The sequence below is a fragment of the Pimephales promelas genome, chromosome 8 (genome assembly GCF_988280905.1).
Source record: "Pimephales promelas chromosome 8, fPimPro1.hap1.1, whole genome shotgun sequence".
NCBI classification, from domain to species: domain Eukaryota; kingdom Metazoa; phylum Chordata; class Actinopteri; order Cypriniformes; family Leuciscidae; genus Pimephales; species Pimephales promelas.
Window position 1 is genome coordinate 37,920,064 of NC_142776.1, and position 140,265 is coordinate 38,060,328.

General features: G+C 37.6%; 10 protein-coding genes across 23 annotated transcripts in view; 5 read left to right on the forward strand and 5 right to left on the reverse strand.

The window, feature by feature from the left end:
* ncoa5 (nuclear receptor coactivator 5) overlaps positions 1-8,803 on the reverse strand; it is a 9,699-nt gene extending 896 nt beyond the window's left edge. Inside the window, exons 1-10 of one of the 6 annotated variants that reach the window (XM_039693332.2) lie at positions 8,662-8,802; positions 6,463-6,723; positions 6,150-6,257; positions 5,447-5,504; positions 3,576-3,791; positions 3,322-3,470; positions 2,367-2,496; positions 2,083-2,282; positions 1,687-1,891; positions 836-921 (exon numbers count right to left, since the gene is read on the reverse strand). In XM_039693332.2, coding sequence (XP_039549266.2) covers positions 836-921; positions 1,687-1,891; positions 2,083-2,282; positions 2,367-2,496; positions 3,322-3,470; positions 3,576-3,791; positions 5,447-5,504; positions 6,150-6,257; positions 6,463-6,625 — 1,315 coding nt within the window. In that variant the 5' untranslated portion in view covers positions 6,626-6,723; positions 8,662-8,802. Of the gene's footprint in view, positions 1-835; positions 922-1,686; positions 1,892-2,082; positions 2,283-2,366; positions 2,497-3,321; positions 3,471-3,575; positions 3,792-5,446; positions 5,505-6,149; positions 6,258-6,462; positions 6,724-8,583 lie in introns of all 6 variants that reach the window. The other 5 variants (XM_039693333.2, XM_039693335.2, XM_039693334.2 and 2 more) reach the window with 5 other exon arrangements.
* A 520-nt stretch (positions 8,804-9,323) lies between these two features.
* ctsa (cathepsin A) lies at positions 9,324-22,298 on the forward strand. Its single transcript, XM_039693341.2, has 16 exons — positions 9,324-9,393; positions 14,672-14,740; positions 14,971-15,131; positions 15,230-15,341; positions 15,438-15,488; positions 15,855-15,941; positions 16,046-16,201; positions 16,304-16,395; positions 17,722-17,806; positions 17,896-17,987; positions 18,079-18,157; positions 19,494-19,642; positions 19,721-19,796; positions 19,876-19,965; positions 21,028-21,129; positions 21,666-22,298. The coding sequence occupies exons 3-16, from the start codon at positions 14,971-14,973 to the stop codon at positions 21,747-21,749; spliced, it is 1,416 nt and encodes a 471-aa protein (XP_039549275.2). The 5' UTR covers positions 9,324-9,393; positions 14,672-14,740; the 3' UTR covers positions 21,750-22,298.
* A 72-nt stretch (positions 22,299-22,370) lies between these two features.
* pltp (phospholipid transfer protein) lies at positions 22,371-32,218 on the reverse strand. Its single transcript, XM_039693339.2, has 16 exons — positions 32,091-32,218; positions 30,291-30,413; positions 30,099-30,198; positions 28,830-28,955; positions 27,951-28,106; positions 27,801-27,864; positions 27,607-27,670; positions 27,433-27,524; positions 25,710-25,886; positions 25,564-25,623; positions 25,311-25,475; positions 25,159-25,226; positions 24,594-24,636; positions 24,451-24,514; positions 24,006-24,082; positions 22,371-23,295 (listed from the first exon to the last, which is right to left on the reverse strand). Exons 2-16 carry the CDS (start codon positions 30,397-30,399, stop codon positions 23,200-23,202), a joined length of 1,461 nt encoding a protein of 486 aa, XP_039549273.2. The 5' UTR covers positions 30,400-30,413; positions 32,091-32,218; the 3' UTR covers positions 22,371-23,199.
* Positions 32,219-35,391: 3,173 nt separating this feature from the next.
* On the forward strand, positions 35,392-58,042 carry pcif1 (phosphorylated CTD interacting factor 1). Of its 2 annotated transcripts, none has more exons than XM_039692824.2 (16): positions 35,392-35,616; positions 38,810-38,974; positions 39,051-39,175; positions 39,376-39,513; positions 39,602-39,741; positions 44,252-44,406; positions 46,543-46,690; positions 46,764-46,847; positions 46,925-47,024; positions 47,111-47,273; positions 48,536-48,711; positions 49,511-49,597; positions 49,683-49,867; positions 51,806-51,899; positions 51,982-52,157; positions 54,989-58,042. In XM_039692824.2, the coding sequence occupies exons 2-16, from the start codon at positions 38,851-38,853 to the stop codon at positions 55,254-55,256; spliced, it is 2,163 nt and encodes a 720-aa protein (XP_039548758.1). In that variant the 5' UTR covers positions 35,392-35,616; positions 38,810-38,850; the 3' UTR covers positions 55,257-58,042. The 2 variants fall into 2 exon arrangements, with proteins under 2 accessions (XP_039548758.1, XP_039548757.1); XM_039692823.2 differs by having other exon boundaries at positions 35,393-35,616; positions 38,832-38,974.
* Positions 58,043-58,533: 491 nt separating this feature from the next.
* Positions 58,534-65,053, forward strand: dnttip1 (deoxynucleotidyltransferase terminal interacting protein 1). 3 transcript variants are annotated; one of them, XM_039693364.2, is made up of 13 exons: positions 58,534-58,896; positions 59,762-59,832; positions 59,915-60,011; positions 60,095-60,193; positions 60,266-60,331; positions 60,773-60,829; positions 61,547-61,608; positions 61,683-61,740; positions 61,834-61,892; positions 62,666-62,726; positions 62,818-62,889; positions 62,983-63,038; positions 64,191-65,053. In XM_039693364.2, exons 1-13 carry the CDS (start codon positions 58,834-58,836, stop codon positions 64,306-64,308), a joined length of 939 nt encoding a protein of 312 aa, XP_039549298.2. In that variant the 5' UTR covers positions 58,534-58,833; the 3' UTR covers positions 64,309-65,053. The 3 variants fall into 3 exon arrangements, with proteins under 3 accessions (XP_039549298.2, XP_039549296.2, XP_039549297.2); XM_039693362.2 differs by having other exon boundaries at positions 58,535-58,908; XM_039693363.2 differs by having other exon boundaries at positions 58,536-58,908; positions 61,695-61,740.
* Positions 65,054-65,560: 507 nt separating this feature from the next.
* Positions 65,561-69,393, forward strand: ube2c (ubiquitin-conjugating enzyme E2C). Of its 2 annotated transcripts, none has more exons than XM_089134516.1 (6): positions 65,561-65,581; positions 66,150-66,252; positions 67,244-67,271; positions 67,914-68,000; positions 68,092-68,296; positions 69,045-69,393. In XM_089134516.1, exons 2-6 carry the CDS (start codon positions 66,158-66,160, stop codon positions 69,137-69,139), a joined length of 510 nt encoding a protein of 169 aa, XP_088990642.1. In that variant the 5' UTR covers positions 65,561-65,581; positions 66,150-66,157; the 3' UTR covers positions 69,140-69,393. The 2 variants fall into 2 exon arrangements, with proteins under 2 accessions (XP_088990642.1, XP_088990641.1); XM_089134515.1 differs by having other exon boundaries at positions 65,578-65,613.
* Positions 69,394-69,402: 9 nt separating this feature from the next.
* LOC120493485 (regulator of G protein signaling 9-binding protein) lies at positions 69,403-73,982 on the reverse strand. 2 transcript variants are annotated; one of them, XM_039692118.2, is made up of 3 exons: positions 72,702-73,982; positions 71,506-71,729; positions 69,403-71,375 (listed from the first exon to the last, which is right to left on the reverse strand). In XM_039692118.2, exons 2-3 carry the CDS (start codon positions 71,705-71,707, stop codon positions 70,864-70,866), a joined length of 714 nt encoding a protein of 237 aa, XP_039548052.1. In that variant the 5' UTR covers positions 71,708-71,729; positions 72,702-73,982; the 3' UTR covers positions 69,403-70,863. The 2 variants fall into 2 exon arrangements, with proteins under 2 accessions (XP_039548052.1, XP_039548051.1); XM_039692117.2 differs by having other exon boundaries at positions 71,506-73,982.
* Positions 73,983-74,371: 389 nt separating this feature from the next.
* On the reverse strand, positions 74,372-89,611 carry LOC120493362 (E3 ubiquitin-protein ligase RNF182). Of its 2 annotated transcripts, none has more exons than XM_039691922.2 (2): positions 89,336-89,611; positions 74,372-77,564 (listed from the first exon to the last, which is right to left on the reverse strand). In XM_039691922.2, the coding sequence occupies exon 2, from the start codon at positions 77,003-77,005 to the stop codon at positions 76,262-76,264; it is 744 nt and encodes a 247-aa protein (XP_039547856.1). In that variant the 5' UTR covers positions 77,006-77,564; positions 89,336-89,611; the 3' UTR covers positions 74,372-76,261. The 2 variants fall into 2 exon arrangements, with proteins under 2 accessions (XP_039547856.1, XP_088990640.1); XM_089134514.1 differs by lacking the exon at positions 89,336-89,611 and adding an exon at positions 78,214-78,427.
* Positions 84,242-105,917, forward strand: nfatc2b (nuclear factor of activated T cells 2b). 3 transcript variants are annotated; one of them, XM_089134513.1, is made up of 13 exons: positions 84,242-84,568; positions 86,852-86,942; positions 88,312-88,373; positions 91,948-92,090; positions 92,572-93,451; positions 94,590-94,758; positions 95,254-95,456; positions 96,654-96,826; positions 96,926-97,066; positions 100,955-101,010; positions 101,092-101,224; positions 102,024-102,554; positions 105,009-105,917. In XM_089134513.1, exons 4-13 carry the CDS (start codon positions 91,988-91,990, stop codon positions 105,053-105,055), a joined length of 2,436 nt encoding a protein of 811 aa, XP_088990639.1. In that variant the 5' UTR covers positions 84,242-84,568; positions 86,852-86,942; positions 88,312-88,373; positions 91,948-91,987; the 3' UTR covers positions 105,056-105,917. The 3 variants fall into 3 exon arrangements, 2 of the variants coding, with proteins under 2 accessions (XP_088990639.1, XP_039548868.1); XM_039692934.2 differs by lacking the exon at positions 84,242-84,568 and having other exon boundaries at positions 86,832-86,942; XR_005625789.2 differs by lacking the exons at positions 84,242-84,568; positions 86,852-86,942; positions 88,312-88,373 and having other exon boundaries at positions 91,752-92,090; positions 102,024-102,628.
* Positions 105,833-108,123, reverse strand: manbal (mannosidase beta like). Its single transcript, XM_039692935.2, has 3 exons — positions 107,964-108,123; positions 107,609-107,765; positions 105,833-106,263 (listed from the first exon to the last, which is right to left on the reverse strand). Exons 1-3 carry the CDS (start codon positions 108,101-108,103, stop codon positions 106,150-106,152), a joined length of 411 nt encoding a protein of 136 aa, XP_039548869.2. The 5' UTR covers positions 108,104-108,123; the 3' UTR covers positions 105,833-106,149.
* Positions 108,124-140,265: the final 32,142 nt, after the last annotated feature.

Consider the following 140,265-nt stretch of genomic DNA (forward strand, 5'->3'; position numbering starts at 1 on the left):
TGAAAGGTAAGGCTTGATTGGTAAAGTGTAGAGCCCGATATGATTTTTAGGGTCTGATTCCGATATTAGGGAGTAGAGTAAAAAAAGCCTGATACCGATATATCGGCAGATATTATTTAGGCGCACTAAACAATGTTGGGTTGTTTTAACCCAGATTTGGGTCAAATATGGACAAACCCAAATGTTGAGTTAAAAATGTAATTTCAAATTTTAACCCAACTTCAACTTTTAACTGTAATTTTTTTTTATGCATTTTAACCCAACATTTTGGTTTGTCCATATTTGACCCAAATTTGGGTTGAAACAACCCAGCATTTTTTACAGTATGCGTGTATTATACAGTACCAGTCAAAAGTGGCCAAAACAGTGAAAGGTAAGGCTTGTTTGGTAAAGTGTAGAGCACGCCCAATATGCATTGTTGGGGGCCGATTTCAATATTATGGAGTAAAAAAAGCCTGATACCGATATATCGGCATGTTATAGTACGGTACCAGTCAAAAGTAGCCTAAAACAGTGAAAGGTAAGGTTTGATTGGTTAAGTGTACAGCCTGACCGATATGCATTGTTGGGGGCCAATTCTGATATTAGGAAGTAAAAAAAAAAGCCTGATACCGATATATCGGCCGATATTATGTGTATATTCTAGTACAGTACCGGGTCAAAAGGAGCCTAAAACAGTGAAAGGTAAGGCTTGATTGGTGAAGCATCAAAGGTGCGTTCACGGCATGTCATAATTATCGTAACGATTCTGAACTACGGAGCTTTATTTACGGTGACTACAACATGCCGTGAACGCAGAAAAATACAACATTGAGTTGAGAACTAATGAAGTTACCTGCATCAGCACCGCTTCTGACAAGACGATCACGCTTGTCTCTCAGATAGTCAATTAGCCTGGTCATCTCATCTGAAGTCATAAACCTGAGAAATGAAAATTTAATACAATTTCAAGATTCTCCAAATTTCAATAACAAATGAAAATTAGATAATATACATATTTGAATTAAATAAAAAAAAAAAGGTATGTGACCTTTAAGCAAACTTATTTTTTTTCCTTCAAGTTATTAAGTTAAACAAAAACAATTTCCAATAGAACAAATTCATTCCATTTAAGAATCAATTTTTTTACAGAAAATTCAAACTACTTCTGATAACTCAAGATAACAAAATGCACTAAAAAAATTGTCAATTTGGTCAAATAAAGACTTCTTTCAAAAACATTACAAGTAGAGCCCAACCGATAAAGGATTTTGAAGGCCGATACCGATACAAATATTTTGGGGTTTTAAAATCCGATATATCGGCCGATATTTTATTTTATTTATTTATTTAAACTGGACATGATAGTCACAAATTTTATCATGCTTATTTGAGTTAAGAGAACTGATGGGGATGTTCTTTTAATTGTTATTCAAGCAATGTATGTATCCTGACCAACTCAACGAGTGTTGCCAACAGGGACGGTGTAGAGTGCCCTCTGGTGGACAAACTATACAACTCCAACACTCATGACATGGTCCAAGCGTGTTTCGTCCGTTTTTATTTTATTTTTGAAATATTCATTTATCGGCCATTATAACTGCCGATACCGATAGTTTGGAAAAATGCCCAATATCGGCCGATAATATCGGTCTGGCTCTAATTACAAGACCACAAACTTTTGAACGGTAGTGTTTGTTGACCTACCGGCCCTCTGACAGCAGTGTGATGGGGGTCAGGAGGGAGACGGGATGGCCCTCTCTCTCATGATCTCTCATCAGCACATCATCGGCCATCTTGGCCGCCTTCCTCGCAATCTCATCCCTTTCTTTATTGCGGTGTTCAACTTTAAAGGATTCAAAGTTGTGGGCCACCAGCACCATGGCATCCTGCATGGGCATGTTCCTGTGCTCTGCAAGAGAAAGTGATCTTGTGGTAAAACGTTCATTATTGCTTAAATGGATTGTAGTCAGAATGAAGTGCAGTGCGAACATACACTATTGTATATTAAGTGGTTTTGGTTCAAGAATATACACGTCATATTGGATTTTTCAGTAAGTAAATTGGCATCAAATATCAAACTCGTTGTGGAAGGATACATACCTTGCGGGGTCCCAAAGAGGATGTTGACAGTACAGGAACGATGTACTTGGTGCTGCTGGGTGATTATAATGGCAAAGGGTGTGCGAGCCCGACTTACATCCTCCAGAGCTTGGGTCAAGGATACTTCTGTATTCAGGAAGATGAGATCCACAACCATACCCAGATCCCGAACCTTCCTGCCCACCGTCTCAGCATATTCCCTGTACACAAGCACAGAGCAGATGATGTCACTGTGTCTCTAGGAAAACATCTCTTGTTAAAGATGCTTCAAGAAATGTACTCACTTTTGCAGCTTGTTGACGACTATGACGGAGCAATCCACTGGTCTCTCAGCATCATAGCGCCTCTGCAGCTCTTCATAATATTGACGGTAAAGTTCGTTCCTACGGCGCTCTTCAGGACTCACTCGCTCATCTGTAAATTCAGAAGTAAACGCTTAGCAAAACCCTTCTGTGAGCAAAACTGTAAACATATAAATTAATAAGGATGCACCGATATGACAATTTTGGCCGATACCGATAACCGATAATTATTTATATTTGAAAGCCGATAACCGATATATTGGCAGATAAATCTAAATCCAAATATTTAGACAATTTTTGAGAGCCTGATTATTAAAAGTCAAGATACAAACACAATTATGATGTTCTTATTTTAATATTGTATAGCCGATATGACACATTTTGCACTTTAACTGGATTTTCCTTTTTTTTTTAAGTGATTTCAATCATATTTCAAGCAATTTAAAAGCATCACGTTGAACAGTGCACAACTAACGTACCTCAGCTGAAGGAAATAATACATTAGTCATCAGCTTTTATATATCGGCTAAATGTTCTTGTTGGGCCGATAACGATAACATTAAAAGCGATCATTTATCGGCCGATATCGATAATGTGGCCGATATATCGTGCATCCCTATAATTTAATCTTTGTTCCACCATAAACTAAGCGAACTAAATTAACAATGCTGCTAACAGAGAGTGTTAGAGCATTATCACTTCCACGAATAAAAAAAAAACTACTTGGGAAAGCTCAAACAAAGACTGTGCCTGTATTGAATATTTTATATATTTACATATTTAAAATACGTTAAAGATTTTTTCCATTGTGATGTTCATAATAAATTGATGCATGTTGAATTTTCTTAAATTGTCGCAATGCAAAAAAGACCTTGATCTTCAAACCAGGATGAATTTTCTTCAAGCATTTATTTTTAGTTGTAAATGTCAAACCAACCCTCTGACTCTCTCCTGCCATTCCAGGGTTCTCTGAAGCGCTCTGGGTACGGCTCCTCTTTCTTCCGATAATATTCGTAATCTCCACCACTACCACTACCACCACCACCACCACCACCACCACGGTAATAGCGATCGTAACCTTCCTCTCTGTGGAAACACATTCATATTGTTTAGATGAGGTGATGTCACCTGAAATCAAAAGTGATTTTAAATGCAAAACCACAAAATAAACCAAACGCATTGTGTGTGCACCTGTAGGAGGGATCTTTCTCCCTGGTCTCTGACGTCCTGTATCGGTCTTCGGCTGGGGGGGCTCGAGCTTCATGATCACGGGGTGGACCGGGACGTGCCTCACGACTATCCCCCCTCATTTCTCGACTCTCACGGTGGTCTCGAGAATCTCGCCCATGCACCGGGGACCGAGAACGAGGACGGGGCTCTCGACTGTCCCCGTAAGCGCTGGATGGCCTAAACAGACAAAATACACCTAGTCAACACATGCCAACTAAACACTTTAGCCCCATAACAGCTCTATTAGACAACTCACAGAGACTAATTTTAACATAAAGTACTAGTTCACTTTTCAAAAAAATTTTGCTGATAATTTACTCACCCCCATGTCATCCAAGATGTCCATTCGGTCGACAAGAAATTAAGGTTTTTGATGGAAACATTCCGGCATTTCTCCATATAATGGACTTCAATGGGGTCCAAACGGGTCAAGGTCCAAATGAGAGTTTCAGTGCAGCTTCAAAGTGCTTTAAACGACACCAGATGATGAATAAGGGTCGAAAAAAAGATTTGTTCATTTTGATGAACGAGTTCGAACAAGAGAGTCAGGAACGCGCATCACAGAACAGAGCAAGGCGAACATTTGTGCTTATAAAACTTTATTTATTTGATCGTTTCGCTTGATAAGACCCTTATTCATCGTCTGCTGTCATTTAAAGCCCTTTGAAGCTGCACTAAAACTCTCATTTAGACCTTGAACTGTTTGGACCCCATTGAAGTGCATTATATGGAGAAAAATCCTGGAATGTTTTCATAAATTATCAGCAAAAGTTTTTTAAAAAGTGTACTAATCATTTAAAAACTGTTACACAATGTTAGTCAAATGGTAAACACAAAGAGCACTTTAAAAAAAGACTGTAAAACAAATAATTTCTACCAGAAAATCTTTTCATTTATGCGCTTTCTGAGTTTTGCGACAGCCAGACACTGTTGCGGGAGAGCACAGAAATGAGAGGGTGGTGCCATTTATTATTCATATCTTTAGCAATATTCACTTTAATTTCGCTTAAAAAAAATTGCTGTTGCAAACTCAGAATATAGTTCTCTCCAAAAACGAAAGTAATGGCAAACATTCTTTTTGAGGTTACCATTACTATCCTTTAGTTCCAGTGAGTTTCCAAGTCAAATTTATGTAAAAAAAAAAAAAAAAAAAAAAAGACCAGCAGGATTCACATGGAGATAATAAGGTTTTTTTTTTTTTGTCAAATCAAAATCTTTTGTACTTTAAGCCTGGGAGCATGGGTTTTTATTTTAAAACGCATTTAGCATAAACCAACACGATGAACCGCAACTCTTTTCCACGTAAGTGCAAAAAGTTATTTTCTTTTAAATTCGAGGTGGTGATGAAGAATGGACTGGAAACCACCTCCAAATATAAATATCCAACAATTGAATGAACGACTGAAAATGCTTAAATTATTAGTTCTAATCGTTTCCATCCCATTTGAACATGAAATAATTAGGATTTTGAGAAGGATTTTTAAGAAGGAAGCAGCGATTGCAAGTTGACGATTTTGAAAACTGTGTATAGTAAGAGAACAGAATAAGTAACACACCGTTTAGACACAGACACACCAAGGGAAACGCACTCAAATTACCCTTTCAACTTTATTTCAGTTAATTCTGATACAACTAAAAGTGAGGAAAAGGGAAAGAAAAAAAAAAAATTCGAATAGCCACGAGAGATATTGACTGAACCGATTTTGCGCACCCGACAACGATATTGATGTACTCTAGCGCTTTCCATGAGTTCCTTTGTGATGGGGAAAAATGTTTACCAAAATTCTCGATAGATGTCGTCTTCATTAGCAAAAATCCCAACGATACTTTACCTGCGTGGTGGGCTTGACCTGGATTTACTCTGTCGTCTCTCCGCTGCCATATTTACATCTGAAAATAAACCAATCCAAACGTTCAACATGACAAAAGACGGAAATATTTCAGAGCCAAACGAGGTTGTTGTTTTTTTACTGAGAGGATGAACATTTAACATGGTTGCGTTTAAATTCTAAGCATTTCCAAAGTTTCAATAGTAGTTGAAAGTAAATACTACAATGTGGGGAAAAAAGCTGTAAAAGATCTTGTGTGCCATTGTGTACGTCAGTATTTGAGATTCCCCAGCTGTAAACACTTATTAAATACCTCTCGACTAAACCACCAACAATAACTGGAACTTTGCACAAATAGTGTAATGGGCCAGTGAAATAAAAATAAATCAAAACCCATTGTCATACCATTTTAACAAGATTATAATTACAGACTTTAATTCATTTCAAAAAGTCAATATGTAATCTATTTGTGAAAAGTGCCATAGCTTTTATTTATACCGTCACAAACAAAAACGTAGAGGGAGAAAAACTAGGCTATTATGCCATTAGCATTTGCAGTTAAATTTAAGCTTTATTAGATTCACCACATTGCAGTTATTACAGTAAAAGTAGAATCATACAATTAACTGGTCCTAAGTTTTATTTCTCTAAAGTTAACTTTACTGCTCAAATTACTTCAATGTTTAAATACTAAATCAGACCTTACCTAGTTTATAACCTCTATAAATTCGACCGTTATGTCCGGCTTTAGCAGCCTCTGCATCCTCCACTCGCTCAAACTGCACAAATCCGTACCCACGAAACAGGGACAAAGCTGAAAAAGGGAACAATCATTTCGTTTTACGCAAAAAAAAGGCGTTTGTTGGTGGATTTTTGGCCTAAGCTTCCCTTGCTTTCTGAAAAATCGCAACTGAAGTGTAATGAACGGTGGATAAAACAAATTAAAACTGCAGCGAACACTATAAAATGCTATTTTTCCGAAACGTCTAAGTAAGTTGTTGAATTTATACGCTACTAACCCTGTATTTTCCCATATGGCCTGAACAGATCCTCCATGTCCTTCTTCGCCATGTGCGCCGTGGGCAAATTTCCAACAAAAATCCTTCGCTCCAGGTCACGAGGGTCATTGCTGTTGGTGGTGTACGAGGGTGGCGTACCACTCCGACTTCTTCTGTGCGACATGCCTCTACGAGCTTTAGGTTCAACGGCCACTTTTCAAGGAACGCTTGCAGTTGATTTTAGATACAAGACTATTTGATTAGCTATATTTCCCCCAAGGTCTTGAAATTGACGATGCATCGACATGTAAGAAAAGAGAGATTCCAGAGGTAAAATGTCTGGGCAAAGTAACAAAACACTGCAGAAGTCTTGAATGAAATCAAAATTGACCAGATTTACGTTAATGCACATTCAGGTCTGAATGAATAATCTGCTTTTCCTAATCTACACGTTGACTTTAAAAACAAACTTGAGAGGCTTCACAACAGGTAGGACTTTTAAGGACGGCGTTAATCATACGGAGTGTTTTGATGCCGGAATTAAGTGACACGGTTATTTACTAAATAAAACTTGTCTTTGATCGCGAGTTTTCCAGCTCACTTCATGTCCGTAGCATTCTCATGCAAACACACGCAGCCCAAATTGCGCTCGCTGCTTTTGATGAAAGATTGTGGGTGAAGACGAAAGGAAAACCTGTTGGATGAACTGACCACAAACATGTTTCCAGGGAAAACGCGATGGAAAATATGGGACTGTGGCGTTGAAGGTAACCACAAATCTTGAATTGTGCCAACCAAATACACAAGTTCATGGGGATAAACATAAAATGCTCCCCAAAAAAAATCACTTGCAGGTTGTTCAAAGTTTTTTTAATAAATGCCTTATGTCGGTATCCACAACATAGAAGGCGATGTTTGAAGAAAATGATGATCGTCAAGCTGTTTCTTGGCCCACTCGTTATTGTGCAGGTTCTCAACATGGTAGTTGGAAGTTAAGAGCTCACGGATGCTGTTGTCTTTGTGGTCCGCTTCAGGATTCTCATCTGTGACATTTTGGTAAGTTGCAAAACAATCATCATACTCTCTTCCAAAGCTGTGCAACACCTTACCAGACAAATGTTGTCCATTCCACCTTAAAACGTTTTAGTTTTTTTTCCCTCAAGACTCTACCTCAAGAATATGAAAGTCTGAAAAATCCAACAATGGAGAGTGAAAAACCGTGTAATTCAGATTGATATAATGTCAATCACAAGATATTATACAATGTATTGTACTGTTAAGAAAAGGACATCATCTTCATATGACATCAGGATGAGTTCAATTGTTTTCATGGGTTTGTTATACTTGCAATAAAATATCCAAATCGGAATATTTACATAGGTTACTGTGTTTTTTATACAGAGAATGGCTTAATATTATTAAAACGTTACACTTGTTATGATTCAGGACTTTGACACTCTATTACAATCTTTAATACGTTAATATTAAAAATTATATTTGTTAAGGTGTAACGTTACACTATACAGCCAAAAAACAAACCAGTTCCTGCTGGTTTCGCTTTGTTCAAAGAGTCAAAGCAATAAACTGCAACAGTAAAGTTTATTGTGATTCAATATTTTAATTGTTACACTGCCTATCAGCCTCCATTGTGTTATTTACAGGACTTCTCACTACTCAAAATAGCAGAGCCACAGAAAACGGACAAATGAAAATGGACCGCGCGAATCCTCGTCAGCGCCACAACAACCCTTCCGCCATTTTGTGACCGTGCAGCGACGTCAGTCAAAATCAAACCGCGTAAAAGAATGCGCAAATATTACTGCAAACGACATAACCCGCATATTCACAAGAAAAAGTTGCAGATTGCGCATATTCTGCACACATAAAAGCTGCAGGGAAGACCGCGCACACTTCGCCTGGTGCGGTTTTCGAAAAGGACGCCATGTTGCTCCATAACTCCACACAGAGTTGATGCTCCGCTGCTCTGAAAATCGTTCGTGTGAGGTTTTTTTTTTTAATCGTCACGTTGTTGAACGATTCAAACATTGCATTCTTAGAACCAAAACTAGCTTCACGGCATTTAACAATAAAAACATAATAATTAATTATTCGGCTAATATGTCAGCTAGCAAACTAGCTTACATTTTATAACAATGGATGCAGTTGGGAGCTCCAGAAGTTCACATTCCTGAGAAGAGTTTCGTCGGATCAAATCCTTACCGTTACCATGTGAACCTGGAAAATATCCCGCGATTTTCCTGCGTCGTCCTGTTTGTGCAAATAATCACAATGAATGTTCAGCGGCTGCCGCCTGCAACCTTGCGGGGATGATCCTGTGCGGAACTGCGTGCGAATCGCTCAGGGAGACGGTGTTGATGGCGCTTGTTTTCAAAATAAAAGTACCTGCGCTAAAGTAAAATATCTTTAATTTCCGTTTGAAACATTTTTTTTACAGTCTACAGGTTTGATTAGACTTACAAATGCAAAAATTAAAAATAGGAATTACGTGATACATAAAATACATTTACAATTTATTAATTTATCATTTACTTACTTACGGAACACCACAAAAACGGTCTATTACCTCAATAGTAATATGAAAAAAATAGATATTTAAATATAAGACAGTTTACGGTTTCTTTATGCGTTTAGTATACACTTTTATTTTGAAACGGTGGACGAAAACCATCATATTTTTTTTTGGAAGCATTGGGGAAAATACATATAGTTAATGACCTTTTTTTAAAAGAAACGGGTCTGATGGACCGGTTATTGCTAATTATGAGAGTTTTTTTTTTTTTTTTTTTTTTTTTCACCTACATTCTGCCAATTCTTCTGATCCACACTCCTGCTCAGTAGGTGGCGGTAAAGCATCTAATAAACGCTAATGAAAAGATAACAAGAAGAAGACAACATCATGTGACTCCATCACGGGAAAGTTGAAGTCACATGAGTTGTGGGTCTTCTTTTTTTTTTTTTTTTTTTTTTTATTTGCATTATGTACAGAACAAGACAGGGAACATACAAAAACTGTAAGACACTTCCATTTAGATCAATACAGAGTATGGATTTAGAAAGAAGAGAGAAAAAAAGGAGCAAGGGTCAAAACAATCACATAGCCAGTATACATGAAAGGAATTAAAATACTAAAAAAGTAAATATTTTGACAAAGAGAGACATAAGGTTTCAAACTTTCTATTACGTTTTTTGAAATATTTGAAGCTCTGAAACATTTGAATAAAATCACATAGAAATATATTAAAGGAGGGCTTACATTTTTTCCATTTACAAGTATGGATATGATATTTACCCATCAATAAAACAAAATTTACAACATCAATGAAGTGCAAGTTTAAATCACGCTTAAAAAAGAGCACATCTTGCAGGGCTATAGGAGGAACCGTCTCCATTTTAACTGACAGCCAGCTATGTATATCAAACCAAAATTTCGAAGTTATCTGACAATAAAAGAAAAGATGATCGAGTGTTTCAGGACAAGAAGAACAAAAGCCACAAGGTTCCACCTCGAAATTAAATCGTTTCTGCATGAAATCATTTACTGGGTAAACCTTAAACATAATTTTGTAGTGAGTCTCCTTGACCTTCGGAGCAACTGGGTATGCCATATAGCATGTAAAAGCTTTATCCTTCACTGAGGTTTCAACATCACCCAAAAAATAGCACTGAAAATCACCATTGATAATACGTTTGAGTTCTTTATAAATAAGTTTGTTGTTGCACTTACTGTCTAAGAGGTCTACATTACATATTTTTAAAGAGGGAAGGGATACTGGTCTAGCTACAGGATCAAGAAAACTACTTTGAATTATTCTTAGCAATCCAATAGGTATAGCACTGCATACTTTATCATAACCTTTCATTGTAATTCTAACATTATATTTATTAATAAAATCATAATGTGAGAAGAAATATCCATTATCATCTAATAAATCATGAATAAAAATAATGCCTTTACTATACCAATCAGTTTTAAACAAAGATTTCCTATTAATAACTATAGCCCTATTGTTCCATAGAGTGGAGTTGTGAGGGGAGAAATTGTGGGTAAATATCATTTTCCAAAAAAGCAATACTTGTTTATGAAAATTTGATAACTTCAGAGGAATTTTGCAAGGATCAAGATCACATCTCAGCACAAATTCAAGACCGCCAATATTATTGAACATGCGATTGGGAATATGGTACCATATTGAATGTGACTTTGCTAAACACTCTTTCAGCCATTTTATTCTGAAAGTACCAAGAAGAGATTCAAAATCAATGGCTCTCAAGCCTCCATGTTCATACTCTTTAACCATATGGAATTTACGTAGATAATGCGTTTTGTTTCTCCATATAAATTTAAATAAAATTGAATTCACTGATTTGACTACTTTTGGAGCAGTATACAAAGCATGTGATAAATAGATAAGTTTAGATATTCCCTCAATTTTAGTCAAGAGGATTCTACCCAATAAGGATAGGTCTCGAGATAACCAGTGATTTAGGGATTTCTTCATATTTTCTATCTTAGAATTAAAATTTGAATGTTCTCTATCAACAACATTTTTGGTAATCATAACCCCAAGGTACTTAACCTCCTTTTTCACTGGAATGCCCTCTATAGCTTCTAAATCACAATTATGGATAGCCATTAATTCACACTTTTTAAAGTTTAGGGTCAGACCTGATGCCTTTGAAAAAATACTAATTTGATCAATGACTAATGGAAGCACCTCTTTATTTTTAAGAAATAAAAGGGTGTCGTCTGCAAATTGGCTTATAGTGAAGTTTCTACCGAGAATGTCTATGCCCACATTGTCCTCCATTTTTTTAATAAACAAGGACATTAATTCGACTGAAATATTAAAAAGTAATGGTGAAATAGGACATCCCTGGCGGATTCCTCGTTTAATTTGAATTTTGGGTGATGAACCCAAGTTAAGGGAAATGCTACTGAAAATATCATTATAGAACATGGAGATCACTCTACAAAACATAGGGCCAAAGCCAAACATTTCTAATGATTTAAACAGAAAAGGGTGTTCAAGGGTGTCAAACGCCTTGAAGAAGTCTAGAAATAAAAGTAAGCTTGTCTGAGGAATTAGATGATTATAATCAAGCATATCGTGGACCAATCTAATATGACTGTGAATACTTCTCCCTTTAATAAAAGCCGATTGAGTTTCACTAATAATTTCACTGATGCCTTTTTTAAGTCTATTTGCAAAAACATGAGAAAGCAATTTGAAATCATTGCATAACAGAGTTATTGGTCTCCAATTGTCTAAAAATAATTTATCCTTGTTGGACTTTGGAATTAGAGTAATTAAGCCATGCTTCATTGATGATGACAATTCACCTTTATCTATACACGCTTTTAGTGCTTCAAAAACTAAAGTTCTTATTTCGGGCCAGAAATGTTTATAAAGTTCTATTGTGATGCCATCAATACCTGGAGACTTTCCATTAGACATTTGTTTAATCGCAATATCCAATTCTGAAATCTCTATGTCAGCTTCCATCATATTTCTAAAACTATAGTCTATTATAGGAACTTCATCTTTTAAGTATGAAAAGAAAGAATCACAATCTCTTGTTGTAAATTTTGATTTATATAAATCACTATAGAAGGAATGGATGTAATTATCAATAGCTGTTTTATCTTCACTTATACAGTTATTAATGCTTAGTTTATTAATATTTTTTAAAGCTTGTTTATGTTTTTCTAAGTTAAAGAAATATGAAGAGTTTTTCTCCCCCTCCTCAATCCACCTGGCTCTTGAGCGTATGAATGCTCCTTTAGCCTTTTCAGTATAAAAAGCATCCAGCTCTAAATGAAGAGAGTGAAGTTCTTTCTGCTCTCCCTCACTAAGAATATCCTTATTACCAAAAAAATTTAGTCTTGATAAAATTGTTATCTGCCTTAATTTTCTAGCGTTTACAATTTGTTTCCCTTCTTTAATTGCCAATTTTTTAATGTTAAATTTAACCCATTCCCATTTTCCAATTGAAGTTAATTCAGTCATAGTTTTAACATCGTTAATCATTAACAAAACAGATTTACAAAATGATTCACACTTTAACAGATTGTTATTAAACTTCCAATGAGTTCTGGTAAGGGGAGAACTATCATTGCTTCTAAGAGAAAGTGAAATAGCACTGTGATCTGTTAAAACTGAAGGAGAAATATCACAGTCAAAGGAGTAAGAAAGAAAATTACTAGTTATTAACCAAAAATCCAATCTAGAACGCTGAATGCGCCCTGAAAAAGACCCCCATGTAAATTGTTTTTTAAGTGGGTTCCTTACACGCCAAACATCAATGAGATCAAGAAACTGGGATAAGTTATAGATTATGGGGTTATAAGAAAAAGTGTTAAAAGGAGTGGGATACCTATCCTGCCATTCATCTGGAACAGCGTTAAAATCCCCTCCAATAATAATTTTGTCTGTAAAATATGTGTTCTTCCAATCATCAATTCTTGTAGCCATATTCTGAAAAAACAACTTATTTGCGGCCTTGTTAGTGTAACCATAGATGTTGATCAAGATGTAATTGCATTCATTTACCTCAAGAACCACCATAATCCAGTGACCCTCGTTATCACCTAAACTTGCAATCATTTTACTGTCCATTCGTTTAAACAAAAAGGCGACCCCTGCTGAGTGGGAAGTTCCATGAGAAAAAAAAACCTCGCCCCCCCATTGTGACTTCCAAAATCTCACATCTGCATCAGTTGAATGAGTCTCTTGAAGAAAGAAACAATTAACTTTTACTTGCTCCTTAAAAAAAAGAAAAAGTGCCTTACGTTTAACATTACACCTAATACCTCGAACATTTAAAGATAACAGAGAAAAAAACATTAGCTTAAACGAAAAGAATAATAATTAAAAAAAAAAGTAAAAACAGAAACTGCTAGCTTTTAAATATCGTAACTCTTACACAGGCATAGTAACACATTTACGGCCTTTATAACATATGAACTTGACATTAGTCCTGGACTAACGTTACAATGAAAAAAAAAAAAAAGTTCAAGTAGTAGTTTTCAGTACCTTTGTATAAGTTTCTGAATAAAGTATACTGGTCCCCTACATTCGCATGATCTTTATCAAAGATGTTTACGTGCCTTGATACTCAGACACAGGCACATCGGTGAATTTAACGTGGATTAAGCTGTCACTCTCTGACCATTAATCACTGCGTACCCGTCGCGAAGGTATGCCTTCAAGTTTTTCTTTCTTGCCTCCTCAACTTTGGGCCATAGACGGGCATGAGCCTCCCTGTCGTCCTTACAGAAATCCTCTCTAAAGCGGATTTTTCTCTCCACGCAAACCGGTGCATTCTTTGACATCTTCCAGACCACGTCGCGTACAGTCCTCATGCCAAATTGAATGATGATTTGCCGAGGTCTCATGCCCTTCACTTTTTTGCCAAGACGATGAACGGTGTCCACTGTATTCTGTAGTTGTTCAGGGGAGTGGGGGACAATCTTTGAAATAATATCAATCACGACACTTCTGACATCCTCGTCTTCCCTTTCTGGAACTCCATTTAGCCTCAAACACCATCTACGTTTATACCGGTCATGTTCCACGCATTTCTGTTTCAGCATTTCGTTTTCCTTGTGTAGATGCGTCACCTGTGACTTCAACTTATCCACATCCTCCTTGACGCCTTTTACCACCGTCGTATTAGCATCCAGAGACTCCGTAATTTTCACAATAGCATCAGTGTTTTCCTTCAGTTGGAATTCAAAGGAGCGAATATATTCTGAATTCTCGTCAAACTTACGACTGAGGCTTTGAATGGCGGCGTAAAGAACGCTAGTGGAAATCTCATCCTTCTCCTGCACTGCTTTAGCTCTTTTGGGCCCAGGACTTTTTATAGGGGTGTGAGGCATAGTCTGCTGTCGAGCATCTTTAGCAGACAACACTTCAGCCTCCATCACAACTGCTTCCTCCCTGACAACATCTGAATCTGGTGTTGACACATAAGAATGTTCTCCAGTTTTCCCCGCCATCGCTTCAGCAAGTTCAACGTAGAAAGGCAAGCGACAAGTCTTACAAAAAACAAAAGATCACACGAAAGTAGCAATAAAAGGCTTTAAAGCATTTAAATAAGCAAATAAAATAACCACAGACCAGGAAAAAAACGGCCTTATACACAAATAGATCAGAGCCTGTGAAAAGTTCGACTTGTCACTCCGCCATCTTGACACGCCCCCCCAAGTTGTGGGTCTTCTTAAACACTTCACTGGTCGGTTTGGGTTCACTTGTTTGTTCCCACACCTGGAAAGGTAAGACTGAAATAATAACACTATGGATGTCTTTGCCTAAATAACACGTACCTCACTTTTCAGTTTTGACTTTCACCGATACACACTTAAGTTAATTTCCTGGTTAGTTACATAAAAGGATATACAGCTTCCCCTTCAGTTTCTGGTTACGCTTTTGCTTCAAATTGTTATAATTGGTGATGTCTCATTTAGTATGAGGTTAGGTCAGCAAGTGTTGCTGTGTTTTTCAGATGCATCTCGTGTTGGTGTGTTTGCTGCTGGGGGTCCTGGAGGTTTCTGGAGCTCCAGATGCAGATGAAATCAAATATCTGCCTGGACTTTCCAAACAGCCCAGCTTCAAGCATTATTCTGGATACTTCAGTGTAGCGGACAACAAGCACCTCCACTACTGGTCAGTAGGCCTGGCTGATTTTCACTTTCATTTATTAGCATTAGCATTTATTTCACATTTATTTATTAGCATTAATGTGTTCTGCTCCACTTGATCAGGTTTGTTGAATCTCAGAAAGATCCGGCCAATAGTCCGGTTGTTCTGTGGCTTAACGGAGGACCAGGATGCAGTTCCATGGATGGTTTGCTCACAGAGCACGGACCTTTTCTGGTGAGAAGTCACAGCACTTCATTATATAACCATACTATTTAAAAGACAAATGCTTTTTAATATACATGCATGTAATTATTATTATTATTTTTACAGATACAAGATGATGGAGCTACTCTAGAATATAATCCTTATTCTTGGAACAAGGTATGGGTTATGTCTTTATTTTGAGTATTTCAGGATTACAAAATGAGTAATTGCTATGGTGTGAAATGAGGAAGTCACATGGCCAGTTTTCATCTTAAGCAGTATTTTCAGTAACTGGACTATGACACTTCCTTCATCCAGTCACATGCTCTTATGCTTTTATATTCTTGGCTATAGCAAACTATCTATAAGGGGTGTGCAAACAAACTCTTTATTTAAAAAGTTGTTGGACTACATAAAAAGAAACAACGGCGTTCATCCAAATAAATTAATTTTACGCAGTCCAGTGATTTTTAAATAAAGAGTTTGTTTGGACATTTTATAACCTGGATATTTTACCATGTTAAATATGGGGTGTTTTTCCAGATTGCAAATGTCTTATACCTGGAGTCACCAGCAGGTGTCGGCTTCTCCTACTCTGATGACAAGAAGTACTCAACAAATGACACTGAGGTATGATTCAAATCATATTCCCTTTAGAGAAACATTCACATTGCATAGTGCTTGATTGCACTGGACAACTTAAATGCTAAACATGTGCTCGATGACTTTTCCAGGTGGCCATGAACAACTACTTGGCCCTGAAAGCGTTTTTCCAGTTGTTTCCTGAGTTCAGCAAGAATGAGTTTTTCCTGACTGGCGAGAGTTACGGGGGCATTTACATTCCCACACTGGCGGAGATCGTCATGGAGGACAGCAGCATCAATTTAAAGGTAGAACGGGCTTCATTTTAACCATCCTGCCCATAAACAATAGAGACATTGAGTGTCTCGATCCATGTGATTCTCTTTGACGTGTGTATTTGTGTCTTGTAGGGAATTGCGGTTGGAAATGGCTTGTCCAGCTATGAGCTAAATGACAATTCATTGGTGTATTTTGCATACTATCATGGGCTTCTTGGTACCAGGTACAGTGTTTTCTAACCTAATAGGACTGAATATGAATATAAAAAAAAAGTATAAAATTTAAAAAATCACAATTTAAACCCTTTAAGTGTAATCTTTTTAAAACCGTAATATCCTATACCAAACCTAAACTAATTTTGACAATCTATATCATTTTGTAAGCTTACAGTCTCTAGTTTCATATTTGGGGATTATATTTTCAAAATAAATTACAGAGGAGCTGTAATTTATCAATTTAAAACAGGAATATTTTCTGTGGCGTAGTAAGACCTTTATTTTGAAATGGTTTTGATGAAAGTCATTAAAGAAGGGTAGAAACCTACTTGTTATTTTTATGTTTTTCTTAGAGTTTGAATTCATACCAAAATATGTCAAACTTCTCATATTACTTCTAAATAGGATGTCTACTTCATAAATTGTGTAAATAATGGTTCATATCACTTAAAACACATATGGAAATGGCGGCGCCCTTATATGAGAAGTAATGGAGTCTGGTTGTACCCTAGTGGAAGCGTTTGGTACTGCGCACACACACTCACTGAAAGCTCATTTACTGAGATATCAACCTAAAACTTGAAACACAACTTGTTCAGATTATTGGCTTTGATTGATTTTGCCATTTTAGAGTCGCCCAGGTTTTGAAAATACATGTTTTATATAAAATATGAATAATCCCATTTTTTACATTGTACATTTTCATAAACTCAAACTTCTATAACTTTGTTTTTTTTTGTATTTCACTCTCTTAATTTATTTCACTTCTACAAAAATCTGCCAAATGTCTTTAAAACAAGACCAAGCTTGCGTCTATATTTCAAATCATTCTTGAATTACAACCGTTTGAAATGTGCATTTTAAGTATTGTGTTCTAGGTCTGTGATCATTTTAAACAACTCTATTTTCCTGTCCATGTAAACCTCATTGAAATGCTCCCGCAGTGCTTTGCAATGTTTTTTATTTTTATTTTATTGCGAGGTGTTGTAGTTCCTTATTTCGCTAGTCCAAATATAATTCGCTGTATTACGACTTCAAAACAGACCAACAGCCAATCAGCTTTGTGCATTCAGGCTGGCTTCAGTACTGTTCAGTTTGAATAAATTAATTTGAGACTCCTTTGTACATTTTTGATTTATGTCAGGATATATATAGGACTTCAATTTAATTCATAATAGTCTTAAATTTGACTTTGTGAAACCCTGTCTTCATGTTGCTCTATTGAACATGCACTTTCATTTTGTAAATTGATGCTTGCTGTAAAGGCCTCAATATTACTGTTTCTTTTTGTTTTGTATTTTAATCTGTGTATTTAATTATTTGTTCTTGTCTAGCTTGTGGAATGACCTGCAGAAGTTTTGCTGCAAAGATGGAGTGTGTAACTTCTACAATAGCCAGGATGTGAACTGCTCGTCTTCTGTAAGTCGAACTGTTTACAAATGGTTTGAGATGCATTAGGTGCCCTATATTCTTTATTTACAGCATCTTTTCTTTCTGTAACTCTTTAGGTAAATACAGTTCAAAGCATTGTCTACGAGTCAGGGCTCAACATCTATAACCTGTATGCAACCTGTCCCGGAGGTGTTCCTGGGAGACTAAGGTGAGCATGAACCAGTTACATGTGACATTCCTCTGAAAGTGCTTTTTAAAAAGGTTGCAGTGTGTCATTTTGTCCTGTGTTTTGATTTCAGCTTTGAAAATGACCAATTTGTGATCCGAGACTTGGGCCACCACTTCCTCAACCATCAATGGTCCAAATTACAGAACCAGGTAAAGAATTAAGAATATATGTCTGTGTGTGTGTGTATATATATATATATATATATATATATATATGTATATGTATGTATGTTAGTTAGTTTTTAGTTATTTATTTATTTTAATTTATTAATATATTTGTTATTTAGTTATTTTTTATTTATTTTAGTTATTTATTTTTATTTATTTTTTAGTTATTTCAAACTTGTATGAATCTCTTTTAACATCTTTAACAATTTTGATAATCAATTCTTTACAATAAAAATATCCCTAGTAGCTGTAGCTCTTATTTCATTTTTACAGGATTTACAGTAAAATAGTTTGGAGTTTTATAACAAGTTTTATAAAAGTTTTTGAATTTATCATTATAAATGTGTGTGTGTATATATATATATATATATATATGAAGAGTTCAGATGCAAAAGCCTCTAAGTGCCATTTGAAATTTTCTTCTAGAATGATCATTTTTATCAAGCTTGTATATTTAAGTTCAGTGATTTCACTTAAATGGCAATGAAGATTACCTATTAATTGTCATTTTAGTGAAATTACTGAACTTAAATATACAAGCTTGATAAAAATGGTCATTTTAGAAGAAAATGTCAAATGGCATTTAGAGGCTTTTGCATCTGAACTCTTCATATATATATATATATATATATATATATATATATATATATATATATATATATATATAAAAATATATATATATTTATGTAAATAAATAAAAATATATATATATATAGACCATTTCACAAGATGTAAACAAGACTGGCCCAGAAGCACTTCCTGTTTCAGTTTGTAACTGTTTTCTTTATTTCACATGTAAAGAAAACATCTTAAAGATGTTTGTTTAACTTTCTGATTCAGTTTTATATGTTCTGTTGGTTGTATTTTATCCCAGCTTTTATGTAGTGTTAAAAAACTGAAACAGGAAGTGCTTCTGGACCAGTGTTGTTTACATCTTGTGAAATGGTCTATATATATATATATATATATATATATATATATATATATATATAAATTTCCCCATATTCATCTTGTAACTCTGCTTTTGCCATGAAATAAGCCTCAGGTGCTGACATGCCATTAAAATCTCTACTTCTACTAATACTACTGTAACATGAGTCACAGCATCTTCATTTTTGGGTGAACGGTCTTTTTAAAGGACCCTCAAGTTGTTCCAAACCTGTATGAATTTTGTTCTTCTGCTGAACACAAACGAATATATTATGATGAATATGGGTAACCAAACAGTTGATCTATCAATTTAAGTATTCAGAAGAAATATCTGAGCCTGCTCATGTTGTTTGAGGGTTAATCCACATGAATCTTCTTGTTGATTCAGAAACTGCGAGCTGTGGCCACCCTGTTTAAATCTACGCGTCTCGATCCTCCGTGCACCAACTCGACCCCGTCAACCCTGTACCTGAACAACCCGCTCGTGAAGACTGCCCTCCACATCTCGCCCAATGCTTTGGACTGGGTCATCTGCAGGTGCGTTAACTGGACTTTAATTACGCAAAATGCAAATGAGTGTTGCGATAGAGGACTTTAATTTTGAAATTGTTGCAGTGCTGAAGTCAATCTGAACTACAACCGCCTGTTCATGGACGTGAAGAAACAGTACTTGAAGCTTCTTGGAGCACTAGTGAGTGATGGGAACGTAAATGCTTATGAATCATAAATTTCCGTGTCTACAGATGATTTCAGTGACATCTTTTCAACAGAAATACCGTGTGCTGGTTTATAATGGAGATGTGGACATGGCCTGCAACTTCCTAGGAGACGAGTGGTTTGTGGAGTCTCTCCAGCAAGAGGTCAGTAGTCGTCTTTTACTCTTTGTCTGGTCAATCAAATAATATTTTTCAGATCTAAAAAGCCAGCCAATAAGATTAAAACTTGATATAATTTATGTAGTTTTTATTATGAATTTAATTATATTTTATTAATTGAATAGTAAGTTGTTGATGATTATTTTTCATTTATTTAAATGCGATTGTAAGGGGATTTGCAGTCAAAGCCCCAGAACCAGATATGATGCATGAAGACCCAGAGTCAGATTTTTAATAAATGAAAGTTTTACTGAAGATAGTTTGCAGTTTCATCTGCAGAAATCTCACAGTGAGTTCGTAGGTCGTAATCCCGCTTACAGCCAATGTTTAAGCTACATCCTTGCTTCGGGGAACGTGTTTCTGGGTTTTTTTAATTTATTTCTATAAATAAATATTTATTTAAATAAGATTTCATTTTATGATGAATAAACTTTATAAAAGACCCAGATTTCTAACTTTCATTCTTGCGGATACTATGGATAATTTTACAAGGTTGAATGTAAGATTTTTGCCCATTTTTTGGAAAATACAGGTTAAAATTTGTAATAAGTCACTTTAACCACTAGATGGCTATAGAGCTCCACTAGGCCTATATACTATTTGAATTACTGAAACATATAGTTTCTAATGTTGGATTCATATCTAAATATTATAACAAAAATAAAATACTTTTTGTCAAAGTTTAGCATTTGTTTTTGTACTGAAAAAACAACACTTTTTCAATAATGTTACATTATGATTAGAATCAAACCTGAACATGTTACAAATAGAAACGTTGGAGTCTTAAGATTTGATCATTTATTTCAACTGAACAGAACATTTTTTTTTTTTTAATTCAAGCAAAAGTCATTTGGGGTCCAGTGGACCCCGAAGACAATCAGAGGGTTAATAAATTATTATACAATCTTAAATGCATACAAATTATTATTTATTTATTTATTTTTTAAATTTTTTTAAATTTTTGTGCAATTATGTGCAAGACATAATTGCGCAAATGTGTGTGTTCTTTCATTCGGAGCAGAAACGATCTCTTCATTTCTCCAACAGGTCCAGGTGCAGCGCAGATCTTGGGTTTATTTCAACGGTGAATCTCAGCAGGTGGGCGGCTTCGTCAAGGAGTTCACCAACATTGCTTTCCTCACAGTAAAGGTAAGACTGCAATAACGCAACGATCCACAAATCTCTGGTATCGATGTATGGATGAAAAGCTAAACTCATGCTGTGTTCACGTGCTATGTGAAATGGTATTTACCAGTGAGTTGCGTTCAAGTGCTTTTGTTGTCGTAATCTGGTAAAAAGATGGAGATCCAGACCTGTTATTTAGCTAAAACTATTTTAGATTGCTTAAGTCATCTGCTACAGAAAGAAAATGATTTATCAAAACTCAAAAGGTAAATATGCTGTATATTTTACTATTCACGACTCTCGCGGTGCTCTCCGCCATTTTGAAATGGTCAAAGGTTATCTCATCTCGGCAACTCGTCCATCAAAATACCACATGAGGGCGTGTTCATGTGCATTTTCCACGTCGGCTTTTGGTATTTACCATAATTACCATAGCACATGAACGCAGCATCAGTGCCATAGATTGCCAGCAGCATCATATGGTTCAGAATAGAGTTCTGTTGTAGTCTAGTATTACTTGCCTGTCAATTTTCTTTTAAATGTATTTATGTCCTCCACAGGGTTCGGGTCACATGGTTCCCACTGATAAACCCATAGCGGCCTTCACAATGTTCAGTCGCTTCATCACCAAACAACCTTACTAGAACACACTCACGGATTTCACTCTTTAAACCTGAATTTGCACTGTCACACTGGTAACATATGGACTGTTTCTGGGACCGTACTCTGATATTCAACTTCAGAACCGATGAAATTTTCTACTTTATATTTTGTTTTATGTAGTTTAGTTGCCAGTCTTGTTATCAAGATTAAGCCATGCTGACTGCACATAATGTTTCGTAGTAGGCGTTTGAGGGAATCACGATGTGAATGCATCTATATGCCACTATTGATAATGTGTGATTATGGTTGATTTATTTTAATTAGTGTTTACAAATTTAAATTCAATCCAATGTTTATCTTTGGTGAGTGGATGCTCACTGTTTATTGCACAATTTTAGCTTGTCTTCTCCATTAAACATGAAACTAGCCTTTTTTTTTTTTAAAAGAATTCATTGCACATAATGTCTTTTTAGGTCCTGATTATATAAATGATTATTTGTGGTACTTTTTGTGCTCATAAGGGAATAATATGTGTGCCTTATTTCTTCTTTCCCTCAGTTTTTGTTCATTAAAGATCCATTTTTCTATGATTTTTTTGAATCTTTTTATTGTAGAAAATGGTGCGTAAAACTGGTTTCATTTCAATAATGAACTAAACAAGGTTTGTGATTAGGTCATTTTTTTTATAAAGAGGTACAGTAATTTTATTCACAAATAAGGAAGGCAAACCAATCTCGTATTAAACGGTTAATATAAGATAAAACTTGTACTAAAAATAATAAAATTCAACCTAAGGTACAAATACATTTTGTTTCATCCATCGAAGCACACAGTATAGCAGTTGAACGTGTTTCGGGGTTAATGCAAAACTATTGAACCAGCATTTGCAACCTATTTACTTCTGAAAGTTGATTTTAAATGCACTGATTAACAGAATGGTTTAGTGGGCATTTCATATTACAACAGAGTCAGTTTAATGCGAGTTTGCAGAGGATTGAAACCCCCCCGTTAATCCTAAAAAGCATCTCTACGGTATGTATGCTTTATAAGACTTGCTTATATTGGTGCAATGTTTATGCAACATATATTTACACTAAAAGTAAAAATGTTAGATGGTATTTACAGAGCAAATAGTGATAGATACTGTTTGCACAAAGTGTAAATAGAAGTATTTGTGTTAAAGGTAATGTATGTAAGCAATGGCTAATGACTCATAAATATACATTGCAAAAATTCATTATATTAGCATTAAATTATAGCAATAAAAGATTACTGCATCATATCAGCTGAAAATAAAGTCAAGACTTTTTCTGTGATGTGCATTGACAAATTATTCACAATAACAGCAGGAAGAGAGTAAATAAGGTTGATTTCGAGTTAATGTTGACTGACGAATCTGTACAGTTAACAAACATCATGCTTCGGCTTGGAGGTTAGTGCTCTTCTTTTAAAACCTCCATATTTTAGTATTTGTGCATGAATGCATTAATGTTAAACTGTGTTGTCTGTGCGAGCCGACAGCCTGTTCTCGATTAGTTCTCGCAGACTTGTTCTGAAGTGTAGGTTTGCTCCCACGATGATGTAGCCCTGTCAAATCAAAGTAAGAGGATACAGATGAACATATATTATCGGCTATAGATTAAACTTGAAGGAGTAGTTCACTTTTCAAAAAAATTTGCTGATAATTTACTCGCCCCCATGTCATCCAAGATGTCCATGTCTTTCTTTTTTGATGGAAACATTCCAGGATTTTCTCCATATAATGGACTTCAATGGGGTCCAAATGGTTCAAGGTCCAAATGAGAGTTTCAGTGCAGCTTCAAAGGGCTTTAAACGACACCAGACGATGAATAAGGGTCTTATCAAGCGAAACGAGCGCTCATTTCAAAAATAAATAAAAAAGTTTAAGTTTTATAAGCTCAAATGGTCGCCTTGCTCAGTTCTGTGATGAGCGTTCGTGACTCTCCTGTTCGAACTCGTTCATCAAAATGAGTCAATTTGTTCGTTGAATGAACCAAATGACACGAAAAAAGATTCGTTCATTTTGATAAATGAGTCTGAAAGTGTCTTTTGTATCTTGAACGGTTTGGACCCCATTGAAGTCCATTATATGGAGAAAAATCCTGGAATGTTTTCATCAAAAAACGTAATTTATTTTCGACTGAAGAAAGAAAGACATGGACATCTTGGATGACATGGGGGTGAGTAAATTATCAGCAAAAGTTTTTTTTTTTTTTTTTTTTTTTTTTTAAAGTGAACTACTCCTTTAAAATAGTAAAAGTTTCCCTTTAACTTACATTGTGATACTCGACCACTTCTTCAATGAAGTCTAACCCGTCAGGAAGAGGGATCTGCACACCTCGCTTAATGTAATCTTGCATGAAAACACAGGATGAACCATTTAGATGCTTTTTTTTTCAAATATATTAAGCAAATATCTCTGATCAATACCAACAGTTTTTTTTGTTTTAAATAAACTAATGCATTTTTTTTTCAGCAAGAATGTGTTAAATTGATCAAATGTGACATTAAAATATAATTTTTCAAAAATTGAAAAAATGAAGCAGTTGTTTTCAATCTTGATAATGAGAAATGTATTGTACACTAATTTTGAATTGTTATAATATTTCACAATTTTGCGCTTTTACTGTCTTTTTTTGATCCGCCTTGGTGAGCAGAAGAGACTTCTTTCAAAACATTTAAAAAAATGATGATTAAATATATCCACATAGCTTGACTCACTGTTAATGAGCGGCACCACGGATATCTGCAGCATCGTCTTCAGGGGACCCTGCAGTGGAATAAGCTGAAGAAAAAGACCTTCATCACATTTGCTGTCCACGCTTTTTATTATCAGGTAAATCAAAACATCTGAGGGAACTTACAGCTAAAGACTCCAGAGCGGACTGATTGGAGTAGATTTTAAACCTGAAAAATGATTCCCAGTTCAAAATCAATGTTATATAGGTGGTCAAATATGGATTTTGCATTCACTTGAGGAAACAAAATACTGGTTTTCTGAATTAGTGAGTTAATTATCTCAGAATTACGAGAATTTTTAATGGAAATTTTTTTTGCTCTGTTTTTCTGAATTAACGAGTTAATTATCACAGAATTACAAGGATTTTTCATGGAAAAAAGTTTTTGCTCCGTTTTTCTGAATTAACAAGTTAATAATCTCAGAATTACAAGATAATTTTTCATGGAAAAAAGTTTTTTCTCGGTTTTTCTGAATTAATGAGTTAATAATCTCAGAATTACAAGATAATTTTTCATTGAAAATTAGTTTTGCTCTGTTTTTCTGAATTAATGATCTTCTTATCCATGAAAAATTATCTGGCAATTCTGAGATAATTAACTCGTTAATTCATAAAAACAGAGTAGATTTTGTTTCCTCAAGTGAATGCTTCCGTAGTAACGCATGGTTGAATATTTGTGCATTATATTTACCTTCTCAGATCTAAATGGATACTCAAGCGCTTGGCCTTCATTGACACTTTGGCGTTGAATTTACCTTCCTAAAACAAGGACAAATTTGGTGCATTTATTGCGTTCCTTAATCAAAAAACTAATTATTGCATTATGTATGTTACAGTTCTCACCATGGTCATGATGCTGAGCTGAACTGGTGGTTTTCCTGCCGGGTGAACCAACACTTTGACCATGGAGGTGACGGCCACGTTGGCACCGGAGGTCTTGATGGTGGACCGAGGAGGAGACGTGACCTCGATCTCCAGTGACAGAGGCTGATCCATCAGCGCCGGGTTCTGATTGGACAGAACAAACACAGAGAATGAGTGAAGGCCGAGGCTTTGCTGTGCGCTTCATGCATGTTGACGATCTAATGTTGCTCACCAGCATCATCATCGTCCCCAAGTACGTGGTCCTGAGGAGCAATTCTAAGTCCTTTGGCATCTGAAATGAGTGAGTTATTTATGTATATATATATATGAGTCTTATTTTTGTCTCATGCCTTTGAAGCTTATTAGATGATGTCTTACTCGTTCGTTTGCGATCCGTGTTTGGAACAGGCCACCTTTGAAGTAAGAGAAGAGGCCGCTGTCGAAGAAGTACTCGGAGAGAGAGAGATAGATCATACGATCATACTCTCTCACTACGGGATTCACAGCGTAGTTCACCAGGGTGTCATTCTCATTCTTAAGGGAGTAAAACATGCCCTGTCCAGAAGAATAGGAGAGAAATACATCAAGTGTGTGTGTGTATATATATATATTAGGGCTGTGCAAAAGTTAATTGTGATTAATAGCATCCAAAATAAAAGTCTGTGTTTACATAATATATTTGTGTGTGCTGTATATAATTATTTTGTAAATATAAATACACACACATGCATGTATATATTTAAGAAAATGTGTTGTTCATATATAAAATATTTATATTTATATAATATAGATTATGTATTTATATATATATACAGAATTTAAGCGCAAATAATTCTTAAATATATACATGCATGCATAGGTATTTATATATACAAAATAATTATATACAGCACACACAAATATATTATGTAAACACAGACTTTTATTTTGGATGCGATTAATCGCAATTAATTTTTGCACAGCCCTAATATATATATATATATATATATATAGAACTCAAACTTTTATGTAAGATGTGATTAATTGCAATTAATCTATTTAACACCCCTAATTATAAATATTTTTTATATTATATATAAATTTTATATAATATTTTATATTACCTAATTATATATATATTTTTATATTATATTATTATATATTTTTATAAAATTAATTGCATCCAAAATAAAAGTTTGTGTTTGCATAAACACATATGTGTGTGTACTGTGTATAATTATTTTGTATATAAAAATTCACACACGTGCTTGTATATATATTTCAGAAAAATGTGTTATTAATGTATAAAATATTAATATTTAATATAAATTATGTATAAATATATACAGTATATTCATTCAAATATTTCTTAAATATATACATGCATGTGTGTGTATTTATATATGCAAAATAATTATACACACTACACACACATATATTATGTAAACACAAACTTTTATTTTGGATGCGATTAATCGCGATTAATCGTTGCCCAGTTGTATTATATTGTATTATATTATATTATATATTCTGGCCAAAATATATGTAAAATGTATACTAAATATATGTTGTAAACAGCAGGGCTTGAGAAAATATATCTTTCAAATGTTTAGAAAAAAAATATATATTAGAAAATGTTCTTCGAGGGGCAAAAAAAAATACATTTTCAGTCTTAAAATAAATTTGGGGTGGATGCAGAATTAATTAATTAAATAAATATTACTTATAATATTTACTTTTTAAAATATGTATTAAAAATGTTTGGAAATATGATAAATAAAAATTTTCTAAAATCAATTTTAACATTTATATTTTCAACATATGTGTTGAAAAATATCATTCAGAAATCATTCTAATATGCTGATTTGCTGCGCGAGAAACATTTCTGATTATTATCAATGTTGAAAAGAGTTGTGATGATGCGTCATATTTTTGTGGAAACAGTTTCAGGATTATTTGATGAATGTAAACTGACTCCAAAACCTTTGAACAGTATACACTTAATGCATTACTCCAGAGTCAGTGGGTGGAGCTTGATGTTCAGCTCCCCCTCTCTGGATGTAATGGGTGGGGCTTGAAGGTCAGGCCCCACCCATTAGTTCCACTCGCATCTGTCACTCACCCTAAAATCCATATCAAGGCTTGATTCTGTCACCACAGGGTCACTCAGCAGAGAGTAGTCGATGCCCACGTAATTGTCCACCTCCGTGCGCACTGAGAAACACATTCAGGTAAACACATGTCAGCCAGATAAACATATCACAACAGTTTTATGATGATCGACATGTTCTCTAACCTGGGATTGTTTCCAGCAGCTGGTTGACCAAAACTAGTGCAGCATGATTCAAGGCAGGACAAATCTGACCGAGACATATATGCAGTTAATTTCTATTAAAATGTGTTAATATGTAATATGTGTTAATATTTTTCCTTGGTGAGGGCAAGCATGACACGAGTCTCCTATTCCTGACTGAAAAAAAGCAAACAAACCTGTCGATTTAGGATGAAGCGCATTCCTGTAGTCAGGAACGTTCCGATGAAGTCATAAACCCGCCTGTGAGAATATGCCATATAATGCAAAATGCCGAGCAAATAAAAATATTTGTATTATTTTTTAATTTATCAACACAATCAAGTTACCCAAGAGTCCCGCCAAATTTGGCCCTCATCTTGGCGATGGACGCATCACAGGTGATGTTGGAGATCTTGAGACGGCCCTCCTCGTCTTTGCTCAGATGGAGGACCGTGAAGATGTTGACGCCTTCAGCCGAGGCGTTGATGGCTCCCTGATCATAACTAGCGGAGAGAGAGAAATAGTGGAGGTTTTTAACTACACACAATGTGCAGTTCTCACTCAATAGAATGATTTAAAGCATTAAAGCTTTTAGTGCATGCCTAGTTTTCATTTACATTAAAAGAAGACTCTTCTGTTCACCAAGGCTGCATTTATTTGATAAAAAAATACAGTAAAAATAGTTTCATATTATTTCAATTTAAAATAACTGTTTTCTATTTGAATATATTGTATTTCTGTGAATTTTCAGCATCATTACTCCAGTCTTCAGTGTCACATGATCCTTCAGAAATCACTCTAATATGATGATTTGATGCAGAAATGTGGTTCCAAGAGGTAAAACGATATAAATCTTGTTCGTTTCCTCACACAAACCGCTCGTTTCGTGTCTTAGGCCATCAATGTGTACTTACATTTACGAGTCATTAAATCATGTTTAATTTGGACTTCTCTGTGCATGCTCTTTGAAGTGGTGACCATAGACCTCCATTATATGACTGACCTAAAAATATCAAAATTGAAACTACTGCGGAAACAAAGACACCTACATCTTGGATGCCCTTGAGGTAAGATAAAACATATCAAAAATCAATTTCAAAGTGAACTATCCCTTTAAGTGTTATTATCAATGTATTTCTGAGAATAAGTAGAAGTTATATTTTAAAAGAAGTATTCTTGTTTTTAAGGCTAGGCCTTACTAGGCTACAGATGTATTTCAGACTCACAAGAGCCAGTAAAGGATGCGTCTCTGGAAGTTGAGGGTGATGGAGGAGTTCTGCACATCGAACAGCAGCCCGACTTCTGGCTGGAAGCGCAGGTCAGACGTCAGGTTCAGCTCCGTGACCTTCACACTAAAGAAACATCAGTTTAAATACTTTTAATTCAAATTGCAATACTGAATCCTCTTTGCTTCCTTAATTCAAAATCACTAACTGAATTGGTATTTAAAAGTCCAGGTTCAGAATTAAAGGATTAGTATACGATAATTTACTCGCCCCCATGTCATCCAAGATGTCCATGTCTTTCTTTCTTCAGTCGAAAAGAAATTAAGGCTTTTGATGAAAACATTCCAGGAATTTCTCGATATAATGGACTTCAATGGGGTCCAAACGGTTCAAGGTGGAAATGAGAGTTTCAGTGCAGATTCAAAGGGCTTTAAACAACTCCAGATGATGAATAAGGGTCTTATCAAGTGAAACGATTTTTTATTTTTTAAAAATATAACAAAGTTTATGTTTTATATGCACAAATGCTCACCTTGCTCTGTTAGGATTTAGGATTAGGGTTAGGGTGTGATGCGCGTTCGTGACTCTCCTATTCGAACTCGTTCATCAAAATGAACGAATCTTTTCCCGAGTCAACTCGTTCATTTCGTTCGTTGAATGAACCAAATGACACGAAAAAATATTCGTTCATTTTTATTTCGCATCACAGAACAAAGCAAGGTGACCATTTGTGCTTATAAAACGTAAACTTTTTTATTTATTTTTTTAATCAGTGATCGTTTCGCTAGATAAGACCCTTATTCATCATCTGGAATTGTTTAAAGCACTTTGAACAGTTTGCAGTTTGCACTGAAACTCTCTTTTGGACCTTGAACCGTTAGGACCCCATTGAAGTCCATTATATGGAGAAAATCCTGGATTGTTTTCATCAAAAACCTTAATTTCTTTTCGACTGAAGAAAGAAAGACATCCACATCTTGGACGACATGGGGGCGGGTAAATTATCAGCAAACGTTTTTTTTTTTTTTTTTTTAAGTTAACTACTCCTTTAAGTATAGTCCTCAGCTGGCTGAGTTAGACATATGACTTTTACTTTCTGACCTCTGGAGTTACACCGCTGCTATTTTCATTTCTGAATGGTGCACAACTCTAGTGCCTAATGTCCATTTGCATCCTCGTGGTGTTTATGTGTGAATGCCCACATGAGGGCGCCGGATGAGCATGACTATTACAGTGGGAATCAGTTCGATAAAATAATATTACACATACTCTTTTATGGTGTATTGGAAGCGGCCCTCGGAGCCACGCATTTCTGGCATGGTGATGTTACTCAACTCTCCTTCCACGAAATTCTTTGTCTCAGCTTTCACTGTAACGTCAAACAGAGGCCAGTCTTTTATAGACTAATATATGGGAAACTATATTTGCATTTTTAAGTCTGAATACTGGACTATATCTTACACATCTCCAGTCCTCTGTCAGTGATGCGGATCTTGCATCCAGGCGGCTGTGCTAAAGTCATCGTGACGAGTGAAAGAAGAAAGATAACAGAGACTTTCAGCAGTCCCATGATTCCTCAGTACCCTGAAAAACAACAATCAAGAGGAAACCGAGCTTGGATCAACCAGAATCTTGAAAAATGTTTGAGGGTAGGCCGAAGTTACGACGTCACTCTGTAGGCCAAAACGCGGAAGTGAGTTAGCATTTTAGCATTACGGTCCCCTCGCTCTAAAGCCTATGGGATTTTTGAATGGGTTTTTGCTAAATCGCCTGAAATAAGGTCTGTGGTGAACAGAGCCTCCTCTAAATATTTTCATGTTTTGATCTATGACATAAAACACACAGTTATAACCTGCTTGTGGTTTTTTAAACTTTATTGTGTCTGATGATTGTGTTTTTTTTTTAAATCTTTATATAGGCTTCAAAATGTTTAAATTTTGGATTTTCTTGCTAGACAAAACGTGTAAGGGTCACAACCCTTTGTTAAAAACAGATCTTATTTTTTGCGATTTTCCAAAAGTCTATGGGGAAAATGCATTGCTTTTCGACCGAGGGAACCGCCGCTAGCTTCCGAGTCGTCCTACAAAGTGACATCATGACTTCGGCACTCTATTGGTTTTTATAAACACTTTTTTTGCCCAGTGGTTGAAACTCGCTTCACATCATGATAGCAATAAACAATATAAGTAGTCTAAAAAATTAAAACATATTCTGTGGAAGTCTTACGTTCATACCTGCCTATCAACTTATGTATTTCCCCATAGATATGTATATAAAGGCTAGATGTGTTCACGTCATCACCGGCGCCATATTGTCACAGACAAGCTGATGGAAGATGAGTGGTCTGCACGAACACAAATACTCTTATCTCGTTGAAATCTTGACGGATTTACAAAAGGTTTGGTTTCTTACGAACGTTATTAACGTGGCTATAATTATCTGGATGATTATTTATTTATACACTTTTTATTCATAAGTATGCAGTGTCATAACTACATCTCTGACGTTTATAACAAAACAAACCGTTTGAAAATCGGTAGAAAATTGAGCAAGTTATGGTCATTTAAATAGTACATGTACCTTTAACACAACGTTACGAGTGAGCGAGCTGCCTGTGACAAGATGGCCGCCAGGTGGAGACGTCGACCTCCATTGGCCAGCAGCGTGGACGACATATCTAGCCTTTATATCTATGTATTTCCCCACCTGCTCGCGCAGACATTACACGTCATCAGCGCGTTTCATGAGGCGATGCTGAGTTTTAGACATTTTTTACAGTCTATGGTTGTAGAGAGCGCCACAAACAAACAGCAGACGCTTTTTACAGTTCCCTCTGAACCAAATTAATGAGCTTATATGCTGTGTTCACGCCATGTTGTAACCGTAATGGCAACCGGAGCTGTTGTGTTTACGTCAACACTATCAATGCTGAAATGAATCTGCAGCAGTCAGGTCACACTCACAGGTGGTACAACTAGAGCTCTGTAAGATTAATTTGATTAGGATTAAGAAATATATATTTTTATAAGTATAAATACAACTTAAATTGAAATAATATTTCACAAATTCAGTTCAAAATTGTTCAATTCAAAGATCACATCAGAGTAACTATCTTGAGATATAGTCTATTGCAGCTTTACACAGGCAGTTCTGTCTCTTTCCAGTCCTGCACCAAAGAGCTTCTCTAGTGCGGCGACAGGAAAATGGGCGCTGACAGCTAAATATACAGAGACAGCAAAGCAAACGAGAGAATGATCTTGCCTTTCAAGCGTATGTAAGAAAATATCCAGCCAAAGATGTCCAGGTCTTTCTGCTCTTGTTTCTGTAGCAGTGTGTGTGAGGAGTGTGTGTCTGCGTATAGTGCAGAGGAGGAGAGACTGTTTGCTTCGTCTGAATGGACAGCAGAGAGAGAGAGAGTCAGTGAGGAGGGAGAGAGAGAGAGAGAGAGAGAGAGAGGTGGTGAGAGTGTTCTAAGAGATTGTGTGATTGCTAAAGTGTATTTGGTTGTTGTTAATCAATTGTGGGAATTCTGTCTGGTTGCCGTGGAGTTCTGGGTGGTTGCCAGGGTGTTGCTATGAAGTGTTTTGAGAGGGTTTTGGCAAATTGGTTAAGGTGATCTGGGTTGTTGCTTTTCATTCATGTGCATATGCTCGAATGGTGTGGAACAAGTTAATGGTTTGTTTAAATTACTAAATTTATATGGTCAAAATTAAAAGTATGATAGAGAACAGCTTGAATGAGGTCGCTCTCTTGGAGGTCGCATGTGTGCGTCTGTCGCTGGAGGCAGCTGTGTCTATAGTCACCCACGCAGGAACAAACAGGACCAAAACAAACCGTCACACAAATGGGCTATTTAGGGTCATTGACCCCAGGGTCCGGCTGATTTATCCCGCTTCGAAGAAGATGGTCTCAGGCAGGCAGGAAGATTTTTTACAAGTGCCTCTTTCATTTTGTATAAAAGCCTGCATGGGCTTAGGAGCTTTTTAAGAAAACCTTTCTTTCAGCAAAAACATTGTCAGTGTGCAATACCAATAGGTGACCTTTGACACTAAATTATGCTCAATGAAGCCAGACGTCTTTACATTTCAGGATGAACATGTTCTTTGTGAAACATATATGAAGAGTTCAGATGCAAAAGCCTCTAAATGCCATTTGAAATTTTCTTCTAAAATTACCATTTTTATCAAGCTTGCATATTTAAGTTCAGTAATTTCACTTAAATGACAATTAATAGGTAATCTTCATTGCCATTTAAGTGAAATTACTGAACTTAAATATAGAAGCTTGATAAAAATGATCATTTTAGAAGAAAATTTCAAATGGCATTTAGAGGCTTTTGCATCTGAACTCTTCATATCAAGTTGTAGTAAATCATGTTAGTGGGAATGGTTTAGGTCTTGGAATGTTCCTCACGAGTGTTGAGAGTGGAGTTACTATAGTTCACACAGGTCAATACCCCAAACATAATAAGAAAAACAATGTTAACAACATTCAAGATATGTTAACTTATAAAACAGTTTTGGAAGACAGCAGCACTACAACAGTGTATTTAATTTTAAATTGTAGCTATTTTAAAATATTTTTTTGGTACTATATGTAAGGGCAAAACGATGTAATATAAAATGCAACACAGCTATTTTAACTAATTTAAATGGTTAAAATAAAATATATTGTACTTCTTTGACATGCAGATTTTTTTCTTAATGTCAGAGCCACTTCATGAAGGACCCTATAAATCATATTAAAGCTTCTATTGTTCTAAATCCAGGGAACTGGTGATGTCTGATAGCCACAAACAGTGCACATTTCCAAATTAGCCATATAGAAACATAAACCTACCTCCATTTGTGTTGAAAAGTCATTCGTTGTATTTTGAGTCATGGCACAAAGTGAAACCTTCAACTTTGAACACATTTTGTGCAGCAAGCATTGCAGCTTATTCCCATATTTCCCTCCCCAAATACTTTTGTATTGCCTTTCACAATAGCAGAATACTTACAGCGGTGTGGAAATACAGGCTGGGTAACTTTAGTGTCTCTCAGATATAAACTTATATTCCGGTCTGGAAATCATCAGTGTTTAAATCCTCTCGCGTCCGTCCCTCTTTTAGTCTGGGTTCACTTTACTCCCAGTTTATATAGGAGTCGGTAAGCATTTTGGGAAAAGGGTGTTTCTCTTTGCCTCATGTCATATGACCTTGTTGTGGCAAATATTCATCAGAATAAGAAAACATTTTTCAAAGATTAACATGCAACAAATAACTGAATTTTGTTGCATTTTCTAAAAACGTTTCTAGGAGTTTATTATTTCGATGGCTCCAGCCTGCATTAAACAGATTCCAGCAGTCTGCCCTTTAATTTTTGGAGACTAAACCTTCAATTAGTTCATGACTTCTGAGAAGCCCATGTTGTATAAGGCTTCATAGAATCACATGATGCAAGAAATGGGTTCCACTTAAAACCACAGAGGGCCAAGGTGGAGCTCACTTTGGAGAATCAAGTTCAGAAAAACGTTTCTGGCCACCAATTATGGGGTGAAAACGTATAGTTTTAAACCTGTTTGAAAAGAGGGGGATGTGCAGCACGACATTTGATTTCACTTCCACCAAAGACCAGAAATCCCTCCGTGGCCTCGCAGAACTTCGGTAGACCTTGGGCCCTGATGAATGGCTTGCCGTGCAGGGCATTGATGTCAGGAAAGCATTAAATCATGATTTGAGTACATGCAGTGCACTGTAAAAAATATATATATATTCATGATTTATCATCACAACTTTTTTTTTATTTTTTTTATTTTTTTATGTGGTTCAGATAACATAATATTTTGAGTTTGTGTTTAATTAAATCAAACTCCTTTACTGTATTAACTCTTTTTTTTTATGTCAATGAACTCAAAATTTGAAGGCAACCAGGATACTTTAAGTTAACTGCAGCCTGCGTTGTTATAGGGGTGGATTATCACTTCAAGCAGAGAGTTTTGAACACTGGCTGGTTATGTATATGTATTTTGGATATTTTTAACCCCCCCCCCCCCCTTACTTACTTTTTTAAGTAAAGCACATCTTTAGGTTTCACCTTGTTGTTCCTTGAGTGCACAACTCATAAATATTAAAAGTGTAACTGCAATGTAATGATGCCAGGGGATGTGTTAAGGTCTATAGCCTACTATGCGTTATGACTTTAGGATCAATTTGGGACTTAAATATCTGTTTATGATTGGATTTCATACTTGATTTTTGATGTGCTTTTGTTAATAATAATGAGTTTAATAATACGTTCAAAACAGACATAAAACTAAAACGATTATATAGTTTTCAGTAGGCTGGTATAAAGCTTAAATAAAAAATAAGACGAAACAATCATTGTTAGAAATGTTTCCTTGGCATTGTTGAGGTACTAAAATGGCTCAAACAAAACTGAAATAAAAATAAAGCTGAATAGAAATACTTAAAAGAAAACACGATAAAATTAAAATAAACAGTACACACACATTTTTAGGACAAAAATAAATAACATTCACGCAGTTTCCTATAAATAAACAAAACAATTAGTTTATTTATGTTTGTTATTTCGCTTCACAGTAGACTGAATGAATGAATGCCTCTCTACAAATGGCCGCGCGGGTTTGACGACTTTCACTGTGGATGGCAACTAAACCCGCGCATGCGCATTAACCGCGTCCGAGTGCCCGATACAAGATGGCGGAGTCGGTGGGGAGGGAGAGGCGGAGGCGGGTCCGAACCGAATAGAGCAAAGCCTATTGAGGACTCCCATCAAACCTCTCCAAGGTAAGGGATTCAGCCATCGAAGCGCAGCACTAGACCTATGGGCGCGTGGCGGAATGCTCGGGGCACAATAATATCCCCACGGTTGCTGAAAACGTGCGCAGTGCACGCAATAAACTGACATTATAATGCGCAGTGAGCGCGGCGCCTATATGCGAGAGCGCGCGCCATCTTGTCGACCGTTTCCACTAAGCCAAAGTGCGCGCCTAAAATTTTTGGTCGTAACGGTCGAAAATTGACGGGATTAAAACTCAATAAATGAGCAGTTTGACACTCTATGGTGATGGCCCTATGTATCCTCGTCCTTTCTGTGCCCAAATGAAGCCAGATGCCACGCCACTTGGTCTTATTTTACCTGCTCTATCCAGCACATCAGCTTGTGCTGCCGTGCTAGCTCTTTGTTGGATGTTTTTCTCCTCCTCCTTCGGGTTTGTTTTCGGGCGGCTCGATCTGGGGTGGGCGGCGTAGCAGGCGCATGCGTGCCCTTCTTTCGCTCATTTGCGCTCTTATTAACGACGATAAACGCTGTAAACACTTTCGTTGAATAAATACATGATGAATGGCATGATACCCTGTGTTATTAACCAACTGGACTCACTGTGATACTGTACAATCGTAGTGCGATCCGATAATACTGTACCATGTCAACGCCAGTGCTTTTTGAATGGTTTATTTGTAGGAAAAACGCCTTTTCTTAGATTGAGTGATAAATTACTACCGGTGTCATTTAAATGCATGCCAACTCGGGCCAGCGAAATACATTTTAACCGTAAGGTGCCTTTACGTTTACCATGGTATCACTATGATACTCATCTGAAGTAAAGAGAGAGTGTCACTGATTGACTATTTTAAAACATTACCTTCAGTGTAACGCTACCATACTGAATATTTGCCTATGACGTACCATATTTTCGTATTTTTCGTATGGCACAACGTCTACTAGAAATTACCATGGTAACTCTAGCCATATCTCATATCTATGAATAAAATGTTTTGTTTTGTTTTTTTACTCTGTATGTGTAACGTAACTGTTTGTGGATCCAAAGTTTCACTTTTATTATGTGAAGGTTTATTATTTCCCTGTAGTTTTTGTTTCTCATTCACCCAAAGCTGGTTTAAAGGCACAGCTCACCTAAAAAGTAAAAATCTTGTTAATTTATATTACAAGATACGGAAGAGGATTAGGGCCAAGTAATAATAAAAACTGACTATGGGCTGGTTATTTTTATGTCCACAACTTCATTACCTTTTAGGAATTAATAAAATTAAAAAGTACTGTTGACTTTTTTGTTTTGACGAGTTGAGACACCCAATACTTTGAAAAAATAAATGTATTTTGCCTTCAAATGACTTTGTGTTCTTTTGACCTAATCAAAAATTTATTATTGGAACTTTAATCTAAGTTTAGGATGTGATTATTTTTTTTTATTTTTTTTATTTTTTTTTTACATGCCATAATGTCAGACCCAACCAAACACAACATTTAGGGTTAAAGGGTTTGTTCAACCAAAAAAAAAAAAAAATTATCCCGTAATTTACTCTGCCTCCATGTCATCCTATGTGTGTATGACTTTCTTTATTGCTCTATCCTCTGCATTTGTCAATACGTCATGCGTCGGGTCAGAGTTCACTCTTCGGCCAGAACTAGACTCGCGTACGGCATTTACCGGAAGCCAGTGATTATAGTTAATAATAATGTTAAAAATATGGATATTTTTCTTATAAAAACACATGGCTCACCTCAGAAGGCCTCTATTAACCCCCATTAGAGCTGTATGGTTTACTATTATAATGTGCTTTTTTGAGCTACAAAATCTCAGGCTCTATTCACTCCCATTATAAAGCTTGAAAGAGCCGAGTATATATATATATGAAGAGTTCAGATGCAAAAGCCTCTAAATGCCATTTGAAATTTTCTTCTTTAATGATTTGTATTAAACTTGTATATTTAAGTTCAGTAATTTCACTTAAATAACAATTAATAGGTAATTATCATTGCCATTTAAGTGAAATCACTGAACTTAAATATACAAGCTTGATAAAAATTATCATTCTAGAAGAAAATTTCAAATGGCACTTAGAGGCTTTTGCATCTGAACTCTTCATATATATATATATATATATATATATATATATATATATATATATATTAGGGCTGTGCAAAAATTCATTGCGATCGATCGCATCCAAAATAAAAGTCTGTGTTTACATAATATATTTGTGTGTGCTGTATATAATTATTTTGTATATATAAACACACACACATGCGCATGTATAGACCATTTCACAAGATGTAAACAACACTGGTCCAGAAGCACTTCCTGTTTCAGTTTGTAACTGTTTTCTTTATTTCACATGTAAAGAAAACATCTTAAAGATGTTTGTTTAACTTTCTGATTCAGTTTTATATGTTCTGTTGGTTGTATTTTATCCCAGCTTTTATGTAGTGTTAAAAAACTGAAACAGGAAGTGCTTCTGGACCAGTGTTGTTTACATCTTGTGAAATGGTCTATATATTTAAGAAAATGTGTTATTCATATATAAAATATTTATATTTATATAATATAGATTATGTATTTATATATATATATATATATATATATATGAAGAGTTCAGATGCAAAAGCCTCTAAATGCCATTTGAAATTTTCTTCTTTAATGATGATTTTTTTTATCAAACTTGTATATTTAAGTTCAGTGATTTCACTTAAATGGCAATGATAATTACCTATTAATTGTTATTTAAGTGAAATTACTGAACTTAAATATACAAGATTGATAAAAAAATCATCATTAAAGAAGAAAATTTCAAAGGGCATTTAGAGGCTTTTGCATCTGAACTCTTCATATATATATATATATATATATATATATATATACAGAATTTAAGTGCAAATAATTGTTAAATATATACATGCATGCATAGGTATTTATATATACAAAATAATTATATACAGCACACACAAATATATTATGTAAACTCGACTTTCATTTTGGATGCGATTAATGGCAATTAATTTTTGCACAGCCCTAATATATATACATATCATTTTTAATTTTTTTTTTCAGTAAGAAGAAAGTCATATAGGATGGCTTGAGGGTGAGAAAATTATGGGATAATTGTTATTTTTGGGTCAATTAACCCTTCAGAATGACCTTCAGTCCTCTCAGAACTGCAATGCTTTCATTTTGTAAAGATGAAACCTTTTTTGTCATAAGACGGGACAAATGAGGAGCTATGACGAGTGAAAACCACGGAACAGTAAAGGCAGATCCGCCAATGGTCATGTCGCCCACCGGGTCCACGTCACAGCCGGCTCCATTATCGCCCTCGACCAGCAAACCCATCCAAGAGCTCCCAGGTCCGTATCTGTGAGGCTTATGTGACCAATAATCCCTATGCAGCTACGCATCTCATTTTGTAAGTTTCCCTTTCAGATGAGATGATTCAGGCTGGATGGTCCAAATGTTGGAGTAAACGGGAGAATCGGCCATATTACTTCAATCGGTTCACTAACCAGTCGCTGTGGGAAATGCCTGTCCTTGGGCAGCACGACGTCATTGTAAGTTCAGCCTTCTAAATCTCATTATTATGAGTGTAACATTTAATTTAGGACAAGGCAGGGTTTTTTATACAGTTTCTTTATATATAACACCAGATGTGTAATAGTTTTCCTGTATTATATTTTGTTTCAGCTTTATTAGTGAAAACAATTTTTAATAATGTAATAACAACCCTGTCGTGTGTTTGCTGTTGTTTCAGTCGGATCCTCTAGGGTTGAACGCGGCTCCGGCCTCTGGCGAGGCATTGAGCGACGCAGGTCTGGGAAACGGGCAGCGCAAAAGACATCCGTCAGAGGATGCTTCTCAAGCGGGCCCTAATAGTTTCAAGAGGCCAAAGGTCAGATTTCTTCCTTCCTAAGTAGCATGCTTATTTGATAATACAGAACAAATAGTGAATACATTTCCTGATTTTTCTTTGATTTCAGGTTGAGATTCCTGTCACTCCAACCACTCCCACTGTCCCCATTTCTCCCAGCACGCCAGGAGTCAAACCCTGGGCCAACGCCACCGATGATAAACAAAGCCAGGCCGGGGTCCCCGCGCCGGCTCCGTACCGGCCCTCCGTGTGAGTGTGGAGTTCATCTTTTCCAATTCGTTCCAGTCACTTTGGCTGAAAGCGTCTGCTTTAACAGGGTCCCCGCGGGTCCTTAAAAAGTCTTAAAACGTCTTAAATACAATTTTCACTTTTTAAGGCCTGAAAATGTCTTAAAATATGAAATTTCCGATTAGGAGGTCTTAAATTTCACATACGGACCTTAAATTTCTTGTCCGACTCGTCATCCGTTTTGTTTAGTTTTTTGTTTAAAGACGAGCGTTAATGCTTGGTTGCCAGATTTAAATAATTAAATCCCAAGTCAGAGCTTTTCTGTTAAAAGAACATGTTTTCTACCCCGTCTTTTCAATAGTATCTGGCGCCCATGCGCACTCTACACTGCTGAAGAAGCGCGGATGATCTGAAAACAGTTCAGTGTTCAGTGATCTTCATTTGAGATTATCTACTTAAATTAATTAAAGTGTCATTCAGTTGGTCTCTATTCTGTCACGAGCTGTTTGTGTGACTAAATCTGCGATCAATGCAGGCTAATATCCAGCAGTGTTTTTCATGTTGATCATATTATTGCTGTTTTGTAACGAAAGCCACTGCAGCACACAGTGGTGATTCGAATTCGTGAGATTTAATGACCTGTTCATAAATACAGCCACGTGCTTTGTTAACATGTTTGTTACTGATGAATGAATGACTCATAAAGTCGCCACCTACTGGCGACTTTAATTTAATATTTAAAAGTGTCACCTCGTTTTTACCATCATTGGATATTTATTGAACATTGTTTTATTGAAAACATTATTTATTTTATTAAAGTATTTATAAAGGTAAATAAAATTAACTGGAAAAAATCGATTAAAAGGGGCAGATATTGTCCATAAATGGAAAAGTTGTGACGGCAGTCTGAGTGCAAGAGGGGTTACGGTGTTCTAAAAAATTGGGGAACCACTGAACTAAGGAACAGGGATATGTAGAATTGCACAAGTCAATACAGCCTGTTACCTTGATTCAAATGTCTCCATAAGCTTAATTGAATTGGCCTAAAGCGAAAAATTATAATGTCATTTTTTGTCTAAAGACTACATATAAAATAGCTACCAAAATGAATGTCGGTAACTGAAGTTTGACTAAAAGTAATGACTACAAGTTGACAAAAAACGCAATGACTTTGTCAACTACAACTAGGCTGCCAAAATTAACACTGTCGTGTCGTGCTGAACATTTTCCTTTTCTTGTCGTGGTAAAGTCTTAAATTTGCCTTTTAGAGGACTTAAAATGTCTTAAAAGTCATTAAATTTGTTGTTAAAAAGTCTGCAGATACCCTGTTTAACCTGTTATAGGGATTTTTGGGTGAACTATCCTTTAAAGGGACAATATGCAAGATTTTTTCACCACTAGGGGTCGCTAACCTCTTAACCAATAACAAAGGCGTATATTGATGACGTATATTATGCATTAAGCGGAATTATGGATATTGACGTCGAGCTGATGGATCTCTCTGTCGCCATGGTTACTGTTGCAGTACTAGGTCAAACCTGGCGGAAACCGGGGGTAACGCGGATATGACGTCATTGACTGGCGACTCCTCACCCCTGCTCGCACGCCCCGTTTCCTTGGTTAAAATCACAATTTTCTCATGATTTACAAATAGTTGAAAACATTTTGGGATATTGTAAGTAATCAACTAAACTAAATATATAACATTTTCCTAGTGGTTTTTGGATATTTTACTGCAAAAATCCTGCATATCGTACCTTTAAATTAGGTACCATTCGAAAGCATGAGCACTCAAAATTCATCCTGTGAAAACTGTTTAAATCGGGCATTGCGTTACAATGGAAATAGTACTTTAAATCCTTATAATGTGCACATTTTTAGTGAAAACAACTTCATATTTGAAACACAACTTGGTTAGTAGAGCTGCACGATTCTGGATAAAAATAGAGATCATCATGATTCTCCCCTAAATAACATAGCATGTAATTTACTTGAGGTTCTGACGAAATGTTAATTGCTGCAGTCTATTTAAAACTATTATTTTAGCAGTTTGAATGAATGATTCATTCACTCATGAACACAGATGTTTTATTACAGGATGAATCAGTTGCTGCATCCCAATTAGCACACTATCCGTCCTAAATAGTATTCGACGACGTGCGTTGGACGAGGATTCGATTAGAACTACAAATACAAATAAAAAGTGTAAAAAAAAACTAAACTACGACCATGGCGGATGTGACTCCTATAGAGAGCTTTAGATAAAGGGGTTGGAGTGATTGATTATCAGTATTTATTAGGGGTGTAACGGTACAAAAATATCACGGTACCTCGGTTTTAAAGTCACGGTTCGATACAGTAGAAAGAAAGAATTTGTTAAAAGAAAAAATATTTTTAAATAAGTTTGGGTTTTTCTACATCTTGAAACTTTCAGGTTTATAAATGGGAAATTGAGGATGAACAAATAATGTTTTGGTCATCACATTTAGAAATAACATTTAAATATATATATTTTTTGGCTGTCAAATGATTAATCACGATTAATCACATCCAAAATAAAAGTTTGTGTTTACATAAAATATGTGGTGCACTGTGTATAATTATTTTGTATATATATAAATACACATACATGCATGTTTATTTAAGAAAAAAATATTATTTATTTATAAAATATTTATATATAATATAAATCTATATACATGAAAATATTTCTTAAATATATACAAGCATATGTGTGTATTTTTATATATATATATAATTATACACAGTGCACCCACATTTATTATGTAAACAAAATTTATATTTTGGATGCGATTAATCACTTGACAGCCCTAATATATTTATTTCTATAATATTTGAGTTTTGAAGTGCTAAAAAAAGATGTGTGACGTATTTGAAAGCATTTCACTATTCCAGCCAAACTGGTGGTTCCAGTTAGTGTTACTATATTAAATCCATTGTGATTGTTGCTGGTCTGTGGACGTAAAGTATTACTAGTTCATTCACGGCACAATGTTTCTCCTGGTTTCCACGTCAGCACTGTTTGATCTAATAGAGATATCGGAGAAATGTGAAATCTAGCTTCTCACTCGATTTTGCAGTGAACTTTTGTAATGATGCTTTTGGTCATTAAGTTTTAAATGCATCATTATGCAAATTGCAAACACATGAGGAGAGTCTCCGCATGAAAACCCCCCGACTGGCAGATCAACATGTTACAACATTTCTCTCAGAAACGGTAGGAAATTAAATGTGGAGGATTTTAACTGTGACGAGATGATTGACAGAGCAGTTTAAACGTGACTGGATGCATGTAACTAACCGAGAGACTGATTTACTCTTATTTTGTTGCTGCCGTAGACATCAGTGTTTATATTAGAGCCAGACCGATATTAGGCATTTTCCAAAATATCGGTATCGGCAGTTATAATGGCCGATAAATGAATATTTAAAAATAAAATAAAAACATATGAAACAAGCTTCAATCATCTCTCCTTGGCCTGTTATATGGAAAATGTATGCTTTACAATTTGCAGTATGATGTTATCTATTGCTAAATTATGGCTCATCATAGACTAGCTAACCACAAAGCTAGCTAATGCCACTATCATCAGTGGAAGACCGCTAACGTTAACATTAATGAGCTTGGAAACAACAATGAACTTTTCTGCCTAAATAAAGTAAAGATTGCCGTATTTATAACTAGCATATCTCTAGTTACAGTCAAGTTATACTTGCGAGGAGTGAACATTTAGACATAGAGAAAAATTATCAAACGTATCTTGTGCAGAAAAGTTAGCTTTTCTTTTACACGTGTGTGAAATCCAGCAATATTTAATAAATAAAAAAATATCGGCCGATATATCGGATTTTAAAACCCAAAAATATTTGTATCGCATCGGCCTTCAAAATCCTTTATCGGTCGGGCTCTAGTTTATATCCGAACTGTGTATACTTTTATTCCAGTACTTGTGTAATAATTTTGAAGTATTGTAGACACAGGCGAATCATTTGTGTTTGAATCGAGATTGCGCCCTTATAACAATTGACCTATGGCTAAGCCACTTACTCGGACACACGGTCAACATTCGGGGACAGGCGCTACTTTAGTATTAGTTGGTGTCGTGGTCTACCGCATAACTTAATCCAGAGCAGACACTTATCTCGGTTGAGATGTGGTTTGGGCAAGGGTAAAAAACACACACCGTCGCCCAGCCTCTCGGGAACCTAGTGTCGGAGTAGTTGCATGTACCCCATGTTCACCGTTTGACCATTTTATCCTTGAAATGACAAGAAAAAAACAAATGAAAACTGATTAACTGTAATGCATTTCAATAGACGTGGAAGCAGTGTATTGGGTTAGCTGCGCACTGTGATTGGCTCATTGCGTTTGAGGGCGTGGCTTAGCCATAGGTGCAGACTCATGACTTTGATTTCCTAGTTATTTTGGAGTTCATAGTAAGCTGTTGAGCTCTATTGATATGATACGACTCTTCGCCTTGACGTGTCTGAACTGGTCTTTGTGTTTCAGAGTGTACTGGGACCTGGACATTCAGACCAACGCTGTGATCCGAGAGCGGGCCCCTGTCAACCACCTCCCACCACACCCGGAGATCGAGTTGCAGAGAGCGCAACTCACCACCAAACTGCGGCAGCACTACCACGAGCTGTGCTCTCAGCGCGAGGGTGTGTGAGACGCAGCTGTCGTGTTTTACTAAATATGTCCCCTACAGTGTAGCAAAATCAGCCTCAGCAATGGCAGCCACCTCCATATTCACAGCCCGTTTTATTCTGAGTAAAGGTTAACTCTTTATGAATGCGCTGCAAAGCTGCCGGATGGAAAGTAATATTGAAACTGCAGCTGTCTCTTAAATGCTGTGCTATAAAACATTTGGCTGATGAGGATGAGCTCCATGTATATTTGTTACTAGTTTATACACGTTATATACTGGTGTCTACGGAGGCGTATTGCTACGGAGGCGTATTGCATTCACTTGAAGAAAAAAACAATCTACTCTGTTTTTCTGAATTAATGAGTTAATTTTCCATGAGAAAAAAAAATTTGCTCTGTTTTTCTGAATTAACGAGTTAATTTTTCATGAGAATTTTTTTTGCTCTGTTTTTCTGAGTTAATGAGTTAATTTTTCATGAGAAAAAAAGTTTTTCTCTGTTTTTCTGAATTAATGAGTTAATTTTTCATGAGAAAAAAAGTTTTTCTCCGTTTTTTTAAATTATGAGTTAACTCCTTAATTCAGAAAAACAGAGCAAAAAAAAATCCATGAAAAATTAACTCGTTAATTCAGAAAAACAGAGCAAAAAAAAAATCCATGAAAAATTAACTCATTAATTCTGAAAAACAGAGCAAAATATTTTTTTTCTCATGAAAAATTAACTCATTAATTCAGAAAAACAGAGCAAACTTTTTTTCTTATGAAAAATTAACTCATTAATTCAGAAAAACAGAGCAAAAACTTTTTTTCTCACGAAAAATTAACTCATTAATTCAGAAAAACAGAGCAAAAACTTTTTTTCTCATGAAAAATTAACTCGTTAATTCAGAAAAACAGAGCAAAATTTTTTTTCTCATGAAAAATTAACTCATTAATTCAGAAAAACAGAGCAAAAACTTTTTTTCTCATGAAAAATGAACTCGTTAATTCAGAAAAACAGACCAAAAATTTTTTTTCTCATGAAAAATTAACTCGTTAATTCAGAAAAACATAGCAAAAAAAAATTTTCTCATGAAAAATTAACTCATTAATTCAGAAAAACAGAGTAGATATTTTTTCTTCAAGTGAATGCAATACGCCTCCGTAGGTGTCAGTAGAATGTTGTTGTTTTTATATTCAGCTTGGATGCATTAAATTGATCAAAAGTAACAGTAAAGTCATTTATAATGTTAGAAAATATTTGTTTTCTAAGAATCCTGTGAACTGTTTTCAACATTGATGATAATCATAAATGTTTCTGGAGCATCAAATCATCATATTAGAGTGATTTCTGACGGATCATGTGACACTGAAGTCTGCATATTCAAATAGAAAATGGTTATTCTAATACTATTTCACATTATTACTGTAATTTTGATAAGTAAATAAATGCAGCATTAAAGGAGTAGTTCACTTTAAAAAAAAAAATTTGATGATAATTTACATCCAAGATGTCCACGTCTTTCTTCAGTCGAAAAGAAATTAAGGTTTTTGATGAAAACATTCCAGGATGTTTCTCCATATAATGGACTTCAATGGGGACCAAACGGTTCAAGGTCCACATGAGAGTTTCAGTGCAGCTTCAAAGGGCTTTAAACGACACACGATGATGAATAAGGGTCTTATCTAGGACCCTCGAGTCATGACTCGAAAAAAGATTTGTTCATTTTGATGAACGAGTTCAAACAGGAGAGTCACAACAGAGCAAGGCGAGCATTTGAGCTTATAAAACTTAATTTTTGGGAAAAAAAATTTAAATGAGCGATGGTTTCGCTAGATAAGACCCTTATTCATCGTCTGGTGTCGTTTAAAGCCCTTTGAAGCTGCACTGAAACTCTCATTTGGACCTTGAACCGTTTGGACCCCATTGCAGTCCATTATATGGAGAAAATCCTGGATTGTTTTCATCAAAAACCTTAATTTCTTTTCGACTGAAGAAAGAAAGACATGGACATCTTGGATGACAAGATGTTTTTAAAGTGAACTAATCCTTTAATGAGCAGAAGAGACTGCTTTCAAACACAAGTCCTGCTGACCCTGAACTTTTGAATTGTGTAGCTGTAATTTAGAGATTTATTATTTAGGAATAACTTGAGATTGGCTAACTTTTCAGGCATCGAGCCTCCGCGGGAATCCTTCAACCGCTGGCTTCTGGAGAGAAAGGTGTTGGATAAAGGTCCGGATCCGCTCTTGCCCAGCGAGTGCGACCCGATCATTTCCTCGTCCATGTTCAGAGAGATCATGAACGACATCCCCATCAGGTACTAAAACATCACTGTTTGTGCATAATTCAGTATGGAAATGCTTTTCTAACTTGCTTCCCAACAATGTTAGGCTCTCTCGCATCAAATACAAGGAAGAGGCCAGGAAACTCCTGTTTAAATATGCAGAGGCGGCCAAGAAAATGATTGACTCCAGGTAATTATTCGTGCTGGTCGCTAAGGTTTTGAGACTAACATGAACGTTGCATGAGAGAATATTTCATGTTTGCACAGAAATGCAACTCCTGACAGTCGGAAGGTGGTGAAGTGGAACGTCGAGGACACGATGAACTGGCTGAGACGAGACCATTCTGCCAGCAAGGAGGACTACATGGTACATTCTCACTTTTGTTCAGAGCTGCCTACCTAGACAGCATATTAAGGCGCACATGTGCATGACGGTAATGGATCCTTCCTCAGGATCGGCTCGAGCACTTACGGAAGCAGTGCGGCCCTCACGTGGCGGCTGTGGCGAAGGACTCTGTCGAGGGCATCTGTTCAAAGATCTATCACATCTCGGCAGAATATGTGCGCAGGATCCGCCAGGCTCACCTCACTCTACTTAAAGAGTGCAACATCTCAGGTATTTGAAATAAATCCTGTGGTGGGAAAAAGATGTGTTCTAACATTTAAAAGGCAGCTATTTTTTCATATTTAATTACTCAATTTATACTGTGACACATTAACATTATAAATGAGTGAGTTTCTATTGTTACATTGTTTTTTTTTTCTCTATTCAATAGTACTGTAGGCATGTGATGCTATCAAATTTTCATGTTACGATAATTGCTTAAGCATTTATCATGGTATACAGTATTATTTCAATATGATATTATCATATTGAAAAGTGTCATACTATAACCGGTTTGATAACTTTTTTCTTACAACAAAAAGAACTCTGAACATTTAAATATAATAAAACAATAAACAAAAATGTATCAAGTAAACAAATGTTTCAAAAGAATTATAAAGAACAATAGGTAACACTACAATAAGGTCCAATTAAGTGAACATTAGTTAATGCATTAACAATGAACGAGCAATAGCTGCATTTGTTACAGAAGTTATTGTTCTTTGTTAATGTTAAATAAGTACAACTACTCATTGTTAGTGTAGCCCTCAAAACGTATTCACTTTATAGCCCTGTAATTGTGGACAAATGTGGGCACAGAGGACTCCGGTGTGATCCTAATTTTTATTTATTATAAATGTTATATCACTGTCTTTGATAAAGTTTTGTCTGTCCATTTATGGTGTTTTTTTATTTTTGGGGGGTATTTTTGAATTTATTTACTTCAAAAAGTACCATATTTTCTAGGTAAATTATGCTTATTTTTATGTTTTATTTTTTTAACTACATTAAAATATCATTACAATAAGTTCTTAGAGCTCAAACCTAAAGATGAAGTGACTTTGCTGTCTTATTTTAGAATACAGTTTTTCCCATTCATTTCTATGGGTGCCCATTTTTGACCCAAATACAAGATTAAGGACGGTTTTTTCACCCACTTAACATTGTAGAATTGAGTCAAAAAAAAAAAGTGTGCCATTATAAAATAGATGATGCAAAGTGTTTTGCTTACACTTGCTGGTCTGAGTTACAGAATCACGCTGAGCCTCTGGTTGCATTTCATTATATAGACAGAAACCGCTTTCACATCTGCTAACAATGCGAATTTGCATTCAGAGTTTACACCTTTTGAGAGCAGTTGGCCATTTCCCAGGAAGACCCACCCTCCTTAGTGTGCAAGTTATCTCTAAACTCTTAAACTGTATTAGGGATGATTTTTTGCTGATATTTGCTCTTGGGTTGAGCCCCTCTGAACTACTCTTCTTGCTTTAAAGTGGACGGCACCGAGTCGACGGAGGTTCAGGACCGGTTGGTGTATTGTTATCCAGTCAGACTGTCCATCCCGTCTCCTCCTCAGCCGCGCGTTGAGCTGCACTTCGAGAACGACTTGGCTTGTCTGCGGTATAAAGGGGAAATGGTGAAGGTCAACCGTGGTCATTTTAACAAATTGGTGTGTACACGCTAACACAAGCTCAAAACCAATTAAAAGATTAATTCACTTTTTTTTTTTTTACTTTTGCTGATAATTGACTCACCCCCATGTCATCCAAGATGTCCACGTCTTTCTTTCTTCAGTCGAAAATAAATTAAGGTTTTTGATGAAAAAATTCCAGGATTTTTCTCCATATAATGGACTTCAATGGGGTCCAAACGGTTCAAGGTCCAAATGAGACTTTCAGTGCAGCTTTAAAGGGCTTTAAACGACACCAGGCGATGAATAAGGGTCTTATCTAGCGAAACGAGCGCTCATTTAAAAAATGGGGTCCAAACTCGTTCATCAAACTGAACAAATCTTTGACTCGAAAAAAGATTTGTTCGTTTTGATGAACGAGTTCGAACAGGAGATTCACGAACGCGCATCACAGAAAAGAGCAAGGCGAGCATTTGAGCTTATAAATCTACAACTTTTTAATTTATTTTTGAAATGACCGCTCGTTTCGCTTGATAAGACACTTATTCATCGTCTGGAGTCGTTTAAAGCCCTTTGAAGCTGCACTGAAACTCTCATTTGGACCTTGACCCGTTTGGACCCCATTGAAGTCCATTATATGGAGAGAAATCCTGGAATGTTTTCATCAAAAACCTTAATTTCTTTTCGACTGAAGAAAGAAAGACATGGACATCTTGGATGACATGGGGGCGAGTAAATTATCAGCAAAAGTTTTTTTTAAAAGTGAATCCATTAAAACCAGAAACTTACACTAAATTGGATTCTTATGTTGTTGCATTTTTATCTCTGGCATACACAGGAATTCCTTTATCGATACAGCTGCATAGATGACCCAAGGTTTGAAAAGTTCTTGTCTCGTGTGTGGTGCCTTATCAAAAGATACCAGGTAAGACTCAAAGTCACATGTATTTGTAAGCAATGAGGAAAGCAAATGCGGCATCAATGTGTTTCCACCCTCTTGTGGATTACAGGTGATGTTTGGCTCTGGTGTGAACGAGGGGTCTGGCCTGCAAGGGGCGCTACCCGTCCCCGTCTTTGAGGCTCTCAACAAAAAGTTTGGAGTGACCTTTGAGTGCTTCGCTTCTCCACTGAACTGCTATTTCAAGCAGTTCTGCTCCGCGTTTCCAGACATTGACGGCTTCTTTGGATCTCGAGGGTATGTGAATCTTGATTGACACACAATGAAAAGTGACCTTCCAACAGATAGGGATGTCACGGTACCAAAATTCCACTAGTCGGTACCGATACCATCTTGGTACCAATTTCGGCACCACAGCACTATTTTACAAATTGATTTAACTATTTGAAAAGATTTTTTTTTTTTATTAAATTCAATGACTTTATTATTTTTGACGGTAAATGTATGAAAGCATTGAAGGCTACGTGCTGTTTAAATGAAAATATTGACGATATTGAGAAATATTGCTTATAAAAAAATCAAGTGAAAAATAAGCAACCTTCTACGCACTTATTATTATTATTAGTAGTAGTAGTAGTAGTAGTATTTTTAATTAATGAAGTAGTTAAATCTATTGTACAGTAGCCTAATATAATTATTTCTGTCAATTTCTTTAAGTTAAACCAAACTTTTATTTTGTACGGGTTGCCGTGAAGACCTTTGAGTTTATGTGCGTGTGTGATATGACGATAGTTTTTCTCAAATGAAACGTTAAAATGCTCATTAAGTGACTTTTGGAGATGAATGGAGTCATGAATCATGTCATCATCTCGTAACATATTTTGGGTGAACGTGAACAGCGTACAGTATTACTGCCTGATGAATGTTACTGTGATTCTGGTGTCTGTAAACGCACACTCTCGGTTTAACTTCGCTCAATAGGGTGCCAGATTTCTATACAGCCATCCTGGAGAAAAAACAGATAAAATACACATAAACAGGCCTTAATATGTAGCGAAAAAACACCCAATCTGGCAACACACACCACCAGTGTCTGTTAGTATGTAGTCGACACAGCATCGAGGAGGCGTCCTATGATCATTTAAACAAGTTTTATGACAAGGTCGCTGAGGATGGGAAAAATATTACATTTACATTTCAAAATTGTGAAGTATGTATTCAATTTGTGAACTGAACTTTGAACTGGTTCATGTAGAAAGTGAACTTTCCCAACACTGTATATATGTTTGTGCCACAAATGAAATTAAATTATTAGGGCTGGGTATTGAGACAAATTTCACAATTCCATTCGATTTCGATTACGATTCGATTCAATATTGATTATTTTGGATATCAATTACAATAAATGGCAATTATTCTCAAGGGAATCAAATCTCTTTACTAATGCTGTAAACTATGGGAGTCTAGTTGTAGCCTATAGGCTTCATTAGTCTAATGAAGGTAATAATGAACTGTTTTGTGGCTATACAAACACTTAAATTACACTTTTATTTATATTTATAATAAGCAGATTAAATGAAATATAAACATTTAAATGGTGGCTGTCATAAAAACTTGCCAGATTTATTCAAATATGCATTAAATATTGAAGAACACTAACGAGTGTGGACTAACGAGTTTATGTGGGTTTTCTGAGGTAAATATGACGCTACATTGATTACAAGCTGTTTAACTGACGTCTTTCCACGGTTGAAACGCTGATTGAGCGAATCAATGAGACATGATACGGATTTCGATAAGTTGTACTCTATCTTTAACACACTTTCAGATGCTCATTCATGTTTATTTGGCGCTGTGACTGGTATTATTAACCCGGAAGAGAGATCAGCGCTGCCGCTTCTCTTGAGCCACAGCGCCAAAACGCTATTTATGTTTTTGAATTTCTAAAGAAAATGGACGTAATTTGAAAATTGAGACTTTGTTTCATATCAATAGTAACAAAGGACAAAGATTATTGCGATGTTTTTGGATGCGCGCAGCCGCGATACAATGTCCCATTCATTCAAATGAAACAGGACGACTAATCGATTCTTGAGATTTAAGAGTCGATATCGGTTCGTAAAAATGAGAATCGATTAATATCGAGAAATCGATATTTATTACCCAGCCCTACAAATTATAATTAATCTGTTATTGCCGTTGTATAAAAGCAAGCGTTACCGTTTGTCCTCACAGGCCGTTTTTCAGCTTCTCTCCGGCCAGTGGCTCATTTGAGGCAAACCCGCCGTTCTGTGAGGAGCTCATGGACAACATGGTGACACGCTTTGAGGTGTGTGACTCAAATTCATGAACCTTGAATATGGTGATATAAAATGCCCGTTACTGATTCTCATTGTGTTTATCTTTCTCAGGATCTTCTGGAACGCTCCAGCGAGCCTCTGTCCTTCATCATCTTCGTGCCCGAGTGGCGTGACCCGCCGACCCCTGCGCTGACACGGATGGAGTCCAGTCGCTTCCGAAGGCACCAGATGGTCGTGCCCCCCTTCGAGCACGAGTACCGGAGCGGCTCGCAGCACATCTGCAAAAGGTCAGACGTTTGTTTTGGTTGGGCTGGGAAAAACATTTTCAAATACAAAAGAAGTCAAACATGTCAGATACGCCTTTTTGTTGCTCTATATTGATGTAAAGAACTGATTTATGTGAAAAGTGCTTTAAAGGTTGACTCTTTTTTTTTTTTTTTACATAATATTGAGTTTAAATTGTATCACTGGGCAGCGTTTTGAATGTACATTTTTAAAAAAAAAAAAAGGAAAAGAGAAATTGTTGCTACAATTGGACTTGCGATTATAAACACTACAATGGTGTTTTTTTTTATTTTTTTGCCATGTTAATACGCATGTAGTAATTCGTATTGTATACTATCACTTTATTAGACCCAATCACTTCCATCTGTAAGTACGTATAGGTTTGTTTTTTTTTTCACTGGACTATATTGTCTTGGGAAATGGCTTTTATATTCGGTTTAAAAGCATTCCAGTGGTTTGACACGTAATGTAACCCAGTTTGCCATTTTTAAAATCCAACGTAACATCACATTGAGCATCGGGCACTTGTTGGATTTCCTAATCCCTGAGTGGATCACCAGCAAAACTGTAGATGTTGTACAGAACATGTTGTTTTCCCCACACAGCTGTTGTGAGTCTATTTGAAAAGAACACAAAAGATGTCTTTTTCACCATGATTTTCTTTTTTTTTGTTTTATTTTATTATTTAACTTTTTGGTTCTAAACTGTTAATGAATTATAGAATTTATGAAATAGTTGTTTTAACCCTTGTGCATCAATTAAAAAAAGTTACACATAGGTAAAAAGAGGACAAAAATGTCCATGTCAAAAAACTGTCATAAAAATGTGACGCTTTGGAGTTTGGTATCATTTTAAAGAAGACCCTTTGCAGATTATTGCTGATGTAAAAAAATAATAATAAGTAAATCCCCAAAAAAGTTATATAGGTATAAGTTTATGATAATTATTTATAAAAAATATTTTATATATTATATATATTTTATAAAACAGGTTGAACTCAAAACTGCAATAAAATCAAAGACATAAATCTAAATAGGTTGTGTTCCAAATTTTAGGATGATATCTCAAAAAATGAGCTTTCGGTAACAGTTTGTTTGGGTGTAGTAACATATTTTCCCCATTGGGTGGCAGCAAAACCCCACTGGAGCTCACAGTGATTGGATTTGAATTTGCAGTTTTTTTCTCTCTCAGTATTACAAACACACACATGCGCACACACACACATACTAACCACACTCCGACATCCATACCAACACACCCACACAAATATTGTTGCCTAATTTATCCAGTTGGCTCTATAATATGCCGAACCAGAAAACAGGAATAAAGCGAAATTTGTTTATAGGCCAAACATAAAAATAAATGGCACCATGTGATAAAAAATAGTAAAAAATAAAATTTTGAAGCCTTGCCAACAGAATGAAAGCCTCTTAACAAAGATTGCATAATTTTATAGTTAACTGAACCGGGGATTAAAAATGTCAGTTTTAATGGGTTTCAATGGGGACGTTTTTGTCCAAAAGGCGCTATGAGGGAGTATTTTTTGTACCTAATGCAAAAAATATTTTTTTTAAGAAAATGACGGTGAAATAGTAAAATTCCAATAAAAATAAACACCTGTGCCAAGTTTTTTGCAGTTAGCTTTAACACAGGCAAAGTGATCAAAAAAACAAAACTGAAAAGGACAAAAATGTCCATAAGGATGCACAAGGGTTAAACTAAACCAAAGTGTTATTAAAAAAGGAGGAAATGATCTTGTATCTTTAAAGTAGAACCGTGTACGATTGCATCAAGTAATGCATAAAGTGTAACCAGCAAAAACATCCATTTATCCATAACTTTATTTTTATAACTCATATTTGCCCCAAAATGCCACTTAAGCCCCTCGGGCTCCAAGCCCTAAAATGAAAAACGGTGGAGTATCCCTTTAACGTGTAGGTGAATTGCCCTAATGTGAGACATTTTATATTGCGATGTGTAACTAAAACATTAAATCCACAACCAATACCATTTTAAAACCCCCAGTATGTCTTCTAATCAAATCAAAAGAGAAAATTCAGATAAGCCATTCATAAGAGAAATTATAGACATATTAGTGCTCTCCAAATTTGTTAAAACTCTGTCATTAGCCTTCGGATGGTCCTGTTTGATGATTGCTCCACCCTCAAATATGATTAGACATTTGATAGGACATGTGATTTTGATCACATTGATTTGATTTGATTTGATTTATTGGTTTATTTAAAAGGGGACAGTGCAATTTCACAAAACGCATGAACAAACATGGTTAAAAAAGCCAGAATTAGCCAAAAGGCTATTTTTCATCTGTAGTCCCCTGGCCAAGATGTAAAAAAGCATCACAATACAAACAAGAAAATACATTTATAGGTCTATAGCAAATATCTAAATAACACTATAAGATAACATAGGGTACACTATGCCTATTACAATAATAAAATACACAAAAACACATTTACAAAAAGACTATATATTAAATATATAATACAGCTCTTGGTTCGGCTTTTAATGTTGGCAGACATAATTGTTAATAAGCCAAATTTTCACGTTTTTTGTAAAAGCCTTGTAAATATTGAGCTGTCTAACCTCCTCAGGTATACATGACACCACAGCTTTGTCTAACCCATATTTTCACCTACAAAACAGTAAACCTTAGGTGTCCCACACTAGGGCAATTCACCCTAAATAAAATTTCTCAATGTAAGATTTTGGTCCCATCACCCACCTTGCTCTATTTCCTTGTTCTAGTGGTGTTTCATTGCTTGTTTACTGCACAAAACGGATGTTTTAACTTTCCTGGCTTTGTGTCTCTCAGAGAAGAGATGTACTATAAGGCCGTCCATGGAACCGCAGTCATTTTCCTCCAAAACAATGCCGGCTTTGCCAAATGGGAGCCCACTACGGAGAGGATCCAGGAGCTCCTGGGGGCGTACAAGGTCTCCGGGCGTTCGTTGCCCTCCCCTGGTCCCTCTTCAACCAGTACCGGAGATAAAGACTCCAAACCGGCCCAGGAACGAACCCCTAGGGGTCAAGACAACAGCAGTCCTGTTGACAAGACTGCACCGGACACAACAAACATTTAGACACGGCGCTGGGCGTGTGGACACGTGTATGTATGTTCATGGGATCGTATGAGAGGTGTAATATTTGGTTTGGGTGTTCACGCGAGAAGACTCGTGTCTGTTTACTTTCTTCCGCATCTATTATTTAATATTATTTGTTTTAGAGGTTTGATTCTCATTTTTTTTATCAGTGTATAGATAGTTTGGTCACTTTTTTTTGTTTTTTAAGAGATGGTAAATGTAGTCAAGCATATCATATTCTTTCTTTTTTGTTGCTGTCGTTGGCCTTTTTGGATACGTCTCATCAAACCATGTCATTTCACACCAAGATCAAGAGAAAAATATTTTGCATAAAGAAAATGAAGCGTTTTAACTTCAATAACATCATTTTCATTCATTATACAGTGATTATTTACTGTATTATTACAGTTTAAAGGCTACTGTTACAATGCTATTTAAAAATTAAATGAAATGTATTAGCATTGGGGTATCTTTACTGAAATACATTCTGCATACTTTTTTTTCCCCATTTATAATATATAGAAATGAAGAGTTCAGATGCAAAAGCCTCTAAGTGCCATTTAAAATTTTCTTCTAGAATGATCATTTTTACCAAGCTTGTATATTTAAGTTCAGTGATTTCACTTAAATGGCAATGATAATTACCTATTAATTGTTATTTAAGTGAAATCACTGAACTTAAATATACAAGCTTGATAAAAATCATCATTTAAAGAAGAAAATTTCAAATGGCATTTAGAGGCTTTTGCATCCGAACTCTTCAAATATTGTAACAATGCATAAAAATAGGCTTCATTTTCCAAAACAAAATAACATTTCTTTCCGCTGCTTTTGGAGTGAAACATGACGGGCTTTGTGACGTTCACGCTTTAACGTTATGCTTTTCTCACTGGCAGGAAGATGAAGCTGAATATGAATCTTTTTCGATAATTCTGTGTCAGAAGACGATCGGCGATCAGGCAGCTATGTTTAAAAGCCTTCATCATGACATCATGCTTCTCGGATCAATAGTTGGCTCCTGTTACACCCATTTGATAGGCGTTCCTTTCCAAGTGGAGTGGTTATGTTTGGTTTCTTCATGATAGAATATGAATTGTACGTGATGATAAAAGAAATGCAGAAATCTGCAGTTAAATCCAGCCCGTTTTCTTTTATTCCTAAAATATTGTACAGAACACAATAGCAAATCTGAAATAGTTTTTTGTACCTTTATTGCGCTCTTCTTTTCTGTACAGTACAAGCCTGTGTGAACCTTAAGTCCTATCGTGGCATTCCGGGTCACATCAATTGTAGCATTTAGCGAGTGGAAAAAGACAATTTCTTATTAGTTACGAAAGCATTATTCCAACGGTTTGTGGTTTTATTGAAAAATGATTTAGCTCCTAAATATGCCGTACGCCCCTCGTTTTTCTCCGGTGAGTCTACCTCTCATTTCGGGTGTTTTATAATTGAGAGCACCGACACCTGGAACGAAACTCGAACGAAGAAAAGCAAACAAACTTCTTCTAATAAATGCATCGGCGTCCGGTTATTCGAATTGGTTGCTATTGCCTTGATTTCGTGTATGTGAAAAGTGCTTTAAAAGTTGACTCTTTTTTTTTTCTAATCATAGAAATTTGTTTACATAATATTGAGTTTAAATTGTATCACTGGGCAGCGTTTTGAATGTACATTTTTAAAAAAAAAAAAGGAAAAGAGAAATTGTTGCTACAATTGGACTTGCGATTATAAACACTACAATGGTGTTTTTTTTTTTTTTTTTTTTGCCATGTTAATACGCATGTAGTAATTCGTATTGTATACTATCACTTTATTAGACCCAATCACTTCCATCTGTAAGTACGTATAGGTTTGTTTTTTTTTTCCACTGGACTATATTGTCTTGGGAAATGGCTTTTATATTCGGTTTAAAAGCATTCCAGTGGTTTGACACGTAATGTAACCCAGTTTGCCATTTTTAAAATCCAACGTAACATCACATTGAGCATCGGGCACTTGTTGGATTTCCTAATCCCTGAGTGGATCACCAGCAAAACTGTAGATGTTGTACAGAACATGTTGTTTTCCCCACACAGCTGTTGTGAGTCTATTTGAAAAGAACACAAAAGATGTCTTTTTCACCATGATTTTCTTTTTTTTTTTTATTATTATTTAACTTTTTGGTTCTAAACTGTTTATGAATTATAGAATTTATGAAATAGTTGTTTTAAACTAAACCAAAGTGTTATTAAAAAAAGGAGGAATTTATCTTGTATCTTTAAAGTAGAACCGTGTACGATTGCATCAGTAATGCATAAAGTGTAACCAGCAAAAACATCCATTTATCCATAACTTTATTTTTATAACTCTCTTTTTGTTCTTTGTTTTCTTACAAAAAGTGTGTTTAGGTTTTTATTGTGCATGACCTGATATTTTGCATTACAAAAAAAAAAAAAAAAACCAACAATATATAAATTGTACAAATCTATATTGTTTAGTTAGTTGTACGCTTTGCCACACTAGGCTTTTAAACGATTTGCATTTATCAGTCATGTTGATTGATTTATATTTGGTCGCCATTGCGTTTGTTGATTCAATGTCCTTTAAAATGCCATGAATGTCTCCCCTGTAATCTTATTCTGAAAAAGACAAAGATTCAGTGAATGTAAATATGTCTGTGCTTATATAATTTGTTTCTTCTACCTGTATATTATCCGTGTTGTGGCATTTCCCATCACCTAAAGTGGTATAAAGATTTTCCTCTGAATCAGAAAAGCTCTCAGTAAAATATTGAAATCATAAACCTATCCCTGGCTATCTCTGTTATTATATTTATGATACAGACTTGGTCTTGGCTGGTGCTCACACAAGTGTCTTCTGCTTGAAATTTGTTGAACAAAAAGTACCAATGGTATTACGTATGGGAAATTGCACCGTGGTAATCTTGTAGTTCTGTGCAATTTCATAGTACATATTGTAGTTATTTAGTGGCATTGGGGCACGTTGACGGCTAACGTATTTTTTTTTTTTTAACGACATAGATACCTTTGTGTGAAATACACACCGATAGCAAATCGTGAAAGTATGGCGTTGTATTGAGAACAGTTTTATATTAGAAATGTAACATTTGTCGAGAAAATATTTCTCTGAACTGAAATGTCGCCACAACAATAATGGCCGCCCGATCTGTGTGAGCGAATCTGAAGTGTGGCCACGCCCATGATCGGGATACGCATGCGCACCGCAGAACTCAGACTTTTATTTTGAAATCAATGACAGAAAGTGCGATCGTCGATTACATTCTTGGTTACGTCACTGCATTGTTGAGCTTGAGGAAGCGACTGACAAATCATCGAGCTCGCGAACTTTGACAAACAGTGACTTTTCTGATTATTTCAGTGTGTCTAAATGCATACCGTTAAACCGGTTATTCTCAATGCATATTTGTAGTAAAGTTTAAAGGGGTGTGAATTAGCTCTTCAGCTCTCTGACTGCAGTGAGTTGCTGTCAGGTCACAGTGACAGTGAAGTGCAACACTTATCGATCAACATCAAGAAACCCCTGGAGCTTCTCCATCGATCTTCATTGATTGTGAGTGATGGGGGCCCACAGGAGCGAGGGACGCCGGGAATGGCTCCAGCAGGACTTCACTGAGCAGCAGGTACAGACAGCGGTGAGTCAAACACCATCATCATCTTCATCATCATCATCATTCTCTCATCATAACCGAGCATGAAACTTGTAAAGAACATTTCCGGGTCATGTTTCCTCCCATAAGAAAAAGAGAACACATATTTTGCACAAAGAAAATTAATTTTCTGATGGTTGAGCACCCAGATTCTTATTACTGGAAAGTTTTATCTAATTATTTATTTTTATTTTATTTTAATTTTATTTTATTTTTATAATTTTTATTTTTAAGAACAAATAAGTTTCATTCTTCAGGTGTACTTACTACTCAACCTCTAAAACATATATATATATGTATGTGTGTGTGTGTGTGTGTATTAGGGCTTTCAAACGATTAATCGCATCCAAAATAAAAGTTTGTGTTTACATAATATATGTGGGTGCACTGTGTATCATTATTTTGTATATATATAAATACACACATGCATGTATATTTAAGAAAAAATATTATTTATATATAATATAAATTATATATAAATCTATATACATGAAAATATGTCTTAAATATATACGAGCTTGTGTGTGTATTTTTATATACATACATACACACACACACACAAAATAATTATACACAGTGCACCCACCCACATATATTATGTAAACAAACTTTTATTTTGGATGCGATTAATCGTGATTAATCGTTTCACAGCCTATGCATATAAATGTATATGAGCTGTAAATCAAAATGCTAAGTATTAAAGGATTGCACTGTCTGTCAAACCATCCTTGCAACTTACAACTATAAATTGAGCATTAAACTGTACAGTATGTGATCATCCTGCATAAAAAGTATAGTTTCTTCAGTAATAATAATATATTATCCACTTTAATGGCAGAATCCCTGGAACATCATGATCAAACACAGACAGGTGCATCGCAGGGGACGGCGCTCACAGATGACCGTTAGGTAAGTCCGCTAATGTGTGTTTCAAGATTAGTTTCGCCTATCGACATCTGTGGCTCTTTCAAAACACTGTCATTGTGTGCAGCTACACAGATCCCGTCATATCCATGGACCTTCTGCGGACCGTTCTGCAGCCCAGCTTCAACGACGACATCCGTGCGGTGTTCAGAAAATATATGAAGGTGAGTGACCCATGCCTGTTTTGGGACTGGATGTGTGTGTGTGTGATTAAATCGCTCTGATCGTGTTTGTGTTTACGGCACAGTTTTTTGAGAAGGCGGCCAGCAATGTGAAGGAGAACGTTGGTGGAGACGTGCAGCCGGATCAGCTTATCAGAGATGCCTGCAGAAACTGCCTGGAACATGTAAAACATCATTTCTACACACGTTTGGCTAAAAGTTTGTGGAAAATTGAACAGGGAATTGTTCTGTTTTAGGCAAAGCTGATTTTTCCTGATGCGGAGAAAACGGCTCAGAAGCCCAGTGTCGACGCCGCAGTGAAGGTGAATGTGATCCAACTTATGCAATTCATTGAGAATTTATATTGACATTTTTTTATTAAAGAGGAATAGCCCCTTGAGATGAGCCATCTCGTTTTCGAGGGGGTCCTCGATTCTAGATTCAAAAAAATAAAAAAACTGACCTTACAGCAGCTGGAATTTAACATAACAAATAGCAAAAGCCAAAAACAAATACACAAGAAAAACAAACAAACAAACAAACAAACAAAAAAAAGTAGTACTATACAGCTAAATATATAAGCCAAAACAAAACAAGACATTCATTCATACAAGACTCCTGAAATTTAATTTCAGATGTCAAAGTTTGCATGAAAAACTATAAATAAATCTGATATTTTTTTTAGTTCTGATGTATTTTATATCAGTTAAACATTGTTGTTTTCTGGGTTTCTTATTGTTTTTTGTCGTTTGTTCGTTCCACAGCGTTCACGGCAGCCAGACGACACATCCGGTCAGAGAGACAGCCCTATCCCTAAGAAGGTGAAGGGGGAGAAACACACACACACACACACACACACTCAGTATCTCTCTCTCTCTCTCTCTCTCTCTCTCTCTCTCTCTCTCTCTCTCTCTCTCTCTCAATTTAATTCAAATTGCTTTATTGGCTTGACTACATATTACAATATTGCCAAAGCTTGTAACACATTGTATAAAAATAAAGAATAATAATAAAGTATTATAACAACTTAAATTTAAATGTGCAAATTAAATTATTTGCACAAATTAACAGTGTAACAGATTATAATTTCTGTGAACATTTGATACCACAGTGTTTTGACGTGTGTGTTTGTGTATATATATACATATCTATATATAGAGATAGAGATATATAGACCATTTTGCAAGATGTAAACAACACTGGTCCAGAAACACTTCCTGTTTCAGTTTTTTAACACTACATAAAAGCTGGGATAAAATACAACCAACAGAACATTTAAAACTGAATCAGAAAGTTAAACAAACATCTTTAAGATGTTTTCTTTACATGTGAAATAAAGAAAACAGTTACAAACTGAAACAGGAAGTGTTTCTGGACCAGTGTTGTTTACATCTTGCAAAATGGTCTGTATACACACACACACACACAATACTGAGGGTCACTGTGGTGGACATTATGGAAACACACTAAGGTCTCACACACTCGCTATTGTTCTAAATACCCACAATAATAACTAGATAATCTTTGTTTCTGTTCAGAGGAAAGGTCGTCCTCCTGGTCCAGTTGTACAGTACGACAGAACGGCCCAGTACAGCACTCCGTAAGTTTCCCGAAAACCTTTTATTAATCTGATTTCTCCATATATGAACTATTCAAGCCTTTGACATTTTAAAGCATTTTCCGTAGAGCGAAACCCAAAGTATCCGAGCCAATAAAGAGAGAAGGACCTAAGGTAGATATAATCTGTGATTGCTTTAAAATGGCATAATAATTGATACTGAACTGATTATGTAATATTAATGTGTCGGTGTTGATGTCTGTATAGTGGAACCCATCCAGACTGAATGAGAACAGCACATTCGTTCTGGGATCCAGGGCAAATAAGTAAGTGTACAAAGGTTTGGTCTTTTTTTACTATAGCTGACATTAAAGGGGTAGTTCACCCAAAAATGAAAATGATGTCATTAATGACTCTCCCTCGTGTCGTCCCAAGCCCGTCAGGCCCTCCGTTCATCTTTTAGATTTAGTCCGAGAGCTTTCTGTCCCTCCATTGAACATGTGTGTACGGTATACTGTCCTTGTCTAGAAAGGAAATAAAGACATCATCAAAGTAGTCATGTGACACCAGTGGGTTAGTTACAATGTTTTGAAGCATCGAAAATACATTTTGTTTCATTTGGTATTGTGTTTCGGTTCTGTTGTGGATCAGAACGAGGTCTGACGGGCTTTTTTTTTTTTTTTTGAAGAAACATGTAAATTTACAAATACATTCAGGAGAACATAAAATAGGTAAAGCAAAGACAAATTATACAGAATAATTCCAAATCGAGTGCCATAAAATAATTATATTACATTACACAATTATAAAACATAAATTAAAACAAATAAAATAAGCAATGTATGATATAAAGCTGTTTAATCTTGACTATCAGATCCAATACAAAATAATTGGACATATATTTTCAGGAATCTATTGCATTTTTTTATTGCTAGACAAACTAAAAGATTTAAGCAGTGAGTCTACTTCAACCAAGGTCTGACGGGCTTGGGACGATATGAGGGTCATTAATGACATCATTTTTGGGTGAACTAACTAACCCTTTAACATTAAACATGTGATTTGGATGTATTCGTTTAACAAATCGAAATAATTTCAGGGCTTTGGGAATGGGCGGTACAAGAGGAAGAATCTACATCAAACACGCAGAGCTCTTCAAGGTATTTTATTTTATTTGTACTTTTTTCTGAGCGTTGCTAAAGCCGTTTCTGTGTTCATGTGGAAGGAGCCGTAATATCTTCTGTGTCTCAGTATGCCGCTGATGCTCAGGACAAACATTGGCTTTCAGAAAGACAGCACATGAGAGCCACAGGTGGAAAGATGGTGAGAAAATTGTGTTTGTTTAGTTTTCTTTTTCTAAAAAAAGCAGTAAATTACAATTCTTCATCATCCTATTTTAACTGTTACTCTTCTCAGGCGTATCTGCTTATAGAAGAGGATATTCTTGATCTTGCCCGAAGTGATGACTACAAGTAAATAAACCCATTTTCTTACTAAATCAAACTTCTACATAAATGTTAGTATAAAAGCTTGTATCTGCCACGGAATAAAGCGAATTAAACGATAATTGGTTTTTAAACGACTTTTTAATTCTCAGAACTGTGAGATAAATTTCAATTAAACTGTGAGGAAAAAAAGTCAGAATTGTGACATTGCGAGTTATTTTTTTCTCTCTCACTATTCTGACTTTATTTCTTGTAGTTGCGAGTTTATATCTCGTAATTCTGACTTTATAACTCGCAAATGTGAGTTTATCGTTCAAATTTGAGGAAAAGTCAAAATTGCGAGTTTATATCTCATAATTCTGACTTTATATCTCGCAATTTTGAGGAAAAGTCAAAATTGCAAGTTTATATCTCGTAATTCTGACTATCTCGCAATTGTGAGTTTATCGTGTAATTTTGAGGAAAAAGTCAAAATTGTGAGTTTATATCTCACTTTATAACTCACGATTGTGAGTTTATCATGCAATTCTGAGGAAAAAGTCGAAATTGCGAGGTTATATCTCATAATTCTGACTTTATAACTCGCGATTGTGAGTTTATCGTTCAATTCTGAGGAAAAGTCAAAATTACAAGTTTATATCTCGTAATTCTGACTTTATAACTCGCAATTGTGAGTTTATCGTGCAATTCTGAGGAAAAAGTCAAAATTGCGAGTTTATATCTCGTAATTCTGACTTTATAACTCGCGATTGTGAGTTTATCGTTCAATTCTGAGGAAAAAGCCAAAATTACAAGTTTATATCTCGTAATTCTGACTTTATAACTCGCGATTGTGAGTTTATCGTGCAATTTTGAGGAAAAAGTCGAAATTGCGAGTTTACATCTCATAATTCTGACTTTATAACTCGCAATTGTGAGTTTATCGTGCAATTCTGAGGAAAAAGTCGAAATTGCGAGTTTACATCTCATAATTCTGACTTTATAACTCGCAATTGTGAGTTTATCGTGCAGTCCTGAGGGAAAAAAAAGGTCAAAATTGCGAGTTTATATTCTGACTTTTTATAACAGAATTGTGACTAATTGTGTGTCGCAATTACCTTTTTTTTTTATTCGGTGGAGGAAACAAGCCATATGTTAGTGGGAACATACTGTACATCATTATATTTTCTCTGAATTCAGGGACTGTCCTGACCTGAAGCTGGATGAATTGAAACCATTTACAGTGCCCATTTGGATGGTGGAGAAGATGCAGAAGGCAATGGAAGCACAGAAAACAGAAAATGATCTTGTCATGTAATGCCAAACTCGCCAGGCAAGTCGATAGACCACGGACACTCCTCAGTGTTATCAATTTAGCATAACTGTAACTTTTTGTTGTTTGCTTGGCGATGTACACTGTAGGCACACGCATTACCCAGGAATTGTTGTGTCGGAGGTTTATTTGGCAAATCAGATTTCCACATTTTATTTAATGGTACAGATTTGCTTTTTTGTTTTTTCATGAATTTGTATTTAAAGAATTAAATATCTACTGAGGCACAGATATAGAGCCTTAATGATTTTTTAAATTCTGTGGTTAATAGACATTTTGTATGTTTGTTTAGTGTGTGTTTTTTCCTGCACATTTATCGTATTTTTTAAACAAATAGATTTTATGAATTTATCATTGTTTGTCATATCTGCTTTAAAAGGGAGGTTACTTGGTCATTAATTCCCCCCCTTATTTCTTGCTTTTTAAATGCACAGCTTTATTCTAAAGAACAAAAACAAAGAAGCTAGTTACTTCCTCTTGCAGCATCATTACACAATGGAGCTGTGATATTTTTACCCAAGCATCTTTTGTATTATTGCATTTAAAAAAGAAGAAATGAAAAACTTTACCTTTACCCAATTTTCTGTCTTATTAAAAGTGGGGGGGGGAGTATTTAAATTATTTTCTAAATGAATTTCATACCTGTTACACACATGTCTATTATATAACTGAAAATGTACGGTTTATTATTGTATGTAAATTAAATTACCAATAAATGGTTTGTGCTAAATGGTGTTTTCAAATTAATTCTCATCAAAGTTTGTTTTAGATTTTTAAGAATGACTCAAGGTGCGTCCATTCGACAGAGTCCCTACGCAGTGTTCACTGCTCCCTACTTCCTGTATATCAGTTGAAGTGGACTTCACTGACTTCCTGTGAAGTGATGTATCGATGTTCCCTTATTCCCTATGCCGTTTTTAGTGCCCTTCGAACTGAACATGTTCGTTCCCTTCGAATTGGAATCTCACTTAAGATGGCGAAATACCCTGTTAAGTCCACTTCGCAGTCCACTACGGTCGAATGGAACGCACCTTCACACTAGTCAACGGTTATAGACGCGCCCACCTAGCTGTATCAACCAGTAAGATCAAAGTGTTTTGTACCTATCTTGAATGCTCATTGGTTGCTATGGGATCGCTTTGTGCGTCATCTTTGCTTCTGATTGGCTGAAACGGTGATTAGGCGGAGAGTTCCGTTTGGTAACCTAAGTTTAAACAGGGGGCGGGATGATGTGATTTAAAAATTCGTTCAAGCATCGGTAAGTGTTGTCGACTCTACTGAACACAGCCGGTAATATACATATCATGTCAAATAATAGCCTACTGCTATGAAGTTATATTTAAAGTTTGATTCGGCACATTTGAATAGATTGCTGTATAAATTGGTTTGTTTATGATTGTATTAGCGCGTTCGCCAACTCGATCTGTTAACTGACGAGTGGGTTTTTGTTGTTCATATTTCAGCTTTAGATAACTCATGATCTGCATTCGTTGTTTCGATAGTTTTATAAATGCTTGTATTTTATTAAAATTAAGTCACGTAGGTTCGTTTAGGGTTATGTATCTGCTAGTTATATTATTAGTAACTTACCTCACATCCAAATGAGAACCCGTTTAACGTTAAGTTAGTCTTTGAGCACGAATTCGAAGCATTTCTGTCTTGTTTGTCAGTTTAAAAGATGAATTCGATTCAGCTTCGATTTCCATCGACTGTATTAGTTAGTTAGTTTAGCCTGGTTGACGAAGCTCGCTATCCCAATGTGTAACGTTACAGGTAAACGTGTTTTCTGTGATCGATGTGCGCATTTATAAATCTATTTTCCTCAGATCCGACGATGGCCTCTCAGAACATGGACCCCGCCGCCTCAACAGCATCTCTGAAGGGCAGCGAGACGAGTACAAGTGTGTCGAAAGGATCCGTCTCTAAAAGGTTTGATTGTAAAGATATTACTTTTAAATTTAGTGAAACCTCGTAACGTTATGTGTGACACAAATCATGGGCCATTCTCTGAAAGAAATGCACGTAGGATTATATCGGAAATATTTTCATAACTTGGAATCAATTCTAATGAGATCAATAAGATATCCTGTTACAACTGGATTCCCATAACCTTGTTTTATGCTTATTTGGTTCGGGAAACATTGTCGTCTTTATCAGAACCGAATTTGTCTTGAAATTGTGTTTATAGTACGTTACTGGAATTAAACAATACCACGTGAGCAAGTGTAACGTTACTGCTGTTATGAGTGTCATTGCGAGTTTAATAAACAAGTTAGAGTAAATTGTGTTTCTGAGTCTGACAAAAATTGTTTATTTATTCCCCTTTCTGTCAGAAATGGTTGCTTAAGAATTCAAAGCATCAAACTGTATATTGGGAGTTTCAGAATCCTTAAAGTTTAAATGCATTGTGAATGTTTATGTTATTGGTAATCATATTGGTCCTATCCAGAGCTGTAATTTATTTGTATTTATTTTCCTCATAGGGTCCTTTTTTTTTTGTAATTCATATTTCATTAGAATCTATTAGGGCTTTTATGCCTAGGGGGTGCTGTTTCACTACTGTTAATTCCACATTTAACACTTACATTTATCTTGGCATCTGAAAATGACACTGCAATCAAAAAAATCCATTAGTAATCGGATTGACGGTTCAATCGGACTGAAAATGTAAACGCCTTAATCTAACCAAATGGAATTGATGATCGTATTGAAAGGGGTGGTTTATTCCTTTCTAATCCGATCCAGAGAACATGTAAACACTTGATTGAATTGAAAAAGAAACTGAAAGGACTGTGCATGTGCAATGGTGTAATTGAATCAAAAAGGTGTGCATGTAAAGAAAGCCACTGTACAAAGAAAATATTTAAGCACTTATTTTTCTTATTCACATTAATGTTCAATGTCACCCCTTTCCCTCTAGGCTTCAGCAAGAGCTGATGACGCTAATGGTAAGGCCTTTATGTAACGCAGGTATTCTGTGTAGTCTCTTTTAAGGGATAGGTCACCCAAAAATTTTAATTCTGTCATTTACTCACCCTCAACCTGTTCCAAACTTGTATGAATTTGTTTCTTCTACTGAACACGAGTTCTTTTGATGAATGTCAGAAACTAAACAGTTGATGCATCCCATTGATTTCAATATAAGTTTTTCCATTAGGGATGCACCGATATGAAATTTTGGCCGATACCGATAATTCTTTATATTTGAAAGCAGATACCCGATATATCAGCCGATGAACTTTAATCCAAATTTTTTTCTAATTTTGAGAGCCTGATTACAAAAACAAAAGTCTCACAACTAAATCCATGTCCATGTTATAGTATTGTATAGCCAATATGACGATTTATCGGCTTTAATATATCGGCCGATACCGATATTCTGGCCGATATATCGTGCATCCCTATTTTCCATGATATGCAAGTCAATGGGATCCATCAACTGTTTGGTTACTGACATTCTACCAAATATCTTCATTTGTGTTGCGTAGAAGAAAAATATTCATACAGGTTTGGAACAACATGTGGGTGAGTAAATGACAGAATTTTCAATGCCTTTAACTGTTGTTTAACGCAATGCTTTGTCAATGCAGATGTCAGGAGACAAGGGTATTTCAGCGTTTCCAGAGTCTGACAATCTCTTCAAATGGATCGGCACAATAGATGGAGCTCAAGGAACGGTGGGACTCGGAGTTGTCAGGATTCTTGCATACAATATACGAATCTTGTTTTTATGAGAGTCCTGCATATATCTGTTTCCTCCCTGTTTAGGTTTATGAAGGTTTGAGGTACAAACTTTCACTGGAGTTTCCTAGCGGCTACCCCTACAACGCCCCTCGGGTGAAATTCGTCACTGCTTGCTTCCACCCGAATGTTGATGAGAACGGTTTCATCTGCCTAGACATTTTGAAGGACAAGTGGTCCGCACTTTATGACGTTCGCTCCATACTGCTGTCCATCCAGAGTCTACTAGGCGGTAGGTTCTGCTTTCACGTGAGAAACCAAGATTTGCCTCGCTTTCACATGAGTTGGAATTTGAATTGATTGTGATCTTCAGGGTGTTTAATTGAAATTAAACGATTACAGTATGATTTCATTTACTTTGCCAATGCCTATTTATCCCCTTATATGTAGAATCTAGAGCCCGACCGATAAAGGATTCTGAAGGCCGATACAAATATTTGTTGGTTTTAAAATCCAATATTCCGATATATCGGCCGATATTTTTTATTTTATCTTTTTCAGGAACGCACAACAAAACATTAACAGATTTCCCTAACATTAGTTATTTGTAGTTATGTATGGGTTTTAATTAAAATAATATGATAATGCATTTTAAAAAGAAACTTGTTTCTTTTATTGTCGCGACAGAACAGAGGTGGAATCAAAGCTCATTAATTAATTAACAACGCTCATTAAATTCCACTGATGATGGTGGCATTAGCTAGCTTTGTGGTTAGCTAGAATGTGTTGCGCGTTATAAACGAGTGTTGCCAACAGGCCAGGGGTGTTATAGAGTGCCCTCTGGTGGACAAACTTGTACAACTCCAACATGACATGGTCGGCCTGCCGATATATCGGTCTGGTTCTAGTAGAATCCTTTAATTCAAGTCTTAATTAATTTTATGTGAACTACTTTCTGTTAGTATATAAAGTAGCATATCTGTTTTCTGATTTGGTCTTTAAAGTAATTTACCGCTGTACATGTGAATTCTGTTTTTTAGAACCCAACAATGATAGTCCGATGAACACTGCAGCTGCTGAACTATGGGATGACCAGGAAGGTAAGAGAACATGCCAAAATGAAGCCGTTGTTTGAAACTTTAGTGTTTTTACACAATTATGCCATAAACTGACATGTTTCGAATCACTTGTTGCAGCCTTCAAAGCCCATTTGCACGCAACCTACAAGAATTGAACAAATGTCTGCCTCTTGTTTTACCTCTTCATATACATAATGTCAATGTTCTGTAATGTCTTTGTGTATATTATTTCTGTGTTGTATTAAATTTGCCTTAATAAAATGCTGAATGAAATGTGCCTACTTATTAGAATTAAAAAAAGGTTGGAAATAAGACCATAATGTTTCCTTTTGTTTTATTTTTACAGTATTAAATAACATTGCCACCAGATGGTCTTAAAGGAGTATTCACTTAAAAATATAAATTGTCATTTACTCACCCTAAGTTGTTTCAAACTAGTATGATTTTTTTTTTTTTATTATTATTATTCTGCTGAACCCAAGAGGACGATATTTTGATGACTGTCGGTAACCAGACAGTTGGACCCCATTGACTTTCATGGTATTTTCTCTACTAGTATGGAAGTCAATGGGATCCATCAACTCTCTGGTTGCTGACATTCTTCAAAATATCTTCCTTTTGTGTTCAACAGAAGAAAGAAATTCATACCGCTTTAAAACCACTTGAGGGTGAGTAAATGATGACAGAATTTAAATTAAGTGAACTAGTCATTTAAAAAGTAGATTGACCAACTAGTTGTTAGTCGATGGGTAATCAGTCTTACTTTTAAGATTCAAATGAGACCAAGCAACTTTATTTAACTGATGTAAAGTTATGCCCAGTCTTAAAGAGAAAATAATAGATGACTGACTTGTAAAGCTAATCTAAGCATCTTATGCAACCAGCCACAAAAAATAATTATAGTCTGAAAGATGATCAAAAGAAAGGGATAGTTCACTTTGAAATTAATTTTTGGTATGTTTTAGCTTACCTCAAGGGCATCCAAGATGTAGGTGTCTTTGTTTCCGCAGTAGTTTAAATTTTCAAATTTTTAGGTCAAAGCGTTCTTGTCTGTCGGTCATATAATGGAGGTCTATGGTCACCACCTCAAAGAGCAGCACAGAGAAGTCCAAATTAAACATGATTTAATGACTCGCAAATGTAAGTACACATTGATGGCCTAAGACACGAAACGAGCGGTTTGTGTGAGAAAACGAACAGTATTTATATCGTTTTACCTCTTGTAATCACAGCCACGTCCAAGTGATCTGAGGGCGTGGGTGCAAGTCAATGTTTACACAGAGATTTTGGATGCGTTACCCTTCACTGTGAAGATCTAAACATTTAGATATACTGGAAATCGCAATGGAAGACCATTTTGATATATCAAAACACAACTTTGAATTTTGTGTTTACAACGCGTGAGAGATCACTTGCGCAGACCGAAGCGCCGATCACTTGGACGTGGCTGTGATTACAAGAGGTAAAACAATATACTGTTAGTTTTCTCACACAAACCTCTCGTTTAGTTTCTTAGGCCATCAATGTGTACTTACATTTACGAGTCATTAAATCGTGTTTAATTTGGACTTTTGAGGTGGTGACCATAGACCTCCATTATATGACTGACAGACAAGAACGGTTTGACCTAAAAATATATCAAAATTGAAACAAAGACACCTACATCTCGGATGCCCTTGAGGTAAAAGTGAACTATCCCTTTAAAGGGTTTACAAAGTATCACGGTCAACAATTTAATCTGTAATTGCAGAATTCACGTCTCAATTTCAAAAAGCTAAACTTAGCTGAGTAGACATAGTAGACAGCCTACTTTGCAGTTGTGGTGCTGGCAACAGCCCGATATATTATTTTGAGACACCACCTCCACTTCCATCATGTCCTCCAAACTTTCATCCTCCTCTTGCCCACCATCAGCTTCTTCTGTGGGTTCGATAGACCACAGCGGCACGTTAACTCTCTGGAACATTTCTTCAAGCTGAACCTCAATCTCCTTTATGTGGGTCTTCAGGTCTGGTCTTTCCGTCTCCTCTATCGATAACCATGGCGTCTGCACCATCGCCGCTCGAGCTGCGACTTCTGAAGTTCCACCTACGTAACCCGTGTTGACGAGGGCTTGTCGATCTTTGCGCTGGGTGAGGGGGAACATCTCTTGCAAGGCTCTGACCTTCTTTAGGTCCTGCTGGAAGTTTTCCAAACTGGACAAGAAGATCGCCCAAAGTCGTTCAACCTGTTCTTTGTCCTCTTGTCCTTCCTCCATTTCTGTCAGCAGAGCTAGCAGCCTCCGGTGAAGCCCTGAAACACGAGTCGAACAAGTCAACTCTTGATAGTTTGAATGTGGCGTAATTGAATATGGCCAGCTGATGTGCAGAAAAATGCATGTACTTGCAAGTACTTTTTAAGTACTTGTACTGCTTGTCTTTACCTGAGCATATTTTACGAGCTACTATCCTGGTTTCCTCCAGCTCCTCTCTAAGGAAGCTCCCGTCAATGTTGCTCCCCAATGAGGTTGCCATTTGCTGGTAGCAGGCTGTCACTTTACTCAGGGCGGCATGTGCCCGCTCGCTTTCGTTCACCTGCCTCTTTCTGGTTTGGATCTCCACCACTGACTGCCGCCAGCGATTCATTACCACTTGTGTTGTGAGCAACCTAAACTTGGCAGAATATTTAAGTTATTGTTGGTCTTGCAATTTCAGAATGGGTCTGGCCAATTCTTAACCAAAATAATTTTAATGATACTTACTTTATATATTTTTTTTAAATTTTTTTTTCCTAATCTCAATCTTTTTACACCCATACATGATTTAGATTTCATTGCAAACTTGTGCTTCGTTTTAAAGTACATTTAAAAACTTCTTATTTTACCTTATTTCTAATATCATTTTGATATAAGTTCAGATTACACATGTTTGCATTTGTACATTTTACTAAATAAAACAGCCACTTACAGTTAACTGAGCCTCAAAGATATCCGTGGGATTTCATAGTCCCCTGAAACTGTTTTAATATTTAAGTTATTGTTGGTCTTGCAATTTCAGAATGGGTCTGGCCAATTCTTAACCAAAATAATTTTAATGATACTTACTTTATATATTTTTTTTAATTTTTTTTTTCCTAATCTCAATCTTTTTACACCCATACATGATTTAGATTTCATTGCAAACTTGGGCTTCGTTTTAAAGTACATTTAAAAACTTCTTATTTTACCTTATTTCTAATATCATTTTGATATAAGTTCAGATTACACATGTTTGCATTTGTACATTTTACTAAATAAAACAGCCACTTACAGTTAACTGAGCCTCAAAGATATCCGTGGGATTTCATAGTCCCCTGAAACTTTTAATATTTAAGTTATTGTTGGTCTTGCAATTTCAAAATGGGTCTGGCCAATTCTTAACCAAAATAATTTTAATGATACTTTATATATATATATATTTTTTTCCTAATCTCAATCTTTTTATACCCATACATGATTTATTTTTCATTGCAAACTTGTGCTTCGTTTTAAAGTACATTTAAAAACTTCTTATTTTACCTTATTTCTAATATCATTTTGATATAAGTTCAGATTACACATGTTTGCATTTGTACATTTTACTAAATAAAACAGCCACTTACAGTTAGCTGAGCCTCAAAGATATCCGTGGGATTTCATAGCCCTCAGTGTGATTTACATCCGTTTGAGACTCTTCTGCCAACCTCCTTGTATTCGTATGCTCCTCTCTTTTTCCAAAGCTTTTATAGAGGCTGGTCTTCAGGGACACTTGTTAAAATTAGGCCCAAACCTTGCAGTCCATGCTCCCAGAATACCTTGTGCTGTCGATTATGTCAGATTTCCTTCTTTTTCAGAATAACAAAACATTCAACATTGGGAGGACAAGATTTGTGATCAAGAGATCCATGCATATAATGACTTTCCATGTGCGGTTGTCTTTATATATATGTGTTTGTGATAATGTGTGTGCTGTGCACAGTGGTTTCTGTGAAGTTAATTGTCCACAGGGAGAGAGTATGGTTTTGTGGAGGAACAGACGGGGATCCTTTATTGACTCTCTTGCGATTTCTTGGGCTTGTTTGAAAGCTTGATGCAACACGTACGCTCCCATGGGTTAACTCTCCTGAGCAACACAAGAAAATTAGTTCATTCAGTTAGCGAAACAGCAAAGCTGTAATAGGCACTCATAATTATAACCTGCTTCACACTCAAAATTGTGATGTAGGAGGGTATTCCTCGTATATAACGCATGGTTTATTAACCTCTTTACTGTCACCCCCCTTTTTTTGAATAGACCTGGAAATGCACATTTTGAACTTAAATGGTTGTATTTCTAGAATGCTTTGGAATTTAGACGTAAGGTTGGTCTCGTTTTAAAAACGACATTTGGCATATTTTTGTCTAAGTGAAATACATTAATAAAGTGAAGTTTCAGTTAAATGTAAAAAAAATTATTCATATTTTATACAAAATATATATTTTCAAAACCTGGGCTACTCTAAAACTGCAGAAAAATCAAAGCCAAAAATCTGAACGAGTTGAGGTTAAAATTTTAGGTTGATATCTCAAAAAAAATAGCTTTCTGTGAGATTTTGTTTGTGCGCAGTACCGAACGCTTCCACTAGGGCACAACCAGACTCCATTACTGCCCATATAAGGGCGCCGCCATTTCCATATGTGTTTTGAGTGATATGAACAATTATTTTCATACAATTTAAGAAGTAGACATCCTATTCAGACGTAGTATGGGAGGTTTGGCAGATTTTGATGTGGCAATAAGATATAACGCGCATGCGTGTTTTTTGTATGCGTTTCTTAGTGGTTGAATTCACATCACAAATGGTGAATTTATAATTTTTTTCGTAATATTTAAAACATTTTCAGACCTTTTTTTTCTAAAATAATTGAATGGATGCAACTCTTGGCATGAAAACAAACTGAGGTTTCTACCTTTTTTTCCTGATTTTTCATGTTCATTGCTATTTCAAAATAAAGGTCTGCACACGCTTTATGCAAATTGGTAAATTACAGCTCCTGTGTAATTTATTTTGAAAATCAGTCACCAAATATGGAAACGAGAGATTGTAAGCTATAGTTTGTCAATATTACTTAAGGTCTTTTGTTTTAAAATATAATGGCAAGCGTCCCACCTGTGGGACGTGACAGTTAAGGAGTTATTATAATATTTTAGGAGGTCAGTTGCAAAAGTAATATATCCTTTTCTTGTATTTCCAGAACTATAATCTAGCAGTCTTCAAGTATGGTAAGTGCACTCGATAAGTTTTATCTGTAATCGAGTTAGATATGGAAGAATCTTTATTGAACACCTAACAGGTGGCTTTAAAGTATTTGTTCATTCTCATAGCAATGACAAACACAAAATCACTTATTTTACATATACATTACAGCTTGGCCATAGACATGCCTTACAAAGGCAACTAGGAACTTCAACGAGAACATTGAGACAATGATTGAAACTATACCACGGATAGACAACAGAAAATGAACATTATTGAACACATCCTGTGGTTTCCATAAAGTGGAAGGACTTCATTCTCTGTTGCGTGTTATTTATATCACAGTTGTTGAAGACCCATTGGGTGAGCTAGACGTGATACAAAACCACAGTCCAAAATCAATAACTCGGTAATCAAGCTTTAGCTGCTAAAGACAAGTATAGTTGGCCCTGCATTAAATGTGAGGTGATTTTACAAGGAATTCGCTGGTGTAGTGGGGAAAATGTGGTGTCTGGGATTTAGGCCGTGTGTCCGCCAAAGCTTTGGGCGCTTGAGAGCGTTTTGGCAGCGCAGCGTGTTTTTTTTCCGTTGAGACGTTTCGTTGCTATGATACAGAATATCCACAGCAGTTTGAATGTTGACAGTTGGTCGGTGTGGTATTAGTCCCGCCCCTCCTCCACTGTGATTGGACGGCTGGGTAAAAAGTAGGGGTGCGCATTGGCACTGCCCTCACAATTCGATTCGATTACGATTCACCAGGTACCGATTCGATTCTCCGATGCATTGCGATGCATCAAAATTCTACTGCACACAGCAAGAAAAATTTTCATCGGCTGGAATGTGTCGACTTTTTGTGTTGTTGTTGTTGAAGCCAACTCAGGATGCTAACGATCAACATGGTTCGTGACGTTAGTTGTATTGCCAACATATTTGATTTTAGTGTGGCAGGTTTTACACACCGCGTAAATCTTATCTAGTTTCCCACGAAATGTGTCTTTCAAAGCTTTGGGTGCGTTTTTGATTACCCGTCTATCGCGGTCATCTCCCTCCGCCTCAGCCATCTTTATTTTTGTTGTTTTGCTCCCGGAAGTAATTTAAACTTCAAAACTTTGTTGTCCAAGGCTAGAAAATAAACAGTGACATAATCGATTATGGCACTTTGCCGCATCGACGCTGAATCGTGCATTTCCCGCATTGCGATGCATTGCAGCATCGATTATTGTTGACACCACTAGTAAAAAGTGACAGTGATGAGTAGGGTTGGGTATCGAGTATCGATTGGAACCGAGACTAACTTTTCGTTTTTCCTTGAATCGTTCAAAAGTAAAAATTTCGATTCCTAGTTTCGATATTCACAGTCCGCTGAGCGGAAGAAGAAACCGCTGAACAACACCAACGAAGAAGCGTCTACCGGAAGTGTTGGCATAACCGCGCGAGTCGAACATGAGTACCTTACGTCGGCGATCCAAAGTGTGGCTTCACTTTTCTAAAAATAACGAAATCTCGGCAAAATGCAAAATTTGTGACAAAGAATATTTTTACAGAAGGGGTATTTCCTTCAGAAAGGCCGTTGGTTAGCAATGTTAGCTAAACTTTTTTGACCCTGCCTCTTAAAAGAATCGGAATCGAGAATCGTTAGGAACCGGAATCGAAACAAGGAATCGCAATCGGAATCAGAATCGTTCAAATTCAAACGATACCCAACCCTAGTGATGAGCGATGCGTTTTATCCAAAGTTGAACATTTTTCAACACGCCGGGCGCTCGGCGCTTCAGTGTGAAAAAAACCGCTCAGCGCCTCGGTACGCTCATGGCATTTAAAAAACATTTACGCCAGGCGCGTGGAAAAACGCTTTGGTGGACACACGGCCTAACAGATATACATCAGTCTTTTGGCTTTTGTACTTTTACAGGTCTCGCTAGTCTCAGCCCGATGATCGTCGGGTGCTATGTGGCGATGGCCTCCATGATCTCGTGGCACAGACACTGGCAGAAGCCGTAGAATATGCAAAGGACCAAGGTGGAGGGCACCAAGCTGACCAGGATCACTCCCATCGTGAGCTGCTGGATCATCAGCAAGTAGATCCCCAATGGCAGCGAGCTGAAGTACACCAGGCAGAGGAAACCCATCAGAAAGCGGGGAACCGTACGGGACGTCCAAGCCCGACATTTCTGCACGGGCAGGTGGCAAGGCAAGGAGTCCAAACTGGCTGGCCGATACAAGCGCACCATGTTCAGCATGCTCATGGATTCAGAGGACTGAGACTCTCCAGGGACTTCCATGATTGTGATGACGAGGCAATCGGAGGAGCTGTGGGCCTGCTCTCCTCCGCTCAGGCTGTTGGGCGTCAAAAGGACCTCGCCGCTGGGCACGGTACCACTCTTGCGAGCCCGGTCCTGGTAAGTCAGAATGGCCAGGATGTTGCTGTCGTCTTGAAGAAGCCAGATCTCCTCGTCAGGGACGTGAGTCTCGTGGCGGCAGAAGGGGCAGCTGATGATGCTCGGAGACGAGTCCAGCTCCACCATCTTCTTGAGGCATTTGGCACAGACGCGGTGCAGGCAGCTCAATACCTTGGGCTTGCGGGCCCGGGTGTCAAAGCGATTGTAGCAGATCTTGCACTCCAGTTCCTCTACTGTGTAAATCACAGGCGCCTGGGAGCTCTCGGTCTCCGAGTCGGACTTCTGGCTCATCCTGAGAGATGGAGTGCGACCAGGTGCGAATGTTCAAACTAAGCAGATTTTAGATTTTAGCAGAGTCCTTGGTTTCACCTGAAAGAATTGCTTATGTTCATTTACAAAACCTTGCAGCACATAATGCTGATTATCGGTTCTAACAGAAAGCCATGACACCCTGATATATTTATGACCTAGTGCTAAATGAGTATCTTCATTCACTGTTCGCATGCAATTCAGAAACTTGCGTGGGTTTTCCCAGCCTTTTTTTTTTTTAGAGAAAGACAAAAGATAAATAAATACAGTCGACACCAGAGAGGTCCAAAATATACTCCATATTAAGCGTCAAGCGTCTGCCAATTCCTGTGAAATCAGAGTCTGGGCAAAGTGCATATTTTGTGTTGTTATCCATAGCTGATTGTGGAATGAGGAGGTGGAAGAATCGCGGTTTCAGAGAAAGTCAGCAGAATCATCCTGAAAACGGATATTTTCTTTCAGGTTTGGCCACACTTGATTGTGACCTTCAACTATGAAATTTCATATTGTCCTTGGGAGTTCTTGGAGATCTTTGTTCATTCTGCCAAAAAAAACAGAAGAGACAGAGGCGTCAACTAGATGCAATAAGAATGCACCAATTTATGTTAAAGGGTACATATCATTAGTTTTTACTTATGAATCATACATTTGTGGTCTATATAAAGCATAACTGCAATGCTTGGGTCTGAATTCCTCATTATTATAGCTCCACAAGCCCCTTTTCTGATGTGCGTCTGTGAGCGACCCGTTTCGAAGCGGCCCCTTTAAATAAAAAGGAGTTGCGTCTTTCCCCGCCCGCTCTCCAGGTCGATGAGTTCACGGTCGGTTCAACTCCCCCCGTTCGGCCATTATTGTAGTTTGATTAGAGATATACGATTACTATAGCTTCAAAGAACATTTTTATTCACATGTTAACAAAATGTCAAACACGGAAGACTAGTCCATCAAGCCTTACATATTCGAGCCAGAGCGAGCGAGTTGAAAAAGACGACGACGAACCTGCTGAACAACATTTTCATAATATGGATGCAGGGGTATGTAAGTTAAATTAACTATGTTGTGTTATTAGTGAAAGTGACTACGGTCTAATCTTTACCACTAAAAATCTGTATTGATAATAATATTATAACTTGCGTTTAGAAAAGCATCAGCAAACACAGCAGCTAAATGATAGAAGGAATTTACGTTACCCCTCATTCAGACGAAGTCGATCGGCAAACCCTTCTGTATAACGTTACTGGCGTAAGTGGGAATCCTTGAAGTGCTTCAGGTCACTACATCCAACAACCGAACATTTTGACTTGCCCTCTCGTAACTTCTGCATCATTGAGCTCGGACTTCAAAATCAGAGCGAGAAATAATAATGGCGGATTGCTCGAAGTGTTGGAACGGTAGTAAACCGGTGTGACGTGATAGTTCAAAAAACGTAATAGAGAACAGAAAAATCTGAACAGGTTGAAAAATACGACCAAAACAGAATATAAAGATATAAACGAAGCACCTGAAGAGAATAATTTCATCTTTTCTGTACTTATAAACACTCCGAATATACCACAAAATGCATTTAAGAGCTAAAAAAGTGGATTTTGCATGATATGTCCCCTTTAACAGCTTGTCATCTTGACTTACCTTTTGTGAGTAAAACCCCAGTAATGTCACTGAGCAATGTCCTTCCTATCAGGCGTATTTAAGTGTAAACATAGGGGTTGGGGCGTGTGTGAGCATGCACACCACCCTCAAAAAAAAAAAAACAGTAGTTGTCCCTCCCAGTATTCAGATTTATGGCCAATCATTGATCCTGGCTTTATAACTTGAACCCCAGATATTTGGTTACATCTTTCTAGATGTTTTATTGATCAGAGGGGACGTCTATAGGAGATAAGTGTGTCGAAACCATTCAAGCGAAGGCTGGCGGAGGGCGTAATTAGCTCCTGTATTTCCTGATTCCTTGTGGACGTGATTTACTCCAATCTGACAATGAGAGGCAAACAAGTGATGCAAGTGGAGTCTAACACAACAAGACCGAATTTAATTTCCCACAACGTGTTTTTTTCATTCTCTCTCCATCTCTCTTTCCATGTCTCAAAGCACAAGTTGTTCGAATTCGAAGCCAGTCTATAAATAGCATGCGTACGGCGCTAGAGGATACAGGACCCCCTCCCCAACCTTGATGACTGTGATAAGGACTGTCACACAGTCGAGGACACGGAGATGCACTGAAATTATGACTTTGACATTATATGGCAGCTTGTCTCTAAGGGTTCTTCAGATAGGTCACAGAAATGCCAGAAGACAGTGGGTCAAACATGAAGTAAGAGGAGTGAAGGTTAAAAGAACGCTTCCGTCACAGAATTTATTTGCCATTAAAACGGCAGCGAGTCAATACACGCTAAGGGCACATCTACATTTAGCGGAGTAATCAATGCCTTTGCAGTGGAATATGTTAACTGCGTTATACTTAGGTCATGGCTGCAGTTTTCAAGTGGCTTTTACTCGTGTATCTTTATTTGACATGGACATACAATTACATTGGACGAGCCATATGCATTTGTTTTTTAGTGATTATAGCATACATGCTAATTTTCAACACCTGTCCACGGAAGGCTTTTGAAAATAAAATAAAATACAGTTACAAGGGGAGGGAAAAAAAAAAGAAAAAAAAACAAATAAATAAATAAGTAAACAAAAAATAAAAACAGCAAGTATCAAAATCAGAAAGTATTAGTAATAGATTATACATGTGAGCACTGTTGTTTAGTTTTCAGCCATTGTTTCAGTCCGCTGTTAAAAGCATTTCCATCTGTCTCTAGTTTCAAATTAGTGGGCAAAGCATTCCAGAGTTTTGGCCCCTTTACAGAGAAAGCAGACTGACCAAAAGAGGTCTTACACTTTGGAACTAGACAGTCACCTCTGAGTGACCTTTTTTTTAAATAAAGGTTTTAAATAAAGGCAATTTGTGTTAGGCTGAAATTCAGGGGCTGGATCTGCACTTATGATAATGTTGGCTTTGAAATAAACATTGGCAAGAAAATCGAGTGTGTGCAGCCTGAAATGGCAATGCATCGGCCCAAATTAGTTAATGCTTCCATTTATAGAACACGTCCTTCTAACCCTTTTCATTTCTTAAACAGCCATATAGGAAGACACATCATGGCCATATTCCAGGAGGACAATGTCAAGATGCATCAGGCTCAGATTGTGAAAGAATGGTCGAGGAGCATGAAGAAGCTTTTTCACACATGAATTGGGACAGACCTTAAAGGGTTAGTTCACCCAAAAATGAAAATTAAGTCATTAATTACTCACCCCCATGCTGTACCAACCCCGTAAGACCTTCGTTCGTCTTCGGAACACAAATGAAGATATGTTTGATTAAATTTGAGAGCTGTATAACTACCACATTGGCTCCTAAGGGACTGCCTCTTGACGGCCCAAAAAGTCAATGAAGAAAATGTTTAAATATCCCAAGTGACTACCGTGGCTCAACTATATGTTTATCAAGCGACGCGAATACTTTTTGTGCGAAAAAACAAACAAAAATAACGAGTTTATTCGACTATTTCTTTTCTTCCTTGTAGGCCAGAACGAGACTTCCTTAGATTTCCACGACGCATGCGCGAGAATTGCGATCTGCTCACACCAGCTTACACTACTTCAGATCGCAATTCTCGCGCATGCGGCGTGGAAATCTAAGGAATCTCGTTCTGGCCTACAAGGAAGAAAAGAAATAGTCGAATAAACTCGTTATTTTTGTTTGTTTTTTTGCACAAAAAGTATTCGCGTCGCTTGATAAACATATAGTTGAGCCACGGTAGTCACTTGGGATATTTAAACATTTTCTTCATTGACTTTTTGGGCCGTCAAGAGGCAGTCCCTTAGGAGCCAATGTGGTAGTTATACAGCTCTCAAATTTAATCAAAAATATCTTCATTTGTGTTCCGAAGACGAACGAAGTTCTTACGGGTTTGGTACAGCATGGGGGTGAGTAATTAATGACTTAATTTTCATTTTTGGGTGAACTAACCCTTTAAAGTCCCCATGAAATCAAAATTGACCATACTTTGTTTGCCTAAATTGATCGTTTTGTGGTGAACAATTCATTCATGCAAGTCAATCCACACACAAAAATTTTTTGGCTTCGTAATCTTTACATTTTGAAAATGCCCCTCCCCACTGCATTGGAGGACCTTGCCCGATGACGTAGGCTTTACGATTTGGGTGTCTCCTTAACATCCATAACCACGCCCCTCCAACTGACAGCTGATGTGTGTTTCCGAGCGCCGAGCGAGCATTGATTGACAGCTTGTGTAAATTGGCGTCATCCTCCATTTCAGAATGAAACACCCATTTTTCTAGATCCAATCAGGTGCTACTTGGAAAAAAAAGCCACGCCCACTATTTTGCCTCATTTAGTATTCCGTTTCTCTCGGAAATGCGTCACAACACTGGAGAAAAGTCGTTTGCAACTTCCGGTTCACGGGGACTTTAAAGGATAATTCCGGTATTTAACACCTTGAGTCTATTTTGTAGTTTGTTTTGAATGAAATAGAGTGGTGGACTTAGAAATTTCGACAATGGGTCCTTTCTCGACTTTTTGACTATTTTAGAATCGCCTGTGACAGCGTTAGACTGGCTGTCTATGGGCATGCACAAACATGTCCTTAAAACAACCCTTAACGTTCATTTTCAAAACTGTACAACTCACCGAGTGCTTGGTGGTGTTCATTGATGATTAAAAACAAATATATCGGCGCTATGTATGCTTTCAATCCGTGTTGTTTGCTATAGTGGAAATATTTTTTCAGATACCTCACAACCGCGTATTAACTTCTGCTCGATATTTGAGTCTGAAGCGTTAGCACACTCCCGACCACTTGATGGCGACAACCAGGACGCTGTACGGAACACGGTGTCTAGCGCACCGTAAAAAAGTCACAGACACAGTCAAATATGGCAAGACCTATGGGTAAGATGGAGAACCGAGCGAAAAGACAACCAAACCAAATGTAAACAGACCCCTTTCCGTTCCCGGTAGCTAGCCTAGCGCAGTAATATTAACGAGCACTGAGTCCTCCAGCAGACATCAATGCGATTTTAAATAATGACAAATAAAACACGACAGAAACGTCATTTCGCTAATTCGCTACTTGTTTCGGAACATCAACGAACACCACCAACCACCGAGTGCACAGTTTTGAAAATGAACGTTAAGGGTTGTTTTAAGGACATGTTTGTGCATGCCCATAGACAGCCAGTCTAACGCTGTCACAGGCGATTGTAAAATAGTCAAAAAGTCGAGACAGGACCCATTGTCGAAATTTCTAAGTCCACCACTCTATTTCATTCAAAACAAACTACAAAATAGACTCAAGGTGTTAAATACCGGAATTATCCTTTAAATTCAATGAAAGTGTTTGGGGATGAGACTTTACAGGGTGCTGGACATCTAAGAGGTCATCATATTATAAGAATATCCTGTAAGTTTCAGAACTGAAAACGTCCTTGTTAGTCCAATAAAAGCTTTTATTGACACCAGGCTCAGCAAACGACTCGTTTTGCAAAGTGGGGAACTATTCGCCTTATTCACTTGGCGGCCATTTTGAAAATGGAACGCCGCTGAGGGGTACACTCACCCGGAAGGATGCATGCGACGCAGCAGCACCAGCAATGAAAACTCGCAATGCGGACCACCAATCATTCCTGTCTGCCCGAATTAACGATGCAAAATGTGAAGCAAAGTGCCAGTGACTGAAACATCCCCCGGGCTGTGTTAATTAAGGGATACAGTACCTGTATCGGAGGTTTTATCCACGACATTGAACGTAGGAAAGGACGCCTTGCCAGTTTCTGCGAGCTTGCAGCAGCCAGATTAACGTTAGTAAACTAAGCTGTAATATGGAGTTGTTGACTGTGTAAGTTACTATGTTAGATACAATTGTACTTTATTGTTTAGATAGATACACATCCAGTAGCTTACATACACACGCATGTAAAACAATCAAATCACTCACATGTATGTAAAAGGAAAGAGGAGAAGTGATTTTAAGGTCTGACAGGGACTGATCCTGTTACACACTGACAATGATAAGCTGCTATGGTGACAATACAAGTTTACATATGTATTCATAAAGAATAAAAATAATGATGGTAATGGATTTGTATAGATTCTAATAGTACACAGTCAACTTCCTACAAGCTTGCAGAAACTGAGGTAAATTGGCGTCCATTCTTACGTTCAATGTCGTGGATAAAACCTCCGATACAGGTACTGTATCCCTTAATTAACACAGCCCGGGGGATGTTTCAGTCACTGGCACTTTGCTTCACATTTTGCATCGTTAATTCGGGCAGACAGGAATGATTGGTGGTCCGCACTGCGAGTTTTCATTGCTGGTGCTGCTGCGTCGCATGCATCCTTCCGGGTGAGTGTACCCCTCAGCGGCGTTCCATTTTCAAAATGGCCGCCAAGTGAATAAGGCGAATGACGTCAAAGAGGATAAAACACCACCCCCGCAGAAGAAGATTAAGGGCCGGTTCACATATCGCGTCTTTTGCGCGCTCAAGTTCGTTATTTCAAATGTAGGCGCGCGGTATGCGCGCTCATAATGGAAGCGACGCGGTCGCGGTGCGACGCGCTCGTTTTTTCCAGGCGCGTCCGCGCCGCATCGAGATAAAAACATCTCAACTTTTCAGAATGCCGCAAGCGCACCGTAGGTCACGTGACACGAACCAACCAATCAGCTTCTTCGCCATTTTTGTTACCTCTTCTTAAAATATAATCAAACTGGTCCTTGTCCACTCTGAAATAGGCTTTGAACCTCCCATTGTCCAGGCGGAGTTCCTGAATCAGCTGGTGAAATTCCCCATGGTTCTTGCGTTTTTGTAGTAAGGGGTGCACCCAAACACTGCGGCGTTTTTTAACTTTTCTGAGTAAATAAATCTTGTAACAGAGTTACAGCAAGGGTTTTTCGGTGGTGGAAATCCATTGCTGAAATTTCCTTCATGTAATGGAGAGCGCAGCTGATGGTTGCTTAGCAACGACAGACGCCTCCGGAGTGCAACCGCCCTAGCGCTTCTTTGGAAAAAGGAGAACGCGTGCGCCTAGCGTTTTCTACGCGTTTTTAGGCGCGATATGTGAACGGCCCCTAACACCGCTAGTTTAGCCCCGCCCACCAATTCACGAATAGCTAAATAACATAGATGCCTACCGCGTGATGACAAATCGGATCGTTCTACCGAGTGATACAGAATATTGTGCAGCGCCTGGTTGTGGAAGAAGACAGTCGCTGCATAGGCTTCCTCTGGACTCCAATCGGACTGCATGGATAAACTTTATTTTTAATGACGTTCCAGCTGATGAGGTAAAACATCGTCCGTCTGTTCGGTTCATTTCACTTTTGTGGATTTGCAGACCGATTAAGAGTAAAGAACGGCTATATTGGATCCGACAGGAATGGTGCAACACACGGACTCTGGGTCGAACATGTATGGGCCAATCATTCCGGTTGCCATTTGACAACATTGGACGTTTTCAGAACACGACGGGTGAGTTGATACTCATTATAATATGCAAAACTGTTATCCAATCACAGCAGTGGGCGTTTACTTCCAAGTCTTCAATGTGAGACGCCCATAAAAACCGAGCGTTTTTCAGCTAGGCTCAAAACTAGGGTAGAAAACAGCCTATTCATTTTGATGTTTTTGATTGCAAAAACCAAGCAAACGACAAAAGTTGACCTCAGACGACAATATAATAAAATTTAAAAAGCCACCCCTTTAAATCCGAAAAAACGTGCTTAATTGTCATGATAATGTCAGAATAAAAAAAATCTTAGGGATCCTAAAATAGGCTTAATTGTCTTTAACCCTTGTGCTGCATTAGATTTTTAACACCGTTGAGTGCATTAAGGACCAAAAATGGCCACATATTAAACATTGCCTAAAATATTATATTTTATTATTATTTTCCACTTTTACCAAGTTAAATCTTTTAACCAGCATCAGTCCTCATCATAACTACCAAAAATGTATTCAATTTCACGATTTTAACCCTTTAATTACCAGTTTTGTTTGCGAAACCATCGATTTGTATAAGAGGAAAAAACACAAAAATTCAATTATTTTCAATAAACTAAATGCAAAGAGAAAACTTTAGATTTGGATTATCACAGTCCCACTTTGCAAAAAATCCCACTTAGCGCGTTAGAGACCAAAAATGGCCACCTATTAAACATTGCCTATTGCCTAAAATAAGGTGCATTTCCACCCATAGGGAATAAATATGTAGTGATGTCATCTGGTGGAATACACTATATAATGCAAATATAATGCTTTTGCTTCAAAATGAAAGGATGTTTGTGCAAAAATCATGTTTCATGTATTACTGACAGCCTCAGATTTAAACAACGTTTTAATGGGTTTCAATGGGCCATTTTTGGTCTTTATGGTGCTGAGTGTTACTATTTGATCTACACATTGTGTGTTATACATATTTTGCAAAATGGGATCACATTTTTTACATGTATCCAAAAAGTCACAATTTTGCCAAATTTCATACCATTTGCATTAAAACAGCCAAAATGGTCAAAGAAATTAAACTGCAAAAGACCAAAAATGCCCCTAATGCAGCATAAGGGTTAAGCAAAAATTTTTTTAATTATTATTATTTTTGGGGTGAAATTGATGCTTGGGAGATTTACTCTCAATCCTGAGGTCTGTAATGAAAAATCAATTTCTATCTGTTTAAATCATTCAGGATGTCTGAGTGTCAGGTTTCTAAAATAACTGAATTTGAATAGTTAAAATGATGAGATGTATCAGTTGGTGTTTGTCATCATTTTGCTTTGGTGACCTGTAGTGCCAGTAGCGACAGGAGATGATTGCGTCTGTGTGTAGGCCGTGTGAGCAGCGGAAATAAAGATGCAAAGGGCGTTCACAGGAAAACACCATCTGTGTCCCGGTGCTGTGGGTTACATAAATAATACCAGCTCACCTGCCGGCTCCAATGTTTACGTCAGCCTTTTGAGGAGCATGCAGCCCTTCTGAAATGCTTAGTTGGAACATATAATCCTTATAATATAATTTTCAGCTATTTTAATTAAGTGCAATCTCTAGAGTATATAACAACTTCATGTTTAGTTTAAAAATGGGATTTAAATATGGTAATGAAGCTCTGAATTTAAGAATTTTAAGGATCACTGATCAAACTCAAACTGGTGATTCCAGGCTGACAACCAATGTTTACTAACCAAGGACTGAAGTAGTTAGATTAGATATGCAGATAAAGCCTATTTAATGGCAAACAATAAAAGGGCATAACTATATTTAACTACAAGAGTAGTAAACCCATCTGGTTTATTCACATTGAGCAAGTCATGAATGTTTAACTAACCTGACCGTTGAAGATTCATTCAGGTGTTGAAAGCGTTGATTCAGTCTGACAACGTGAACAGCTTTGAGTGGAACGTCAAGTGTTGTAATCTCTAATTTATGGTAATTACGACCAAGACAGGAAGGTATTTTGCACTAGTGCAAAGAAATACACATTAGATGTGTAACTGATGCTTGAGAATTACTGGCTGAAACTAAATTCTGCAGGACGGTAATGATCTCCAGGGAAAGGTCTGATCTAAAACTGGCAGAATTAGGTTATCTTAGAGCTATAAAATCAACAACACAAAAAGCAGCAATATGCACTACCAGTACTAGATGTAGAATCTACATAAATAGCATACTGTATTTATGTAATGTGATGTTTTTTTCAAGTATAACAAGGTATTTAATGAGCAAAAAATGTAGGATTGGACTTCTATCTATTTCATCCAGCAGGATCCCTTTCTGAAACACCACCGGCACACATTTGATGAGGCTAAAGGTCAAGTTCATCCTCAAGAGCGTCTCTGCATGCAATGCATCAATGGTAACATTTCTCTATTTTTTTTTGTTATTTGCATTACAAGCATTAAATTACTGTTAACTATTGGCAAGATTTTAGAAAGGCTGCATTAAAACAGTAATAATAGGTATCTAAATATAATAGGTATCAGCTTAAATTAGTTTAATGGGATTATGGAAACATAATATATATATATATATATATATATATATATATATATATATATATATGAAGAGTTCAGATGCAAAAGCCTCTAAATGCCATTTGAAATTTTCTTCTTTAATGATGATTTTTATCAAACTTGTATATTTAAGTTCAGTAATTTCACTTAAATGGCAATGATAATTACCTATTAATTGTTATTTAACTGAAATTACTGAACTTATATATACAAGTTTGATAAAAATCATCATTAAAGAAGAAAATTTCAAATGGCATTTAGAGGCTTCTGCATCTGAACTCTTCATATATATATATATATATATATATATATATATATATTGGCACTGAGTTCAACATCTTGACAGGAATGAGCCAGCAGTGTTTGTTTTCTGTGCAAAACTAAAGACATTGGACAATACAGGTAGCCTAAATAAATTTCTCATATCAATTCATGTTGACCAGTAATTTAATTTATGCAAAGACTGACAGCAACTCACTGCACCCAGCGGAGCCATCCGGACATCAGCAATAAATGTACCCTTGTCTTGACAACTGAACGGAAGGATATCAGATTGTGATAAAGATAAACTACTATAGAAGCATTACAGACACAACATGTTAGAAGAGATGCAATTAGTATATTGTGTAACCATATCTTATCTATTTACTTTTTTGTTATAGATAGATGGTATATTTTGAAGCAAATTTCCTTTCATGACTGTGCCTATTTGTAGTTGTTCCTAATTTTGTCTGACAGCTCAGTGGTGTTTTCACATGCGAGTTAGCCATTCAATTCCCTCAAGCGCAGGTTTAAATCGCACACAGGTAACCAGTGGCCTAGTTTAGACGAGTGACTCTTTCTGAGTCCTGGAGGAAGGGGTACATCTACTTGTGGGCCCAGATTTTGAAGGGAGATTTTTGTTATGCCGGCCACTGCTTGAAAAACATCAACAAATAGTCGTAAAGATCAAACTGTTCTCAATGGACTGTTGGGTTTTGCCAAGACATGCCTTTTTGCAATCAGGAACATTGCCAGCTCTGAACACTGTTGCTATAAATAAGTATAATAGGGGTTTTGAGGTGCAAAGCACTTAGAATCGTTCCATCTTTTGCACACTCTCTCACACATGTTCTTTGTGAAAGCAAGAATTGAATCCTTTTAGACAATTATGTTGCTCTTAAGCATGTATTAGGCTATAGTTTTAATAATATGTTTGTGTCTTGCATCTAGACCTGACTCTTTAAAGTGGCAGACTCTATTAATGATGGCGTTCAAGAGGCTTTTTCAGTGAGGTAATTACTATTCGTCCTCCACATATGACATTATATAACATGCTAAGACTCTTTTCTCTCCCTCTTAGTCCTCCCGATGACTGTAGTCACAGTTCATTAGTGAGGAGTCTGATACAGCAAGATGTACTCAATACAATACCTCTTTAAATCATTCATTGTCAACTGACTATACTGTAATCAAAGAAATAGGCATATAGCCTAATTATTTTATTCATTAATTATTTTGGGGTACAAACTCGCATTCAGATGAGAGAAATATTTTGAACAATTTTAGAGTCTATCAGTTAAAATATCAAGACTTGTGAGAGATTTATACAGTACATTTGTCATTGAGCCAATTATTTTAATAGGAAAACCTATTACATGAGCTGTTTATAAAACCATTAACGTAAGATAATGTTTCATAAAATCAAGCGAACTAATAAGATTTCAAAAGTCTCAGCAATTACTTTGCATGATTCAAATAATAGCTACTATAATGTTAATCGCTGGTCCAACAGGTTTTTTTTATATTTATCGTGAATTGTATTACATCAACAGAACAACATCATAGCTACTGATATTGAATAACGTCTCTAGTTTTTTGTTGTTGTTGTCGCAATAAACAAACACAAGTAGTATCAAGCTAATCACATTACGATCTGTCGCTGTGTATGCTACTATAATTTCTTGTTATTTGTTATTGCCAATTTTACATCGCTTTTCTAACTCATACGTCGTTTTAATATTTAAATGACAGCTCGGATAAATGTAATTAATTATTAAAACAAATTTGTCACACGTTTGCCGCGTTTCGGCGGGCGTCGTAAAAAATGTCCTTCGAATTCGTCGCGTGGAAACGTGATTTTGGTTGAAAACCCATGTAAACATTTGATGCATATTAATAATTTAACGGACAGAATCACGGTTTATATAATAAACTATACGCGTTTATAATCCGCAGTTATCGCAATGACACTCACCCTCAGGTCGGCTCGTCGTTTAAAGCGTCGTCCCTCCAGTTTGATATAACAGTCGTCCATTACCGCCACATTTTCTTTTTCTCTTCGCTTTGTGGTGAGTCACAGTCAATCTTGAGGTCCCATCTGTCCGAGCACAACTGCTACATCCCCCTCATTGCGGTAATGCTACGGATTCAGAAGCTGCACGGATTTCTCCTCAGTGGTTGCTGTGGCAACAGGAGCCAGCGCGCGCTCCGACCGGTGTCCACTCACTGAGAAAGCGTTTGACTTTCTCTTTACCGGACGCACGTGAGCGCTGCACTGCGAAGACAGGCTACTTTGACGTGAATAGATTATTTTTTTAAACGCATTTTTTTTTTAAATATTCACCAAGCATATATTAAATCTACTGTGCTATGTAATTAATTTTTGTATATATATATATAAAATTTCATGCAAGGTCATAACTGCAGGATTTAAAGAAATGCATCTTAATTAATGTGTCATTGTGTGGCATGATGTGTCAAATTATGTGTGGTATGCTCTTTTGTCGGTGTTAAACACTTGGGAACCAGTAACACCCCTGGCAGTAACACTTATTGAACAGTTAACATGGCGGATGACACAGCAAAATCAACAGATTAACAACCTATTATAAAATGCATATGGCAACATGGGGGAAGATGCCCCCTTTAAGAGCAATGTACATTTACTTTTAAACTGTAACATATTTAGATTCAAGTTTAGCATGTGCAGGATGATGATGCATTCACAAATGTGTTATCAAATATTAAAAGAGGGATAAGAACCGCACCCAACTCCGCTGGATAAATGGTCACCAAGTTTAAAAAAATAAATAAATAAAAAATTAAAATCAGATTATTATTTTTTTTTGTCATACTAAACTGTTTGCTTGAAGCATGTAAAGTCACATAATTTTAATGGCAAAACCAGAGTGTCACAAAACTATCACTGTAAAAATGAATGCGCTTTATCTAATCAAAAAAATTGTGGCAACAGATTACAAGCAATATTAATTCAATTTAACAATAGAATCGAATAATAATTAATCAAATTTTGCAACTGTCCCTTATCGAAACATTGATGTAAAACCTAACAAACAAAATTATAATTTGATTTAAGAAAAGTAAAAACATATCAATTTTATGTTTTTTAAGTAAACAATTTTATGTTTTTTAAGTAAACAGTTTTATGTTTTTTAAGTAAAAATCTGACAAGGCGATGATTGATCTGTTCTGTGTTTTCAGTATGCCACAAACAAATATGGGTGTCCCTCTATTCTGATGTTAACAACAAATATAGTGAAGCATAAAGGCAGGGCACTGACGTCTGAGACAAAACAAAAGACTTTGACATTTTCCACATGACCTTGCAAGAATAAATTCCAACATTCACTTAAACACACAGTTCAGTCAGCTTTCACAGGGGCAGTCTATTATTACACTTCAGTGTGTTGATTTTGTACAAATATATTGTAAGAATTTACCAATACCCTTAGGCCTGCTTGTTACTTGACCATGTTTCCCCCTAGTCTTTGTCTTTATACAGCAAAATTAGCTTAGTGAAAAGTTAACTTAAAATAAATACATTTGAAAATTATGTAGGCTATGTCTTCATTACGTGCAACCCTCTCCTTATGGGGTCAATTGCAACATTTGACTTTGTTTATAAGTATAATAACATGTTGCATTAGTGTGTGTGTGTGTGTGTGTGTGTGGCTAAGAGATGTATTACATTTGGACATTTTGGCTTTCCAATACAAACAGTCTCTGAGAAACTCAAAGAAATGCAAAAAGTGTCTTTCTCATGCAGTGCAGTGGGATGTGTTCTAGATGCGGTGTGCCTATATATGAAATGCCATATTAAGCACTCATTTTGATGAAAAATACCCTTTTAAAAGGCAGTCCAGTAGATGGAGCCATTGTTGTTGCTAAAGAACCCATGAGGTGGCATGAGGATGGACAGTTGTAAACGGCAGGAATGAATCACTGTAAAAAAACAAAAACAAAAAACAAAAACAAAAACAAAGACTTCATTTGCATCTGCCATTCTAAAAATATCCGTGCGGCGCCTTTAAGAGTCTGGCAGAGAATAGATCTCAGGATAACAGATTTATTCCAATAGACTTTACCTGAAAACCTGTATTCAGGTTAACCTAAATTATAAAGGCTAAATCAAACGATACATACATTCGTTCTTGTAGCCCAATGAAAGCATAACCGAGTCAAAATACGTTTTTCTTTACGATGCACAACTCATTATTTAATTTATTTGCACTTATTAGACTGTTCTCCATCTCTAATAACCATTTTCTATAACATTCTGCCCAAATAAATCGCATAAGCTTTATTTTTGGTTTATTCTTAGACTTAGTTTCGGTCGCAGAGGTTTCTGAGGGAGTTTCTTTTCTAACAGGAAGCTGCCCAGCATCTCTCGCGCTCTCACACGCAATCGAATCATCAGTAGAGCGCGAGCGCGGCTGACTGACTGACAGTTCGTTCCGTTGCCTTAGAAACTAGCGTAACTGTCGCTATAACCGTTTTTATTTCACGGGAACTATCGTGGAATTGATCAATTGCGATCTTTTCGTTTTCTTTTTTTTACTTTTTCAGAAACTTTTCTTTAGGGGGCGTTGGTTTGAAAACTTATCCAATGAGTAATTTATACGAAAATATCGACGGTCAAGAAGAACTGGACTTTCCATTACTTTTCTTGTACAATCAACCTGGCGGAGACTTACCTCAAGATGACCAAGGTTAGTGAATATCATCGCTAATTCTTAATCATAGTTTTATTTAGACCTTTCCTCCCATAGTTAACTTGGCCTACTTATTTTAATTGTATACAAAGCAAATAAGTGTCATTTATCTTACAAAAATAGTAATATGATCCAGTTTATCATGCTGTATGTTTACCACATACTATGATACGACGAATAAAATATTACCGTCAATCATAATATTATTGTAACATTTTGCATTTCCGTTTTGAGTTGGAGTAGAAGATGCATTGGTTTCAAATTCAAAAGTGGGTTACACACATTATGTGAAACCAAAGATGTAGTGGAAACGTTGAGGCAGCTAAACTGTTTTGTCAAGTATTAGTAAAGAAGAGCCTTGTTAGTTTACAGGAAATATCCATTCTAAATATTCAGTCGGTTATAATGTATATACACACAGCTTAGCACATGGTGAAATGACTAATAATGTGTTTTTCCGTTTGTTTGTCTTTTGTAGCTGATGACTCTGGCGTCCCCTCCAACCATGGCAGCAATCAAACTTCCCATTGCATTCATCAAGACCCTTCACTTTACGGTGAAGAGTCCATGTCCCAGCTTTCCAATCATTTCCCCACCGATGACCTTCTCACTTACGAGCAATCTGATATCAGACAGTCTCTCGAGCACTCCTCTTTGTTTGCCGCCCAAGCTGGAGCCATGCAAGGCAACCGCCCGAGAATTGAGATCACCTGCCCTGACCTGCACCACCATGACCATGCACCCACCAACCCCGTGAACATCAATCGGCCCATGCTCACAGTTCCAGGGTACGACATGCCCTACAGGGAGAACCAATGCCTCAGTCCGGCTAGTAGCACCTCCTCTACTAGCTGGCATTCAGATGGCTATTCTCCAGGAACGTACTCTCCATGCATCTCTCCCGGAGCTGGTGAAGGAAGTCTGGTCGGAGTGACTGAAGCCGATCTTTGCCCGATGATGCAGGCCATCCAAGCCTCAGGTTCTCCCAACACGTCTCCTCGCACCAGCATCACAGAAGACACCGTCCTGGACCGCCGCTCATCCTCTCCACGCTCTCGCTCAGCATCTCCGCAGGGGAAACGCACCTATGTTCAGACTCAAAACCTCCATTATGTCCGAGACGAGCCCACCGAGTTCTATCCACTGGCCAGCTTGGAGGATTCCTTGAACAACCTCAGCAACTTGACTAAACCGATCCCTACTAAGATCGTCAGACCTAACCTAGAGTATTCTGTCTACACGGAAAGCCAGGCAAGCCTGTTCCCAACCATGACGGAAGTGAAGAAAGAATTCGCTATGGAATCGTGCTATTTCATGCCGGCCAACTGGTCCAGTCAGGCTCTCGCAGGGGTTTGTAGGTATGAAATAACCAATCAATAATCTGTCAGTGACAAAGCAACGGTCTTGCGTTTATTCATGTAGCAGGTAAATGAGGAAAAACACAACCAACTGATTATAACCGGAAGTGAGATTTCCCAATATATATGTTATTTCTCCTGGCAGCAATGATATTAAAGGAGTAGTTCACTTTTAAAAAACACTTTTGCTGATAATTTACTCACCCCCATGTCATCTAAGATGTCCATGTATTTCTTTCTTCAGTCGAAAAGAAATTAAGGTTTTTGATGAAAACATTCCAGGATTTTTCTCCATATAATGGACTTCAATGGGGTCCAAACGGTTCAAGGTCCAAATGAGAGTTTCAGTGCAAACTGCAAACTGTTCAAAGGGCTTTAAACGATTCCAGGGTCTTATCAAGCGAAACGAGCGCTCATTTCAAAAATAAATAACAAAGTTTAAGTTTTATGAGCACAAATGGTCGTCTGTAATGAGCGTTCGTGACTCTCCTGTTCGAACCCGTTCATCAAAATGAATGAATCTTTTTCCAAGTCAGTTCATTCATTTCGTTCATCGAATGAACCAAATGACACGAAAAAAGATTTGTTCATTTTGATGAACGAGTTTCAACAGGAGAGTCACGAACGCGCATCACAGAACAGAGCAAGGCGAGCATTTGGTTCCCATTGAAGTCCATTATATGGAGAAAAATCCTGTGATGTTTTCATCAAAAACCTTAATTTCATTTCGACTGAAGAAAGAAAGACATGGACATCTTGGATGACATGGGTGTGAGTAAATTATCTAAACTTTTGGTTTCTCAAATTTTGAGGCCTCGGTTTTACACGTGTCTCTTCTAGAATCTCAGATCTTGTACTATCAGTCAGCAATCTCAATATTAACTCAAGCATTTCTAATCATATTCTCAAAATATTAACGGAGCCGAGCTGTCATCCATATTCATACTCTCACTGCATGACTAGTTTATCATCGTGTCTGTTTTAATTTCTTCTAATATAGTTTGGAAGAAACATTTAAGACAAAGAAAGTTGACCAGAATAGTCCATAGATTAACAGTCCTGGCCCGCATTGATTTTTATTCCTAGATCTTTGTAAATAAGTGATGTGTGATTGACTAAACGGTATCTCATCTCCCAGTATGCCAGTGGCTGCGTTGCCTGCGATGGACTGGCCTCTTCCCAGCAGCAGTGAACAGTATGAGCTCAGGATAGAGGTTCAACCCAGACAACATCACAGGGCCCACTACGAGACCGAGGGCAGCCGAGGCGCCGTCAAAGCGTCTGCCGGAGGCCATCCTGTGGTTCAGGTAAAATGAGGACAGAGCTGTGCATTTAGAAGAAGCGAAGCCGTGGGAGGGCGGAAAGGTTGTTTTTGTTTGTTTCTTATAAGGACGCGTGGGGAGGGATGTGAATTCTTGAGAATCGCTGCGTGTGAAAATGTGCACAAACGGTTGTGTGAGTGATTTAAAGACTTGAAACTGAGATGGATGTGACACGAATGAATCGAGGGGGGGGGGGGGGGGCAGATAGACATAATGCAATGATTGTGGTGACATTGTTTCCCTGTTAACGTGTGAAGTACGGTGTCCACGTTTAGGGAAATTAGCTGCCGCTGCGCCAACATGTCATATCATCTACACAGCTTGTATGCATATCTCACAGAGTATTGGCATCATTGCTTTTGAAAATGAAGACAAAAAGTGTTCATGCATACACTAAACATCAGCAGATTTAAAGCAAACATTTGGTTACAGGAATATTGTATCTTTTTATATTTAACTGTGGTTTATAAACCGTTTCAGTTGCGAGGGTACACCGGGACGGAGCCGCTGGCTCTACAGATCTTCATCGGCACGGCTGACGACAGGAACCTCAGACCGCACGCGTTCTACCAGGTCCACCGCATCACCGGCAAGACCGTCACCACCAACAGTCAGGAACGAATGTTGAGCGGAACCAAAATCCTGGAGTTGCCACTGGAACCCAAGGAGAACATGAGAGTTGTGTAAGAAGATAGTGATAGCAAGTAAAAATACCGGGGCTAGTTGTCACATGTGGAAATTGTCTCAGAGTCAAATATACAATTCTGCAAATGCTAGTGTCCTTCAGGTCATGTCAACTCACCTAAAGCGATTTATGCAATACAGAGTGTTTTAAAGGAGTAGGTCACTTTAAAAAAAACTTTTGCTGATAATTTACTCACCCCCATGTCATTCAAGATGTCCACGTCTTTCTTTCTTCAGTCGAAAAGAAATTAAGGTTTTTGATGAAAACATTCCAGGATTTTTCTCCTGGAGTCCAAACGGTTCATGGTCCAAATGAGAGTTTTAGTGCAGCTTCAAAGTGCTTTAAACGACACCAGACTATGAATAAGGGTCTTATCTAGCTAAATGATCGCTCATTTAAAAAATAAATAAAAAAGTTTAAGTTTTATAAACTCAAATGCTCGCCTTGCTCTGTTCTGTGTGACTCTCCTGTTCGAACTCGTTCATCAAAATGAACGAATCTTTTTCCAAGTCAATTCGTTCATTTCGTTCGTTGAATGAACCAAATGACTCGAAAAAAGATTCGTTCATTTTGATGAACGAGTTCGAACGGGAGAGTAACGAACCAGAGAATCACAGAAAAGAGCAAGTGTGCTTATAAAACTTAAACTTTGTTATTATTTTTTTAAATTAGCGATTGTTTCGTTAGATAAGACCCTTATTCATCGTCTGGTGTCGTTTAAAGCCCTTTGAAGCTGCACTGAAACTCTCATTTGGACCTTGAACCGTTTGGACCCCATTGAAGTCCATTATATGGAGAAAATTCCTGTAATGTTTTCATCAAAAACCTTAATTTCTTTTCGACTGAATAAAGAAAGACATGGACGTCTTGGATGACATGGGGGTGAGTAAATTATCAGCAAAAGTTTTTTTTAAAAGTGAACTACTCCTTTAAGGCAGCTTTACAGAAATAAAGAGGAAAATAACAGAATCGATTATGCAAACTTCATGAAATATGAGACAAATTCAAATTCTGCTGTAAAGCACCTCTAAAAAAGACAATAGTGTCTTATATTATTCTGACAAATAGCCTCCACTATATCTAGTTTAGGATAGTTTCTGTTCTTTGAATATAAAACAAAAATGAACTGGGCGTGATGAAAGATCCAGTGTTTTTTGAATTTTGCATGCTAAGTCTATGTCTATGTCTATGTTAGAGTTGACTGTGCTGGTATCCTGAAACTGAGAAATGCCGACATTGAGCTGAAGAAAGGAGAGACGGATGTGGGACGGAAAAACACCCGAGTGAGAATGATCTTCCGTGTCCACGTTCCTCAACCCGGGGGCCAGTGGCTCTCTCTCCAAGTGGCCTCACAGACTATCGAGTGCTGTACGCATTGTAACTTTCCATTTCAAACTCATTATTTTAACCATGCATGTTTGTGCACTAAAGCATCATATTTTCAATATCAAATGGGTTGTTTTACAGCTCAAAGGTCGGCCCATGAGCATCCAGCGGTAGAGCGTCAGGACGTGGACCACTGTTCGGTTCTGGGTGGACTGCAGATGAGCCTTAGGGGCCAGAACTTCACTTCAGAGTCCAAAGTCATCTTCTTTGAGAAAACACATGGTGAGTGAAACTCTTCTTCGTTGAGAGGGTTGGTCACACTTTTACTGATTGGTTAACCAATGGGTGTTTCAGTGGCTGTTTAGAGAGCAGAGAGTTATACAAAAAAAAATTTCGGACACTTAAAGGATTAGTTCACTTTTGCTGATAATTTACTCACCCCCGTGTCATCCAAGATGTCCATGTCTTTCTTTCTTCAGTCGAAAAGAAATTAAGGTTTTTGATGAAAAGATTCCAGGATTTTTCTCCATATAATGGACTTCAATGGGGTCCAAACGGTTCAATAATAAGGGTCTTATCAAGCGAAACAAGCGCTCATTTCAAAAATAAATATAAAAGTTTACGTTTTATAAGGACAAATGCTCGCCTTGCTCTGTTCTGTGATGCGTGTTTGTGACTCTCCTGTTCAAACTCGTTCATCAAAATGAACAAATCTTTTTTCGAGTCAATTCGTTCATTTCGTTCGTTGAATGAACCAAATGATTCAAAAAAAGATTTGTTCATTTTTTTTTTTTTTTGGATTTGTTCATTTTGATGAACGAGTTCGCCCAGAACAGAGCAAGGCGAGCATTTGTGCTTATAAAACTTAAACTTTTTTATTTATTTTTGAAATGGCCGCTCGTTTCGCTAGATAAGACCCTTATTCATCGTCTGGTGTCGTTTAAAGCCATTTGAAGCTGCACTGAAACTCTCATTTGGACCTTGAACCGTTTGGTCCCCATTGAAGTCCATTATATGGAGAACAATCGTGTAATGTTTTCATCAAAAACCTTAATTTCTTTTCAACTGAAGAAAGAAAGACATGGACATCTTGGATGACATGGGGGTGAGTAAATTATCAGCAAAAGTTTTTTTTTAAAAGTGAACTACTCCTTTAAGGCACATTTAAAAATGTCTGATCATCATCGCATTAGATGATAGACTAAGAATAAGTGGCTATTATCTGAGGCAACAAGACATTTTTAAGTGTCCAAATCCAAATCGTGTTATAGGCTATTTAAAAGGTTTTCAGCTACATCTAAACTCTAGACCGAAAGACACACGAACGTCACTGTCTGCAGTTTCCGTGAAAACGAATCTGTGAAGGTATACATTTAAATAGGGGAGATCCTAATCTCATTTTACATGGATGAATAACTACTTTACAATGGTGGAAGTAGACCTTCAACTACTATTATTGTGCTTTTGCGTGTTAACAGCACCAACCATCGACATAGTACTCTTTTAATATTTGACTTCTCCAGGCACCATTAGCCATCTGTGGGGAAGATTAGCATATGATTTGTTTGAAGTCGTATTGATGTGCTTTGCATATGCAGAGAAAAACGGTGGTCCAGGCTGAAGCTATGAAGGTAGATTGCAGTCTGGTTTGGCCAATGTTTGCAATAACACGAGTGAAAAAAAAAGAAGATAAGCCTTGCAAAGCTTGCATAAACACACACATATTACCGCCAGTTTGTCTGTCAGTGTTTAAAGACGTCAGAAACCTCAACCAACACCTACGCACTGTGCAAAACGTTAATTCTAGAACTATGTTTATTGGTAGATCATATGAAATACTTTTCCAATTATTATGCATGCAAGTTTAATAACTTATAGTCTACATAAAGGCAAGTAAAACATTTTGGTAACACTTTTGATGACTAACATGACACCTTCATAACCATGACATGACACATGTTATGAATATGAAGGAAGTTTTATGCATGTTTATGCAAGTGTCATTCGCTCAGTTATGACATTTTGAATGCAAATATGACATTGTTTGAGTTATGACACCTTGACATAAACCAATACATCATAGCCTGTCAGTGTCGTTGTCATGACAACTTGACATTACTAAGACAACACAACCGGTCATAAACATGACAGCAGATTAATGATCAAACTTAAGAAAGCATTTAGCTTTATTGGTTAACATTACATTAAACTGTCAGCTGGTTGGTTTTGACATTGGCTGTCATGAAGCCATTATAACATTTTAATGACAAATTCAATTAGTACCACTGTAGTTGAGGTCACGAAACATATTCATGACACAGTTATAATGCCTCATGAAAGCCAATGTCAAAGCCAACCATATGACAGTTTAACTTCATTTAATGTCAAGTTGTCATGACAAAGACATCTCAAACAACGTCATATTTGCATTATAATGTCATTATTGAGTGAAAGACAAATAATGACAGTTGTCATAAACATGCATATGAAGGTGTCATGTTAGTCTTATGCACACCCCTTCAAGTAAAGTGTTGCCAACATTTTTGATATATATCTTTAAAACCAATATATATATTTAATATATATATATATTTAAAACCAACGTTTTACAAAGATGCATTAAAATAAGTGAAATTACTTCGATTGATAAATGCAAAACCAAGTAAAGATTTAAATTCAATCAAATTAATTGATTTGCGGGAAACACCAGAAATGTTCCCGAATGTCAAGAATATTTTGAGTGACAGCTGAGTGAAATCTCAGTGTCACAGAAGGACCATGAGGACAATAGTATATATCAGCCGAGACGGCCTACTCTTTCTGACGCAAGCACAGACTTTAGCAGCACTTTCCATTTAGGTGTGCAGCGAGAGGATGTGGTTTGCTCTGCACAGATAGCATCTACAAGCAGAGTCTCTTTCCTTTCCTGTCCTCAAAGTGATAGTTGCAGAGCAGAAGTCACACTGCAGGAGAGTGGGAGTTTCATCCACTATGCATGAAACTTTCTCTCTGTTGCTTATGTAGAAGTCACAGACCAGCTATTTGTTGTGGCTTTGAACAGTAAAGGGTGTGTGTAGGTAAACGGATGTAAATTAGTTCTGAGTTTAAAAAAATAAGTCCCTTATGCTCATTAATATTGTGAAATATTATTGCAATTTAACCCCTTACCTGTCACCTGTCCGTATAGAGGACTTTTGTCACAAAAAGTTGACGCACACACCTTTAATAATCAAAACTTTGGGTTTTCATCCTAAAAGTTCATAATAAAACATATAATCTAGTATTTTTCAATAAAAAAGTATAATATTATCCTCTAAAAAATTATAATATATATTATCCTCTAAAATATATTATCTTTTTTATCGCCTTTTTATTATATCACATATTTTAGTAGTTATCATAAATTAGGTATCATTTGAAAGCTTACAAACTCAGAATTCATCCTGTGAAAACCGTTGCGTTACCATAGAAACGGTACTCTAAATTATTTTATCAGGCTCCGCCCCTTTTGGGCATCATTATATTTCATGACCTTTTCTAATCTTGACAAAACACATATTGTCGGAAAGGTCTGAGTCTCAAGGTTCTTAATTTTGTGACAGAATTGATATTTGGACAGAAATGTATTAATTTGTTTAGGCAGAATGTATACAATTAAATTCAATGGCACCCGGTGGCTATTTTTGGTACTACGCCTAAATAAAATCTCCATTTTTGTGATATCTGCTTCAAATTTGGAACATAACTTGGTTAGATTTATGGCTTTGATTTTATAGTAATTTTAGAGTAAAAACTATTTTGTAAAATATATATTTTATATCAAATAAAAAAATATATAGTATAGTATATTTGATTTAAGCTTCCATAACTTTTTCATACTTTCATTTTTTTCAGTAATCTGCTTGTTTCTTTAAAACAAGACCAAACTTGAATATATATTCCAAAGCATTCAAAGCAATGGAACATTTCTTTTGTAACATTATAAATGTCTTTACTGTCACCTTCGACCAATTTGATGCATTCTTGCTAAATAAAAGTGTTAATTTCTTTCAAAATAATTAGTGTAACTAGTGTAAAAACACCCTTTTTAAGATAATAATATGATGTTTCAAATATTTATGGTTCCATGCATGTTTTTTCTATATTCAAATGCCTGTTTTATTGTCTTAGTTGACTTACAGATATGGGAGGCGGAGGCGCAAGTTTACAGAGACAAAAGCACGTCTGTAAGCATTCAAGCTAAAATAATACACAACGCTCTTCAATAATGGTGTTTAAAAGGTTAATGTAAGTTGTGTTCCTATCAGAACCTGCTGTTCTTGGAAATCCCTCCATATCGGGACCCCAACATCTACCACCCGGTCAGAGTCAGCTTTCACGTGTTGAACGGGAAGAAGAAATGCAGCCAGCCTCAAAACTTCACCTACACACCCCTCTCAGGTGCGGCCGTCGGTTCCTTTACCCTCAAATAATCCAGTTAAAGGAGTAGATAGATCATTTACTCACCCCCATGTCATCCAAGATGTCCATGTCTTTCTTTCTTCAGTCGTAAAGAAATTAAGGTTTTTGATGAAAACATTCCAGGATTTTCTCCATATAATGGACTTTAATGGGGACCAAACGGTTCAAGAACAAATGAGAGTTTCAGTGCAGCTTCAAAGGGCTTTAAACGACACCAGACGATGAATAAGGGTCTTATCTAGCGAAACGAGCGCTCATTTAAAAAATAAATAAAAAAGTTGAAGATTTATAAGCTCAAATGCTCGCCTTGCTCTGTTCTGTGATACGCGTTCATGACTCTCCTGTTCATCAAAATTAATTAAGAGTCATTTCGTTCGTTGAATCAACCAAATGACTCGGAAAAAGATTCCTTCATTTTGATGAACGAGTTCGAAATGTAGAGTCACGAACGTGCATCACAGAACAGAGCAAGACGAGCATTTGAGCTTACAAAACTTAAACTTTGTTATTTATCTTTTAAATGAGCGCTCGTTTCGCTTGATAAGACCCTTATTCATCATCTGGTGTCGTTTAAAGCCCTTTGAAGCTGCACTGAAACTCTCATTTGGACCTTGAACCGTTTGGACCCCATTGAAGTCCATTATATGGAAAAAATAATTAACCTTAATTTCTTTTCAACTGAAGAAGGGATGACATGGGGGTGAGTAAATTATCAGCAAAAGTTTTTTCAAAAGTGAACTACTAAAACTGATCCAAATGTTTTGGATTTCCTCTGCAGTGCCACAGATTAAAGCGGAGCCGGTTGAAGAATACCAGTACACACAGTTAGGCTGTCCTGTGCGTCCCATCATGGGCGTTTCTCCTCCCTCCTGTCATCGTCCAGACGGTTGCATGATGCCCACCGGCTCGCCGTACCAGCGACCTCAATCTGGCATGTATCCCGGTGTCCCACAACACCACCTCGAGCACGCATCCATTCGCTACCAGATACCAGGATTTCTCTCTGGCTCCCCGGGTCATGCTTCATGTATGGGGTCCACGTTTGTGCCCAACGCCTACACGTACACCATAGCAGGTGACAGCATGCAGACGGCAGCCTCCTTATTTCCTACCCTTGATGTCTCCGAGTTGTGCTCCGCCGGGGCCCATCAGAAGGCGTATGTCTCGAGGGCGTCCCCCACCACAGGGAGGTCCCCGCCGGCCCGAAGCCATCAGCAGACGTACCTGCCCGTACAGCACCAGAGGAACGCCAGTCCTGTCAGAGTCACCGTCAAGCAGGAGAACCTGGATCAGGCCTATCTGGATGATGGTTTGTGGGCATCATTACTCTGATCAATCAGTTTTTACAGTCCAACCAAAAGTGATTCAGACACCAGATATCAGGTAACACTTTAGATTAAAGCCTGGAAAGTACTGCGTAATTAACTTGTTTACTTGCTATTTGCTTATCTTTTTAAATAAGCTCAAATCCTGGTGAGAAACTATTCTGCAGACACATCTCCTCCAATCTCAGACCTGAAAAAGGCAATTTAGTGTTCATCCACTCCCATGAAGCGCTGTGAATGACAGAGTCGCTCTCAAACTAATATGCATATTATATACAGATATACAGTACTGGTCTAAAGTTTGAATCATTACATCATTAATTTGTTTTTGAAAGAAATCTGTTCTGTTCATCAAGCCTGTATTTATTTGATGAATAAACAGTAATGTCGTGAAATATTATTCCAATTTAAATTTGATCTATTTTATACGGAGGTGTATTGCATTCACTTGAAGAAAAAAAATCTACTCTGTTTTTCTGAATTAACGAGTTAATTTTTCATGAGAAAAAAAAAAATATTTTGCTCTGTTTTTCTGAATTAATGAGTTAATTTTTCATGAGAAAAAAAATCTACTCTGTTTTTCTGAATTAACGAGTTAATTTTTCATGGAAAACTTTTTTTCTCACGAAAAATTAACTCATTAATTCAGAAAAACAGCAAAAAAAAAAATTTCTCATGAAAAATTAACTCATTAATTCAGAAAAACAAAGCAAAAACTTTTTTTTTCTCATGAAAAATTAACTCATTAATTCAGAAAAACAGAGCAAAAAAAATTTTCTCATGAAAAATTAACTCGTTAATTCAGAAAAACAGAGCAAAAAAAAATTTCTCATGAAAAATTAATTCAGAAAAACAGAGCAAATTTTTTTTCTCATGAAAAATTAACTCATTAAAATTCAGAAAAACTGAATAAATTTTTTTTTTTTTTCTTCAAGTGAATGCAATACGCCTCCGTAATTTTAATATAGGCTACTTGAAAATATATTTTATTTCTGTGATGTATCACTGAATTTTCACCAGCCATTACTCCAATCTGCTGATTTATTATCAATGTTGGAAACAATTGTGCAGCTTAATATATTTTTGGGAACCTGAGATTCTTTGATGAATACAAAGTTAAAAAGAACAGCATTTATTCAAAACAGAATGGTGCTGAAAATTCAGCTTTGCATCACAGAAATAAAATATATTTTAAAGTTTAAAGATAGCCTAATTAGCCTATTTTAAATTGTAATAATATTTCACAAAATTATTATTTATTTTTTTTGGTATTTTTCATCAAATAAATGCAAGCTTGATGAGCAGAGAGACTAAAAATAGTGATGTTTCCAAACTTTTGACTGGTACTGTATGTATAGGCTATATACAACACTAGTTTATTATTTATCCAATGTTTTAAATGTGTCTTTTGCAATGCTTCATGGAACTGTAGTTCTTTCTCTCATTAACGCTGTTTAATACACATTCTTGTACCTTTGTCTTTTGAAATGAGTTTTTTTAAACACTTTTTTACTTGTTTGAATAGCAACACCTTCCTTTTCAATTATTTATGTATATATATTTTTTTAGTTATAGACTTTCTTACCTCACACTAAGTCACACTGGAACTATTTCGCTTTTTAACTTTAATTTAAATCTAGGATTTGATATGGCATGTCACTGTTGTTGTGTGTTGATAGCAGATATTCAGTAGTTTATTTCAGAGGCCACTAATGTATGCCACTCTTATCAGCCGTCACTATATGGGTCAGTGCCTCAGGTTCTGTTAAATATTGAGCTCCTAGCAGACCTAAAACACACATACAGGGACAAACAGGACACTATTGATCTTTAGTATAGCATTCAATCACAAAAGCACTCGTAAATACACTTGAATCGTGTTGTTTATTCACGTAAAGCCGGGTACAGTTGATGTTTTGAGCCAGATTTTAAAATCGCACCGCGGATGTAATTTGTATTTGCGGTGGATGTTGTAGGTGTTACAAAGGATCCCACCAACGCTTTAGCTTCTATTTCAAGCTGATTATACCTGTAAACGCTACCCCTTGTGTCCCTAATCTAATTTTAGACTGAAAACTTTCCATTTTTAGCCCACTAACTTGCCTCAGCAAAACAACAGGAAGCGCACAGCCGGATAAAGTGATGAGGTTAAACTCGGTGCTGCCATCTAGTGGACGGTCAGTTACAGTGACGCGCAGACTGCAGTGTCCCGCGACCTTGCATTCATTCGCGTCTCTAAAGAAAATGTCTTGATAAAAGCCGGCAGAATGGCGCATCACTAAAGTTAACTAACAGAAAATTCTCCCCAACACACACAGGAGCACAAACTGATGTTTAATCCTTAGTGTTAGATGTTTGATCACTTCATTAATGATATAATAGTAACGCACAATCAATCAAACAGCACGCACTCATGATGCTTTTATTTTTCCTTGCAGTGAATGCTGTGATAAGAAGGGACCTTGTTCATAAAAATAAGCTCTAATGTGGAAGACGGATCTCCATCCAGGCCGGCGAAGACGTCTTGGCATTGATATCTATTTAAATTGCTTGCTTTTCATATCTAAGATTTGTACACAAAAAAGATGATTTCAGTAAGATTACCTTAGACATAATATCAGTGTGTTTTATTTTTGTTTATATATAATGCCTATTTTCTCAAATCATGTTTTTAATCAAAGAGCAACCTTGTGCGACATATTTATGAATGTGCATTTTAAATAAAATGTTGCTTTGGTTGTTACTTTTATTTGTTAAAACAAAGCAAAATTCAAACTAATCTGGCAGATCATTATTTGCAATTTTGTAAGCATTATGAATGCTTTTCTTATTGGAAATGCAAATCCGTTTTATATTTATGCTCCAAGAGCTCCAATCAGGGGTGGATTCATGAAAATGTCCTTAAGAAAAAAGTTAGTTATCAAGTACAAAAAATTCTTAAATTACTGACCATTTATTAACCCCTTTTAAGTACCAAGCATCTCTTGATCGTGATGATTATCACTCATTAAAGAAATTTAATTATCCAGATTACAAACATAAATCTAGTAGTAAGGTATTATATAAATATTAAATAGCATTATACCGTAATCCAATTATGAGCAATCCGTTTTTATTTTCAAAACATTATGTATATTTGGGAATACAACATTTTAGAAAATGTATATAATCTATAAAATATGTTATTAAAATTAATTTCTAAATAACTTGTGTGCCATTTAAACTATTATTAAACAATTATCACCACAGAAAGAAACGAGCAGAACCGACAATCAGTTTATTCAGATGAAGGTACTTAAAATAACACTAAAGATTATCCAAAAACACTGATACATATATAATGTGTGGGGGAAAAAAACACTGTTTTGAAGTACGTGGCAATATCCGAACTGAAATCAGATGTAATAATGTCTGAACTACACAATATCTCGTTGCATCCACATCCTCTAACGCTGCTGTAAGTCAATCCATCATCCGTGAGCTGATCAGATCCACAGCTGAGGTTCCTGCTGCACCTTTAATGTTTCCCTCATTTTTATTCACTCAGTCAGGCAGTCTATACACATACACACACACACTCTATCTCTTCTTCTTGCTCTCCTTTTTCAGTTTCTGTCGGATTTGTGGAACGGGCCCCTTCGGCTTGCGGTTCTGCTCCGCGCTGCGAGTGTCCACCGGCTCTGACGGCTCCGCCTGCAATTATCAAATACAAAATTTGAGTTTTCAAACCCCTTATGGCAAGACACTAGACCTGAACATTTTCATGAATACAGATCACCATACTTCCCCAGTTGATAAGTCATTACTTCATTAAGTCAATTGTTCTGCTTTACAAGTTTTGCCTGTAGTTTAAAAAGTAATTTTATTGTTACAATAATTATTTTATATCTACACATAAATCTAAATAACAAACTTGTGAGAAGATTAATAAATACAAAATAAAATATGTATTAATTCCAATGGAAAAAATAGCTCATAAAAATTATGATTAATGCAAAGTATCTTAAAAAATCTAAATAATAATCAGAAAATGTTATAGAACAAAAATATATTTGGATGGTTATCCTTATCCATTTACGAAGAAGCCCAGAGGATTAAAGTGAATTGTACATAAACGTTTATCTGTCAATTCCTCCGTTTCATTCGTTGAATGAACCAAATGACTCGGAAAAAGATTTGTTCGTTTTGATGAACGAGTTCGAACAGGAGAGTCACGAACGCGCATCACAGAACAGAGCAAGGTGAGCATTTGAGCTTATAAAACTTAAACTTTTTTATTTATTTTTGAAATGATCGATCGTTTCGCTAGATAAGACCCTTATTCATCGTCTGGAGTCGTTTAAAGCTGCACTGAAACTCTCATTTGGACCTTGAACCGTTTGGACCCCATTGAAGTCCATTATATGGAGAAAATCCTGGAATGTTTTCATCAAAAACCTTAATTTCTTTTCGACTGAAGAAAGAAAGACATGGACATCTTGGATGACATGGGGGTGAGTAAATTATCAGCAAAATTATTTTTTAAAAGTGAACTTATCCTTTAACAAAGCCTCTAAATATTTTCACGTTTTGATCTGACATAAAACACACCAGTTATAACCTGCTTGTGATTTTTTTTTTTAACTTTATAGGCTTCAAAATGTATAAATTTTGGATTAACTAGTAAAGATTATCTTGATAAACAAAACGTGTTAGGGTCACAAGTCTTTGTTGAAAACAGATCTTGTTTTTCCAAAAGTCTGTGGGGAAAATGCAATGCTTCGCCTTTTCGATCGAGGGAACCCATGCGCCGCTATCCTCCGAGTTGTCCTACAAAGTGACGTCATCATTTCGGCACTGGTGTAAGTTTGTTGGGTAATTTACAACGCCTTAAAAAAAATAAATAAATAAATAAATAAAAAAATTTACAACGCCTTCGAACTCGGTTCAACCAATCAGAATCAAAAATGACCGGAACTAAAACTATCAATTTTATAATGAAGATTTTAACCGATGTCAGACATCACATCAAAACTGTAATATTACAAGTTGTCCGCACCTGTTCGTGGCTCTTGGATGTGGGTATAATTACAGCTAAAATGCAGATGAGTTGAAAAATGGCTCCTAGAAATAATCCATAACGCAAGAGACTCTCGAAGAAAGTGGGTTCGGGAACCTCCGGAGGAGACAGATCCAGATCTGCAGACATGATGATGCTGCCGGAGGATAAACACGCGTTATTCACAAACACACTCACTCACAAGAACATCGGGCATGGTAATATTACCATAGTAACGTTACGTCTTCAAACAAATTAGGCAGTGCAGAACTAACACGTATCGTTACGGGAGTGCAGCGTTAAAATATCATACATCTACAAATCAAACACACACAAAACAAACCGTTTAACTTACCTGTTGATATAAATCGTAACCTTTGCTGTGTTATGGAAAATTGGGAATTGATAAAACGGCAGAATCCTGTGATTGTTGTGAGATTTAAGATGAACACATCCAGTGCTTTGTCTCGAATGCGTTTGAGTTTCTGTCTTCATTGCGCGTTACTGCCTCCTGCTGCACAGGAGGACACATCTCACACACACAGATGCAGCAGCAGAATCTTTTAATAATACACCTTATATTTTAATTCTACATTATTGAAATTCAAAATTATTATTTTACGTTAATCGGTGCCATTATTCAGGCGTATTATTGATCAGAGCAGCACATCTGAAGTGGACGGGCTATGTCACGTGGTAGCTGATACTTTTCGCTTGACCAATCAGAGTCACCAACTCGTCCCCTTGGAATTATAAGGTTAGATATTGAGCTTCAAAGTTTTTGCATTACATATAGGAACATTTATATGGGGAACAAGTTTCATTTAAACATGAAAATAACACGGACCCTAAATGTATTCTAAACATACAATATCAAAATCCTCTCAAATTTGTAAATGGGGATTTTTGGAATGGGTCAAATGCAGATAGAATCTTCTAATTAAAAAAACAAACAAACAAACACTTTTCGCTTAGAATTATAAGGTTCTATCTGCCAAAACATTATTTGAACATTAAATAAAAAAATAAAGTTGTAACAATGTCTCAACGTGTGTTAGAAAGTAAAATTTTATCCTTTCTATGACATTTATTGAATATTTTTTAGCACTTCCATGTATTTAGGACATTTCAAATTAAGCAAGGTAGGTCTAAATATTTTCCACAGTGCATAATCTTCATTTTTGATACCAATTTGGTGGGTAATTAAACACATTGTTGCAGAAATTATACTTTAATCTTTCTTTTGCTTAGACAGAAAGCAGCCACTGTAATACATCCGAGCAGGACTTTATTCCAGCTAAAGTGGGCCAGGTAAAATGGCTTACTCTCTAGACCTCAATATGGCTGAAATAACATGCAAACGTTTATTGTTGTAATTAAGACCCCATTAATTAAATTGTTTAATATTTGACCTATAAGCCTTAATATGGTAAAAAAAAATTAAGACATTTTAAGACTTTAAAAACTGCAAGAAAATCGACATGCTTCAGAAAATTAAATTCATAAAGTTTAATAATCATTGAAAAATTATTCACTGACTATATAATTGTCAGTCTTTGTCTGCACCATTCTGTCTTCGTCAACTTCACTACACTTCCCAGCATCCTCTTGTCTCCACACCTGAACTCACTCCCTCAATCATCCACTCATCCTCTCGTTAGTGTTCATTTTGTATCTGTATTTAGTTCTCTCTGTTTCAGTCTGAGCTTGTCGGTTCTTAATTGTTTCATGGATAGTGTGTGTAATCTTCTGCCAGTCTTCCTTGTACCTGTTTGGAGTTTTTGAGTAAATGTTTTGTATGGATCAAACATGGATTTCCGTGCAGTAAGACTAATGTGCCTTGAGCAGGGAAACAGCTGTCTTCAGGAACACCTGGAGGTTTTCCTGATACCTCAAACCAGTTTCCCAGATGACTGCCTCTGCACGTTTCTACGTGTGGGACTGAACAACACCACTCTAGCCCAGTTGTCTGGGAACCACCTCAAGGAAGCTTTGCCCAATATGTGGAGTGGGTGCTGGTATCCTGCGGATCATCCTTCACTGTCGATGACGTCACCAGCCCCACTCCAACGCCAGAGGCCGCCCAGCCCGAGATCGGCCGTCAGAAGGGTCTTCACCATCCTGGCAACGCCCTCAACCTGCTCCGCCCTGGCCACGCCCTCAGCCTGCTCTGCCACACCCTCGTCCAGCTCCGCCCTGGAGGCAGCCATGCCCTCATCAGCCTCCAGGGCGCCCACCCCCCCACCCCATTGATGTTCTACGGCGCGAGGTTGCGCCTTTGTAAAGGGGGGCGTTCTGTCACAGTCTTCGTCATCTTCACTACACTTCCCAGCATCCTCTTATGTCCACACCTAAACTCACTCCCTCAATCATCCACCTGTTCATCGTCCTGATCATCTGTCATCACCTTGTTAGTGTTAATTATGTATCTGTATTTAGTTTCAGTCTGAGCTTGTCAGTTCTTGATTATGTTTCATGGATGGTGTGTGTAATCTTCTTCCAGTCTTCCTTGTACCTGTTTGGAGTTTTTGAGTGAATGTTTTGTATTGGAGCTTTCTGTCAGCCTCAGCCTGTCTTCATTCCACACTACACCGTGACAATAATGGTTTATAATGGGATAAATGCTACGTGGGAACGCAATATCTCAGCTCTGGAAGGGTCTAGAGCCTCCATTTTTGCACTCAGGTCAAAGTCTCGCGCCCCTCTATCAGAATCCAGAGTTTTGAGAAGATTGGAGAAACTTAATTTTTCGCCCGAAAAAAAAAAACGAAAGGGGTAACACTGTCGTTTTTTTTTCGGGTCGAATTTTTGAGTTTCGATATCTCAGCTCTGGAAGGGTCTAGAGCCTCCATTTTTGCACTCAGGTCAAAGTATCGTGGCCCTCTATCATAATCCAGAGTTTTGAGAAGATTGGAGAAACTTAATTTTTCGCCCAAAAATGAAAAAAAAAACGAAAGGGGTAACACTGTCGTTTTTTTTTTCGGGTCGAAATTTTGAATTTCGATATCTCAGCTCTGGAAGGGTCTAGAGCCTCCATTTTTGCACTCAGGTCAAAGTCTTGCGCCCCTCTATCAGAATCCAGAGTTTTGAGAAGATTGGAGAAACTTCATTTTTCGCCCGAAAATGAAAAAAAACGAAAGGGGTAACACTGTCGTTTTTTTTTTCGGGTCGAAATTTTGAATTTCGATATCTCAGCTCTGGAAGGGTCTAGAGCCTCCATTTTTGCACTCAGGTCAAAGTCTCGCGCCCCTCTATCAGAATCCAGAGTTTTGAGCAGATTGGAGAAACTTCATTTTTCGCCCGAAAATGAAAAAAAACGAAAGGGGTAACACTGTCGTTTTTTTTTCGGGTCGAAATTTTGAATTTCGATATCTCAGCTCTGGGAGGGTCTAGATCCTCCATTTTTGCACTCAGGTCAAAGTCTCGTGGCCTTCTATCAGAATCCAGAGTTTTGAGAAGATTGGAGAAACTTCATTTTTCGCCCGAAAATGAAAAAAAACGAAAGGGGTAACACTGTCGTTTTTTTTTTGGGTCGAAATTTTGAATTTCGATATCTCAGCTCTGGAAGGGTCTAGAGCCTCCATTTTTGCACTCAGGTCAAAGTCTCGCGCCCCTCTATCATAATCCAGAGTTTGGAGAAGATTGGAGAAACTCAATTTTTCGCCCGAAAATGAAAAAAAACGAAAGGGGTAACACTGTCGTTTTTTTTTTGGGTCGAAATTTTGAATTTCGATATCTCAGCTCTGGAAGGGTCTAGAGCCTCCATTTTTGCACTCAGGTCAAAGTCTCGCGCCCCTCTATCAGAATCCAGAGTTTTGAGAAGATTGGAGAAACTTCATTTTTCGCCCCAAAATGAAAAAAAACGAAAGGGGTAACACTGTCGTTTCTTTTTCGGGTCGAAATTTTGAATTTCGATATCTCAGCTCTGGGAGGGTCTAGAGCCTCCATTTTTGCACTCAGGTCAAAGTCTCGTGGCCGTCTATCATAATCCAGAGTTTTGAGAAGATTGGAGAAACTTAATTTTTCGCCCAAAAGTGAAAAAAAACGAAAGGGGTAACACTGTCGTTTTTTTTTCCGGTCGAAATTTTGAATTTCGATATCTCAGCTCTGGAAGGGTCTAGAGCCTCCATTTTTGCACTCAGGTCAAAGTCTCGTGGCCTTCTATCATAATCAAGAGTTTTGAGAAGATTGGAGAAACTTAATTTTTCGCCCAAAAGTGAAAAAAAACGAAAGGGGTAACACTGTCGTTTTTTTTTCGGGTCGAAATTTTGAATTTCGATATCTCAGCTCTGGAAGGGTCTAGAGCCTCCATTTTTGCACTCAGGTCAAAGTCTCGTGGCTTTCTATCATAATCAAGAGTTTTGAGAAGATTGGAGAAACTTAATTTTTCGCCCAAAAATGAAAAAAAAACGAAAGGGGTAACACTGTCGTTTTTTTTTTCGGGTCGAAATTTTGAATTTCGATATCTCAGCTCTTGAAGGGTCTAGAGCCTCCATTTTTGCACTCAGGTCAAAGTATCGCGCCCCTCTATCAGAATCCAGAGTTTTGAGAAGATTGGAGAAACAAAATTTTTCGCCCAAAAATGAAAAAAAACGAAAGGGGTAACACTGTCGTTTTTTTTTTCGGGTCGAAATTTTGAATTTCGATATCTCAGCTCTGGAAGGGTCTAGAGCCTCCATTTTTGCACTCAGGTCAAAGTCTCGCGCCCCTCTATCAGAATCCAGAGTTTTGAGAAGATTGGAGAAACAAAATTTTTCGCCCAAAAATGAAAAAAAACGAAAGGGGTAACACTGTCGGTTTTTTTTCGGGTCGAAATTTTGAATTTCGATATCTCAGCTCTGGAAGGGTCTAGAGCCTCCATTTTTGCACTCAGGTCAAAGTCTCGCGCCCCTCTATCAGAATCCAGAGTTTTGAGAAGATTGGAGAAACTTCATTTTTCGCCCGAAAATGAAAAAAAACGAAAGGGGTAACACTGTCGTTTTTTTTTCGGGTCGAAATTTTGAATTTCGATATCTCAGCTCTGGAAGGGTCTAGAGCCTCCATTTTTGCACTCAGGTCAAAGTCTCGCGCCCCTCTATCAGAATCCAGAGTTTTGAGCAGATTGGAGAAACTTCATTTTTCGCCCAAAAATGAAAAAAAACGAAAGGGGTAACACTGTCGTTTTTTTTTTCGGGTCGAAATTTTGAATTTCGATATCTCAGCTCTGGAAGGGTCTAGAGCCTCCATTTTTGCACTCAGGTCAAAGTCTCGCGCCCCTCTATCAGAATCCAGAGTTTTGAGCAGATTGGAGAAACTTCATTTTTCGCCCGAAAATGAAAAAAAACGAAAGGGGTAACACTGTCGTTTTTTTTTCGGGTCGAAATTTTGAATTTCGATATCTCAGCTCTGGGAGGGTCTAGAGCCTCCATTTTTGCACTCAGGTCAAAGTCTCGCGCCCCTCTATCAGAATCCAGAGTTTTGAGAAGATTGGAGAAACTTCATTTTTCGCCCAAAAATGAAAAAAAAACCGAAAGGGGTAACACTGTCGTTTTTTTTTCGGGTCGAAATTTTGAATTTCGATATCTCAGCTCTGGAAGGGTCTAGAGCCTCCATTTTTGCACTCAGGTCAAAGTCTCGCGCCCCTCTATCAGAATCCAGAGTTTTGAGAAGATTGGAGAAACTTCATTTTTCGCCTGAAAATGAAAAAAAAACGAAAGGGGTAACACTGTCGTTTTTTTTTCGGGTCGAAATTTTGAATTTCGATATCTCAGCTCTGGAAGGGTGTAGAGCCTCCATTTTTGCACTCAGGTCAAAGTCTCGCACCCCTCTATCAGAATCCAGAGTTTTGAGCAGATTGGAGAAACTTCATTTTTTGCCCGAAAATGAAAAAAAAACGAAAGGGGTAACACTGTCGTTTTTTTTTCGGGTCGAAATTTTGAATTTAGATATCTCAGCTCTGGAAGGGTCTAGAGCCTTCATTTTTGCACTCAGGTCAAAGTCTCGCGCCCCTCTATCAGAATCCAGAGTTTTGAGCAGATTGAAGAAACTTAATTTTTAGCCCAAAAATGAAAAAAAAAACGAAAGGGGTAACACTGTCGTTTTTTTTTCGGGTCGAAATTTTGAATTTCGATATCTCAGCTCTGGGAGGGTCTAGAGCCTCCATTTTTGCACTCAGGTCAAAGTCTCGTGGCCGTCTATCATAATCTAGAGTTTTGAGAAGATTGGAGAAACTTCATTTTTCGCCCCAAAAATGAAAAAAAACGAAAGGGGTAACACTGTCGTTTTTTTTTCGGGTCGAAATTTTGAATTTCGATATCTCAGCTCTGGGAGGGTCTAGAGCCTCCATTTTTGCACTCAGGTCAAAGTCTCACAGCCCTCTATCATAATCCAGAGTTTTGAGAAGATTGGAGAAACTTAATTTTTCGCCCAAAAATGAAAAAAAAACGAAAGGGGTAACACTGTCGTTTTTTTTTTTCGGGTCGAAAGTTTGAATTTCGATATCTCAGCTCTGGAAGGGTCTAGAGCCTCCATTTTTGCACTCAGGTCAAAGTCTCGCGCCCCTCTATCAGAATCCAGAGTTTTGAGAAGATTGGAGAAACTTCATTTTTCGCCCGAAAATGAAAAAAAACGAAAGGGGTAACACTGTCGTTTTTTTTTCGGGTCGAAATTTTGAATTTCGATATCTCAGCTCTGGAAGGGTCTAGAGCCTCCATTTTTGCACTCAGGTCAAAGTCTCGCGCCCCTCTATCAGAATCCAGAGTTTTGAGCAGATTGGAGAAACTTCATTTTTCGCCCAAAAATGAAAAAAAACGAAAGGGGTAACACTGTCGTTTTTTTTTTCGGGTCGAAATTTTGAATTTCGATATCTCAGCTCTGGAAGGGTCTAGAGCCTCCATTTTTGCACTCAGGTCAAAGTCTCGCGCCCCTCTATCATAATCCAGAGTTTTGAGAAGATTGGAGAAACTTAATTTTTCGCCCAAAAATGAAAAAAAAAAACGAAAGGGGTAACACTGTCGTTTTTTTTTTCCGGGTCGAAATTTTGAATTTCGATATCTCAGCTCTGGGAGGGTCTAGAGCCTCCATTTTTGCACTCAGGTCCAAGTCTCGTGGTCGTCTATCATAATCTAGAGTTTTGAGAAGATTGGAGAAACTTAATTTTTCGCCCAAAAATGAAAAAAAACGAAAGGGGTAACACTGTCGTTTTTTTTTCGGGTCGAAATTTTGAATTTCGATATCTCAGCTCTGGGAGGGTTTAGAGCCTCCATTTTTGCACTCAGGCCAAAGTCTCGTGGCCCTCTATCATAATCCAGAGTTTGGAGAAGATTGGAGAAACTTCATTTTTCGCCCAAAAATGAAAAAAAAATGAAAGGGGTAACACTGTCGTTTTTTTTTCGGGTCGAAATTTTGAATTTCGATATCTCAGCTCTGGAAGGGTCTAGAGCCTCCATTTTTGCACTCAGGTCAAAGTCTCGCGCCCCTCTATCAGAATCCAGAGTTTTGAAAAGATTGGAGAAACTTCATTTTTCGCCTGAAAATGAAAAAAAACGAAAGGGGTAACACTGTCGTTTTTTTTTCGGGTCGAAATTTTGAATTTCGATATCTCAGCTCTGGAAGGGTCTAGAGCCTCCATTTTTGCACTCAGGTCAAAGTCTCGTGGCCGTCTATCAGAATCCAGAGTTTTGAGAAGATTGGAGAAACTTAATTTTTCACCCAAAAGTGAAAAAAAACGAAAGGGGTAACACTGTCGTTTTTTTTTCGGGTCGAAATTTTGAATTTCGATATCTCAGCTCTGGAAGGGTCTAGAGCCTCCATTTTTGCACTCAGGTCAAAGTCTCGTGGCCCTCTATCATAATCCAGAGTTTTGAGAAGATTGGAGAAACTTCATTTTTCGCCCAAAAATGAAAAAAAAAACGAAAGGGGTAACACTGTCGTTTTTTTTTTCCGGGTCGAAATTTTGAATTTCGATATCTCAGCTCTGGGAGGGTCTAGAGCCTCCATTTTTGCACTCAGGTCAAAGTCTCGTGGTCGTCTATCATAATCTAGAGTTTTGAGAAGATTGGAGAAACTTAATTTTTCGCCCAAAAATTAAAAAAAAACGAAAGGGGTAACACTGTCGTTTTTTTTTCGGGTCGAAATTTTTAATTTCGATATCTCAGCTCTGGAAGGGTCTAGAGCCTCCATTTTTGCACTCAGGTCAAAGTCTCGCGCCCCTCTATCAGAATCCAGAGTTTTGAGAAGATTGGAGAAACTTCATTTTTCGCCTGAAAATGAAAAAAAACGAAAGGGGTAACACTGTCGTTTTTTTTTCGGGTCGAAATTTTGAATTTTGATATCTCAGCTCTGGAAGGGTCTAGAGCCTCCATTTTTGCACTCAGGTCAAAGTCTCGCGCCCCTCTATCAGAATCCAGAGTTTTGAGAAGATTGGAGAAACTTCATTTTTCGCCCAAAAATGAAAAAAAACAAAAGGGGTAACACTGTCGTTTTTTTTTCGGGTCGAAATTTTGAAATTCGATATCTCAGCTCTGGAAGGGTCTAGAGCCTCCATTTTTGCACTCAGGTCAAAGTCTCGCGCCCCTCTATCAGAATCCAGAGTTTTGAGAAGATTGGAGAAACTTCATTTTTCGCCCGAAAATGAAAAAAAAACGAAAGGGGTAACACTGTCTTTTTTTTTTCGGGTCGAAATTTTGAATTTCGATATCTAAGCTCTGGAAGGGTCTAGAGCCTCCATTTTTGCACTCAGGTCCAAGTCTCGCGCCCCTCTATCAGAATCCAGAGTTTTGAGAAGATTGGAGAAACTTCATTTTTAGCCCCAAAAATGAAAAAAAACGAAAGGGGTAACACTGTCGTTTTTTTTTCGGGTCGAAATTTTGAATTTCGATATCTCAGCTCTGGGAGGGTCTAGAGCCTCCATTTTTGCACTCAGGTCAAAGTCTCGCGCCCCTCTATCAGAATCCAGAGTTTTGAGAAGATTGGAGAAACTTCATTTTTCGCCCAAAAATGAAAAAAAACGAAAGGGGTAACACTGTCGTTTTTTTTTCGGGTCGAAATTTTGAATTTCGATATCTCAGCTCTGGAAGGGTCTAGAGCCTCCATTTTTGCACTCAGGTCAAAGTCTCGCGCCCCTCTATCAGAATCCAGAGTTTTGAGAAGATTGGAGAAACTTCATTTTTCGCCCAAAAATGAAAAAAAACGAAAGGGGTAACACTGTCGTTTTTTTTTCGGGTCGAAATTTTGAATTTCGATATCTCAGCTCTGGAAGGGTCTAGAGCCTCCATTTTTGCACTCAGGTCAAAGTCTCGCGCCCCTCTATCAAAATCCAGAGTTTTGAGAAGATTGGAGAAACTTCATTTTTCGCCTGAAAATGAAAAAAAACGAAAGGGGTAACACTGTCGTTTTTTTTCCGGGTCGAAATTTTGAATTTCGATATCTCAGCTCTGGAAGGGTCTAGAGCCTCAATTTTTGCACTCAGGTCAAAGTCTCGCGCCCCTCTATCAGAATCCAGAGTTTTGAGCAGATTGGAGAAACTTCATTTTTCGCCCGAAAATGAAAAAAAACGAAAGGGGTAACACTGTCGTTTTTTTTTTCGGGTCGAAATTTTGAATTTCGATATCTCAGCTCTGGAAGGGTCTAGAGCCTCCATTTTTGCACTCAGGTCAAAGTCTCGCGCCCCTCTATCAGAATCCAGAGTTTTGAGAAGATTGGAGAAACTTCATTTTTCGCCCAAAAATGAAAAAAAACGAAAGGGGTAACACTGTCGTTTTTTTTTCGGGTCGAAATTTTGAATTTCGATATCTCAGCTCTGGAAGGGTCTAGAGCCTCCATTTTTGCACTCAGGTCAAAGTCTCGCGCCCCTCTATCAGAATCCAGAGTTTTGAGAAGATTGGAGAAACTTCATTTTTTGCCCGAAAATGAAAAAAAACGAAAGGGGTAACACTGTCGTTTTTTTTTCGGGTCGAAATTTTGAATTTCGATATCTAAGCTCTGGAAGGGTCTAGAGCCTCCATTTTTGCACTCAGGTCCAAGTCTCGCGCCCCTCTATCAGAATCCAGAGTTTTGAGAAGATTGGAGAAACTTCATTTTTAGCCCCAAAAATGAAAAAAAAACGAAAGGGGTAACACTGTCGTTTTTTTTTCGGGTCGAAATTTTGAATTTCGATATCTCAGCTCTGGGAGGGTCTAGAGCCTCCATTTTTGCACTCAGGTCAAAGTCTCGCGCCCCTCTATCAGAATCCAGAGTTTTGAGAAGATTGGAGAAACTTCATTTTTCGCCCAAAAATGAAAAAAAACGAAAGGGGTAACACTGTCGTTTTTTTTTCGGGTCGAAATTTTGAATTTCGATATCTCAGCTCTGGAAGGGTCTAGAGCCTCCATTTTTGCACTCAGGTCAAAGTCTCGCGCCCCTCTATCAGAATCCAGAGTTTTGAGAAGATTGGAGAAACTTCATTTTTCGCCTGAAAATGAAAAAAAAACGAAAGGGGTAACACTGTCGTTTTTTTTTTCGGGTCGAAATTTTGAATTTCGATATCTCAGCTCTGGAAGGGTCTAGAGCCTCCATTTTTGCACTCAGGTCAAAGTCTCGCGCCCCTCTATCAGAATCCAGAGTTTTGAGCAGATTGGAGAAACTTCATTTTTCGCCCGAAAATGAAAAAAAAAGAAAGGGGTAACACTGTCGTTTTTTTTTCGGGTCGAAATTTTGAATTTCGATATCTCAGCTCTGGAAGGGTCTAGAGCCTCCATTTTTGCACTCAGGTCAAAGTCTCGCGCCCCTCTATCAGAATCCAGAGTTTTGAGAATATTGGAGAAACTTCATTTTTCGCCCAAAAATGAAAAAAAAACGAAAGGGGTAACACTGTCGTTTTTTTTTCGGGTCGAAATTTTGAATTTCGATATCTCAGCTCTGGGAGGGTCTAGAGCCTCCATTTTTGCACTCAGGTCAAAGTCTCGCGCCCCTCTATCAGAATCCAGAGTTTTGAGAAGATTGGAGAAACTTCATTTTTCGCCTGAAAATGAAAAAAAACGAAAGGGGTAACACTGTCGTTTTTTTTTCGGGTCGAAATTTTGAATTTCGATATCTCAGCTCTGGAAGGGTCTAGAGCCTCCATTTTTGCACTCAGGTCAAAGTCTCGCGCCCCTCTATCAGAATCCAGAGTTTTGAGAAGATTGGAGAAACAAAATTTTTCGCCCAAAAATGAAAAAAAACGAAAGGGGTAACACTGTCGGTTTTTTTTCGGGTCGAAATTTTGAATTTCGATATCTCAGCTCTGGAAGGGTCTAGAGCCTCCATTTTTGCACTCAGGTCAAAGTCTCGCGCCCCTCTATCAGAATCCAGAGTTTTGAGAAGATTGGAGAAACTTCATTTTTCGCCCAAAAATGAAAAAAAAAACGAAAGGGGTAACACTGTCGTTTTTTTTTCGGGTCGAAATTTTGAATTTCGATATCTCAGCTCTGGAAGGGTCTAGAGCCTCCATTTTTGCACTCAGGTCAAAGTCTCGCGCCCCTCTATCAGAATCCAGAGTTTTGAGAAGATTGGAGAAACTTCATTTTTCGCCTGAAAATGAAAAAAAAACGAAAGGGGTAACACTGTCGTTTTTTTTTCGGGTCGAAATTTTGAATTTCGATATCTCAGCTCTGGAAGGGTGTAGAGCCTCCATTTTTGCACTCAGGTCAAAGTCTCGCACCCCTCTATCAGAATCCAGAGTTTTGAGCAGATTGGAGAAACTTCATTTTTTGCCCGAAAATGAAAAAAAACGAAAGGGGTAACACTGTCGTTTTTTTTTCGGGTCGAAATTTTGAATTTAGATATCTCAGCTCTGGAAGGGTCTAGAGCCTTCATTTTTGCACTCAGGTCAAAGTCTCGCGCCCCTCTATCAGAATCCAGAGTTTTGAGCAGATTGAAGAAACTTAATTTTTAGCCCAAAAATGAAAAAAAAAACGAAAGGGGTAACACTGTCGTTTTTTTTTCGGGTCGAAATTTTGAATTTCGATATCTCAGCTCTGGGAGGGTCTAGAGCCTCCATTTTTGCACTCAGGTCAAAGTCTCGTGGCCGTCTATCATAATCCAGAGTTTTGAGAAGATTGGAGAAACTTCATTTTTCGCCCCAAAAATGAAAAAAAACGAAAGGGGTAACACTGTCGTTTTTTTTTCGGGTCGAAATTTTGAATTTCGATATCTCAGCTCTGGGAGGGTCTAGAGCCTCCATTTTTGTACTCAGGTCAAAGTCTCACAGCCCTCTATCATAATCCAGAGTTTTGAGAAGATTGGAGAAACTTAATTTTTCGCCCAAAAATGAAAAAAAACGAAAGGGGTAACACTGTCGTTTTTTTTTTCGGGTCGAAAGTTTGAATTCCGATATCTCAGCTCTGGAAGGGTCTAGAGCCTCCATTTTTGCACTCAGGTCAAAGTCTCGCGCCCCTCTATCAGAATCCAGAGTTTTGAGAAGATTGGAGAAACTTCATTTTTCGCCCGAAAATGAAAAAAAACGAAAGGGGTAACACTGTCGTTTTTTTTTTCGGGTCGAAATTTTGAATTTCGATATCTCAGCTCTGGAAGGGTCTAGAGCCTCCATTTTTGCACTCAGGTCAAAGTCTCGCGCCCCTCTATCAGAATCCAGAGTTTTGAGCAGATTGGAGAAACTTCATTTTTCGCCCAAAAATGAAAAAAAACGAAAGGGGTAACACTGTCGTTTTTTTTTTCGGGTCGAAATTTTGAATTTCGATATCTCAGCTCTGGAAGGGTCTAGAGCCTCCATTTTTGCACTCAGGTCAAAGTCTCGCGCCCCTCTATCAGAATCCAGAGTTTTGAGCAGATTGGAGAAACTTCATTTTTCGCCCGAAAATGAAAAAAAACGAAAGGGTTAACACTGTCGTTTTTTTTTCGGGTCGAAATTTTGAATTTCGATATCTCAGCTCTGGGAGGGTCTAGAGCCTCCATTTTTGCACTCAGGTCAAAGTCTCGTGGCCGTCTATCATAATCCAGAGTTTGGAGAAGATTGGAGAAACAAAATTTTTCGCCCAAAAATGAAAAAAAACGAAAGGGGTAACACTGTCGTTTTTTTTTCGGGTCGAAATTTTGAATTTCGATATCTCAGCTCTGGAAGGGTCTAGAGCCTCCATTTTTGCACTCAGGTCAAAGTCTCGCGCCCCTCTATCATAATCCAGAGTTTTGAGAAGATTGGAGAAACTTCATTTTTCGCCCAAAAATGAAAAAAAAACGAAAGGGGTAACACTGTCGTTTTTTTTTTTCCGGGTCGAAATTTTGAATTTCGATATCTCAGCTCTGGAAGGGTCTAGAGCCTCCATTTTTGCACTCAGGTCAAAGTCTCGCGCCCCTCTATCAGAATCCAGAGTTTTGAGAAGATTGGAGAAACTTCATTTTTCGCCCCAAAATGAAAAAAAACGAAAGGGGTAACACTGTCGTTTCTTTTTCGGGTCGAAATTTTGAATTTCGATATCTCAGCTCTGGGAGGGTCTAGAGCCTCCATTTTTGCACTCAGGTCAAAGTCTCGTGGCCGTCTATCATAATCCAGAGTTTTGAGAAGATTGGAGAAACTTAATTTTTCGCCCAAAAGTGAAAAAAAACGAAAGGGGTAACACTGTCGTTTTTTTTTCCGGTCGAAATTTTGAATTTCGATATCTCAGCTCTGGAAGGGTCTAGAGCCTCCATTTTTGCACTCAGGTCAAAGTCTCGTGGCCTTCTATCATAATCAAGAGTTTTGAGAAGATTGGAGAAACTTAATTTTTCGCCCAAAAGTGAAAAAAAACGAAAGGGGTAACACTGTCGTTTTTTTTTCGGGTCGAAATTTTGAATTTCGATATCTCAGCTCTGGAAGGGTCTAGAGCCTCCATTTTTGCACTCAGGTCAAAGTCTCGTGGCTTTCTATCATAATCAAGAGTTTTGAGAAGATTGGAGAAACTTAATTTTTCGCCCAAAAATGAAAAAAAAACGAAAGGGGTAACACTGTCATTTTTTTTTTCGGGTCGAAATTTTGAATTTCGATATCTCAGCTCTTGAAGGGTCTAGAGCCTCCATTTTTGCACTCAGGTCAAAGTATCGCGCCCCTCTATCAGAATCCAGAGTTTTGAGAAGATTGGAGAAACAAAATTTTTCGCCCAAAAATGAAAAAAAACGAAAGGGGTAACACTGTCGTTTTTTTTTTCGGGTCGAAATTTTGAATTTCGATATCTCAGCTCTGGAAGGGTCTAGAGCCTCCATTTTTGCACTCAGGTCAAAGTCTCGCGCCCCTCTATCAGAATCCAGAGTTTTGAGAAGATTGGAGAAACAAAATTTTTCGCCCAAAAATGAAAAAAAACGAAAGGGGTAACACTGTCGGTTTTTTTTCGGGTCGAAATTTTGAATTTCGATATCTCAGCTCTGGAAGGGTCTAGAGCCTCCATTTTTGCACTCAGGTCAAAGTCTCGCGCCCCTCTATCAGAATCCAGAGTTTTGAGAAGATTGGAGAAACTTCATTTTTCGCCCGAAAATGAAAAAAAACGAAAGGGGTAACACTGTCGTTTTTTTTTCGGGTCGAAATTTTGAATTTCGATATCTCAGCTCTGGAAGGGTCTAGAGCCTCCATTTTTGCACTCAGGTCAAAGTCTCGCGCCCCTCTATCAGAATCCAGAGTTTTGAGCAGATTGGAGAAACTTCATTTTTCGCCCAAAAATGAAAAAAAACGAAAGGGGTAACACTGTCGTTTTTTTTTTCGGGTCGAAATTTTGAATTTCGATATCTCAGCTCTGGAAGGGTCTAGAGCCTCCATTTTTGCACTCAGGTCAAAGTCTCGCGCCCCTCTATCAGAATCCAGAGTTTTGAGCAGATTGGAGAAACTTCATTTTTCGCCCGAAAATGAAAAAAAACGAAAGGGGTAACACTGTCGTTTTTTTTTCGGGTCGAAATTTTGAATTTCGATATCTCAGCTCTGGGAGGGTCTAGAGCCTCCATTTTTGCACTCAGGTCAAAGTCTCGCGCCCCTCTATCAGAATCCAGAGTTTTGAGAAGATTGGAGAAACTTCATTTTTCGCCCAAAAATGAAAAAAAAACCGAAAGGGGTAACACTGTCGTTTTTTTTTCGGGTCGAAATTTTGAATTTCGATATCTCAGCTCTGGAAGGGTCTAGAGCCTCCATTTTTGCACTCAGGTCAAAGTCTCGCGCCCCTCTATCAGAATCCAGAGTTTTGAGAAGATTGGAGAAACTTCATTTTTCGCCTGAAAATGAAAAAAAAACGAAAGGGGTAACACTGTCGTTTTTTTTTCGGGTCGAAATTTTGAATTTCGATATCTCAGCTCTGGAAGGGTGTAGAGCCTCCATTTTTGCACTCAGGTCAAAGTCTCGCACCCCTCTATCAGAATCCAGAGTTTTGAGCAGATTGGAGAAACTTCATTTTTTGCCCGAAAATGAAAAAAAACGAAAGGGGTAACACTGTCGTTTTTTTTTCGGGTCGAAATTTTGAATTTAGATATCTCAGCTCTGGAAGGGTCTAGAGCCTTCATTTTTGCACTCAGGTCAAAGTCTCGCGCCCCTCTATCAGAATCCAGAGTTTTGAGCAGATTGAAGAAACTTAATTTTTAGCCCAAAAATGAAAAAAAAAACGAAAGGGGTAACACTGTCGTTTTTTTTTCGGGTCGAAATTTTGAATTTCGATATCTCAGCTCTGGGAGGGTCTAGAGCCTCCATTTTTGCACTCAGGTCAAAGTCTCGTGGCCGTCTATCATAATCTAGAGTTTTGAGAAGATTGGAGAAACTTCATTTTTCGCCCCAAAAATGAAAAAAAACGAAAGGGGTAACACTGTCGTTTTTTTTTCGGGTCGAAATTTTGAATTTCGATATCTCAGCTCTGGGAGGGTCTAGAGCCTCCATTTTTGCACTCAGGTCAAAGTCTCACAGCCCTCTATCATAATCCAGAGTTTTGAGAAGATTGGAGAAACTTAATTTTTCGCCCAAAAATGAAAAAAAAACGAAAGGGGTAACACTGTCGTTTTTTTTTTTCGGGTCGAAAGTTTGAATTTCGATATCTCAGCTCTGGAAGGGTCTAGAGCCTCCATTTTTGCACTCAGGTCAAAGTCTCGCGCCCCTCTATCAGAATCCAGAGTTTTGAGAAGATTGGAGAAACTTCATTTTTCGCCCGAAAATGAAAAAAAACGAAAGGGGTAACACTGTCGTTTTTTTTTCGGGTCGAAATTTTGAATTTCGATATCTCAGCTCTGGAAGGGTCTAGAGCCTCCATTTTTGCACTCAGGTCAAAGTCTCGCGCCCCTCTATCAGAATCCAGAGTTTTGAGCAGATTGGAGAAACTTCATTTTTCGCCCAAAAATGAAAAAAAACGAAAGGGGTAACACTGTCGTTTTTTTTTTCGGGTCGAAATTTTGAATTTCGATATCTCAGCTCTGGAAGGGTCTAGAGCCTCCATTTTTGCACTCAGGTCAAAGTCTCGCGCCCCTCTATCAGAATCCAGAGTTTTGAGCAGATTGGAGAAACTTCATTTTTCGCCCGAAAATGAAAAAAAACGAAAGGGGTAACACTGTCGTTTTTTTTTCGGGTCGAAATTTTGAATTTCGATATCTCAGCTCTGGGAGGGTCTAGAGCCTCCATTTTTGCACTCAGGTCAAAGTCTCGTGGCCGTCTATCATAATCCAGAGTTTGGAGAAGATTGGAGAAACAAAATTTTTCGCCCAAAAATGAAAAAAAACGAAAGGGGTAACACTGTCGTTTTTTTTTCGGGTCGAAATTTTGAATTTCGATATCTCAGCTCTGGAAGGGTCTAGAGCCTCCATTTTTGCACTCAGGTCAAAGTCTCGCGCCCCTCTATCATAATCCAGAGTTTTGAGAAGATTGGAGAAACTTCATTTTTCGCCCAAAAATGAAAAAAAAAACGAAAGGGGTAACACTGTCGTTTTTTTTTTTCCGGGTCGAAATTTTGAATTTCGATATCTCAGCTCTGGAAGGGTCTAGAGCCTCCATTTTTGCACTCAGGTCAAAGTCTCGCGCCCCTCTATCATAATCCAGAGTTTTGAGAAGATTGGAGAAACTTAATTTTTCGCCCAAAAATGAAAAAAAAAACGAAAGGGGTAACACTGTCGTTTTTTTTTTCCGGGTCGAAATTTTGAATTTCGATATCTCAGCTCTGGGAGGGTCTAGAGCCTCCATTTTTGCACTCAGGTCCAAGTCTCGTGGTCGTCTATCATAATCTAGAGTTTTGAGAAGATTGGAGAAACTTAATTTTTCGCCCAAAAATGAAAAAAAACGAAAGGGGTAACACTGTCGTTTTTTTTTCGGGTCGAAATTTTGAATTTCGATATCTCAGCTCTGGGAGGGTTTAGAGCCTCCATTTTTGCACTCAGGCCAAAGTCTCGTGGCCCTCTATCATAATCCAGAGTTTGGAGAAGATTGGAGAAACTTCATTTTTCGCCCAAAAATGAAAAAAAAATGAAAGGGGTAACACTGTCGTTTTTTTTTCGGGTCGAAATTTTGAATTTCGATATCTCAGCTCTGGAAGGGTCTAGAGCCTCCATTTTTGCACTCAGGTCAAAGTCTCGCGCCCCTCTATCAGAATCCAGAGTTTTGAAAAGATTGGAGAAACTTCATTTTTCGCCTGAAAATGAAAAAAAACGAAAGGGGTAACACTGTCGTTTTTTTTTCGGGTCGAAATTTTGAATTTCGATATCTCAGCTCTGGAAGGGTCTAGAGCCTCCATTTTTGCACTCAGGTCAAAGTCTCGTGGCCGTCTATCAGAATCCAGAGTTTTGAGAAGATTGGAGAAACTTAATTTTTCACCCAAAAGTGAAAAAAAACGAAAGGGGTAACACTGTCGTTTTTTTTTCGGGTCGAAATTTTGAATTTCGATATCTCAGCTCTGGAAGGGTCTAGAGCCTCCATTTTTGCACTCAGGTCAAAGTCTCGTGGCCCTCTATCATAATCCAGAGTTTTGAGAAGATTGGAGAAACTTCATTTTTCGCCCAAAAATGAAAAAAAAAACGAAAGGGGTAACACTGTCGTTTTTTTTTTCCGGGTCGAAATTTTGAATTTCGATATCTCAGCTCTGGGAGGGTCTAGAGCCTCCATTTTTGCACTCAGGTCAAAGTCTCGTGGTCGTCTATCATAATCTAGAGTTTTGAGAAGATTGGAGAAACTTAATTTTTCGCCCAAAAATTAAAAAAAAACGAAAGGGGTAACACTGTCGTTTTTTTTTCGGGTCGAAATTTTTAATTTCGATATCTCAGCTCTGGAAGGGTCTAGAGCCTCCATTTTTGCACTCAGGTCAAAGTCTCGCGCCCCTCTATCAGAATCCAGAGTTTTGAGAAGATTGGAGAAACTTCATTTTTCGCCTGAAAATGAAAAAAAACGAAAGGGGTAACACTGTCGTTTTTTTTTCGGGTCGAAATTTTGAATTTTGATATCTCAGCTCTGGAAGGGTCTAGAGCCTCCATTTTTGCACTCAGGTCAAAGTCTCGCGCCCCTCTATCAGAATCCAGAGTTTTGAGAAGATTGGAGAAACTTCATTTTTCGCCCAAAAATGAAAAAAAAACAAAAGGGGTAACACTGTCGTTTTTTTTTCGGGTCGAAATTTTGAAATTCGATATCTCAGCTCTGGAAGGGTCTAGAGCCTCCATTTTTGCACTCAGGTCAAAGTCTCGCGCCCCTCTATCAGAATCCAGAGTTTTGAGAAGATTGGAGAAACTTCATTTTTCGCCCGAAAATGAAAAAAAAACGAAAGGGGTAACACTGTCTTTTTTTTTTCGGGTCGAAATTTTGAATTTCGATATCTAAGCTCTGGAAGGGTCTAGAGCCTCCATTTTTGCACTCAGGTCCAAGTCTCGCGCCCCTCTATCAGAATCCAGAGTTTTGAGAAGATTGGAGAAACTTCATTTTTAGCCCCAAAAATGAAAAAAAACGAAAGGGGTAACACTGTCGTTTTTTTTTCGGGTCGAAATTTTGAATTTCGATATCTCAGCTCTGGGAGGGTCTAGAGCCTCCATTTTTGCACTCAGGTCAAAGTCTCGCGCCCCTCTATCAGAATCCAGAGTTTTGAGAAGATTGGAGAAACTTCATTTTTCGCCCAAAAATGAAAAAAAACGAAAGGGGTAACACTGTCGTTTTTTTTTCGGGTCGAAATTTTGAATTTCGATATCTCAGCTCTGGAAGGGTCTAGAGCCTCCATTTTTGCACTCAGGTCAAAGTCTCGCGCCCCTCTATCAGAATCCAGAGTTTTGAGAAGATTGGAGAAACTTCATTTTTCGCCCAAAAATGAAAAAAAACGAAAGGGGTAACACTGTCGTTTTTTTTTCGGGTCGAAATTTTGAATTTCGATATCTCAGCTCTGGAAGGGTCTAGAGCCTCCATTTTTGCACTCAGGTCAAAGTCTCGCGCCCCTCTATCAAAATCCAGAGTTTTGAGAAGATTGGAGAAACTTCATTTTTCGCCTGAAAATGAAAAAAAACGAAAGGGGTAACACTGTCGTTTTTTTTCCGGGTCGAAATTTTGAATTTCGATATCTCAGCTCTGGAAGGGTCTAGAGCCTCAATTTTTGCACTCAGGTCAAAGTCTCGCGCCCCTCTATCAGAATCCAGAGTTTTGAGCAGATTGGAGAAACTTCATTTTTCGCCCGAAAATGAAAAAAAACGAAAGGGGTAACACTGTCGTTTTTTTTTTCGGGTCGAAATTTTGAATTTCGATATCTCAGCTCTGGAAGGGTCTAGAGCCTCCATTTTTGCACTCAGGTCAAAGTCTCGCGCCCCTCTATCAGAATCCAGAGTTTTGAGAAGATTGGAGAAACTTCATTTTTCGCCCAAAAATGAAAAAAAACGAAAGGGGTAACACTGTCGTTTTTTTTTCGGGTCGAAATTTTGAATTTCGATATCTCAGCTCTGGAAGGGTCTAGAGCCTCCATTTTTGCACTCAGGTCAAAGTCTCGCGCCCCTCTATCAGAATCCAGAGTTTTGAGAAGATTGGAGAAACTTCATTTTTTGCCCGAAAATGAAAAAAAACGAAAGGGGTAACACTGTCGTTTTTTTTTCGGGTCGAAATTTTGAATTTCGATATCTAAGCTCTGGAAGGGTCTAGAGCCTCCATTTTTGCACTCAGGTCCAAGTCTCGCGCCCCTCTATCAGAATCCAGAGTTTTGAGAAGATTGGAGAAACTTCATTTTTAGCCCCAAAAATGAAAAAAAAACGAAAGGGGTAACACTGTCGTTTTTTTTTCGGGTCGAAATTTTGAATTTCGATATCTCAGCTCTGGGAGGGTCTAGAGCCTCCATTTTTGCACTCAGGTCAAAGTCTCGCGCCCCTCTATCAGAATCCAGAGTTTTGAGAAGATTGGAGAAACTTCATTTTTCGCCCAAAAATGAAAAAAAACGAAAGGGGTAACACTGTCGTTTTTTTTTCGGGTCGAAATTTTGAATTTCGATATCTCAGCTCTGGAAGGGTCTAGAGCCTCCATTTTTGCACTCAGGTCAAAGTCTCGCGCCCCTCTATCAGAATCCAGAGTTTTGAGAAGATTGGAGAAACTTCATTTTTCGCCTGAAAATGAAAAAAAAACGAAAGGGGTAACACTGTCGTTTTTTTTTCGGGTCGAAATTTTGAATTTCGATATCTCAGCTCTGGGAGGGTCTAGAGCCTCCATTTTTGCACTCAGGTCAAAGTCTCGCGCCCCTCTATCAGAATCCAGAGTTTTGAGAAGATTGGAGAAACTTCATTTTTCGCCCAAAAATGAAAAAAAACGAAAGGGGTAACACTGTCGTTTTTTTTTCGGGTCGAAATTTTGAATTTCGATATCTCAGCTCTGGAAGGGTCTAGAGCCTCCATTTTTGCACTCAGGTCAAAGTCTCGCGCCCCTCTATCAGAATCCAGAGTTTTGAGAAGATTGGAGAAACTTCATTTTTCGCCTGAAAATGAAAAAAAAACGAAAGGGGTAACACTGTCGTTTTTTTTTCGGGTCGAAATTTTGAATTTCGATATCTCAGCTCTGGAAGGGTCTAGAGCCTCCATTTTTGCACTCAGGTCAAAGTCTCGTGCCCCTCTATCAGAATCCAGAGTTTTGAGCAGATTGGAGAAACTTCATTTTTCGCCCGAAAATGAAAAAAAAAGAAAGGGGTAACACTGTCGTTTTTTTTTCGGGTCGAAATTTTGAATTTCGATATCTCAGCTCTGGAAGGGTCTAGAGCCTCCATTTTTGCACTCAGGTCAAAGTCTCGCGCCCCTCTATCAGAATCCAGAGTTTTGAGAATATTGGAGAAACTTCATTTTTCGCCCAAAAATGAAAAAAAAACGAAAGGGGTAACACTGTCGTTTTTTTTTCGGGTCGAAATTTTGAATTTCGATATCTCAGCTCTGGGAGGGTCTAGAGCCTCCATTTTTGCACTCAGGTCAAAGTCTCGCGCCCCTCTATCAGAATCCAGAGTTTTGAGAAGATTGGAGAAACTTCATTTTTCGCCTGAAAATGAAAAAAAACGAAAGGGGTAACACTGTCGTTTTTTTTTCGGGTCGAAATTTTGAATTTCGATATCTCAGCTCTGGAAGGGTCTAGAGCCTCCATTTTTGCACTCAGGTCAAAGTCTCGCGCCCCTCTATCAGAATCCAGAGTTTTGAGAAGATTGGAGAAACTTCATTTTTCGCCCAAAAATGAAAAAAAACGAAAGGGGTAACACTGTCGGTTTTTTTTCGGGTCGAAATTTTGAATTTCGATATCTCAGCTCTGGAAGGGTCTAGAGCCTCCATTTTTGCACTCAGGTCAAAGTCTCGCGCCCCTCTATCAGAATCCAGAGTTTTGAGAAGATTGGAGAAACTTCATTTTTCGCCTGAAAATGAAAAAAAAACGAAAGGGGTAACACTGTCGTTTTTTTTTCGGGTCGAAATTTTGAATTTCGATATCTCAGCTCTGGAAGGGTGTAGAGCCTCCATTTTTGCACTCAGGTCAAAGTCTCGCACCCCTCTATCAGAATCCAGAGTTTTGAGCAGATTGGAGAAACTTCATTTTTTGCCCGAAAATGAAAAAAAACGAAAGGGGTAACACTGTCGTTTTTTTTTCGGGTCGAAATTTTGAATTTAGATATCTCAGCTCTGGAAGGGTCTAGAGCCTTCATTTTTGCACTCAGGTCAAAGTCTCGCGCCCCTCTATCAGAATCCAGAGTTTTGAGCAGATTGAAGAAACTTAATTTTTAGCCCAAAAATGAAAAAAAAAACGAAAGGGGTAACACTGTCGTTTTTTTTTCGGGTCGAAATTTTGAATTTCGATATCTCAGCTCTGGGAGGGTTTAGAGCCTCCATTTTTGCACTCAGGTCAAAGTCTCGTGGCCGTCTATCATAATCCAGAGTTTTGAGAAGATTGGAGAAACTTCATTTTTCGCCCCAAAAATGAAAAAAAACGAAAGGGGTAACACTGTCGTTTTTTTTTCGGGTCGAAATTTTGAATTTCGATATCTCAGCTCTGGGAGGGTCTAGAGCCTCCATTTTTGTACTCAGGTCAAAGTCTCACAGCCCTCTATCATAATCCAGAGTTTTGAGAAGATTGGAGAAACTTAATTTTTCGCCCAAAAATGAAAAAAAACGAAAGGGGTAACACTGTCGTTTTTTTTTTCGGGTCGAAAGTTTGAATTCCGATATCTCAGCTCTGGAAGGGTCTAGAGCCTCCATTTTTGCACTCAGGTCAAAGTCTCGCGCCCCTCTATCAGAATCCAGAGTTTTGAGAAGATTGGAGAAACTTCATTTTTCGCCCGAAAATGAAAAAAAACGAAAGGGGTAACACTGTCGTTTTTTTTTTCGGGTCGAAATTTTGAATTTCGATATCTCAGCTCTGGAAGGGTCTAGAGCCTCCATTTTTGCACTCAGGTCAAAGTCTCGCGCCCCTCTATCAGAATCCAGAGTTTTGAGCAGATTGGAGAAACTTCATTTTTCGCCCAAAAATGAAAAAAAACGAAAGGGGTAACACTGTCGTTTTTTTTTTCGGGTCGAAATTTTGAATTTCGATATCTCAGCTCTGGAAGGGTCTAGAGCCTCCATTTTTGCACTCAGGTCAAAGTCTCGCGCCCCTCTATCAGAATCCAGAGTTTTGAGCAGATTGGAGAAACTTCATTTTTCGCCCGAAAATGAAAAAAAACGAAAGGGTTAACACTGTCGTTTTTTTTTCGGGTCGAAATTTTGAATTTCGATATCTCAGCTCTGGGAGGGTCTAGAGCCTCCATTTTTGCACTCAGGTCAAAGTCTCGTGGCCGTCTATCATAATCCAGAGTTTGGAGAAGATTGGAGAAACAAAATTTTTCGCCCAAAAATGATAAAAAACGAAAGGGGTAACACTGTCGTTTTTTTTTCGGGTCGAAATTTTGAATTTCGATATCTCAGCTCTGGAAGGGTCTAGAGCCTCCATTTTTGCACTCAGGTCAAAGTCTCGCGCCCCTCTATCATAATCCAGAGTTTTGAGAAGATTGGAGAAACTTCATTTTTCGCCCAAAAATGAAAAAAAAACGAAAGGGGTAACACTGTCGTTTTTTTTTTTCCGGGTCGAAATTTTGAATTTCGATATCTCAGCTCTGGAAGGGTCTAGAGCCTCCATTTTTGCACTCAGGTCAAAGTCTCGCGCCCCTCTATCATAATCCAGAGTTTTGAGAAGATTGGAGAAACTTAATTTTTCGCCCAAAAATGAAAAAAAAAACGAAAGGGGTAACACTGTCGTTTTTTTTTTTCCGGGTCGAAATTTTGAATTTCGATATCTCAGCTCTGGGAGGGTCTAGAGCCTCCATTTTTGCACTCAGGTCCAAGTCTCGTGGTCGTCTATCATAATCTAGAGTTTTGAGAAGATTGGAGAAACTTAATTTTTCGCCCAAAAATGAAAAAAAACGAAAGGGGTAACACTGTCGTTTTTTTTTCGGGTCGAAATTTTGAATTTCGATATCTCAGCTCTGGGAGGGTTTAGAGCCTCCATTTTTGCACTCAGGCCAAAGTCTCGTGGCCCTCTATCATAATCCAGAGTTTGGAGAAGATTGGAGAAACTTCATTTTTCGCCCAAAAATGAAAAAAAAATGAAAGGGGTAACACTGTCGTTTTTTTTTTCGGGTCGAAATTTTGAATTTCGATATCTCAGCTCTGGAAGGGTCTAGAGCCTCCATTTTTGCACTCAGGTCAAAGTCTCGCGCCCCTCTATCAGAATCCAGAGTTTTGAAAAGATTGGAGAAACTTCATTTTTCGCCTGAAAATGAAAAAAAACGAAAGGGGTAACACTGTCGTTTTTTTTTCGGGTCGAAATTTTGAATTTCGATATCTCAGCTCTGGAAGGGTCTAGAGCCTCCATTTTTGCACTCAGGTCAAAGTCTCGTGGCCGTCTATCAGAATCCAGAGTTTTGAGAAGATTGGAGAAACTTAATTTTTCACCCAAAAGTGAAAAAAAACGAAAGGGGTAACACTGTCGTTTTTTTTTCGGGTCGAAATTTTGAATTTCGATATCTCAGCTCTGGAAGGGTCTAGAGCCTCCATTTTTGCACTCAGGTCAAAGTCTCGTGGCCCTCTATCATAATCCAGAGTTTTGAGAAGATTGGAGAAACTTCATTTTTCGCCCAAAAATGAAAAAAAAAACGAAAGGGGTAACACTGTCGTTTTTTTTTTTCCGGGTCGAAATTTTGAATTTCGATATCTCAGCTCTGGGAGGGTCTAGAGCCTCCATTTTTGCACTCAGGTCAAAGTCTCGTGGTCGTCTATCATAATCTAGAGTTTTGAGAAGATTGGAGAAACTTCATTTTTCGCCTGAAAATGAAAAAAAACGAAAGGGGTAACACTGTCGTTTTTTTTTCGGGTCGAAATTTTGAATTTTGATATCTCAGCTCTGGAAGGGTCTAGAGCCTCCATTTTTGCACTCAGGTCAAAGTCTCGCGCCCCTCTATAAGAATCCAGAGTTTTGAGAAGATTGGAGAAACTTCATTTTTCGCCCAAAAATGAAAAAAAACAAAAGGGGTAACACTGTCGTTTTTTTTTCGGGTCGAAATTTTGAAATTCGATATCTCAGCTCTGGAAGGGTCTAGAGCCTCCATTTTTGCACTCAGGTCAAAGTCTCGCGCCCCTCTATCAGAATCCAGAGTTTTGAGAAGATTGGAGAAACTTCATTTTTCGCCCGAAAATGAAAAAAAAACGAAAGGGGTAACACTGTCGTTTTTTTTTCGGGTCGAAATTTTGAATTTCGATATCTAAGCTCTGGAAGGGTCTAGAGCCTCCATTTTTGCACTCAGGTCAAAGTCTCGCGCCCCTCTATCAGAATCCAGAGTTTTGAGAAGATTGGAGAAACTTCATTTTTAGCCCCAAAAATGAAAAAAAACGAAAGGGGTAACACTGTCGTTTTTTTTTCGGGTCGAAATTTTGAATTTCGATATCTCAGCTCTGGAAGGGTCTAGAGCCTCCATTTTTGCACTCAGGTCAAAGTCTCGCGCCCCTCTATCATAATCCAGAGTTTTGAGAAGATTGGAGAAACTTCATTTTTCGCCCAAAAATGAAAAAAAAAAACGAAAGGGGTAACACTGTCGTTTTTTTTTTTCCGGGTCGAAATTTTGAATTTCGATATCTCAGCTCTGGAAGGGTCTAGAGCCTCCATTTTTGCACTCAGGTCAAAGTCTCGCGCCCCTCTATCATAATCCAGAGTTTTGAGAAGATTGGAGAAACTTAATTTTTCGCCCAAAAATGAAAAAAAAAACGAAAGGGGTAACACTGTCGTTTTTTTTTTCCGGGTCGAAATTTTGAATTTCGATATCTCAGCTCTGGGAGGGTCTAGAGCCTCCATTTTTGCACTCAGGTCCAAGTCTCGTGGTCGTCTATCATAATCTAGAGTTTTGAGAAGATTGGAGAAACTTAATTTTTCGCCCAAAAATGAAAAAAAACGAAAGGGGTAACACTGTCGTTTTTTTTTCGGGTCGAAATTTTGAATTTCGATATCTCAGCTCTGGGAGGGTTTAGAGCCTCCATTTTTGCACTCAGGCCAAAGTCTCGTGGCCCTCTATCATAATCCAGAGTTTGGAGAAGATTGGAGAAACTTCATTTTTCGCCCAAAAATGAAAAAAAAATGAAAGGGGTAACACTGTCGTTTTTTTTCGGGTCGAAATTTTGAATTTCGATATCTCAGCTCTGGAAGGGTCTAGAGCCTCCATTTTTGCACTCAGGTCAAAGTCTCGTGGCCGTCTATCAGAATCCAGAGTTTTGAGAAGATTGGAGAAACTTAATTTTTCACCCAAAAGTGAAAAAAAACGAAAGGGGTAACACTGTCGTTTTTTTTTCGGGTCGAAATTTTGAATTTCGATATCTCAGCTCTGGAAGGGTCTAGAGCCTCCATTTTTGCACTCAGGTCAAAGTCTCGTGGCCCTCTATCATAATCCAGAGTTTTGAGAAGATTGGAGAAACTTCATTTTTCACCCAAAAATGAAAAAAAAAACGAAAGGGGTAACACTGTCGTTTTTTTTTTTCCGGGTCGAAATTTTGAATTTCGATATCTCAGCTCTGGGAGGGTCTAGAGCCTCCATTTTTGCACTCAGGTCAAAGTCTCGTGGTCGTCTATCATAATCTAGAGTTTTGAGAAGATTGGAGAAACTTCATTTTTCGCCTGAAAATGAAAAAAAACGAAAGGGGTAACACTGTCGTTTTTTTTCGGGTCGAAATTTTGAATTTTGATATCTCAGCTCTGGAAGGGTCTAGAGCCTCCATTTTTGCACTCAGGTCAAAGTCTCGCGCCCCTCTATCAGAATCCAGAGTTTTGAGAAGATTGGAGAAACTTCATTTTTCGCCCAAAAATGAAAAAAAACAAAAGGGGTAACACTGTCGTTTTTTTTTCGGGTCGAAATTTTGAAATTCGATATCTCAGCTCTGGAAGGGTCTAGAGCCTCCATTTTTGCACTCAGGTCAAAGTCTCGCGCCCCTCTATCAGAATCCAGAGTTTTGAGAAGATTGGAGAAACTTCATTTTTCGCCCGAAAATGAAAAAAAAACGAAAGGGGTAACACTGTCGTTTTTTTTTCGGGTCGAAATTTTGAATTTCGATATCTAAGCTCTGGAAGGGTCTAGAGCCTCCATTTTTGCACTCAGGTCCAAGTCTCGCGCCCCTCTATCAGAATCCAGAGTTTTGAGAAGATTGGAGAAACTTCATTTTTAGCCCCGAAAATGAAAAAAAACGAAAGGGGTAACACTGTCGTTTTTTTTTTCGGGTCGAAATTTTGAATTTCGATATCTCAGCTCTGGGAGGGTCTAGAGCCTCCATTTTTGCACTCAGGTCAAAGTCTCGCGCCCCTCTATCAGAATCCAGAGTTTTGAGAAGATTGGAGAAACTTCATTTTTAGCCCCAAAAATGAAAAAAAACGAAAGGGGTAACACTGTCGTTTTTTTTTCGGGTCGAAATTTTGAATTTCGATATCTCAGCTCTGGAAGGGTCTAGAGCCTCCATTTTTGCACTCAGGTCAAAGTCTCGCGCCCCTCTATCAGAATCCAGAGTTTTGAGAAGATTGGAGAAACTTCATTTTTCGCCCAAAAATGAAAAAAAACGAAAGGGGTAACACTGTCGTTTTTTTTTCGGGTCGAAATTTTGAATTTCGATATCTCAGCTCTGGAAGGGTCTAGAGCCTCCATTTTTGCAGTCAGGTCAAAGTCTCGCGCCCCTCTATCAGAATCCAGAGTTTTGAGAAGATTGGAGAAACTTCATTTTTCGCCTGAAAATGAAAAAAAACGAAAGGGGTAACACTGTCGTTTTTTTTTCGGGTCGAAATTTTGAATTTCGATATCTCAGCTCTGGAAGGGTCTAGAGCCTCCATTTTTGCACTCAGGTCAAAGTCTCGCGCCCCTCTATCAGAATCCAGAGTTTTGAGCAGATTGGAGAAACTTCATTTTTCGCCCGAAAATGAAAAAAAAACGAAAGGGGTAACACTGTCGTTTTTTTTTCGGGTCGAAATTTTGAATTTCGATATCTCAGCTCTGGAAGGGTCTAGAGCCTCCATTTTTGCACTCAGGTCAAAGTCTCGCGCCCCTCTATCAGAATCCAGAGTTTTGAGAAGATTGGAGAAACTTCATTTTTAGCCCCAAAAATGAAAAAAACAAAAGGGGTAACACTGTCGTTTTTTTTTCGGGTCGAAATTTTGAATTTCGATATCTAGAGCCTCCATTTTTGCACTCAGGTCAAAGTCTCGCGCCCATCTATCAGAATCCAGAGTTTTGAGCAGATTGGAGAAACTTCATTTTTCGCCCAAAAATGAAAAAAAACGAAAGGGGTAACACTGTCGTTTTTTTTTTTCGGGTCGAAATTTTGAATTTCGATATCTAAGCTCTGGAAGGGTCTAGAGCCTCCATTTTTGCACTCAGGTCAAAGTCTCGCGCCCCTCTATCAGAATCCAGAGTTTTGAGAAGATTGGAGAAACTTCATTTTTCGCCTGAAAATGAAAAAAAACGAAAGGGGTAACACTGTCGTTTTTTTTTCGGGTCGAAATTTTGAATTTCGATATCTCAGCTCTGGAAGGGTCTAGAGCCTCCATTTTTGCACTCAGGTCAAAGTCTCGCGCCCCTCTATCAGAATCCAGAGTTTTGAGCAGATTGGAGAAACAAAATTTTTTGCCCAAAAATGAAAAAAAACGAAAGAGGTAACACTGTCGTTTTTTTTTCGGGTCGAAATTTTGAATTTCGATATCTCAGCTCTGGAAGGGTCTAGAGCCTCCATTTTTGCACTCAGGTCAAAGTCTCGCGCCCCTCTATCAGAATCCAGAGTTTTGAGAAGATTGGAGAAACTTCATTTTTCGCCCAAAAATGAAAAAAAACGAAAGGGGTAACACTGTCGTTTTTTTTTCGGGTCGAAATTTTGAATTTCGATATCTCAGCTCTGGAAGGGTCTAGAGCCTCCATTTTTGCACTCAGGTCAAAGTCTCGCGCCCCTCTATCAGAATCCAGAGTTTTGAGCAGATTGGAGAAACTTCATTTTTCGCCCGAAAATGAAAAAAAAACGAAAGGGGTAACACTGTCGTTTTTTTTTCGGGTCGAAATTTTGAATTTAGATATCTCAGCTCTGGAAGGGTCTAGAGCCTTCATTTTTGCACTCAGGTCAAAGTCTCGCGCCCCTCTATCAGAATCCAGAGTTTTGAGCAGATTGGAGAAACTTCATTTTTCGCCCGAAAATGAAAAAAAACGAAAGGGGTAACACTGTCGTTTTTTTTTTCGGGTCGAAATTTTGAATTTCGATATCTCAGCTCTGGGAGGGTCTAGAGCCTCCATTTTTGCACTCAGGTCAAAGTCTCGTGGCCCTCTATCATAATCCAGAGTTTTGAGAAGATTGGAGAAACTTCATTTTTCGCCCAAAAATGAAAAAAAAACGAAAGGGGTAACACTGTCGTTTTTTTTTTCCGGGTCGAAATTTTGAATTTCGATATCTCAGCTCTGGAAGGGTCTAGAGCCTCCATTTTTGCACTCAGGTCCAAGTCTCGCGCCCCTCTATCAGAATCCAGAGTTTTGAGAAGATTGGAGAAACTTCTTTTTTCGCCCCAAAAATGAAAAAAAAACGAAAGGGGTAACACTGTCGTTTTTTTTTCGGGTCGAAATTCTGAATTTCGATATCTCAGCTCTGGGAGGGTCTAGAGCCTCCATTTTTGCACTCAGGTCAAAGTCTCGCGCCCCTCTATCAGAATCCAGAGTTTTGAGAAGATTGGAGAAACTTCATTTTTCGCCCAAAAATGAAAAAAAACGAAAGGGGTAACACTGTCGTTTTTTTTTCGGGTCGAAATTTTGAATTTCGATATCTCAGCTCTGGAAGGGTCTAGAGCCTCCATTTTTGCACTCAGGTCAAAGTCTCGCGCCCCTCTATCAAAATCCAGAGTTTTGAGAAGATTGGAGAAACTTCATTTTTCGCCTGAAAATGAAAAAAAACGAAAGGGGTAACACTGTCGTTTTTTTTCCGGGTCGAAATTTTGAATTTCGATATCTCAGCTCTGGAAGGGTCTAGAGCCTCAATTTTTGCACTCAGGTCAAAGTCTCGCGCCCCTCTATCAGAATCCAGAGTTTTGAGTAGATTGGAGAAACTTCATTTTTCGCCCGAAAATGAAAAAAAACGAAAGGGGTAACACTGTCGTTTTTTTTTTCGGGTCGAAATTTTGAATTTCGATATCTCAGCTCTGGAAGGGTCTAGAGCCTCCATTTTTGCACTCAGGTCAAAGTCTCGCGCCCCTCTATCAGAATCCAGAGTTTTGAGAAGATTGGAGAAACTTCATTTTTCGCCTGAAAATGAAAAAAAACGAAAGGGGTAACACTGTCGTTTTTTTTTTCGGGTCGAAATTTTGAATTTCGATATCTCAGCTCTGGAAGGGTCTAGAGCCTCCATTTTTGCACTCAGGTCAAAGTCTCGCGCCCCTCTATCAGAATCCAGAGTTTTGAGAAGATTGGAGAAACTTCATTTTTCGCCCAAAAACAAAAAAAAACAAAAGGGGTAACACTGTCGTTTTTTTTTCGGGTCGAAATTTTGAAATTCGATATCTCAGCTCTGGAAGGGTCTAGAGCCTCCATTTTTGCACTCAGGTCAAAGTCTCGCGCCCCTTTATCAGAATCCAGAGTTTTGAGAAGATTGGAGAAACTTCATTTTTTGCCCGAAAATGAAAAAAAACGAAAGGGGTAACACTGTCGTTTTTTTTTCGGGTCGAAATTTTGAATTTCGATATCTAAGCTCTGGAAGGGTCTAGAGCCTCCATTTTTGCACTCAGGTCCAAGTCTCGCGCCCCTCTATCAGAATCCAGAGTTTTGAGAAGATTGGAGAAACTTCATTTTTAGCCCCAAAAATGAAAAAAAAACGAAAGGGGTAACACTGTCGTTTTTTTTTCGGGTCGAAATTTTGAATTTCGATATCTCAGCTCTGGGAGGGTCTAGAGCCTCCATTTTTGCACTCAGGTCAAAGTCTCGCGCCCCTCTATCAGAATCCAGAGTTTTGAGAAGATTGGAGAAACTTCATTTTTCGCCCAAAAACAAAAAAAAACAAAAGGGGTAACACTGTCGTTTTTTTTTCGGGTCGAAATTTTGAATTTCGATATCTCAGCTCTGGAAGGGTCTAGAGCCTCCATTTTTGCACTCAGGTCAAAGTCTCGCGCCCCTCTATCAGAATCCAGAGTTTTGAGAAGATTGGAGAAACTTCATTTTTTGCCCGAAAATGAAAAAAAACGAAAGGGGTAACACTGTCGTTTTTTTTTCGGGTCGAAATTTTGAATTTCGATATCTAAGCTCTGGAAGGGTCTAGAGCCTCCATTTTTGCACTCAGGTCCAAGTCTCGCGCCCCTCTATCAGAATCCAGAGTTTTGAGAAGATTGGAGAAACTTCATTTTTAGCCCCAAAAATGAAAAAAAAACGAAAGGGGTAACACTGTCGTTTTTTTTTCGGGTCGAAATTTTGAATTTCGATATCTCAGCTCTGGGAGGGTCTAGAGCCTCCATTTTTGCACTCAGGTCAAAGTCTCGCGCCCCTCTATCAGAATCCAGAGTTTTGAGAAGATTGGAGAAACTTCATTTTTCGCCCAAAAATGAAAAAAAACGAAAGGGGTAACACTGTCGTTTTTTTTTCGGGTCGAAATTTTGAATTTCGATATCTCAGCTCTGGAAGGGTCTAGAGCCTCCATTTTTGCACTCAGGTCAAAGTCTCGCGCCCCTCTATCAGAATCCAGAGTTTTGAGAAGATTGGAGAAACTTCATTTTTCGCCTGAAAATGAAAAAAAAACGAAAGGGGTAACACTGTCGTTTTTTTTTCGGGTCGAAATTTTGAATTTCGATATCTCAGCTCTGGAAGGGTCTAGAGCCTCCATTTTTGCACTCAGGTCAAAGTCTCGCGCCCCTCTATCAGAATCCAGAGTTTTGAGCAGATTGGAGAAACTTCATTTTTTGCCCGAAAATGAAAAAAAACGAAAGGGGTAACACTGTCGTTTTTTTTTCGGGTCGAAATTTTGAATTTCGATATCTAAGCTCTGGAAGGGTCTAGAGCCTCCATTTTTGCACTCAGGTCCAAGTCTCGCGCCCCTCTATCAGAATCCAGAGTTTTGAGAAGATTGGAGAAACTTCATTTTTAGCCCCAAAAATGAAAAAAAAACGAAAGGGGTAACACTGTCGTTTTTTTTTCGGGTCGAAATTTTGAATTTCGATATCTCAGCTCTGGGAGGGTCTAGAGCCTCCATTTTTGCACTCAGGTCAAAGTCTCGCGCCCCTCTATCAGAATCCAGAGTTTTGAGAAGATTGGAGAAACTTCATTTTTCGCCCAAAAATGAAAAAAAACGAAAGGGGTAACACTGTCGTTTTTTTTTCGGGTCGAAATTTTGAATTTCGATATCTCAGCTCTGGAAGGGTCTAGAGCCTCCATTTTTGCACTCAGGTCAAAGTCTCGCGCCCCTCTATCAGAATCCAGAGTTTTGAGAAGATTGGAGAAACTTCATTTTTCGCCTGAAAATGAAAAAAAAAACGAAAGGGGTAACACTGTCTTTTTTTTTCGGGTCGAAATTTTGAATTTCGATATCTCAGCTCTGGAAGGGTCTAGAGCCTCCATTTTTGCACTCAGGTCAAAGTCTCGCGCCCCTCTATCAGAATCCAGAGTTTTGAGCAGATTGGAGAAACTTCATTTTTCGCCCGAAAATGAAAAAAAAAGAAAGGGGTAACACTGTCGTTTTTTTTTCGGGTCGAAATTTTGAATTTCGATATCTCAGCTCTGGAAGGGTCTAGAGCCTCCATTTTT

What these genes read in the sequence shown, in the direction of transcription:
- ctsa (XM_039693341.2), top strand. Translation starts at nt 14,971, where the DNA reads ATGCATCTCGTGTTGGTGTGTTTGCTGCTGGGGGTCCTGGAGGTTTCT. An exon ending in ACAGCAGCATCAATTTAAAG is followed by an intron (nt 16,202 to 16,303) that starts GTAGAACGGGCT and finishes TGTGTCTTGTAG; the next exon opens with GGAATTGCGGTTGGAAATGG. An exon ending in TGAAGCTTCTTGGAGCACTA is followed by an intron (nt 19,797 to 19,875) that starts GTGAGTGATGGG and finishes TCTTTTCAACAG; the next exon opens with AAATACCGTGTGCTGGTTTA.
- pltp (XM_039693339.2), bottom strand. Translation starts at nt 30,399, where the DNA reads ATGGGACTGCTGAAAGTCTCTGTTATCTTTCTTCTTTCACTCGTCACG. An exon ending in TGACAGAGGACTGGAGATGT is followed by an intron (nt 30,199 to 30,290) that starts GTAAGATATAGT and finishes TTGACGTTACAG; the next exon opens with TGAAAGCTGAGACAAAGAAT. An exon ending in GCCTTGATATGGATTTTAGG is followed by an intron (nt 25,887 to 27,432) that starts GTGAGTGACAGA and finishes TCTTCTGGACAG; the next exon opens with GGCATGTTTTACTCCCTTAA.
- pcif1 (XM_039692824.2), top strand. Translation starts at nt 38,851, where the DNA reads ATGACGAGTGAAAACCACGGAACAGTAAAGGCAGATCCGCCAATGGTC. An exon ending in GTGGTCATTTTAACAAATTG is followed by an intron (nt 48,712 to 49,510) that starts GTGTGTACACGC and finishes TGGCATACACAG; the next exon opens with GAATTCCTTTATCGATACAG. An exon ending in GGCTTCTTTGGATCTCGAGG is followed by an intron (nt 49,868 to 51,805) that starts GTATGTGAATCT and finishes TTGTCCTCACAG; the next exon opens with GCCGTTTTTCAGCTTCTCTC.
- dnttip1 (XM_039693362.2), top strand. Translation starts at nt 58,834, where the DNA reads ATGGGGGCCCACAGGAGCGAGGGACGCCGGGAATGGCTCCAGCAGGAC. An exon ending in CGCTCACAGATGACCGTTAG is followed by an intron (nt 59,833 to 59,914) that starts GTAAGTCCGCTA and finishes CATTGTGTGCAG; the next exon opens with CTACACAGATCCCGTCATAT. An exon ending in GCCCGAAGTGATGACTACAA is followed by an intron (nt 63,039 to 64,190) that starts GTAAATAAACCC and finishes CTCTGAATTCAG; the next exon opens with GGACTGTCCTGACCTGAAGC.
- ube2c (XM_089134516.1), top strand. Translation starts at nt 66,158, where the DNA reads ATGGCCTCTCAGAACATGGACCCCGCCGCCTCAACAGCATCTCTGAAG. An exon ending in AAAGGATCCGTCTCTAAAAG is followed by an intron (nt 66,253 to 67,243) that starts GTTTGATTGTAA and finishes CTTTCCCTCTAG; the next exon opens with GCTTCAGCAAGAGCTGATGA. An exon ending in TAGATGGAGCTCAAGGAACG is followed by an intron (nt 68,001 to 68,091) that starts GTGGGACTCGGA and finishes CTCCCTGTTTAG; the next exon opens with GTTTATGAAGGTTTGAGGTA.
- LOC120493485 (XM_039692118.2), bottom strand. Translation starts at nt 71,707, where the DNA reads ATGAATCGCTGGCGGCAGTCAGTGGTGGAGATCCAAACCAGAAAGAGG. An exon ending in AGCTCGTAAAATATGCTCAG is followed by an intron (nt 71,376 to 71,505) that starts GTAAAGACAAGC and finishes CTCGTGTTTCAG; the next exon opens with GGCTTCACCGGAGGCTGCTA.
- LOC120493362 (XM_039691922.2), bottom strand. Translation starts at nt 77,005, where the DNA reads ATGAGCCAGAAGTCCGACTCGGAGACCGAGAGCTCCCAGGCGCCTGTG.
- nfatc2b (XM_089134513.1), top strand. Translation starts at nt 91,988, where the DNA reads ATGAGTAATTTATACGAAAATATCGACGGTCAAGAAGAACTGGACTTT. An exon ending in CTTCTTTGAGAAAACACATG is followed by an intron (nt 97,067 to 100,954) that starts GTGAGTGAAACT and finishes TTATTGTCTTAG; the next exon opens with TTGACTTACAGATATGGGAG. An exon ending in CACCTACACACCCCTCTCAG is followed by an intron (nt 101,225 to 102,023) that starts GTGCGGCCGTCG and finishes TTTCCTCTGCAG; the next exon opens with TGCCACAGATTAAAGCGGAG.
- manbal (XM_039692935.2), bottom strand. Translation starts at nt 108,103, where the DNA reads ATGAAGACAGAAACTCAAACGCATTCGAGACAAAGCACTGGATGTGTT. An exon ending in GTTACGATTTATATCAACAG is followed by an intron (nt 107,766 to 107,963) that starts GTAAGTTAAACG and finishes ATCCTCCGGCAG; the next exon opens with CATCATCATGTCTGCAGATC. An exon ending in CATCCAAGAGCCACGAACAG is followed by an intron (nt 106,264 to 107,608) that starts GTGCGGACAACT and finishes TGATAATTGCAG; the next exon opens with GCGGAGCCGTCAGAGCCGGT.